The sequence below is a fragment of the Notolepis coatsorum genome, assembly GCF_963971535.1.
Source record: "Notolepis coatsorum genome assembly, chromosome: 1".
NCBI classification, from domain to species: Eukaryota; Metazoa; Chordata; class Actinopteri; order Aulopiformes; family Paralepididae; genus Notolepis; species Notolepis coatsorum.
In genome coordinates, this window is record NC_140165.1 from 156,149,857 (window position 1) to 156,294,035 (window position 144,179).

The 144,179-nt window shown below is 44.5% G+C and overlaps 2 protein-coding genes across 2 annotated transcripts; one reads left to right on the forward strand and one right to left on the reverse strand.

The window, feature by feature from the left end:
• Positions 1–22,108: 22,108 nt before the first annotated feature.
• On the reverse strand, positions 22,109–30,811 carry LOC311245873 (retinol dehydrogenase 14). Its single transcript, XM_084335898.1, has 4 exons — positions 30,373–30,811; positions 28,352–28,594; positions 27,625–27,927; positions 22,109–22,685 (listed from the first exon to the last, which is right to left on the reverse strand). Exons 1-4 carry the CDS (start codon positions 30,491–30,493, stop codon positions 22,414–22,416), a joined length of 939 nt encoding a protein of 312 aa, XP_084192024.1. The 5' UTR covers positions 30,494–30,811; the 3' UTR covers positions 22,109–22,413.
• Positions 30,812–32,024: 1,213 nt separating this feature from the next.
• susd2 (sushi domain containing 2) lies at positions 32,025–116,173 on the forward strand (the record flags this gene model as incomplete). The annotated part of the gene is made up of 14 exons (XM_084308020.1): positions 32,025–32,041; positions 32,747–32,895; positions 37,453–37,634; positions 37,860–38,008; positions 39,087–39,288; positions 39,439–39,524; positions 39,615–39,883; positions 45,646–45,789; positions 50,928–51,086; positions 52,775–53,026; positions 60,264–60,542; positions 60,826–61,002; positions 99,343–99,439; positions 116,091–116,173. 14 exons carry the CDS (start codon positions 32,025–32,027, stop codon positions 116,140–116,142), a joined length of 2,214 nt encoding a protein of 737 aa, XP_084164146.1. The 3' UTR covers positions 116,143–116,173.
• Positions 116,174–144,179: the final 28,006 nt, after the last annotated feature.

Sequence of the window (144,179 nt, forward strand, 5' to 3'; positions counted from 1 at the left end):
AATCAAAGTATTTGCAAAGACCATACCAGAAGCAGTACTCTGGGAGATGATATTGGAGCATGCACAAAATATTATATTTCTTCTATACTTCAAAAGTAACAACATACTTGGTCATATATTTCAGTACTCTATCCACCTCTGTTATATATTTTAGACTTTTGTATTTTGTTAGATTTTTGCTGGAGGGCATTGCTATAATATGTATGAAATGTATCAATAAATATCTTCAAAAGACTCTTTGCTCATGCAGGCTTTTAAATGAGATATCAGGGAGGCCTGAAATGTTAATATTTTGGATCATTGTAATGCAGTTAATATTTCGGATAATTGTAATGTTTCTAAATGCCCAGCATGTTGAAAGATACGTGTGACACTATGAAGATAATATAGAAGACACAAAGTATCAGTATTTTGGCTGCACTATTTTTATTCTGCCTATTTGTATGCACGTCAAATTCATCTGTCAGTCCTATGCCAATTTTATCTTACTACCTCTTATGCACTGTGCCGCTTAGACTCATTACATCAACACTGTGATTATTGTATTGTAAATGAGGGGTATTTTATTTTATTGATTTATTGTACTGATGAGAACTATTTTATTGCACTGCACTATTGCATCATTTTACTATGTCTATTCTATTTGACTAACTATTTTATTGCACTGCACTATTGCACTATTTTACTCTTTTATTACTGTCTATTTTAAAATGGCGGTATAATCAAACTGTAAACAAAGAGGCCTATTAACACATCCACCGCCGTTCACGCTGTACAGCGTTATTGCCCGCCATGCGTTGTCTGCCACACCACGCTGTACAGCGATATTGAGATCAATATTTAATTTTTTCGCCATGGCATTCATAATTCATATATACACCTCCGGCGCTGCAGCTGGACCCTACGGCTCAATACAACAACGGCTCAATACCGCCGCCTGGTGGATGGTCGGGCGAGTTACACTGGTAAACAGGATATGGCTGCTGTGCGTCGATTAAATTCATCCGGCCATCAGATATTGTCGCAAGGCTCCCGACATACATTATGTACATAATGGATCGCTTTATAAACTTAATAATCGATATGATTTTGGCGTTTATTGCGACATACAAACCGGAAATGGACCTAGGCGATCGACGTCCTATACCTGGGATCTTTCACCGCCAGTCTCATTGGCGAACGGTAAGAGGACGCTGACGCTATTTTCAGCCCAATTGTTTATTCATTTCACTGCAAACCGATCTGATCAATATATCACCCATACTACATAAAGCATTTACTGACGATCACGGAATTATAAACGACCCCGCCCCCCCCTTTCATCCGCGCATGATGACGCATAACGTATATAGTCTATTTGCCAACACAATGAACCCGGAAATTTTGGAACCACCAAACTTTTATGATAGATATGGATAGTATGGGTCACCAGAACTTAGAAACTGCCAGATGCTAAGTTGTACATGTTGGGCAACTTTTTTTATTTGCATAATTAGCTACATTTGCATAATCACCTAAATGGACAAATCTCGGAAACTACTTGATCAATTTCAACAATGTTGGAGTGGTTTTGGGGGTTATTCGGGATGCTAAATCCATTTATGATACTCAAGAGTTTCGGAATTGCAATATTTACTGGAATTTACCAAATTTCAATTTCAAGAGAAATTCTGCTGAATAATATTATGGGGAAACTTACTCCTTGCTTACAGGTCTTGGTTATCATAGACTCAGGTCTACTGTAAGCTTTAAGTCCCACATTAACAAGGTGACAAAAACATAATTCTTCCACCTTAGAAACAAAGCTAAAGTACAACCTAAATCAAAAGGATGCTGAAAAACGGATCCATGCCTTTATTCCAAGCCGACTGAAGAAAATACTTCAGCTTATTCAACTCTCAGCTAGGCTATTACACTGGCTTCCGGTAACATTTATAATTGATTTGAAGGTCCTCCTCCTTATGTACAAAGCCCTAAATGGAACCAGACCAAGCTATATTGGCAATTTTCTTGTCAACTACATGCCCCCAAGAACACTACGATCATCTACTTCTATCATCTTGTATTTTTATTTTCTGCATTGCATTTATTCTGTCTATTTTATGCTCATTTGATGTATTCTAGTGTATTTTCTGCTGTGAAGCACTTTGGGCTGCAATTCTTGTATGGAATTTGTACAAATAACGTTTATTATTATTGCCATCCTTAGAGTTATTTTACCTCTATCTAGCAGGGCTAAAATTATTTGAAATGGTTTTGTTAACCCTCCTGTTATCCTCAAATTGACTTTACACTCTTTATCCTTGGGGACATTTTGACCCCAGCAGTTTAAACCTCCAGAAAATTATCATGATCAAAAGTGTTACCCAAATGTATGTTTCAGGTGCTTCATGTTACTTTGTTGATTACCTAAATAACCATTTAAATAAAACATTACCCCTACTCCCCCCCACCTACCCAATTATACATACATAATATATATTATGTTGTTCAAGTGGGGAGTGGGCCCATGATAACTTTCCGTTTTTGGAAAGTAACGTGTCTGCTTGTGGTTGAGAGACAACAGGAGCATCTGCACTAATAGGGTCTCGTTCTCATCAGAGGAGGACGCCTCATAATCAGGGTCTCAGACACATTCTCTCCTATGTCACTTTCACCGTCAAATATCTGTGACAAAACTTCACTGGCAGAAAACTTTTTCTTCAAGGTAATTTTCTAATTAGAGTTTAGAAGGCTGCTATGCAAGCTATGTTTGCTCCTCCCCTATGTTGCATAAAGTTTAGGTAAAATCACAAATAACAATAAAAATACAGTCCGGGATATACATTCTAAAATATACAGCCAAAAATATACAGTGAAACTTACAGTAATAAATGTAGAATTTGTTTAATAAAAATGTTTAAGTGTATATGTAAAAATAAGAAGTCAAAAGTCCAGGAAGATTACCAGAGTTTGTACTGTGGTGAGGCAGTGAGGCACAGTGATGCGTTGTATACTCTGATGGTTGTTGGAATTAAGGACTTCCTGTGCCGTTCAGTGTTGCATCTAGGAGTATTAGTCTAACACTGAACATGCTCCTTCTATCAGCCAAGTCTGTGTATAGCAGGGGTCAGCAACCTTTTTGACATGGAGTGCCTGTTTGAAATATAGTTGTAACTAGTGAGTTGGGGGGGGGGGGATGCAATGCAGACAAACAGCTGCATACAGTGCGACCATTTCACTCACATTTGCCCATTCATTTTTGGACACATCACACACCATCGGTGTGTGTACTGTACGTGTGCTGTCATAGCTCCACCTACAAGCCTAATGGAGAACACCAGGAGAACACCAGGATGTGAATGGAGGGTGAATGTGAGGTATATCGTGTAAATAAGTTTTGATTGATCGCAAGACTACACTGTAAAAAAAAAAATATTAGTTACCAGAACTTAAAAATATTGAGTTCAGTTACTGTGCATTAAGGTTTTCAGTTTTCAATCCATAATACGTTAACAGAAAAATAAGTACACAACCACATTATTTCAACCTAATAAAACTATGTTTATTGTCATTGTTTTAAGAACACAAGTTGACTTGGTAATACTCACATTTTGAGTAAAAAAATTGCTTTTAACATGTGCAATGTTCAATGAAATAGAAAAATAAATAATACAATTTGTTGATTAATCCCACTGGTCACAATGGTGACCGTAATAATGTTTTTGTTATAAGGCTCTGCAAATGTTACTGAATGATGTAGCAATGTATTTCCAGCTAAATTGAAATAATAAACAAATAAAGGGTCTCAATTAAATATGTGGAAGTAAAAAGAACCTGTGGGAGGATTTCAACAAGATAAAAGCGACAACAGTGCAAAATAGTTCACCATAATATTTCAAAGCAAAAAAAAAAAATTAAAAAAAAAAAAAAAAAAAAAAAAAAAAAATTAATGCTGCCCCCTGTGCCTATGCAAATGCCCCCGCGTGCCTATGCAGGCACGCGTGCCTAGGGTTGCCTACCCCTGGTGTATAGCGTGTGGGAGGGGTTGTCCATGATGGCGTGGAGCTTAGCAAGGCTCTTCCTCTCTGACAGAGGAAGAGTCTAGCTCCACTCCCATGTTACTGGCCTTCCTAACCAGCTTATTTGTCACATATAAGGTATATGTACATTACAGTGAAATGCTTGGTTCTGTATGAGCCCCCTGAGATTGTGCTTCAGACAGTAAAAAAGTAAAAAAAAAATAAAGACCAAACACTATACAAAATATACAAACTAGTACAAGTACACAATGCAAACGAATGCAAAGATGAGTTAGAGAGGTAGTGCAAATCTTTTACTAATAAATAGATACAATATGGTGTAGTGTTAAAAAGTGTTTAAAGTGAATGTTAAAGGTGAGTGTTATTCCATACACATGGAATATGTATCTCGATACGATAGAGGGCACACATTGTGAAAACAAAGAACAATTTACCGCCTAATAGAGGCCTTGCACAGAGTGTTTAGAATGCCCATTTCTCCTTGTTAGGGACCAAGCAGTGAGACAATGAGGAAACAGGAGTTGTAGATGAAAACTGGGTTTTTATTTACCCACAAGGTGCAAAACCAGGCATACATACATTGGGAGATGTTTTCAACAAACAGGGTATTTGTAGCTATGATGAAATAGAAAAAAAGTTTAATCTCACCGGTTCCACATATCTTTTTTACGCACAATTATTGTTATGTTTGAAGACTCACGGTGTTCCATTAAAGATACCAATTACACACCACAGATACCACAAATATTTCTATGAAAGAGAGACATCGAGAGGTTTTGTATCAGATTTGTAACATCAATTACTAACGGCTTCGTATGAAACCCTCCACCTAGACTCTGTTTGGAGGAGGGATATACCAGACCTAGAAAAAGATTTTGATTGGCAAGAAGCCTGGGCAAATGTTCGACTTGCATCAAGGAACCCGGACCATCAACAAATCAATCTTAACTATATTCATAGGACATACTTGACTCCTATAAGACTGAACAGAATGGGTCTTAAACAAGACTCCAAATGCTCCTTATGTACAAATGGGGACGAGGGGACATTTTATCAAATCTCTTAATTCTGAATATACATGTACACCCCTCTATATTACTGCTGAATGATGTTTTTGAATATGCAGTACCTATACAACAAAAGAGATTGGTTTTATCTGGTATTACAGTGGCTAAAAAACTGATAGCATCACGATGGTTTCAACCGGAAAAAATGTGCTGAAAGGTCTGGATTCTTACATATCTCGATGTGATTTATCTAGAAATATCTACAGCAAGAATTTTGGGTCTCAATGAATCCAAATTGACAATGTGGTTAGAAGTGGTGGAGAAAATAAAAGCTAGCATTTAATGGTAGTGTTTGGTTAGGAGCGAAGGATAATGGATGGATTATCCATGGGGGGGTCCAGGGCGGGGGGTGCGAGCAGGAGCATATGTGTGTAGGGGAATAGATAGCAGGTATTAGGGGTATATCTTGTATAAGACATTTGTCCAAACGATGAGTTAACTGATGTACACTGTTTCACAATGCTTGTATATCTAATCGTGTGTTGTCATGTTTGTTTATGTGTTTGTTTAAAAAATAATAAAAAAAGAAAATACAAAAAGAAAAAAGGTGCAAAACCATTGCAAACCAAGAATTTGATAACTAGGCCTATAGATGGGTTTCTCGTCCACGTCAGCAAGGAGGCCAAAAGGAACGTAATAATCCTGGTCAGAACAATGGGGCACTGTATAGAGGATACTTTGTAGGACATGACCTCGAGAACATTTGAACCTGTTTGGGGAGAGATTTCACACAGACACAACCAGGAATGAGGAAGATATGGATAGTGGTTTACCATTGTATCTTTGTTCCTGGATTGTAGCCAGCTCTTCATAACAACTCATCAACAATAGTCTTCCGGGATTCTGAAATCGGGGAGGAGATAGCGGGGGGAACAAATGAATGAATGTGGATGAGAGCCGTGATGTAAGTGATTGCAGCTACGGCTGTGGGGGTGCTGGAGACATGATTGAATAGACTTGTATGCGCCTGAATCTCCTGAACACGGGATCAGAACTAAATCGGCAGAGAAAAAGCCCATTTTTAAGCACCTATTCCCCATGCACATGCGCAGATTGCCCACGGATTGTGACGCCACGCACACCCGCCCTGGACTGTTCCATCAGAGGGGGGAGCTTCGGTGGTAGTGTGAGTGGCTACAGACCACTGCACTTAAATATAAACATTAGTCTACCTGGAGACTCAATGAGGTAATTGTAGATGTCGCCATAAGACGCGTCTGGCCATTTAGTGGGATCATTGTTTCATTATCCTGTTCGGCTGAAAGGACACTGGCCACCGAAGCTCGCCCCTCTGATGGAACAGTCCAGGGCGGGTGTGCGTGGCGTCACAATCCGTGGGCAATCTGCGCATGTGCATGCGGAATAGGTGCTTAAAAATGGGCTTTTTCTCTGCCGATTTAGTTCTGATCGATTAGGAATGCAACCACTTACATCACGGCTCTCATCCACATTCATTCATTTGCTCCCCCCGCAATCTCCTCCCCGATTTCAATGTAACGCGGAAGTGTAGTGGTCTATTAGGCGCTCTACAAATTAAAGTTATTATTATTATTATCATTCTGTTTACAATTGAACATTCCATGAAAATTATCTATAAATTCTGCATCTTCTGAAACATTTATAAACAGAAAATTCATAAAAAATGGCACCAAAATTTGGTAAATTCCAGTAAATATTGCAATTTTGAAACTTTTTTCTTCTCTTAAGTATCATAACTGGATTCAGCATCCTGAATAACCCCCAAAACAACTCCAACATTGTTGAAATTGATCAAGTAGTTTCTGAGATTTGGCCATTTAGGCGATTATGCAAATGTATGCTAATTATGCAAATAAAAAAAGTTGCCCAACATTTACAATTTAGCATCCGGCAGTTTCTGAGTGCTGGGGATCCGTACTATCCATATCCATCATAAAACTTTGGTGGTACCGAAATTTCCGGGTTCACAATCTATGGGATGGCAAATAGACTAATAGGATCATATACAGTTGAATTTTTTAATATAGCATGTCTAGGGAATAAACAGCAATTGATGATCTATATATGCATTTATGCCTATAACTCACGTTCTATGAATTACTGCAGAAAACGATAAAAACATACTTATATTCTAGAAGGTATTTTTGTATGAATGTTTGAATGAAAAAGTATAACGTTCCTACAACCTGAACGATAGATAATCGATGTTGAATGGGACATAGTAATGTCAATTTAGCAATACAATTAAAAAAGTTATAGCCCTGCAAAGAAGGTGAACATCTCCATAGGCTTAGAGTGGTGGCAGACTGGCTATATTGATGGATATAACCAGTGGCAGGGAATGTGTTAAGATGTTAGTGATCCTAATATGAAAAACGATGTGATTTAATGCACTGTGCCTTACCTTGACCTTGATATCTATTTTATGCTCGTTTTATACTTATTTTATGTCTGCACTTTAAGCATTGATCTTCCAATTTTGTGCTTATTTTGTGGCTGTCTTTTTTTTCTTTTTCTTTTTTACTGCTGTGAAGCACTTTGAGCTGCAATAATTGTATGAAAGGTGCTGTACAAATAAATTATATTATTATTATTATTATTATTATTATTATTATTATTATTATTATTATTATTATTATTATTATTATTATTATTATTATTATTATTATTATTATTATTATTATTATAACAATGTGACATTTGTATGATATAGCTTTTGTAATACAATATTGTATTACTCATATTGTGTTAACATAACTAAGGGTAAGTTCTGAATTTTGGACCCATGGCCATCCTATGTTTTTCAGCCATTATATTGTCTCAGTACAACCCATGCTATTCTTCATACTGGATACACACAGCTCTGGCTAGCCACAAACTAATGTAAAATAATGGGGCCACTCTGTACAAGCCCGAAGTGAATGTTGAAAACAGCACCACAGTGCACACAAAGTAAGCAGTTTACTTTTCAGTTTTTTGCAGCGGTATCATTTTAGAACCGTATCGTGTACTGGTATGGTTATTGAAGTCAAAATTATTGTATCATGACAACACTAATGGAGCTAGCTAATTAGCTAACCTGCAAACACTCAGGTTTCCCGGGGGCCATCCCTGTGTTTAGCCATTCCTCCAGTATTTCACAGCAAGTCTCATTCATGACAGTTAACGAGTGTGCAGTCTCAAAGTCTCGCTTCCCTCACATTCCCTATTCACAATATAAATGTGAGGAACAATATTGACTAAATCATGTGTAGGAAATCTTGCTGCGTAAATAATTGTCTAACTCCACCAATATTTGGGCAAAAGACTATAGCTTTAAAAAGTGGGGCAATAACAGTCCAATCTACAAGAGAGGTTGACTAGATTCATTACAACAGACTAAATGACACAGTTCTCATTTTGCATTTAGGGTGGGGATGAACCTGTTTATTTAAAAGCCATGTATATATGAAACAGAGAGCCACCATAATAATACGGCTGTGGTCGAAATGACTTACAACATAGAAATTGGCATTCTATCTTTATATAGCCTAAACAAATCCAGCTCAATAAGCCACATAGTCTTACAAGTAGCCCAATACACTATTGTGAAAAGTAGGCCTAAAGGAGCCCTTGGTCGGTGATTCTACCCTTTGATGGTACGGTAGGTGAGGTGAATATAGGAAATAGGGTTTGTAGGAGTCCAACATTCTGAACTTACCCTTTAACTTCACTGACCTTCACTTCACTTCATTTTTGAAATTCTAAAAACAACAATAACAACAACAACAACAACAACAACAACAACAACAACAACAACAACAACAACAACAACAACAACAAAACAACATCAGTGTGAGTTAATCCCGGGTCAAAGCAAGAGGAGTCAAGATGTCATTCAGAGGGTAAAAGTGAGGTCACAGCAGGTCAGACCCAGACAGGAAGCCCATGTCCACAACCAACTCCTGGAGCTCTCTATGGAGGACATGGTCCTGGTGAGCCTGGAACTCAGGAAGAGTTTCTACTTGTCTGACTCTGGAAAAGACCGTAAGTGCATTTCCCATAATGTTGGCGTGTTCACATTTGTAGACACATATTTTGAATTATGATGGGCTAAGAGGGTAGTGTTGTGAAGGGCCAGATTAAGGCGAGACACTGCAGGTGAATAGTCAAATATACTTTTTTTGTTGATTTTGAGATTTTGTTAAATTTTGCTTCCTAAACATGTCTTCTATGAAACTAGTGACAATAAAACGTCAATAACACACATTTAGTTGTTTATTTTACATCATTTTGCCTTATTGCATCCATAAATGTGCATATATTTAATGGGGAAGTGCCTCATTTGCATATATAAACATAAATTTCTGAAAACTTGCAATATATTTTTTCTTAGTTTATATGTACATAACAAATTGGGAAAGTTTCATAGTGATATCTATTCAAATATTTTTTGCCTATTAGGGGGTACTACACTGTACTACACTGTTTGTAGCCTGTGTGTAGTTCTGTTCAGTTCAATAACATCATTATTATTATTATTGAGTTATCAGACATGTGTTTAGGTTGTCTATTACTAATGGTTTGATTATGTATTGTGTTTGTAAATATCTGTTTAAAAAAAAAAAGTATGGCATTTTACAATACAGAACTTTGAATGCGTTTTCCCAAAAATGAGTTTTAAGAGTTTTTCCTCATACTCTGAGCCAGAAATCTCCACTTCAGTAGCACTCACATACACCAAAACTTCCAGTTCTATTCATATCTATGTTCTGAAGGTATTTACAGAAGGGTTTGTTGATATCGCATTCATACCCTGATTTATATCACATTTTATTCCTAAAAACATGGCGAAATATGGAATTTTACCATAAAAATGGACTGAATGGAGTATTTTCTGATTTATGGAGTGATAAAAAGAGATATCCAAAATCCCCTCTGTAATAACCTTTGGCTCTAATATGTCAACAAAATGAAACTATCATTTTGAAAATGGCTTTATCCAATGTTCAGATTTCTGTCCTGGAATTATATGCAAATTAGTGCATATTTAAGTAGATTATGCCTCATTTGCATATTTAAACATACAATTTCAGAAAACTTGTAATACAAAAAAGTCTTGTCTTAATATAAGTAATCAACTGGGGAAGTTTCATTGTGATATCTATTCATTAACTTTTTTACCCTATTCACCTGCAGTGTCTCCCCTTAAAGCTGAGAATCTACATTTATTGTTTTATATACATTGTATATTATTTATATATACACGGTATATCCCTTTAAACCGGCGTTCGAACCATAGTAATATTCGCTCTCCTTATTGGATAGCGCCCTAGGCGCCAGCCCGCAAGCCCCCAACGTCAGGTTCAAAGACAAGCTCAGGCATGTCGTAACATGCCCGGAGACAGCGTATTGATTCCAGACAAGAACTGAGGTTTGGGACTAGATAATCACTTAAGTATATATACGGCGCAGGTGCGCACAGCAGCACTTCGTTCATCAAGTTCATCCCGAGTCAGCGGGTAGTGAAGTGAGCAACCGTGCGTTGAGAACACGTGCGAATAGAATAGTAAAGTGTCAGAGTTTAATGCAGTAACGTCGAGTTCGACCTAGTTTAATGTGAAGTAAATAGTCGTTCATTTATTGTATATCGTGCAACCCAGTTCGTTCGTGTGTAGCATTACCTAACGGTTCGTTCGTGTTAGCTAGTGAACCTTAGCCAGGGTGCGTGGCCTAAATACGTTGCCAGTACCCGAGGAGGCCTAGTCGGAGAACCGTTGGACATGTGCACAGGAGAACCAGCGGCGGCGATTGCAGAACCATTACTGGTTGGATTATATTGATTTGGAACGTGTTACCCGGAGAAGAGCCTCGTTGATTTCCACTATCGTTTGGGATTTAACCTCGTGAGGATTACACTCGGGCTGGCCTCATGGACAGAGGCTGGCTAGCTATCATCATTTGCTATCGAGCATTGGATTACAGTTATTGCTTTTGCTGCTGATCGTTGGATTTACAAGGACTGGCTTCTGTACGTGGAGTCCCTTTATTCTTCATTGAATCAGACTGAGTATCCGAACATTCCTCTATCCTCTAGACCTTACAACTCTGAGAGGAACCCAGTGTCTCCAGGCGGTACCAGCGTTGCCTTCTATAATTGCTATTATACGCCAGGTGGCGTCAACCTAGTACCCATCGTAGGAATCCTGCTATTCCCAGTGACTCATGCTACTGACTGACTTTATGCATATTCTTCGCCATACAAGCGCGACCCTAATTCTCATTCTGTAACCTAATGTTGCATAATAATAAAATACCCTCAAATACTATTTCTTTGTCAATGCCGTGTTATTATGAGTGTTCACCATCTATATTCGATGTACTGTCTGGCCAGTAATTAAAGTACATACCTAGCAGTGGTTTAATCTATCACAATCTTTAATACAGTCAGGGTTTTGTAACCCCTCAGTTACAATTGGTCCTTCGTGCCGGAGGGTATCAGTAATATTTAATATTAATATTGACATGGCCAGCGGTGGACACTCTCCAAACGGCTCCCCCAAGCTAGAACGCCTGCAGCGCAAACGTCAGCCACCTCCATATCTGGAGGACTTCGCTTTCGGTTTACCCCCTAGCTTATCTAAACAGACGTTAAATACGGATAAAACGGATAGTTTAAGCATGCCCACTCCTATCGACTTGGCGGCCCTGCCAGTAGAGACCCCAGTGGGTTCAAACGAAACTGACGTAGCTCACGGGGGGGACCAAGCGGGACATGACGTGACTATACCTCCAGACAGCGTCACCGGGATAGACCCCGGAGCGCCCCAGGATAAAGAAAGCGCTCCAGGGATAGACCCCGGCGCCCAACCAACCCAAGAGCGCGTACCCGAGACAGCCCTCGGCGCGCAACCAAGAGAAGAGTACCGTGCTCAAGAGATAGACCTCGGAGCGCGCCAGGAGAACAGGTCTCCACCAAGCCCTGTCAGCGCCCGATCACCTCCGTCAGTGTCATCCCCCAGCGAGGCGGACCAGAGACTGGCGCAAGCCTTGATCGCCACGCTGACAGCTTCAACCGAAAGAGACCGACTCCAGGGTGAGCGCGACCGGCTTCAAGCAAAGACGCTTAGTGAGCGCGAACACTCTGCAACGGAACGAGAGCGCCTCCACGCGCAACTCCAAGCACAAGCCCTTAGTGAGCGCGAACACTCTGCTGCGGAACGAGAACGCCTCCAGGCGCAACAACTAAGCGAGCGCGAACAACGAGAGCGCCTCCAGGCGCAACAACTAAGCGAGCGCGAACACTCTGCAGCGGAACGAGAGCGCCTTCAGGCGCAACAACGGAGTGAGTACGAACGCATCAGACTGGAGGAGAGGCGCCTTCAGACGGAAGAGAACATCCAGCGAGAACACGCCAATGCACAGCGCGAAGCAGAGCGCGACCGGCTACAGGCGCAGATGATAGAACAATTGATCGCCAGGGCGACCCCCCCTCTCTCCGCACGGAGCTTCCGGAGATCATCACGACAAGGGTCTAGGGCACCTTCCCCTACCCGACAAAGCTACACGGGACCCGGCCAACAGGAAGAACCTGCCTACGTCTCCGAGCCCCCTCCCCGACCGGTCCATACGAGACCCAGCCAACGGGAAGAACCGGCCTACGTCGCCGAGAGACTAACTAGAAGACTCCAAGACCAAGAGGAGGAAGAGGAGGGATATCAAGCCCACCAGCACGAACCTACTTTGGACCAGGAGGCCCAGTACAGCCCCGACCTCAGCCCCGAGTCACTGCACTACAAACCCCCGACCCAACTCAAGGGTGAGTTTGATGTACAGTCAGCACCGAGGAACAGCACCTGGGGGCCCGGCCTCTGGTACCCACCCAGTACTAACCCACGACCACCCGTACGGGGAGACTCGCCCAGGAGGCCTCTCCCCCTACGCTCATCGGTGTCCCAGCCATCCATGGCGTCTTACCTTGGCACACCGACGTTCCCAGACTTTACGCACGAGGACAGAGCACAGTACACAGAATTACGCATGTGTTTAGAGACTATAATGTCCGATGTCCACGACGAGTCGTACAAATATGCCATCCTCCTCAAGCATCTCAAGGTGCCCAGAGCGCATAACATAGCGCTGGTATATTCGAACTCAAGCACCCCATACTCCGCTGCTCTGGTGGCCCTCGACGCGCGCTATGGACGCATATGGGATTACGTGATCCAAGAAATACAAGATATCGACCGCCTCCCCCCAGCCAAAGACAATAGAGCACTGGATGACCTCTCTATCAAGGTACAATCCCTCGTGGGGATGCTGGGGTCCCAAAAGGAGAAGGGGAGATATGAACTGTATGCAAATTCTAACGTGGAGCGGATACTGGAGAAGCTCCCTCCAGCCCGCCAAGAGCGTTTTCGGCGGCAGAAAGACCACCGTGACCCCAACGGCCCAGAACCATCCCTCCTAGACCTGGCTGCTTTCCTCGCAAGGGAAGTTAGCAGTCTACGACTGGATACATTCGTGTGGAGTGGCTCTAGCCCTAGAGATGGACCGCGGAGGTTCAATGATAACCGCCGGTCAGTAACAGTTATGCACCAGGCCGAGTCAGTGCCGCAGCACAAGAACCACAGCACCCCCCACGTGAAGGGAAAGTGGAAGATTGCATGCCAGTACTGTGAAAATGAACATTGGCTGTCTCAATGTGACACCTTCAAGAAGCTGACCGCTGACGAGGTGAGTCAGTGGATCAAAGCCAACCGCCGCTGCTTCCGCTGCGCGCGCAGCCATATGGCAGCCGAGTGCCGCCTAAAGAAAAGATGCAGCAAGTGCGACGGCGCCCACTTGGAGGTCCTGCACGACAGCAACAAGAGGAGACCTGTACCCCAAAGCAGCTCGAGAGTGAATGTCATGTATATAGACCCTGCGAAGAGCGGAAGCTCCCGAGTGCTCTTGAAGGTGGTCCGAGTGCTCCTAAGCTACGAGGACAAGGTCATGGACACTTACGCCGTCCTAGATGATGGGTCAGAAAAGACTCTCCTCCTCGCTTCCGCCGCAGCCCAGCTGGGTCTGCGGGGTACCGAAGAAACAATGACAATCCGTACCATTAGAAGAGACCTAAAGACCATAAAGGGTGAAAATGTCTCCTTCACGATAGCAGCGGTCGAGCAGCCCGAGAAGCGGTATAGCATCACTAACGCCTTCACCAGCCACGACATAGGTCTGTCACGGTATACCTACCCCATCACACAGCTGACGGAGAAATACGTGCACCTACGTCAACTACCTATACCGCCCATCGACGACGCCACCCCGACCCTGCTCATAGGATCCGACCACGCACACCTCATCATCCCAACGGACCAGGTCCACATCGGGCCCAGAGGCTGTCCAGCAGCGGTCAAGACCCGCCTGGGTTGGACACTACAAGGCCCCCTCTCCGGGTCTTCTAACCGACCGACAGCCACTCGCTGCCTCTACACGAGGATAAACGAAGACGACACCACCCTCTTGCAGCACGTCGAGAGGCTATGGACATTAGACGCGATGCCCTTTAAGAACGAAAAGAAACTAGTTAGTTCAAAGGAAGACACTTATGCCATAGCTCTCCTCGAGCAGAAGACAAAGAGGGTCGAGGTCGACGGAGTGATGAGATACGCAACTCCACTCTTGAGGCGAGAGGGGATGCCCACCCTCCAGGCCTCAAAAGAAGCGACAGAACGCTATCTACTGAACACCGAGCGGCGTCTAGCCAAGGACCCCACTCAAGCCACTGTGTACCGCGCTGAGATCGACAAACTGATCACAGCGGGACATATCAAGAAAATTGACAATCAAGAGGCCGACCAGACGACTGAATCCTGGTACGTGCCCCACCACAAGGTCCACCACAACGGCAAGAACCGCATTGTATTCAACTGCAGCTACCAGATCGGACTACAGAACCTGAATAAAGAACTCTTGCCCGGCCCGACACTCGGCCCCTCCCTCCTCGGTGTACTACTACGTTTCCGCCAAGACAAGGTGGCCATCAGCGGCGACATCAAAGGGATGTTCCTGCAGGTGCGACTAGTGGAAGAGGACAAGCCCCTGCTGCGGTTCATGGAGAGAGAGGTTCAACGATGAGCAACCATCCATCTACCAATGGGAGGTCCTCCCCTTCGGCACCACATGCAGCCCATGCTGTGCTACGTTCGCACTACAAAAACATGTGACAGAAGACCCTGAAGCTGACGAGGAGGTCAGACAAAGCGTAGAGAGGAGTTTCTACGTGGACAACTGTCTACAAAATGTCTCGACGCCAGAAGAAGCCGAAGCCCTCCTGCTCAAGCTCCGCGCCTCACTGATCAAAGGCGGCTTCGATCTTAGGCAGTGGGCCAGCAGTGACCCTCAAGTACTTCGCAGCCTCTCCCCAGAGACAAAGGCAGCAAGCAGCGAGACCTGGATGGCGACCACCCCAGGTGAAGCACAGGAAATGACATTGGGCCTCGTCTGGTGCTTCAAAACAGACTCGCTCCATTACAAGCACACACCCCTGACCCCGGAGCAGGGAAGGTCGACCCCTCTACCGACCACTAGACGGAGCGTATACAGAACACTCGCAAGCCAATACGACCCGCTGGGGTGTATCCTACCTTACACCACTCGGGCGAAGATGCTTGTGCGAGAGCTGTGGGACAAGGAACAGGGCTGGGACGACCCCATACCCGACCACCTAGCTTCCACCTGGAGAGAGTGGGAGAGAGAACTCAGCTCGCTCCAAAATGTGAACATACGCCGGAGCTACTTCCCACCCACAGTGCGGCTGGAGACGTGCCAGATGGACCTGCACGTCTTCAGTGACGCCTCGGAAGTAGCCTACGGTTCGGTGGCTTACTTGCGGGCCCGAGAGGAGGGAGGAGAAGTACACACAGCCTTCATCCTGGCTCGCTCAAGAATAGCCCCCCGCAAGCAACAATCGATCCCGCGTCTAGAGCTCTGCGCAGCTCTGGTAGGCGCGCAACTCGCCACGTTGATACAACGTGAACTCACCATAACGGTGCAAAGAACAATCTTGTGGTCAGACTCCATGACCGTACTCACATGGATCCAGTCCGATTCTTGTAGATACAAGGTCTTCGTGGGAGTCAGAGTCACAGAGATTCAAGACCTGGTAGGATCAGCGTGCTGGAGGTACGTTGACACCAACCCAGCCGACGTCATCACACGGGGGATGTCCCTAGATGACCTCACACGTCCCAATATCTACAGTGACGGTCCTGAGTTCCTCAAGCTCCCGGAGGAGGAGTGGCCTACCCCCACCCCACGGGAGGCTAGTCAAGAGGAGGCAGAGATCAAGAAATCTATGTTCTGTGGGCTGACGCACATCCCAGTCCCCACTGACCCTAACATAGACGACTGCCTAACCCTTAAGAGTGCGCAGATAAAAACATTCTTGTGGCACCACCCTGAGGTTCCCCCCACTACAGACCTTGACGTATCGAACTACGCAGAGGCAGAACTCCTTCTGCTACAGCGAGCCCAAAGAGACTCGTTTCCAGATGAGCTAGACTGCCTGCAGGGAACAAAGCCAATCCCTTCAGACAGCAGACTGCTCCACTTGGCCCCTGAGCGCGACACCCATGGCCTCATCAGGGTGGGTGGTCGTCTGAGACGGGCCCCGAACTTAACGGATGACGTCAAGTACCCTATCGTCCTCAACAGTCGGCACAAGGTCTCGGAGCTCATCATAAAGAAATACGACGAGGATGTGCACCACGCTGGGGCAGAGAGAGTCTTCGCTGAGATCCGACGCCGTTACTGGATACCGCAAGGAAGAGAAGCAGTACGTCGCTTCCAGCGGACCTGTCTAGACTGTCGCAGGTGGCGAGCACAGCCCAGTATACCCATGATGGCCGACCTGCCTCCCTGCCGCCTCCGACTCGGCGAGAAGGCCTTCCACTCCACAGGCGTGGACTGTTTCGGCCCGCTCTACGTTAAGAAAGGAAGAGGGTCAGAGAAGAGGTGGGGCATTGTATTCAAGTGCATGACCACCCGAGCAGTGCATATAGAACTCCTGCAGACCATGACCACGGATTCATTTCTCATGTCCTTCCGGAGATTCACAGCACGAAGAGGGAAACCGTCTACTTTGTTGTCTGATCAAGGGACAAACTTCAAAGGCGGAGAAAGAGAACTGAGAGAGAGCTTCCAGGCCATGGGCCCAGAACTTAAGACCCACCTCGCTCCCTGTCAGGTCGAATTCCAGTTTAACCCCCCGAACGCCCCTCACTTCGGGGGAACCTGGGAAAGAGAAGTACGTTCCATAAAGACAGCTCTGTACGCCGTGCTTGGGGCCCAGACCGTGGCGGAAGAAGTCCTCACGACAGTCCTCACGGAGATCGAGGGAGTATTGAACTCAAAGCCCCTCGGGTACGTCTCAAGTGATGTAGCAGACGTCGACCCAGTCACCCCCAACACTCTCTTGATGGTGCGGCTGGACCCTGCTCTTCCACAGACGGTGTACAGACTCAGGTAAGAAGCGAACGGCCGAAGAATGTGGAGGTACAGTCAAATATTGGCTGACCAGTTTTGGAACAGTTTCCTCCTCCACTACCTACCGTCCCTCCAAACCCGTCAGAAGTGGGTAAAGGACAGAGACAACTTACAAGTGGACACAGTCGTTATGATCATAGACCAGTCACTACCCCGAGCTATGTGGCCGGCCGGCCGCGTAAGCAAAGTGATCACTGGTGCCGACGGGAAGGTCAGAGCGGCAGAAGTTATTGTCCAAGGGCGGACCTACACCCGACCCGTGGCGAGGCTGATAGAGTTGCCAGAGCTCCCTGACTCCCCTGATGACGATCATGACCCACTGACTTTGTAGATTGCCCTACTCCTCACAACAGATATTGAGCAGTTGACTGGACTATTAATCTGTCTCCCTTAACTAATTAGGTGCGGACTAATTAGGAGGCGGCTGTTGTGAAGGGCCAGATTAAAGCTGAGAATCTACATTTATTGTTTTATATACATTGTATATTATTTATATATACACGGTATATCCCTTTAAACCGGCGTTCGAACCATAGTAATATTCGCTCTCCTTATTGGATAGCGCCCTAGGCGCCAGCCCGCAAGCCCCCAACGTCAGGTTCAAAGACAAGCTCAGGCATGTCGTAACATGCCTGGAGACAGCGTATTGATTCCAGACAAGAACTGAGGTTTGGGACTAGATAATCACTTAAGTATATATACGGCGCAGGTGCGCACAGCAGCACTTTGTTCATCAAGTTCATCCCGAGTCAGCGGGTAGTGAAGTGAGCAACCGTGCGTTGAGAACACGTGCGAATAGAATAGTAAAGTGTCAGAGTTTAATGCAGTAACGTCGAGTTCTACCTAGTTTAATGTGAAGTAAATAGTCGTTCATTTATTGTATATCGTGCAACCCAGTTCGTTCGTGTGTAGCATTACCTAACGGTTCGTTCGTGTTAGCTAGTGAACCTTAGCCAGGGTGCGTGGCCTAAATACGTTGCCAGTACCCGAGGAGGCCTAGTCGGAGAACCGTTGGACATGTGCACAGGAGAACCAGCGGCGGCGATTGCAGAACCATTACTGGTTGGATTATATTGATTTGGAACGTGTTACCCGGAGAAGAGCCTCGTTGATTTCCACTATCGTTTGGGATTTAACCTCGTGAGGATTACACTCGGGCTGGCCTCATGGACAGAGGCTGGCTAGCTATCATCGTTTGCTATCGAGCATTGGATTACAGTTATTGCTTTTGCTGCTGATCGTTGGATTTACAAGGACTGGCTTCTGTACGTGGAGTCCCTTTATTCTTCATTGAATCAGACTGAGTATCCGAACATTCCTCTATCCTCTAGACCTTACAACTCTGAGAGGAACCCAGTGTCTCCAGGCGGTACCAGCGTTGCCTTCTATAATTGCTATTATACGCCAGGTGGCGTCAACCTAGTACCCATCGTAGGAATCCTGCTATTCCCAGTGACTCATGCTACTGACTGACTTTATGCATATTCTTCGCCATACAAGCGCGACCCTAATTCTCATTCTGTAACCTAATGTTGCATAATAATAAAATACCCTCAAGTACTATTTCTTTGTCAATGCCGTGTTATTATGAGTGTTCACCATCTATATTCGATGTACTGTCTGGCCAGTCATTAAAGTACATACCTAGCAGTGGTTTAATCTATCACAATCTTTAATACAGTCAGGGTTTTGTAACCCCTCAGTTACAGGTAGTAAAAGCTTATTTTACATCCACAAGTCAAATTCTACAATAACATGTATGCATATACATAAATAAATAAAATCAAGACTGTAGCTTTAAGATGCTAATTATTTGGAGACATTCAACTATTTAAAAACAGAAGCAGGCAGAACTTGCAACATTATTATTGTCGAAAACATAACCTAGCCTGCTTTCCACACAAAACAGGAACGAAACAGAGATTTTAAAGTTATTTAAACATTTATTCAAATAGTTTGAATTGTTTACTGGGCTATGGCTTCAAACAATAAGTAGTCAAGCACATTTCATTAAAACAACAACTCTGAGTATTTTAACCAGCTGTGGAGAATCGGCCCTTGGTAACATAATTCAGATTATAAGAGTCCTTGACCTCTTGAGTGAGTATTATTGAGCATTGAAAGCACACAAGTCAGTCAGTCATTGTTGATACGCTGTGACTGTCTCAGAGAGCAGAATGACATTATAGATGCTCTGTGACTGTCTCAGAGAGCAGAATGACTGATGCTCTGTGACTGTTTCAGAGAGCAGAATGACATTGATGATGCTCTGTGACTGTTTCAGAGAGCAGAATGACATTAGTTATGCTCTGTGATTGTCTCAGAGAGCAGAATGACATTATAGATGCTCTGTGACTGTCTCAGAGAGCAGAATGACATTGTTGATGCTCTGTGACTGTCTCAGAGAGCAGAATGACATTGTTGATGCTCTGTGATTGTCTCAGAGAGCAGAATGACATTATTGATGCTCTGTGATTGTCTCAGAGAGCAGAATGACATTGTTGATGCTCTGTGACTGTCTCAGAGAGCAGAATGACATTATTGATGCTCTGTGACTGTCTCAGAGAGCAGAATGACATTATTGATGCTCTGTGACTGTCTCAGAGAGCAGGACACGGACATCTAAATGTTTGCTTAATCTTCAGTCAATTGCATTGTGTCAATGAATTTTTTTTCTTTTTGATCCACCTTTTCTCCTTATATTCTATTTTTCTCCCATCCCAATTTCGCCTCGCCAATTCTCCCTTCAATTCTCCCCTCCCGTCTCAAACGTTGCTAGACTATGCCTCCCACAGGTCGGCTGCAGTGAGGACCAAGCCTTGCATCACGTGTCCCCTCCGGTACACGAGGAGGCAGCTGTCGCATCTTTTCACCTGAACAGCGCGATCTCTCAGCGGCGAGGAGTAACGCGTGGGAGGCTCACGCTGCCCCCGATACTTCCTGATTCTGCTGTACAGGCGCACCAACCGACCTGTAGGAGTCGCTGTCCACAACGTCCAATCCCCACCCAGCGGCTTTCCCACCCCTAACACTGCCAATTGTGTTAGTATGACGACCGGCCAAGCCGGTAGCAACGCCGAGAGCTGGGCTCGATACCAGCATCTCCTGCGTTAGTGGCGAGCGCCTTGCCCACTGCGCCACTCAGCGGCCTGCCAATGACATTTTAAACGTCTGTGGCTCTGTCCATGTTGAGGCAGGTGGAGACTCTGGTAGGGAGACTGATGGTATGCAGAAACAGTTATGGAAATACTGTACAGTCTGAGAAGTATTTGTGACGGATGAATGACTAAACTGTACTGCAGGTGACCGAATTGTCACCATGGTAACGAGCACCTAAAAAAGATTCTGTCTCCATGTGAAGGTATGGGTTTAGGTAGTGTGTGTGTGTGTGTGTGTGTGTGAATTGAAAGTCTGATCACATTGTAGATTTAGAGAATTGTCTCAGAGCTCTGAACATGAGGTTGTATGGCTGCATACGTTCCCATCCACAAAAAAAATTATGTATTTTATTGTTCAACATTGAATTATCATTTAAAAGCCATTTTGGACAACACGGTATACTAGTCCCCTGTAAGTTAGACAATGTGGAAGATAGAATATTCCAGAAATGTATCACCTCAGGACAGCCCCAAAAACATGTGTAGAAGGGATGCTATTGCACCTTGAGAGACAACTCTCAGATAGGGGAGGGGTGTATTTTCACGAGGTAACATTATCTGGGAGTAAGATAAGTCCTGTCTGTAGATACGTTTATCAGTCTATGGGCCGTGATCACAGCAGCAGCACACAGGGGCCAAGATCCATTATGATTGTTGGCCAACAGATGTCAGTATTTTCCAGGTCTCTATTCCACACAAATTATGGATGGAGAAAGACACACAAGAGGAAACTATGAGGAACGAGTAAAGATAGGAAACGAGACCTCCTACTCTTATCTCTCACATCCAGCATGCTGTTAAAAGTATGAGATGGAGGGTAGAGTCCCAATGAAATCTTATCTGGGAATTGTGGTAACAATTTTCTTAATATTAATATTATGATGAATCAAATCTTCATTTTAATTTAATTTTGTCATTGGATAGTAGTTAGGCTGCTATAATATTTGTATAACAATTTTCTGAAAACTGTTAAATACATTTGTAAAATAAAGGAAATAAATAAAGGATGTCTGTAAAATATAATTATTATTAAAATATAATTATAATATAAAACCATCCCGACAAGCGTGTGTTTTGCCGGAGTGTTTAGGACCCGCCCCCATGCCGCAGCTCGGTAGAGAAAATAAACTAACCCGTTTCTAACGGGGTGCAATAATGCCGGAAGACGTTAGAGGGCGGTATAAGACCGTCTGCCAGCTCAGAACAGTATGCACAAGGTGCCCCGCTGAATTATGAATGGCAATAGATAATAAAAGAAATACCGTGACAGAAACATAGATCTACGTTTCCGGCACTCAACGATCGGGCGACAGAAACGTAGTTCTACGTGAACGGCAATCAAAGTGTTAACAAAACGGCCAAAGGCAAGTTTGACAGACATTTCTTGTAATATTTTATTATTTTAAAAGGTAGTCATGTTCATGCTTCTTACAATTCACATGTGCAAAACTGTAAGCAAATATAAAATAACAAGCTTGAAAAAATACCAATGCGTTCCTCAAAGATAGTAAAAGAAAAATGCATGTTTTCATCATCATAACACAAACAAGTACAAAAAAAATAAAACAGAAATGAAAGAGCACAAATAAATTAACCACGTTCCTTGGCAGCCATTGTATCTCCTAAAACACTTCAGTGATGCTCAGCCTCATGTTTATTGTTTGAGGCTCAGGATCAAGCTTCAACTTCGGGCGGTTTGACCAGTCTCTCACTGGCCTCCCACAGTTTCTTGGCCACACCGGCGTCTCTGGCGTAAGGCCTCAGAGTGGCAGGCCGGCAGTCTGCAAAGTATCCCCCACTGTGCTTGGCGGCCTCGTCAGACACGACGCAGTAGATCACTGTCTGAGCCCCCACCTCACACGGCACAAAGAACATCCACATCAACACCTTCATCAGCATCTGGACCAGGAAGGAGTAGTGGCACGCCCAGCCACTCTGGACAAAACCTGCAACACAGGGAGGGAACCGTGTTAGACCAGACAGACTGGTAACTGTCAAAATACAATACATGTTAGGGTGAGGATCAGACTGGTAACTGTCAGAAATACAATACATGTTAGGGTGAGGACCAGACTGGTAACTGTCAGAAATACAATACATGTTAGGGTGAGGACCAGACTGGTAACTGTCAAAATACATTCTGTATACAATAAGCATCTTGTTCACACCAATAGACCTCTCACTGGTAACGTTATGCATATCAAATTGATTGTATAACCCTCAACTATTGTGACTCCTGCCCCAGTAGCCTGCCTGCACAGTCAGCCAAATTAAAAGTATGCAGGATATGTTATCTTCATGTGAGCATTTCCCTCCCGAGTCCTGTCATTCGAACGGCAGCTTAAAATTTCATGAAGGCAGCTGTGTGTCCCTGGGATCACCATGCGTGCGTCTGTCATTTTGGAGATGAGGGTCGCCATATAAAACATATTTGTATTGTATTTCTTAACCACAAAGGGTGAGTTCAAATAAGCCTACAGTGTGTGGAGTGGAGTTAAAGCTGTATTTGTTGACACCATAATAATTAGGGAGAGAAGAACAAAGACCTGCATGCCAAACCAATTTCAGCACCATGGACAGCAGCGTAGTGCTCCATTTAGAGGCTGCTGTCCAAACCGCATTCTTCTTCCATTGCCCAAACAAAAGCTTCTGATAATTTTCTCAAAATCCAATTTATCAGAAATATTTGCGGCTATGGAGGAAGAGAGTACGGTTGAGGTGTTTAGTGGTGATGTCATACAGGCAGGAGACCTGCTCTCCATGGTGGATTTGACACGTAGGGGTGGACGGTATGGTCTAAAATGTATATCACGGTATAATTTGAAGCATAGACGGTAACGGTATATATCACGGTATCATCGTTTTTGATAAAAAAATAATTATTTTATATAATTTTTTTTTTTTTTATAAAATATATATATTATATAATTAGACTTGTACTTGTATTATCTGCGAGACATCGCCACCACGCAACAAGCTCCACTGTCTGTGTGTACTCTAGTAGCCTCCAGCTACGGCCAGGATTCTCCGGAGCTGCACCTGGACCTATACTCGAGTAGCCTCGAGCAGAGCTACGGCCAGGATTCTCCGGCGCTGCACCTGGACCCTATTGGTATAACGTTACTTAACTGTGCTCAGCAAGCCCTCAGCTCGAATACGCATCGAATCAGTGTTATAAGACATTGATATCAGGAGCTATCTGTAGCTACTGCTAGCCGGATATATAACGTTAATACAACGCCTCAGTGAATTATTTAGTTCAATGGGACATTTAGTTTTGAACGGTGAACTAACTTGCGCTAACGTGAGCTAAGAGGTAGCATACACGTCTCTACTAGACTTTGTGGAGCGTTTGTTGATGTCAGGAGCTATCGGTAGCTGGCCGACTAGATACCGTTCGGTTAGACAATGCCTCATCATGTATTAAACTAAAAGTGAATAGTTGACTGGGTCATTTTGTAACGGTAGCTAAGCTAACGTTAGCTCAGGGAGACGCCGCCGTCCTCCCGTGTCCCGTCCGCGTGTTGCTTTTTAACAGCGGAGGAGTGCAAGAATGTGACAATGTGACCGCGGCAGCGCGAGAGAGCGGCAGTGCGGAAATAGGCTGTCTATTGCCATTCTCTAAGACAAACGCTAACCTTAACCAGCTCCTTAACAGCGCCTAAACTTAACCTTTCTAACCTTAACCAACTCCGAAACAATGCCTAACCTTAACCTTAACCATGCCTAACCTTAACCTTAACCATAGAAAGAATATTGCCATTCTCTAAGACAAACTCTAACCTTAACCAGCTCCTTAACAGCACCTAAACTTAACCTTTCTAACCTTAACCAACTCCGAAACAATGCCTAACCTTAACCTTAACCATGCCTAACCGGCGAAAGAATACATGTTAAAAAAATTTAAATAAAAAAAATGTATGGGATTCGAACTTGAAACCAACGGACCGCAGGACCGCCGCGCTGCCAGGTGAGCTAAGCTTCGAATGAGAATCATGACGGTTTACAGCTAAATAATGCCGCAAGCTCTGCCGCTCCGCTCCGCGGCAGAGCGGGCGTGTCGCAGCCAATCAGGGAAAACGCGGAAGCATTCGGCGCACTCCTTCGCTGTTAATAAGCAATAGGCGTCCCGTCCCACTAGACTACTAGACCCGTGTTTACATGCGTGCGGTAGGGGCTGGCACGCCCACTGCGCGAAGCCTCCTAAATAACTTTTTCCAGTTCGCACATATCTATTATGCAAATGCGAGTGAAATAGTCGCGCTGTGGTTACATGACGTCATTGCTATTTTAGAGCTGCTCTACCGGTTACACGGTAGTCAAAATCCATACCGTAGAGCAGATTCATACCGTTTATACCGTATACCGTTTATACCGTCCACCCCTAGGACCAGCACCCTTTTCTACACTGCATCACTATTGCTATGACTTTTATAATAGTTATGGTTGTTTAACAAATGTACGTTTTTTAAGTAAGTGCTCATTCCTTTGATGTGACGGCCCAGTTTTAGAATGTTTACAATCAGACGTCAATTATTTTGCAAGTTGCATCCAGTCTCGTTGCAAATCATTGATCTGAACTTGCTTTTACACACAGTGCGCCGGGCAGAGAGGTTAACTGTGAGAAATGGTAAGTGAATGATTGTGTGAGTGAGTTAGTTAGTGACAGGTGCTTCACATCTAGAAAATATTGGCGATCATGAGACTGATCAGAATAGTCTGACTTATATATTCTCTCATTGGGATAATGTGTAGTGAATTAAATATTAGTGAAATTAAACTATTTGTCATTTTGCTGGAGATCCCCTGGAACTGCCTCCAGGACAGCGTGGCGCCTTTGCCGATGGTGTGGTGCCGCATTACATTATCAGTCTACTTTCCCTGTGCCAGTAAATCACTTCCAGGTAGTGATGGCCCTATGAAACCAATGCTCTGATACGAGCGTCAAACTCGAAACTACATTTCCCCCAAACCCTGCTTTAAAGCCTGCTTTGCTATGGCAAAAGTCAAGTGACCTATGACGTCCGAACCAGTTAAGTGTATCGTTCTCTCAGTGAATCATGTGACTGGTTTCGACATGGCGAGACTGTTTCGTAACGCAAGACTTTGTTTGCGCGGCATTCTACTCTACATAAACGCCAAAACATTTCACTCGATGTGCGGTTTTGTAGTAGGAGAGTGCGTAGTTGTTTTGAGAGATTCAAAACCATCGGCTTCCACAGTCAAAACCAAGCGCAAGTAGCAGTGCAACGACTTGACTGCTGAATGTGCAGCACTGATGAAGCACACAGACCCATCAGCTCAACCACAACACACTGCACCAAATGTAGAAAATCCACCCTCCACAGGTAATATTATAACTAGATTATTATTGATGTACTGTACAGGACTAAATAAGTAAAAATATGATACAAATTGAAACCTCAAATAAATACTGTTGTGTTTCTCTTTGAATGTCTTTCAGCCTTTAACCTAACCAAGATTCTGCAACTCCGAGGTCAGGAAATGCCACGGCAGCTGCCACTGTAGAGGTCCAGAGATACAACACTGATCCTCCCCTGGAAAGATCCGAAGATCCACTTTTGTACTGGAGCAACCACAAGAATGTGTACCCTAATTTATTCAGACTGGCAAAACAGTATCTTTGTATTCCAGCCTCATCTGTTCCATGTGAACGGGTTTTCTCAAAAGCTGGAGAAGTGGTCAGCAAAAAAAGAAAGCGTCTCAGTCCAAAAACGGTTGAAAAAATTCTATTCCTCAATAAAAAATCTTTGAGTTAGGGCTGACCCCTATTAGTCGACTAATCGGTCGAAAGGAGCCGTAGTCGACTAGCCAACCTCTTAGTCAAATAAAAAAATAATAATAATAATATATTTGTAATTTCTTTTTTTTCATCATTCTTTCCAAAAAGAAAATAGGCCTAGAAGCGTGGCTAACGCTAATGGCACGCATACCAGAGGCTAACTGCCTACGAAAACAGGCACAGAGGCACTGAAAGAGGATTTCACCCATCTAATGAACACACTAGACTAGACAAATATCAAGATGTATCCATCAGTTGACCAATTGCATGCTTTTGCAGAGGACAAGAAGCCTTCAGTCGACTCCTTCAGACATTAAGCACCCCCCACAGCCCAAATGGAATGATAAAAAATTGAAAAGAAAATTAAATAAAAAATTGAAAATATTATTATTTTTTTGTCGACCAATAGTCGACTAACGGCAAATGTTGGCCAATCATAGTCTACCATCCAAATCCTTAGTCGGGGACAGCCCTCAGTCCCATAATCACACCCTGCCCTAGTTACACAAGCACAGCCATTATCATTATCACTGCACATCCTGTTTCCCAAGCACCCCCTCTCTCCGTCCCAACTACATATATTTACACTATCAATCATACAATTAATCTCCATCCCCAGAAGGAAATAATTCAAAGTAAAAACCTAGTAGAAACTAAAGAAAACTAAAGGCTGCTTAAATTAACAAAAATGTAATGTGTAGGGAAGAGAAAGATGTGTTGCATGCCAGCCTCTTTATACTCTGGGGGTGAGGAGAGGGGGACTGATTTGCTATTGCGAACACCTGTTATTGTTATGATCAATTAAGTGTGAGCACGTAACAATATATATATACATATATATATTACAAAACAAACAGAATTCTAAACATTGCTTTACATCCACACAAAACAGGTTTGTTTTGCAGTCTCCTATTTCGCCAGCAGAGGGCACTGAAACGAACATTTGAATGAATGAATCTATGTTCAATACATTTGGTGAAGTGGTTCAATACTGGTTCAGTGCTTCATTTGGCCATCACTACTTTCAGGTTGTGGACAATAAGCTAGTTTTGTTCCCTCAAGCACACCACAAAGCCTCTCACCAGGGTGCACAGCGTAGGCGGTTACCCCTTTCCCCTCTGTGATGCGGGCCAGCTCGTGGCTGAAATAGATGTTGGCCAATTTGCTACGGCAGTATGTATAGAAGGGCAGCAGGTTGTAGTTGAGGTCCTGGAAGTCTAGCTTCTGGTATTTGTAGCTGGAGCAGGTGAGGGTGACCACCCGGCTGGGGGCGCTTTCCTTCAGGCGAGGCAGCAGCAGGCTGGTTAGCAGGAAGTGGCCCAGGTGGTTGACCCCGAAACACATGCTGAAGCCATCGTCCGTCCAGTCAAGCACACTGGGTATGCCTGGGTAGACCACACGTGGGGGGTAAGTATAATGAGACGCGTGAAGTAATAGTACATCAAGGGTGTTACATGGAGATTAATGGATTTCATCCTCTGTAGGTCTTATGATACATTTCCCTCGTTAATAATAATACATCCGATTTATATACAGTAGCACTTTTCCTAATGCTCAGACACTTTACAAAACAAACAATACAATTTTAGTAAAGAAAATAAATAAATAAATTATATAAAAAAGGTGAGAGAGGAAGGAGTTCAAGGGTTGAAAGCAAGGGTAAAAAGGATTTGAGGGCTTTTTTTAAATGATGAGATGGTGTCCGCATGACGGATATTGCTGGGGAGGGCGTTCCTGGGGGCAGCTGCAGCGAAGGCCCTGTAGTTAGGTTTTAGAAGGAAGGACTTTCATGCGGCCGTCAAGACTTACCTGCATTGTTGATCAGAACATCCAGTCTCTTCTCTCTCTGCAGGAAGGTCTTACAGAAGTCCCTTATGGAACGGAGGTTCGCCAGATCCAGCTCCATATAATTCACATTGAGATTATGACTCTTGAACTTGATCTCTCTCACCGCCTTCTCGGCCTTGTCTTCATCTCTACAGGCAATAATGACACGGGCACCACGCAGTGCCAACGCAACGGCCGTCTCCTTCCCGATGCCAGCGTTTCCTCCTGCAAGAGGTGTTTTAATTACAGTAGCAATAAGGCCTAACAAAAATAATGGTTGGTTTCAGGTTGGTTGTCAGTTTGGCCATGGGTAGGTAGGGAATTTATTTTTATTTTTTATTTTATTTTATTCTTTCCCACGGCGACTATGGATAGGGAATTTCTTTATTTAATTAACCCTTTCACTGCCACACGACAGAAGGTTAGCCCTTTACTATCACACAACCGACGGCGATGCTCCATCATTAGCATCATTAGCTCCGCGGATGCGGAGCTAATGATGCTAATGATGGAGCATCGCCGTCGGTTGTGTGATAGTAAAGGGCTAACCTTCTGTATTGTCACAGTGAAAGGGTTAACCGGCTGTCGTGTGGCAGTGAAAGGGTTAAAATGTTCACAACAACATGGATGCATGTACTCTGCCAGCATGTTTAATATCCATAATACTAAATGTTTGACTAAGATTTCTATGAAACTTTATTCTTAAAAAAAAAAAAAAAAAAAAAAAAAAAAAAAAAATTAATATATAATTTTTTTTTTTAAACTCATAAAATATATTGGGTCGCACCTAAATCGGCAGGGTCGGTCGGCAACCTGAAACCAACCATTATTTTTGTTAGGCCTAGCAATAACAATGTTAATAATAATTAAGTTAATAATAGGAGCACTCATTCAAGGGTACTACGACTATGCTTGCACCTCATGGTACCAAAGCACCTCAAAGGCGCTAAAAACCAAATTACAAACATCTCAAAACAAACTGGTCAGACTACTGCTTGACCTGACTCCTAGAACCCACCTCACCCCTGCCCACTTTGACAACCTAGGATGGCTTAGAGTAGACGACAGAGAGTACAGCAACTTGCAATGGGCCTGGTCTACAAGATACACTACGCGACCAAGGTACCCATGTACATGTCAAAATACTTCCCAAAGGTCAGTGAATACCACGATCACAACACCAGAGGGAGCTCCACAAATCATGTAAAACCCAGATTCAGCTCAAACAAGGGACTAAACACGTTTCGCAATTATGCCACATCAATGTGGAACGCCCTACCCACAGCTGTAAAGGAATGTGAATCACTACCCACTTTCAAAAACACTCTCAAAAAACACCTATGTGAGACTGCAATTCGAAACTGGCCCCTACAAATGTCCTAACCTAGTTGTACAGTAAATGACCAAGTAAGGCTTTGTCAGTATTCCAATGTACAGTGTAAAATGTGTGTGTCCCCTACCCAACCCCCCCCCACCTCCAATGTACAGCCCACCCACCCAACCCCACCCCACCCACACAACCTCCTCCAATGTACAGTTTCTATGCCAAATGTATATACACTCTTTTTCTGGACACTTTTGTATCACAAACAGTACTGTATTTGCAAATCTGATGTCATAAATGTATAGATGTAGCAGTACTGTCTATCTGTATGTCATGTATGTCATATATGTTATGATGAATTGAAAATGGGGGACCCTGATGTAAACAAGACGAAAGTCTTTCTCTGGTCTGCATTCCCTTAACAATTGTATGTACTGAGCTGTACTGTACTGTACCCATTCTGCAATCTGTTAATAAACTTCAATCAATCAAAAACACATACGAATTTTGCAGGAAAGAGGATGAGCAATTGTACTTAATGCTATTTCTAGGTATTTGCTTTATAATCATTCTGATGATATTACTACATTCATATTTACCACTCCATTTTAAAATCCATGTATGATTGCTATTTTGGTTCATAATTATAGCGAAAATAATTGACTACCGTTAACGTTACCTGTAATGAGAACTGTTTTGCCATCAAGCCTTTTCACGTCAGTACAATGCCTCCTCTTTTTCAACCATTTCAAAATCAAAAAGGAAACTAACGAAGCGACAATCGTATACAAAAGATACATTTCCGAAGACTGCTAGCCTATTCTACCAGATATGCTCTCAACTAACCAGGGTTAGTCCCCCCCCTTGTTGTTGACCAGAGGCTGGAGCCAACGATATTATTAGCTACCTCATCATCATGCTAACAAATTAACGTTAGCTTGTTGGTTGGACAGCATGAGAACATTATCTTTAATTATATTCCTTTCTTGGCCTGGTGAAGTCGATCTGTTTTGTTTTTGATTATTGCCCAGGCCCAATCTCAACAGCGGCAAATAAATGTCTAGGTTAGTAATTGTCATAAGGTTAAAATATCTCTGTTCATGGTTCGTTCATCTGCTGCCATCAGATAGCAACGCGCATGGGCAGTGGGTACGGAAGCGGTCAGCACGTCGGCGAACGTCAGCACGCCCATAGCAGCCTCGCGCGAGAGTTGATTTACTTGTCAATGTTGAATGTTGACATACTGAAAACAATTTCAGCTATTATTGTAAATTCAAGCACTTTTACTTACAGTAACTTAAAAATGGTCTTGAATGTTAGCAAGAAATAATTGAGAAAAAACTGCATACGCCGATACGCCCTACGGCAACATCCAGTTACTTCTGTTAAATTATAACGTGAGAGAATATTTAAAGCCTACGGGCAGCCTGTTATTATCAGAAAGACCTTTGTTACATTGCATAACGTGACACCAGAGATTCAAGCTACACTTGAATCAGTAAATTATGCTCACAGAGTAGAGTGGAATAATAAGCAGTGATTTATTTTTAAAGTAAAATTATGTCAGCGAACTTGAGAGAGAGTATTTTTCTCTTTGGACTCTATCTTCTTTGCTTATCTGAAACAGCTGGTAAGTAATAGTTATAGTTTAACCAGTTATTTTTATCATAAAGATTAGCATTGAGTTGCTTGCCGCTCATATTCATATTATCAAATATGTATGTTGATGATTAAATGTACATAAAGAAAATCTAACCCCAACTAAATGTAAATGTGTAAATGCACATCATGTTATACCTATATCTTATAATGTGTGTTGGCATAGTAAAGGTGTAACACTTTGTAATGAATCACTTTTACAGTATGTTTACAAGCTATTGGTTTCAATTTGCTTGTGAAAAAGTTTGTGAACATTACGACAGTGGTTTTCAAAGGGGGTGCCCAGCAAAATATGGAATAGTTTAATTTCACTAATATTTTCTAGTTAGTTGGTACAGTGAGATAATTTACAAGAGTGACTATTCTGATCATACGTTTCACTCTCCAATATTATCTCTCCACCTACAGTAGGCTATAGATAAATTGTGGAATTCTGGATTGAATCATTATGTAACAACTTCTCAGATGGGGTTCCCTGAGACAAGATCTTAACAAATGGGGGTCCCTGACCTATTACATATACATTTGGGGGTCCTTGACAGGAGAACGTTTGAGAACCACTGCATTAATTTACGAGGCATCGTTTTAAGTTTTAACACTAAATAGCAAATAGCTTAAAGGCCAGCTAGCCAACTCATATTCTTGACTATTTCTTTTTCACTCAGGTCAAACATGCAAAGGAAAGTGTGGTGAGACGTTTGAAGCGTGTTCGTGCCACACCACATGTGTGTCCTTGCTGAACTGCTGTGCAGACTACAGACAGTTCTGTCTGCAAGTGTCCCCCTACTCTGGCTCAATGCTAGGCGGAAGTGCTCTCAAAATCCTCCATGTTGTCTTTCGCCCTAATGAGCGCCTCCTCTGCAGGTCTGTGGACACGACCTCTTCTTATAGTGACCTTTGAAACATGAACACCATCATTATGACATGTCATCATTTAGCCTAACTCTTGCCCAATAACCCAATAACCTTTTGTTGAACTCAACCTCAGGGGCAATAATCTAGCTGAAAGTGATTTAGCAATATTGTGAAGTTGATGCGAACAGTGTTTGTTACACAGTTGTAGAGCGAGAGGAAGTAGGCTTATTGACAAGCACAAGGTCAGTTAATCCTCAAAGTCATTACAGTATTATTTACTATATTTATATATACCTTTTCATAAACATTCTATCTTGGCCCAAGTTTATTTTCTGTTCTAGTGTTTGCTCATACAACTGATGGCAGTAACACCCCCAGTTGTTTCCCTAGCAACGGAATTCTTCTGATAGGGTCTATAGTATTACATTACTATATTCATTTGTATATTACTCAATAATGTATTGTTTTGTTTTCTTTGTGTGAGCAAGAACCAAGTCAAATTGCTTGTACTTTGCACTTGGTGAATTTATGTGATGCAGGTTCAAGGGGGAGATGGAGACAGAGGGGTTCATTGACGAGGAGGGCAGAGGACACTGTATTTCTCCTTTACTTTATGAGACCGGCTGGGTGCCATTTGGTGTTTCCACAGATGGAATTAACTTTGATCAATCTGGAGAATATTTGTCAGGTAAAGTGTGAAAATAACCTGTGGCTATAGGGCTGGGAGGTATACCTAATATGAAGTTATACTCTCATGGATCCATGCAAAGTTACGTCCACGATATATTGTAAAAAAAAATAACTGCAGCCTTTATTTTTTAAGTTATTCATTGCAGCAGTATTTAAAAAGTCGAATATACACGTTTGAATGAAATAGCACCATGCCAATTGTATTACAAGATAAAGTCATAGAAAAATATGTGAGGTTTGGTTCTTTCCCCACCACAGGCTTCTTAAAGTACTGTGATGATTGGTCCGCTGCTCACCCACTCGCTCTGTTCCTTTAAGGGATTTCGGTTAATTAATTGCATTCTCCTCTCCACACGCTTCTTCCTTTAGATGCCGTTTGATTGGTGCTCCCCCAACCACACGCTTGTCAATCTCATCCCGCAGCTGTCACAGCTTGTCATTAAGCATCCCTTTTGCTTTATATACCCGGATTCCCCATTTAGTGTTGTTGGATCGTTCTGATATATTCTCTGCATTTGCCGTTCCTTCCGTCGCCTGCTTTTCCCTGTGCTTTGCCTCCCAGGACTCTCGAGGAGTATTCCGTTTGGACAACCCGTTCCCCGTTACGAAGCGCTCGCCCTGTTTGATCTGCTCACTTCACGCACAGCGCTCTGGTGAGTTTTTGCAAGACAGTCTTTTGACTCTATCATTTTTCATGTGTGTAATGCACTGAAGAGATCCTGTTTTTCGTTCAGACTGTCTCTCACCCTTTTTGCCTGTTTTGGATATTCACTTGGATTCATTATTGTTTGGACATTGCTCACTGTGTGTCTCACACCGAAGATTCTGTCACTTGGATTTATTGTTTGGACATTGCTCACTGTGTGTTTCACACCGAAGATTCTGTCACTTGGATTATCTGTTTGGGACAAGTCACTTCACCTGTCACCTGTCAGTTCCCAACTGTTCACTGAGCTAACCCGCTCTCTCTCTCTCCCTGTTCCGCTACCACCTCGGAGTACTGCCGGGAGGATTCTGCAGAGCGGCTCTGACGTCACGGACAGATACCTCAAACGTAACCCCCCCGGGAGAAGCTGCAGAGCAGCAACATTCCTCACATGCTTGTTTCCCAGTTTGTTTCTGTTCTCAACCAAGTTCTTTCTGTTACTCTGTAAAATAAACAAGCCCTAGATTTTGGCTAACTCTGAAACTACTCTCTCTGTGCCGTTTGCGTTTGGGGTCGGTGTCAAACCATAACATTACGATCCAACCAACATGACGACCCCAGCCGACACAGAGAGAGTCAGCACAGCATTGGCAGTCCAGCTAGAGACAACCAAGGAACACAGCCTACAGCTAGATGCGGCTGCGGCTGCTGTACAGGAACTCCGAGAGCAGGTCCTGCTTATTCAGGGGTCCCTGGGGGCTCTGGCTAGCCAGCAGTCTAGTCTTCTCCTCCACTTACAAGCACTGAGTGAAACCATTAACACCTTGCTTGCAACCCCACTTCCTTCAGGAGCCTCGGCCGGAGCATCACCCGCAGCCCTGGCAGGCCCCGCGCTTCCCGATCCCGCACCTCGGGAGCCCCGTCTCTCCGAACCACGGCTGTTCGACGGCAACTTCGAGGATTGTGCCACATTCATCATGCAATGTGAGTTGGTTTTTCGTCATCAACCCAGTCGTTTCACTTCAAGAGGAGCCCAAGTGGCCTATATGACTAACTTGCTCTCAGGCCGGGCAGCCCAGTGGGTCACTTCCTCCTGGGCAATGGAGGCAGACTTCTGTTTCTCCTACCCAGACTTCGTGGCTGAGCTCCGCAGGGTGTTCCACCATCCAGCCCGTGGTCTGGACCCTGGAGCCCGGTTGGGTACCTTCCGGCAGGGCAGCGGCGGGGTTACCGACTACGTGCTGGAGTTCAGACTGGCGGCTACGGAGAGCGGTTGGAACGACCAAGCACTTCGTCTTACCTTCATGAGGGGGCTCAACGACGCAGTCAGGGACCAGCTCGCGACCCGTGAGGAACCTGAGTCCCTCGAGGACCTGTTCAGCCTCGCCATTCGCATCGACGGACGCCTCCAGGAGAGAAGACGTGAGAGAACCCGACGGGGACCCCCAGACGTACCCCCCCGAGGACCACGACCTCGAGGAGGTTTTCAGTACCCCAGACGTACCCCCCGAGGACCACGACCTCGAGGAGGTTTTCAGTACCCCAGATGTACCCCCCGAGTACCACGACCTCGAGGAGGTTTTCAGTGAGTCCAGGGCTCAGGTCTTTCCGCCTCGCCGGCCTTACGACTGTGCCATCGACCTCCGCTCTGGGGCTCCCTTTCCCGGCGGCCGCCTCTACAGTGCTGACCGTCCTGCCCCCTCCATGACTGGTGGGTTTGTTCCCTCCCAAGCCGTGACCGAGGAGGAACCCATGCAGCTGGGACGCAACCGCCTTAGCCCGGCCGAACGGGAGTCCAGGCTCTTCTCCGGCCGTTGCCTCTACTGTGGCCGGGATGGACACCGTGTCTCCAATTGCCGTGCCCGGCCAAGAGGACCAGGCTCGCCGGGACCCCGGGAGATCCTGGTGAGCCATCTTTCCTGTTCCCCCACCCGTGCTCCACCCAACCGTCTGGCGGACGTCACCCTAGCCTGGGCGGACCAGCGGGCGACGGTGGGTGCACTCATGGACTCTGGTGCTGATGGGAGTTTCATGGACGTTGGGTTTGCCACCCGGGCCAACATTCCACTTGAGGACCTCGAGAGGCCCTTGGAGGTCTTCGCGCTGGATCATCGCCGCCTGGCTGACGTCACTCAACGCACCTGTCCAGTCCTTCTCACCGTTGCTGGTAACCACGTTGAGAGGCTCCAGTTTTTCGTCACCAGCTCTCCTCTTGTCCCTGTGGTCCTGGGCAGGCCCTGGCTCGCGCTGCACGAGCCCCATATCGCCTGGTCCTCCGGTACCATCAAGGGGTGGAGCTCCTCCTGTCGTGCCCAGTGTCTTCAGGTGCCGTCCAGCCCCCTCACCGGGTCCCAGTCCCCGTCTCCGGCCTCCCTCGCCGGTCCTCTGTCCCCGTGCCCGGCCTCCGCTGTCGGGCCCCAGTTCCCCGTCTCCGGCCTCCCTCGCCGGTTCTCTGTCCCTGTGCCCGGCCTCCGCTGTCGGGCCCCAGTCCCTGTGCCTGGCCTCCGCTGTCGGGCCCCAGTCCCCGTGCCCGGCCTCCGCTGTCGGGTCCCAGTCCCCGCCTCCGGCCTCCCTCGCCGGTCCTCTGTCCACGTCTCCGGTCCCCCTCTCCGGGCCTCTGTCTTTGTCCCCCTCTCCAGTGCCCCTGATCGCCGGCTTCCTTCGGTCCCGCCCGGGCAGGCCGGGGCAGAGTGGGTCGCCGGGTGGCTCCCGTGGAGGGGGGAGTACTGTGAGGTTTGGTTCTTTCCCCACCACAGGCTTCTTAAAGTACTGTGATGATTGGTCCGCTGCTCACCCACTCGCTCTGTTCCTTTAAGGGATTTTGGTTAATTAATTGCATTCTCCTCTCCACACGCTTCTTCCTTTAGATGCCGTTTGATTGGTGCTCCCCCAACCACACGCTTGTCAATCTCATCCCGCAGCTGTCACAGCTTGTCATTAAGCATCCCTTTTGCTTTATATACCCGGATTCCCCATTTAGTGTTGTTGGATCGTTCTGATATATTCTCTGCATTTGCCGTTCCTTCCGTCGCCTGCTTTTCCCTGTGCTTTGCCTCCCAGGACTCTCGAGGAGTATTCCGTTTGGACAACCCGTTCCCCGTTACGAAGCGCTCGCCCTGTTTGATCTGCTCACTTCACGCACAGCGCTCTGGTGAGTTTTTGCAAGACAGTCTTTTGACTCTATCATTTTTCGTGTGTGTAATGCACTGAAGAGATCCTGTTTTTCGTTCAGACTGTCTCTCACCCTTTTTGCCTGTTTTGGATATTCACTTGGATTCATTATTGTTTGGACATTGCTCACTGTGTGTCTCACACCGAAGATTCTGTCACTTGGATTTATTGTTTGGACATTGCTCACTGTGTGTTTCACACTGAAGATTCTGTCACTTGGATTATCTGTTTGGGACAAGTCACTTCACCTGTCACCTGTCAGTTCCCAACTGTTCACTGAGCTAACCCGCTCTCTCTCTCTCTCCCTGTTCCGCTACCACCTCGGAGTACTGCCGGGAGGATTCTGCAGAGCGGCTCTGACGTCACGGACAGATACCTCAAACGTAACCCCCCCGGGAGAAGCTGCAGAGCAGCAATATTCCTCACATGCTTGTTTCCCAGTTTGTTTCTGTTCTCAACCAAGTTCTTTCTGTTACTCTGTAAAATAAACAAGCCCTAGATTTTGGCTAACTCTGAAACTACTCTCTCTGTGCCGTTTGCGTTTGGGGTCGGTGTCAAACCATAACAAATATGTCATGTCACATCATTTGTTCTGGAAAACCCTCAAATACTGTAAATACCGTCAAAACTATGACAAATATCTTGGTATAATATTTTGGCCATATGGCCCAGCCCTACCTGTGATATGAGTTGACTAATTTGGGAATGTATCTGCCCTTTATTATTCTGCTCTGTTAGTCCACCCGAGTAAACTGGACCCTGCTTTTAAAGTCACTCTGGTGAATGCAACACAGTGGCAGTACTATGGCACCCAGAACACCAGAGGACAGCTGAAGATGACATGGAACTCTTCTCTGATTGGAGGAGACAAGGTCACGATAGAGCTGTGGGGTTACAGAGAGGTCAGCAGGGGTGCAGGGGTGGAGAGGAACCCTCTACAGGCTAGGGATGCCACGGTAAGACAAATAAACATATTATAATTGAACATTTTAAACAAATTGTCACTTTTTTGGAGGGTCCTGCAAAGTAGACCTAGTTTTTGTCTAAAGGTGAATTTGAAAAATTCTATAGCTGATTAAAATTGTTAAATCGTTTTAACTAATAGTTAATAGTGAAATAGGTTATTTGTGACATCCCTACTACAGGCGGAGTGGACATATCTTTACTCTCTTGATAAGGACCAGCCTAACAGTGGAGTCTTCAGCTTCCTCCCTATGCCTTCAGAGAAACCCTACTCTGACTGGGAGATGGGCAGCATCCGTGTCATTGCCAGCTCTAAGTCAGATGGAGCCAGGTATTCTTCATAAAGGTCTTATTATCTCACAATATCCTACATCTTAATAATAATAATAAAAACAAACAATATAGCCTGTATTGCAGTCAGTAATGTAACAAGTTAACAACTGTCTTGTTTTGTGACGTGTTGGCACCAATATGTGGAGTCTCTTACACATCCTTAGCCAATTAAAGCAAATTTGATCTAAACTGATGTAGTGTCATTCAAAATAAACTTTTAACTTATAGCATATTAACATCATTATGGTATCTATCTTCTTGTCTCTGGAGAAGACGGTAAGCTAATTTCCCAAAATGTTGGCGTGTTCCTTTAAGGGGTTAAGTATCTCAAAGCAAGTTCATTGTCTGATGTTAAGGGGGATGGCGTAATGCATGTTGGAGGTAAACAGTTTTCTCTGAAAAGGCCTCTGCGCTCCCAGAACAGATTGAAGTTGTCAATAAAGTTCACCTTGTGTGAGGGACAAGCAATTGAAAGCCACCTGTTCAGTCCCAGTCGCCTGCTAAATCATACTCCTCATCTGATTGATGGCAGAGGACCACTGGTGTATGTTTCAATATATTTGGAGCCTAGGATTTCTTAGCAGTTCAGTGAAGTATGGTTTCAGTGTTTCTGATATAATTATATAATGTAATTTTCTCCAGCATGAATAACTCCTTTTCAGAGTGGTAATCAAACCCTGCCCTCTTTTTCTTGATCCTCCAATCACATTGACGTATTTACTGTTTTTTCTGCTGTAAAGCATTTTGGGCTGCAATTCTCGTATGAAAGATGTTATACAAAAAATAAATAAAGTATATTATCACTACTTTTACATCAAACACAGTATTTTTTTTGTTTTGTTTTTGTTTTTGTTACATTACTAGAGTTAGCGACAGTTGTGATTGGATCATCTACTACTGGTTTATTGAAGGTTCCCAACCACAGCCAAAATGACATAACAATTTTTTTCATAGATTTTAATGACAGAAATCTATTACAAATTGTCTGGGAAGTTTTAATATAAATTCTCTGCTCATTATTGGAGGATCAAGAAAAGAGGGTGGGGCTTAAGATAGGTCAATTGTACGTCTTCCAGGGATGTGCAGGGGCTGTGGAGTGGAGCCCATGCCTTAGCCTGGCACATGGGGCAGGCCTTCAGAGACAACTCGGCAGCCTGGGCCCAGGAGAAGTGCCTGGAGTGGGACACCCTGGAGAGGAGCCTACCCAACTTCCTGGAGGAGATCCCAGCCTGCCCTTGCACTCTGGCCCAGGCCCGGGCAGACACGGGCAGGTTTCATGTAAGTGCCCTTGAAACAAGTCCACTGTGACAATTGTGATATGTTAACTGTGCTTTGAGACTATGTTGTCTGTAACATTGTAACTCCTTCTTAATAGCACATGCAAACGCATGTTGGAGTCCGATTTTACTAATTGTGCCATTGTTTCAGACCGATTATGGCTGTGACATTGAGAAGGGCAGCGTGTGCACTTATCACCCTGGTAGTGTCCACTGTGTGAGAGCAATTCAGGCCAGGTAGGAGTGAGCAAATTCATTAATGAATTCATACGTTTTTACCTTAAAAATAAAAGGTTGTTGTGACATGATTGATTTTCATTTTCCCAGTCCTATGCACGGATCAGGGCAGCAGTGTTGCTATGACAGAGCAGGGGCCATGGTTCTGACTGGGGATTCGATTGGAGGGAGCACCCCAGATAGGGCTCACGACTGGGGCTCCCCTCCTTACAGGGAGCCCCCGCGAGTCCCTGGCCTCTCCCACTGGTTATATGACGTCCTGAGCTTCTACTACTGCTGCCTGTGGTCTGATCACTGCCACATCTACTTCAGAAACCGACCCTCTAGTGGATGTACAACATACCAGGCCCCAATAGCTGGTGAGAGGAGTCATACTGTTACAGTCATACTGTAGATTACAGGCTCAGAAAAACAATCGCCCAATTACAATGAATTTACAGGGATTTGTGAAAAGTGTTGCAAATACTGTACATATTAACACTGTTACAAAGTTCTACATTACAACAGACACATACAATAAAATTACAACATGATCTCATATTGTACACAGGACATCACATCAGACAGAAGACAGAGTAGATGGTACATATCACTCTACAGTATATACATTTAGGACTATAAGTGTTATCAGTGTGAAACACAGTGTGCTTTTGGCTGTGGAGCGAAGTAAAGTGAGTGCATTTGACTAATGGTACATAAATCCCTTTAATGTTCACTCCAAGAAAACAACTATGTAAAAATTATTCTTTTGTATTTTTAATGTTATTGGGGCACTAATAACAAGAATACATATTATATTTTTTTATTGTTTTTTAAATATACGCCACTACCAAATGGTTGAGATGCTGCTTGATGGTAAACGTACCTAATACATAATGATACATGTATAATAACAATTATATGATAATTTAATACCTACACATACAAAAAAAGTAACTAAGTAGAAAAAGTTAAATTACTGGAAAACAAGTCATGTCAAGTACATTTTATTTTATCAAAAGAACTTCCAACACTTGAAATGACACAGTTGTATTGTCAAAAACATACGGGGACTTTACTGTATGTATTTCCCCCTCTCAAAATCACAAAAAAGTACCCATGGGAACTAGTACTTCTCAACTGGTCTGTGTAAATTATCAAAAGAACTTCACTTCACTTGTACAATTCAATCACTTTGAATGATACATGTGTTTTCAAAAAGGTATGGGGCTTCTATTTGTTTACCCCTCTCAAATTCACAAAAAAGGACCCACAGGGACATGTCCCAAACTATGGTTTTGCATAACGTCGTCACCACTTTGCTCCCTAGAGGTAGCTCCTGCTCTTCCTCACTTAGATCAACATTGAAGAATGTGGACGGCCCTTGATAGAGCAATAGGTCATGGATGATGCCAGATGAACTGGCACGGCAGAACGCCTTGAAGGCACACTTGTCAGGTTTATTGGCAATGTACTGGCGGAGAGTGCCAGCCCTTGTGCCTTCATATGACACCATGACTTCATCCACACTGTGTTTGTAAGTGGATGGGATGAGGAGACACTGCTTACGAAGCAACTCAAAAAGAGGCCGGATTTTGTCAAATCAGTCAGGGCTGCCATCATACTGCTGATTATCATTGAAGTGAATGTAGCAGCGTAACAGCATGAATCTCCTCTTCGGCATGATATCAGCTACAGTATCACATTGATACGTGATTCGGGATGCCAGTAGTCCTCGATGGCCAGGAAGTGGAAAACGCCCATCAAAAGTAGTATAGCCAGGAAATCTTCAATCTCACCAGAGTTAGTCTTGACTGGATCCCCCAACTCCTGGGCAGAGTACAGATTGGTGTGGTGAGCAATATGATGAATCATCTCATCAGTGAAAAGTGTTTTGAAGTACTGGAAGGGTGTCTTGACAGCAACTGGGGTGACAAACTGAGTCAGGAACCTGGAATTCCTCAATATCTACATGCTCCCAGATTCTACTGTCCTCTTTTTCTTTCTTTTCTGTCATTTTATTCTTCTTTGTGCCTGGGGGTGACCTTTGGTCAGGGGTGTCATTCAGCTCTTCCATGTTGACTGTTTTTAGGGTGTTTTTCCCTTTTTTCTTCTTCTTAGCAGATGTGCTTGTTGAGGGCATCTCCTCCTCATCCATAGATTCAAAGGAAAGATCCCCAATCACCTCTGCTTGTTTGGGCAGATAATCAGGATTCAGGATCCCCTATCGAGTCATCATAATCACTCAGATCAGCCTCAGAGTCTTGAGGATCTTCTGGTACAAGGGCCAGAAAGCCCTGTGGCCTTAAACCATAAAATAATTTAACATCCATCTATTATTTGTAAAACACAGAAACAGAAGGGGGGAGAAAATGCACTATTATATATAAATGTCAGCATGTTTGTTACAAAAATCATACATAATCAGTATAATAACACTATGAATGTAACATATTAACAATAATGCATCAACAGAAGTGTTTTTATTCAATAGAAAATAGTCAATTTGAATGAGATTAGCATAACTTCACCAAACTGTTACCAAACGGTTGAGTTTCTTCTCCATGCAAAATATTACCATAAATTGTCCACTCAGCCGTCTGGTAAAGCATCTTTTAAAAAAAATATTTGACCCTTATAAAACATTTTTTGTGTTGCATCAAGTTACATAATTATGTTAAGTAATGTGTTAGATGATATAATATGTTGAAAAAACTAAGCTTACCTTTGAAAATCCAGCCAAAAATAGTTCACATGTCAGGAGAGATTTTTCAGTTTCTAACTTGCTGGTAGCACACTGAGTGAGAAGGCTACTGTCAAAAAGCAGAGTGCCATCTAGTGGATTCTTTTGGCATAGCATACGTGAACCGAATGGTAGAGATGGCTCAAAAAGGCTCAGTTAAGTTTAACAAATTTTTCAATGAGAGATAGTGACTAAAAATGTGCTATTCCAAATGGTTGAGCAGACTATTAAAGGGATAAGGTAGTCATACTAAATACTAAAACTAAAAGTTTTATAAAGAGCTGGCTCAAATTCCTGAGTGGACTAGTGTGCAAAGCCTGATATGGCACATGTTGTACATGCTTTGCAAAGTATTGCAAGAATGTGTAAACACTGCTTGGGTAATTATAAATAGCAGCATGAGCATACTGCATCAGTCAGAATCAATCAGAATCAGAATAAATCAGAATCAATTATCATTGATTTGAGTATAATTTGACATATCATATGACAAAGACTGAATTTGTTTTACCTTTCTTCTCGATCAAAGGAAGAATATCTATCTATCTATAGATTGTCTATAATTCTAACTATTGTAAAATGACTGTAACGTTGTCTACAATGTACTATTATCTACTGTTGAGTTTCCATTGTAACACAGACATTCCGCACAGGGCAGCCTGACCGCAAAATCCTTGTGGTACACTGGTGCTATCAGAAGATGATGGGGGAGGGAATACCACGTTCTGTATAAAGGATAAGGTCACTCGCCTTTTTTTTTTTAGGCGAACTGCTTTACTGCACGAAGATTAGAGTAACTCATTTACTTCAAGAATATATTCTGCTGTCTTATATTTTTCCTGCATCAACTGCTCTGTTATTCGTATTACTTTTGCCCAATTAAACTATAAAATAAATCCACATCTGAATAGAACAAAATTATTTGTCATGACGGATCCCCCCTCTTTCAAGAGGATCTGAGCACAGTCACATTCCCTGACACTTTCTATTATCTTCCACAAGTTACCAAAGACTAACTAACTAATCAAAATAACTGGAGAAACACGCCGTGGCTCCCTCCTCCCTCTCAACATGAGCTGAAACTACCGTTTGGACATGGAGGGAGGGGCGGAGCGCGCTGCTGTGAAGGAAGTGTTCATTTCAATTTTACATTTACAACACAAGACAAAATGAGAGCAACATGGCATGCAACTCTTATCGAGGGAATAAACATATCTCTTGTTTTCATGATCGTGGGAAACCAAAATCGTAATTGGACTGCATTTATATAGCACTTTTATCCAAAGTGCTTTACAACGTATGCCTCACATTCACCCATTCACTCACACATTTGCACACAAGACGGTGGAGGCAACCATGCAAGGTGCCAACCTGCTCATCGGGAGCAGTTAGGGGTTAAGTATCTCAAAGCAAGTTCATTGTCTGATGTTAAGGGGGATGGCGTAATGCATGTTGGAGGTAAACAGTTTTCTCTGAAAAGGCCTCTGCGCTCCCAGAACAGATTGAAGTTGTCAATAAAGTTCACCTTGTGTGAGGGACAAGCAATTGAAAGCCACCTGTTCAGTCCCAGTCGCCTGCTAAATCATACTCCTCATCTGATTGATGGCAGAGGACCACTGGTGTATGTTTCAATATATTTGGAGCCTAGGATTTCTTAGCAGTTCAGTGAAGTATGGTTTCAGTGTTTCTGATATAATTATATAATGTAATTTTCTCCAGCATGAATAACAATATTGTTCACAGTTTTGTAGGCAGACAGGATTTCTGGGATTTTTTTCTGTTATGTAATTTAATCGGGAAAGCAGTATATTTAAGTATTTGGTGTTTTTTCTTTTACAGCACAATCACCAACAATTGCTCAGTGGTACCATTTGTCAGCTGTTGATCATTATTACAGCTGCTGTTGTGACCCTCTATCCTGCAAACATCCTGTGTCTCGTTCTATCCAAGCGGTGTGGCGCTGTCATGCAAGCCAAGTCCTCTGACAGCGATCCAGGCTTACATAGTAGTGGTAGGAATCTGTTATCCAGCTGTAGAGTCATCAGTGGTTGGGGAGAATTGCTTTTATTCGCTCTTATCGTGTTAGCTGCGACTGTCCACAGTTGTTTTTTATTAGTAGCAGGGTTGATGTGAGCCAATGTTAGCTGGATGGTAGTGAAGGCGAGTCATTAGCGCTTCTTCTCGCTCTGACTGCCTGTTTTGTTGGACTGTTTTCTTTTTCGGTTCTGCTCCACATTTATTCCAAAAGGCATTTCTGTCATTTTGTCATTTTGTTTGATTTCCTCATCTAGGATAAGCGTGTAGGAACTAGAAATGAGCATGGATCTTAAACGTTTATTAAAAGCATTTAAGCAGCATTAATGGATCATTAATGTAAAAAGTAGCAGGAACAGCGGTAAAAAGCAGCCTGCAGCATCAGAAGCAGGAAGCACATTAAAGGATAACTCCACTATTTTGGGAAATTAGCTTATTTAACATCTTCCCTGGAGTTAGACAAGAAGATGCATACCTTTTTTGTCTCTGTGCGTGCATTTTAGCTTTGGGAATAGATGCTCCGTTAGCATAGCTTAGCTTCATCACTGGAAGTGGGGGAGGACAGTAGCCTTACAGTGCCTTACAGTGTATTGCAAGGTCTGACATTGACCAAACTTGATATGCATGACCTTGGTGGGCTCTAGGTCAACTCCTGAAAAGGGGGTCAATGTCAGACCTTGCAATCAAAAGTTAGGGGCGCACTGAAATTATGGCAATGGTTATTAGCCCCCTAACTTTTGATTGCAAAGTCTGACATTGACCCCCTTTTCAGGAGTTGACCTAGAGCCCACCAAGGTCATGCATATCAAGTTTGGTCAATGTCAGACCTTGCAATACACTGTAAGGCACTGTAAGGCTACTGTCCTCCCCCACTTCCAGTGATGAAGCTAAGCTATGCTAACGGAGCATCTATTCCCAAAGCTAAAATGCACGCACAGAGACAAAAAAGGTATGCATCTTCTTGTCTAACTCCAGGGAAGATGTTAAATAAGCTAATTTCCCAAAATAGTGGAGTTATCCTTTAAAGCATGCATTTTAGAATTTGAATGTTATTTCCATGGCCTAGGAAAGTACATACTCTCTCTCCCAAAGCCAGAGAAGTCAGACTCAAACTGACTTCATGTCATCAGGTATGAAGTCTGGAGCTGCTCCATTGACAATGAATGGTAGGCTGACTTTGTAGACCTGTTTGTTTTAGTTTTTATACACTAGTTAGATTCAACTCATCGTATATGGATCAGCTTCAGAGTTATTCATCTTCTCTAACATTTTCTTTACTGTCTTAAGACCATATGAATAACATGTGTTAACTTTTAAATTGGCCGTAGTTCCCAATTAAGCATACTTTTTCTCCATGGTTTGCAGGTGCTGTCCTTGGGGACCCTCATTTCATAACGTTTGATGGCCTCAGTTACACCTTCAACGGTAAAGGGGAATACTACCTAACGGTGTCCCCGGACAAAGGACTCAGTGTTCAGTGCAGAACCGAACAGGTGAAACTTAAGAACGGTGAGTTTGGACTCAGCCTTGTCTGTGTCCCTCTCTCCCATCCCTAGGGTACTACCTCTAACTCGCTGCCCAAGTCCTTTCAAACTTCCCTTGAAGAGGCCTGCTCTGTGATTGCTTTGTGTTTCTTTGCGTCCAGAAGAGGGAATTCCCGCTTCTACATTTGTATGAGTGTAATTATCTCTGCCAAGCGGTACACCTGGGGAGAAATAATTTGTTTGGTCACATGTGTTTGTTTGTTTGTTTGTGTGTGTGTGTGTGTGTGTGTGTGTGTGTGTGTGTGTGTGTGTGTGTGTGTGTGTGTGTGTGTGTGTGTGTGTGTGTGTGTGTGTGTGTGTGTGTGTGTGTGTGTGTGTGTGTGAGAGAGTATCTGTCTGCAGCAAAACAGTGCCGATTTTGATGAAACGTTGGACACAAGCTGACTGTCAGGGTGTAGTACTGAACCCAATATGCAGACAGAGACAGATCTTGTGAAAACCCAATATGGGTATATTTAATAGAGAATGGTTAGTGTCCAGGCAGGGGTCGATACACGGGAAAGGTACTCGTACAGTCCGGTTTGTGAGCGGGGGCAAGAGAGCCGAGGCGGGATTTAACGCGATGCGACACCAAACCGACGCGGTGGGGGCCAATCCTCCCTGCCCCTGAATCAAATCTAACATCACTGCTAGGTGTGAGTCAGACAGGCGGGGGTCAGAGCGGGTACAGGGTATTCAGCCAGGCAGGGTTCAAGACAGAGTAGAGCACAGAGAATCGTCAGGCAGGCTTAGAGTCAGAGCAGGTCCTTGTTTGAGAGCCAGAGTTTCCAGATACTTCGCCAAGCAGGCTGTGGAGAGAGGACGAGAGAACATGGTTAGACACGGTCGAAGAACAGGGATCCAGGCATAGAACAAGAGGACATCAGAGTACGAGAGTATAAAGGTATAGAACACAAGCATAATAGTACAACTAACTGGTAAATACGAAGTTACGATCTGGCAGCAACTTGACATCAGGGGCGGGTTTATATCCCTGACGTAATTGGCCCACAGATGTCAAATCAGGTGGCATTCTAAACACCACACCTGAGCATAATATGAGAGAGAGAGAGAGAGAGAGAGAGAGAGAGAGAGAGAGAGAGAGAGAGAGAGAGAGAGAGAGAGAGAGAGAGAGAGAGAGAGAGAGAGAGAGAGAGAGAGAGAGAGAGAGAGAGAGAGAGAGGCAAAGCAAAGCAATGCCCGGCAAGAACCATGACAGCAGGCCAATGACCTGAATCCTTGAATATTTCTCTAATCGGGCAATGACAAGTATTTGAATTAATTTCCATCATTGACATTACATTCACTATAAAGTTATACCTTTTACATGCCAGCTCTCTGGCTCTAGGAAACGCTTGCATGAAACCTAGTATAAAAGTGATCTATGCACAAAAAGGATTATTTATTCAGCGAATCTCTTAGTTACAACAACCTTGTGTTACAACAACAAGACAGCTGCTCTGGCCAGAGATCATCACTCTAACAGTGTGATTAATGTTAGCAGCCCACTAAACTCTCAACAAGTTGTCAATTCACAGAGAACACAATCTCCACTGCTGTGATGGCTTCCAAATGTATACAGGCAAAAAGATTTGTTCCCTCATTTCAGTGTTTAATCCTCTCTCCTGCTATGGTCTGTTGTCATGTCTCCCGTTAACTCATTGACTGCAGAGGATTAGCCATAGCCCTGTGTTAGAATTGCCAAGCTTTAGGCTGCGGTTACACACAGGGCCATTTTCGTTTCGTTTCATTCGCTTCAGAGCGCTGCGTATTTGGCAGGCAAGTAAGAGTTAAGTTAGACATAGTTTTGTCTCGTCTACTATATGAAGGGTTTATCGCCGGCCACTAGAGGGCAGCGTCTCACTACTATCTGACCGGATATGCCGTGCTCCTATTCAGCATTGCCGAGTGGCCATTTTAGTTTTAACGTTACGTTTCACTCCGCCTCCTGTCAAGACGTTCGTTCAACTCATTCATGTGAGATTGTTTACATTATTATTATGTAGACACCTGAATATGTCTAACAATAATTCAATGTGTCTAACTTTAATTCCTTGCATTCTCTGTGTTCACGATGACGTTGTGTAACTTGCTGACCCCTCTTGATCCTCCATATCCTAACATTGACACTTAATAGCGGGACATGATACAGGTACCGCCAGGGGGAGCTGGTGGTGACGTTGGGCAGGGGGACACAGGTGAAGAAGGATGGGCTCAGGGCGTGCGGCGGAACTTCCTCTTCATCGTTTTCCAGAGAAGCAAGAGGTCGCTTGGAGCTGGAGCTCCAGACATCAAGCACGCGGAATATAAACCCAGTTACGAGGCGGGTTAGTAATGGAATATGCGATAGCTTAGCCTCCAGTTAATGCTAAAGAGACATTGTGAACGAAGAAGCAGACGTGCTACTGCCGAAGAGTGTGGTAGATATTGCACACGTTGCGTTTTAGTTAAAGTATAGGCGACAGGACAGGGGGTCGTCCCGACCCACAGCTTAGTTTCAGTTAGGCCTAGCACCACAGTTTAGCCCGCGTGTCGTCCCACCTCTCCAGCCCAGCAGCGGACGTCGCTGCACTGCACGCACCTCCAGCCCCTCCGAGCCGTTGCCCTCCAGCAGTCACCTGCCTAACGTCTACCCAGCCCCGCCTCCTGCTATCACGGGACTTCTCGACGGCCATCTCACCACACGGACGTTCGGTGGTGGGAGCAGGCCCGCCCTTGGTTAAGTACACTCAAGCCAGTTACAGTGAGCGCTCCGAGTGCTGGAACTTTATCGGTAGACATTCTCTTTGTGCGGAGCGGGCCCCTTAAGGGTGAAGAGAAGCAGTACTTTGAACTGACACTGGTAGCAGTGATTAGGGGCGCCCCGACATTTATTATTTTGGGGAAGCCGGCTATAGAATAGACTTTTGTTTTCAACGTGGGCCCACTGTCTTTTGGTTGAATGTGGTGTGATAACGTGTGTTCCTTTATAAAATTCCCATTGAGTAGCTCCAGTACCCCTCTCCCTCTTCCTCCCCTCTCTCCCCACCTACGGGGGAATGAACAAGTATTTAAACCCTTAAAGGCACGGGTTCTATTACTGTGTCTTGACCAGTGTGGGAATAACTTTAGTCATTGCCGTAGAGTGAGAGCTGTTATGATTAGACATGACGGTGGTGGACAGAGTAAAACCCAAGCGCAGACCAGCAGAGGATAGACAGGAGGCAGGTGTTGAATCTTGAAATATGAGCACTGCTCCTTTAATGTAGGTACGAGTGGCTCAAAAACAAAGTGAGAGGGCAAGTCTCCAAACGTGCTAAATGCCCTACAAATCATAAACACAATAAATAATAATATCCTCTGTGACAAGGAGCGATAAAGACTTCCACAAAACAAGTTATGCTACTTACAAAAGTGTTCAGCGAACAGCTGACAAACACACAAGCAAAACACGACTGGAACCAGGGAACACAGAGTAATGACGCGACAGGGAAGACCGGAAGTAACAGGCATATATACAGACACTGATTGACACAGGAGGGTAATTAGGTGATTAGACTCAGCTGGGGAAACAGGGGTGGAGAAGATAACCCAGGAGTAGGACCTGGGACTGGAATCCCCTCAGCAGCAGGACCCTGCACCGGACCCCGAACAGGAGGCTCCGCGGCGGCAGGGCGATTGGAACAGGGGAGGGGGGGGTGCTTGATACCGCCGTCTAGCGTGATGTGGCCGGTATTGCACTTTTACATTCTCATGAGGATTCCCCATGTTAACACAGAGTCCGTATGCCTGTAATGAATAGAAATATCGAATAAAAGAAATAACGATCAAATAACGTGTATACGTGGTTGGCGTTCAACGGTTGTCGGACAAACACGTATATATAATCGTTGTTGGCGGCCATTGAGTTAATGTTCCATAATGCACATTCGCCACATACATTTTTTTAAATACACATACACACAGATGTTTAGAGTTAAATATATATAGAAACCATATAGAATCAATCATAGCACAAACACTGTGGGCGGGATCCACAAACGGTTTGCACGGCTTTTTCCGACGCAAAGCTGGTGCATATCGCTCTGAAACTCAGTTTGCTATCCACAGAGGACACGCAGTGGGTGAAATGAGGTGGCAACTGCATTCCATCAGCATTGCGTCCGGTGCAATTGGCGCGTATTTAAATGAGGTAATATGGGCGGAACATGTCCCCTTTCTATGTAAATGAGCCTCAAATGAGCCTCATCCCAAGAGCGACAGACACGAGATATTCCGGGTTAACTTGCCATGCGTTGGGCACCAGACCGGAGATATCTCAGGTGTTGGTAGTTTTTTCTTTTATTCGATATTTCTATTCATTATTCATCCACTGACCTCTGTGTTGCCATAGGAAAGGATTCTGAGTTCGCCAAAGTGCAATACCGGCCGCATCCTGCTAGATGGCAGTGTCGCCCACCCTTTGAAACCTTATATCTCACCCTGTGTTACACTTAAATCCCTCCCGGCGCAAAATTTAGACGGAGCCGAGTAAATCGCTTCATCCGACCACTTCAAAACGCATCTGGCACACTCAATCCATAAATTGTGCCAAATTATGTCCGGGACCAGATTGACACCAATACTGGAAATCGCGATCAGACTATCTGACATCAATTTCAGCTTGATCCAACAATGTTTTTATATCGATCCAGCTGATCAGCATGTGTAGTGTTCAACACGAATGCCGTTACTGGTCATCAAAGCATAAAATAACGACCCCCCCCCCCTTTCATGCATTCATGATGAAACATAATACCTATTATATACATTTGATTTGGAAATAGTAGCGTGTCCAGGCAAGAAACACCAACGCTTATAGTAGAATACACGTAACGCCCTATAACTCAGCTTTTCAGGAATTATCCCGGATCACTCCTAAACTATACTTATATTCACCACGGGATAACGTGCGAACGTATGCATGGTAAAATTATCTCTTTTTTGCATGTTCGACGGAAGAAAGTCACTGTCAAATGACTATAGTATTGTCTCCATAGCTATAATATAGAATATAGATATAGCATAGTGACGCACAGTGAAAATATGCTATGGAAACCTGGCACGTTATCGGACAATACTTAAAGTTTAGAGTGGTGTCGGTAGGTACATTGGCCAAGGCTACGAGGCTGTCATCTGTGGCCATGAAGGACAACGTCTCTGATGTCATCGAGGTGCGCTTGGCAGAGCACCAGGACCATCTGCAGGTGCTGAGGAACCAAAGAGTCATCTCCTTCACTGAGCAGAGATGGATGGACCTGCAGGGTGAGTTTTTGCATATTGACTATACTGATGTCTACAATATCTTGAGTATTGGAACCATTTTGCTTATTATTGTGACAACGTGTGACAATATGTTTACTGGAATTATCTGGTTAATAATTGTGATCACTACATCACCACAGTAACTTCTTCTAATTTAATCTTAAAGGAACACGGCAACTTTTTGGGAAATTTGCTTATTTGCCATCTACCCTGGAGTTAGACAAGCAGATACATAGCCTACCCTTTTCTTCTCTGTGCATGCATTAGGCTTAGGAACAGCCGCACCGTTAGCCTAGCTTAGCGTCATTCTGTAACTGTCATGACTGTTGGGAACTAGGCTACACTGGCACGCCTACTTCCAGTGAATGACGCTAAGCTAGGCTAACGGTGTGGCTGTTCCCTAAGCCTAATGCAGGCATAGAGAAGAAAAAGGTATGTAGTCCAGGGTAGATGGCAAATAAGCTAATTTCCTAAAAAGTTGGCATGTTCCTTTAAACCCAACCTGAGCATGACATAAGAGCAAAATGGCCAATGTGTGCATATGGTCAATGGGTACCTTGCAATGGTAAGGTATGGTAAGGTACATTTTATTTGTATAGCGCTTTTAAAAATCACAAAGTGCTTTACAGGCAGTAAGAAGTTAATCAAAATAAAAAAAGGGGGTCAATGTTCCGGGTGGAAAGGAATCCAACCTGAGCATAACATAAAAGCAAAATGGCCACCATGTGAATAAGGTCAATAGCCACTTGAAGAGCACCAGAACATGCGGAAGATGTAATGCTTGTGAATATGGTCAATATAGCCACTTGAAGAGCACCAGAATATGGGGAAGATGTAACGCTTGTGAATAGTCAATATAGCCACTTGAAGAGCACCAGAATATGGGGAAGATGTAACGCTTGTGAATAGTCAATATAGCCACTTGAAGAGCACCAGAATATGGGGAAGATGTAACGCTTGTGAATAGTCAATAGCCACTTGAAGAGCACCAGAACATGGGGAAGATGTAACGCTTGTGAATAGTCAATAGCCACTTGAAGAGCACCAGAACATTGGGAAGATGTAATGCTTGTGAATAGTCAATAGCCACTTGAAGAGCACCAGAACATGGGGAAGATGTAACGCTTGTGAATAGTCAATAGCCACTTGAAGAGCACCAGAACATTGGGAAGATGTAACGCTTGTGAATAGTCAATAGCCACTTGAAGAGCACCAGAACATGGGGAAGATGTAACGCTTGTGAATAGTCAATAGCCACTTGAAGAGCACCAGAATATGGGGACGATGTAACGCTTGTGAATATGGTCAATAGCCACTTGAAGAGCACCAGAACATTGGGAAGATGTAATGCTTGTGAATATGGTCAATAGCCACTTGAAGAGCACCAGAATATGGGGAAGATGTAATGCTTGTGAATAGTCAATAGCCACTTGAAGAGCACCAGAACATGGGGACGATGTAACGCTTGTGAATAGTCAATATAGCCACTTGAAGAGCACCAGAATATGGGGACGATGTAACGCTTGTGAATATGGTCAATAGCCACTTGAAGAGCACCAGAATATGGGGACGATGTAACGCTTGTGAATATGGTCAATAGCCACTTGAAGAGCACCAGAACATTGGGAAGATGTAACGCTTGGGGATAAATCCAGCATGATCTCTCTCTGTCTCTCTTTACTCTCTAGGAGTGTTCCTGTTCTCCCCCAGCCCTCACAATGTGACAGTGATGTTCTCCTCTGGTGTTGGGGTGGAGGTGCGCAGGCAGGAAGGAACAATGGCAGTGACTGTTATGTTGCCATTAGCGTTTACCAACCTCACCCAGGGGCTGCTGGGCCAGTTGAACACTGACCCTTCAGACGACCTGCTGACCCGCGTGGGAGAGGTCATACCCACAGACGACATCACGGCAGAGGACATCTTTACCTTTGGAGCTGGCTGTGAGTCCAGAATACATGTTTTTGTTGTAACAGAACAGCACGGCAAGGGATAAAAATAGAGATACAAATAGAAAAAGATAAAAGACAAAAGGGTAAAAAAAAAAGGGCATAATTATACTAAAAGAGAAATGTAAATATGAACATGACTTGTATAGAATATGTGTATGTGTATGGATATATGATTATATAGATACAGTACATGTCTACAGGTATATGGATAAGGCTAAGGTTAATGGCAATCTAGGGTGGAATCTGTCAAATTGGGTAGTAATCGGCATGAATCGAGCATTGAATTTTTTATTTAATTGTGACCCCAAGAATTTAATCGAATTGTGAGATTCCTACAGTAAAGATTCCCACCCCTGCTCATATTGCAGGCTCACACGACATGATGTTATAGTGGGTATCTGTATTTCAGCTTGAAGCAGGTCCAGTGTGACAACCCCATGTCCACCAAGCAAGGACCACTTCATAACTATTTAAAGCTGGAATCTGTAATGTTGTCAAAGAGCTACTTCTACGCAAAAGAGCACCACTTGGTGTTGCACTTTGTTTGTATTTTTAGTTTTAGGTGTGGCCAGCAATAACAGCCCCTCCCCTATCCCCACTCCAACTCCACCTCCAACGCACACATCAGACCAAAACAAAAACAAATGTAAACAAAGTGCAATACCAAGTGGGGCTCTTTTCCCTAGAGGTCAGTTTTTGATGGTATTACAGATTCAACCTTTGATTTTCCTTAAATTTGATAAAAAAAGTAGTACAATTATTGAAGAGAGTATACTGTAACTGTACCCAGCAGGAACATGCACACACGCACGCACGCACACACACACACACACACACACACACACACACACACACACACACACACACACACACACACACACACACACACACACACACACACACACACACACACACACACACACACACACACACACACACACACACACACACACACACACACACACACACACACAACAAACGCACAGATGTTTAGAGTTAAATGGACTTTGGTACACTACAGAGAGATATCAAGGACCATGACCACATCGTGCAAGTGAAACCACATCTTTTGGACCCAGTCAGTCAGGCAGCCCACAGATACGCATGATAATGACATTCCAGCTGTAGCTTCATTCCCCTCACGCTGTGTTGCTTGTCTTCTCATACACTTGACCTACGATTGAAATCTCTCGCTTTAGTGGAACTGCAGTAAACACTCTGACTCTGTGTGAGAACCGGTAGATTTATATACTAGTATTAAGGGACATTTTGGTAGGACTCTCAAAGCTGTGACTGCCTGCGATTTACATGCTGCACTGTGCTCTTAGTTACAAATGTTTTTTGTTTGATCAGATCACCTAATTATTTTCTTATTATAGTATTTGACTCTGTTTTATGAAACAGATGGCAGATTTCCTCTCATTAACCATGTTTATCTTTAGAATCATCATGGGAACAAAGCTTGTTCTGTTCCGTTAGGGGCTCTGCTTGGCATCACACTGCACTCCCTCGCGTACGTGCACGCGCACTGAATAAATTCCACAAAAAATGTACCTTTAATACCAGTATTAGTCTGACCACACCCCTCATCAGCTTACCTTCATAAGCAGGTGTGTGGTCACCTGCTCTCCTCCTTCTCGCTTTCACCACAAGGAAGTGCCTCGGTAGTACCCCACTTGACGTGTTGTTAGTTGACGTGGAGAAAAATATTGTTTACAAGGAAGGAGATACGTTGACATCATATCTTTATTTTCTCTCTCACTATTTTCGAGAAAATACGGCGATATTGTCTTCGTACTGGAGTGTCTGGAAGATGATGATCATTCTAAAAACCCTCCACCGGTTTTCGTATTGGGAGCACGCCGCTGCATGCTTCTCAACTGCAGTTCCTTGCTGTGTTTGTTGGGGTGAAACCTGTCAGGCCACAGCTGAACTGTCGGACACGCCGCTGTTGTGAGAAGCGGTGGGTTTCAGGTTGGGTGAGTACTGTTGCTGGCGGGCTTCACTTGTCTGTTAGTGCTATGGGGGCTACTTGACAATGTTTATGGAAACCGGCCCCAGGCTAGGGTCCTTTGTTCAGCCACCTAGGCGACAGAAGGCCTTGGTCTGAAGACCATTGTCGTTTTAACTAGTGGGCCGCGACCATTAACACTGGTGATCCCTGTGTGTTCTGGACGAGTGGATTCTCTCTGTCCCGTGTTAAGCCCCTTCTTTCATATCCAAATGAGAGTGTTCCTTCACGAGGAGATATGTGCATGGATGTGCGATAGCGGCAGATCCATGTTCAAGTCAGCTACACAGGCCAGTTTGGTATTGTGCTGATTCCGTCGGGTGTTGGTAAAATCACCGTTGTAAAGCAGTGTTGACATCTTGTTTCTCTTTTCTCTTAAAAAGTGAGGAGAGGTTCAGAACGGCGGCCTGTCTGGGTGAGTGTTATGTCATTGTATACATGTTCAGGTGATAGCTGCTTAGCTTACGGTTAGCCAGTCAGCTGTTAGCTGCTGCGTTAGCCTGCTGGGATCGCTGCATGGCCTACTTAGGTGGGCCTACTGTTAGCCAGTCAGCTGTTAGCTGCGGCGCTAGCATGTCGTGATCACTAGGTAACGTTAGCTTGCTGCTGTAGGCCAAGGCCTGGCGCGGGGTAGCTTTAGCTCCTCGCGCGCCGCCGCGAGCGCTTCTGGTCGCGTGCGCCGTTAGCTCGGCGTCTCGCGAGCAGGGGCAGTAGCGCCCGAACGGTTGGAGCGGCCGTTAGCTTAATGCTACTCTGTTGAACGTGCTTTGATTTTAACATGTTTTACACTCTTGACTACGACGTCATCCTTGACAGGGGATGTTTCGTCGACCCTGCCCTGAGCCAGGACGGCAAGGTTGCGTCAACAAAGAGGACTGTAGTGCGGGTTGGAGCGGCGACGCTGCCCAGTTCGAACAACACAGGAGCGGCTGTGTTCCTACGGTGTCTGTGACTGCACTTCGCTGATCTACGTTCCGGGTAGGACAAGGTTTGACCAGACCTTATAACACGTCTTCTGGTTTTACTTTTCTAAATGTTTTGTGGATAACGATGTTTTCCCAAACGTGTGTTGCTGCAATGCATTTAGGATACGACGCGAGTTATGTGTGTACTGTTTTTGTCACTGGCAGTTAGCTTCTCCGTGCAAATCGGGTTGTTGTTACAGATGTGAAAATGATCTGGTTGTTGTGTGAGAAACATCATGGTGTTTATATGTACCGTGTACTCACAACTAAGGTAACTAACCTATGAAGCTATGCTTGGTGACAAGTGAGTAAAAGAATGTTCTTTTCTCAGCCTGTGATGACAATGAACAGTGTGTTCACATATTAACAGGTTTTCCTGTTTTAACTGGCCGTATTGAGGGTAAAATAAGAGGATTGTGTTTCCCCCCGGTTCCCTGGGGACTTTTTCATCCTCCTATCAGACATGTTGTGCACTAGAATTGTGTCTTTTGTGTGGTAGGGATGCGATGTAACCCTTAGCTTGATTGCTGAGGTTGTGCTAATACTGCTGGAGAAACTTTATTTTCCTAAAAGAAAAGATGGTTTGGTCGCTGTCGTGTGTGCTTAGCAAGGCCTGTGGCCGATACTAATCGAGAATTATGTATTCTCTCATTGTGAAAAACGGCGTTCCTCTGTAGAGTGTTTTTGCCATTTTTTGTAGGTGATGATGGGTTGTGTGTGTCATGTGACCTGCAACTGGGTTGGACTGGCCACAGAAGCACATGTGTATGTTGGACCGGGGCTCTTAGAGCCCTCTCTATTCTGTGTTTTTTCCTTAGTAAAAATCAGATAGCAGGTTAGCTCATGCGCTGTGTGGAGCTGTCAAACGCTTCATAGAGCTGACTATGACTGTGTCATATTCTCTTTTTGTCATTACATCGTATCATGGGTGTGGGGTCGTAAAGGGGTGAACTGGTAACCTTTCCTCTCCCCCTTGTTTCTGTCGGTCAGGGGTACACCCCCTGTCCTTCAAGGTTCCCGTCACGTGGCGGTTCGGCACGTTACGGGGGGGGGGGGGGGGGGGAGGCAGTTTCCTGGTCCCACGGCCTGGTATATTGGGCGTGTGCACCGCAGGAATTCCCCCGCCATAGAGTACGTCACCGTGCGCGTCTCTGTTGGTAGGACTTCCGTGTGCTGTTCAGGTCCATGTGATGGATCTGTTTCAGGGGGATGGTCAGGGCTCCTCCTCACCAAGCGCCTATTCGGGCCTTCTGTGAGTTCGGACTCCTTCTTCCATGGGAGGGAGCCTCCATCAGAGTACAGAGCCTTCCTCCTCAGATTGTCAAAGTGAGTGGACCCTCTAGAAGGTGTCCTATTCTATTGTATATGTATTCGATTCAATTCGATTGTTGAGTGTGTATGGGTTCAGTGCCTCTTCCCCGGAGAGCCCTAAAACCAATTTTTTACATGGCTCAAGGTGCAATATATTCTTTTCAATCTGTACAGCTCGCGTGGGAAGTCTCTCTGGGGATCCCCGTCTCCTTCCTATGGGAGGGTGGTGGGATGTAAAAATGTGAAAAAAATTTACCCCTGGCTGTGTAGACTGGGACACATACTGTTGATGCTTCCTTCTTTTCTATTCAAAAAGTGTTGGAGTTAGGAAGTGTCACACCCCTCTTGTCGTTCCCCTGGGCGCCTTGGGGATTCAATGACAGGTCTAAATAGCCTGTTCATTGATGGGGGTGTGTTCCGACGCACGTATAGTGCTAGCTCGCTGTAAACAGGCGACTGACTGGCACGCCTTGGTTGCTTGTGGTTGAAACGGCGTTTTTATAAAGCAACTGAGATGGGGGTTTTTCCTCTTCCGACGACCAAATCCCACGACCTGGGTTGGTTTTTCGACGGATTCTCGTTCATGTCTGGGGGATGATGACGGAATGGATCTGAACATATGTAGAGGGGTCTCACGCCCTTGGGGTGGGCCACCAGGCGCGGTTCGCCCGAACGTATGGGTGGCGCCTTCTTTTCATGTTAAGATCGACACGCATATCTGCCCTTTCTCCTGGAGTAGGCATGTCGGCGTGGTTAGGGCACGGGACTGGTTCTGGTCACGCTGGTCCGGATCAGTTGAACCCGTTGTCCGCCGGGGATGCAGATCTGCTGTTCTGGTACCCTGAGGGACTTGGGCTTTTTTCAGGGGGAAAAATGCCAGGTCGGTCCGGGTGTCACGGGGTTAAGCGCTATGGGGACCCTGGTTGGGTACGTTTTTACTCAGCACTGTCGTAATGGCTTGCGGCCATGCCAACCTGTACACGCTCGATCTCGTCGGATCTCGGCCTCTACACAGGTTGGTCCTGGTTGGTACTTGGTTGGGAGACCGCCTGGGAAGGCCAGGTGCGGTGTGCTTAGGGGCTGGTTCTCCATTCTTTTTCGCTCCTCTCTCGCGCATGGCGAAGAGGGGCCTGTTGGGGTGGTCTTTGACCTCCTCTGGTGACCCTGTGCTTCCCGTATCGCCAGGCCCCGTCCGAGGTAATGTTCGTCGACCCGTAGGCCTGGGTTAACCCTTTTTTGAAAACTGAGACACTTGTACTGCGGTATAGCCGGTGTATACCCGCAGGTGTGTTTTGGAGTTTTTTCTTGAGGGGTTATAGGAACAACCACCGCATTGGGTAACGCCAAGGTGGTTGATTCCCTGGTGTGTTGGTGCAGTGTCAACTCTCGGGTTCACCGGTTGAGGGTGCCCCTGCACGTTCATGACGTCTGCCAATCGTGTCAGCCTTCTCTGCCTCAACCCCTCTGGGTGGGGGTTTTTAAATGGAGGCTTGGTCATTCAACAACGCCAGCATACGCCCCTTCCGCCGGGGCGGCTGTGTTCAGCTGTCCCCTCTGGCGCCTGTCTCGTCCGCAGTCTCCAGGCTAGGGTTAACAGCCTGTTGCCTGGTTTTTTCCCCGGTGCGCTGCCTGCTTCCGTTGGTTAACCTTTTTTGTGTGCTTACGGCCATGCTGACTGCCTGTTCTGCAGGGTCAGTGTGCCAGGCGGTGTACTATTGGGGGGACAGGGCCCGCTCGGCTTACGGCCATACCAACCTGAACACGCCCGATCTCGGAAGCTAAGCAGGTTCTGGCCTGGTTAGTACTTGGATGGGATACCGCCTGGGAATACCAGGTGCAGTAACTGAGGGGCCTTTGTCCGAATACGCTGGCGATGTGGGGGGCGGGGCACTACGTGCCCACCTGGTGGGGTCTTGATGCTGGCATCATGGACTTCTCCGGGCCCCCATTCCAGGGAGTCCAGTCCTTTTGGTGGGTCTGGGTCTTCCTTCGCGCTCCGCTGCTACGGCCTTGCCACGGGGTTGGGTTTGCCCTTGACCCCGTGATTCTGGGGGCAGTAACGAGGTTGTTCCTCCGTTCGTTCCCGGGTGGCATGCGGGTTGTGCGTGTGTGTAGTCGTGGGGTCAAGCCACGGTCTGCTCACCCTGTGCGTTGAGTTGCTTGAGTGCCTCTTCGCACGGTCGGGTCCGTCGCCCTCCCGTGAAGCCCCTAATAGGGGGGATGCCCTCCATTAGGGGGGGTCGGGGGGGCTCGGCCCTCCCTGTTCTGATGGTTGTGGGGGGCTGTCAGCGGGGTGTATTTGTCAGCCAGCGGCTCCGCTTGGCCTCCCATTGTGCAGTGTGATGCCAAGCAGAGCCCCTAACGGAACAGAACGTTAGGTTATGGCTATAACCAAGTTCTGTTAGTTAGGGGTGACGCTTGGCATCAGACGGCCGCTGCAGCCCTTGACCTCACCTTGTGGTGAAAGCTTGGGAAGGAGGAGAGCAGGTGACCACACACCTGCTTATGAAGGTAAGCTGATGAGGGGTGTGGTCAGACTAATACTGGTATTAAAGGTACATTTTTTGTGGAATTTATTCAGTGCGCGTGCACGTACGCGAGGGAGTGCAGTGTGATGCCAAGCGTCACCCCTAACTAACAGAACTTGGTTATAGCCATAACCTAACGTTAATGAAAATTAGCCACCCTGAAAGTTCATGACCCTGCACCTGTATAATCTGTTTTAAAAATTAATTTAGAATTAGAATTTTAGAATGAAATTAGAAATAAATACCAGGGCCTGTATGTATCAAGCTTCTCAGTAGGAGCGATCTGAGACCAGCAATAGGGAGGTGTATATAGTCATGTTACCTGAGCAGTCTAATGCTAGGTCTGTACTTCTAGTCTTAGAAGTCTGATAAGTATGGGCCTAGGTGATGTTTTGTTTGATTCTTGTCTCCAGGGAACATCTCAAAGGAGACCTCTCTTTTCACTTATGACTCAAAGTATCTTTTGGATACGTACTATGAACCACCAAAACATGACCCTGCCTTCATCCCTGCCTTCTCTCAACCCGAGAGTCCTGATGACCCTCTTGTGGCAGACATGTTGAAGATGTGCTTTGGGGATGGTGCCCAGTTTTGCAAGTATGACACTCTGGCCACCCGTAGCCTGGTTCTGGGAAATGCCACGCTCAGGGCCTACCAGAGTTATGAGGCTCTTGTGCAAGACTTGGCACCAGGTATAACATTACTTTACCTTAGCACGACATGTTGACATTAGCTTATTAATTTGTTAAAATCAACAACTGAAGCTGCAACATACTACACTACTGTACCAGCAGATACTTTACTTAATGTTCCTAATTTAACCTAACAGTAAATTACTGGTCAAACTATTTTGCAATAAGAATACACATTGAAATCATCATCAAATCATTGAAATGAATGCATAGGCATGTGTTCTCAAACAGAGTCAATACTAAAGACAAGATACTAGTTTTGAAATATATCCTTTTACCATAGTGGTGTCCTGTGGCTGGCTGCCCACACCCAGGAATGGTATGAAAAATGGGACCTGCTACCTTGAAGGGACAACACTGGACTTCTCCTGTAATGAAGGCTACCAACTCTATGGCTCAACACAGCGCACCTGCCAGGATGATGGGACATGGACTGGAGAACAGCCCCACTGTATGACAGGTAGGACATAGAAGGGTACAGTCTCACTGTATGACAGGTAGGACATAGAGGGGTACGGTCTCACTGTATGACAGGTAGGACATAGAGGGGTACAGCCCCACTGTATGACAGGTAGGACATAGAGGGGTACAGTCTCACTGTATGACAGGTAGGACATAGAAGGGTACAGTCTCACTGTATGACAGGTAAGACATAGAGGGGTACAGTCCCACTGTATGACAGGTAGGACATAGAGGGGTACAGTCTCACTGTATGACAGGTCTTCTTCAACCAAGACTTGGTCAATTAGTACATTCTTGTACATTCTTTTTTTTCATGCTGAATGAGTCATTTCCGGAAAGATTATGAGCACACCTCTGGTAAGCACTAGATTTAAAGAGGTCCATCTGCATGATTGCATGTGGGAAACTGCAATTGTACAGATTTGTCGATGAAATCATCTTATCCATTAGTCGACAAATCGACTATTAGACTATAGACTATAGAAATGTCAATCTGTCAAAATTGGTCATTGTTGGCATATGGTGATTTGTATGAGGTGGTTCTGAATATACTGCTTCTCTCCTTTTGATCACATGAATAAATATACTGCAGTGGAAACATGCTTTGTATCTTGATTTAAATAGAAGGATATAAGGTGGGCTACAGGTTTTTCTTTTTTATTCTGTGAACCCAGAGGTCACAAGGTGGTAAAGTTCAGGAAGCTCTCTGTTGATGGATTTCTTTTTGATCTCCCCTCTCAGTCTCTTCTTCTCTGATTGGACATTTTGTTTCGGGTACTTGTTTCGGGTTTGTAAGTGTCCTCCTGCAATGAAAAGTGACAATGGCTTATGGGAAGAGTCTTCAGTTTAAACAGACTCATTGAAAGATAAGATAAGTAATTATAGTACAGTGGAGAAGTAAAAATCAAATAGAATAAAAAAGCAGTGTAAACAAAGCAGAGATTCCACTGCCTTCAGCTGCTGGAGCCGGCCGTTACTTTTATGCTCTAAATGCCTGAACTGGGACTGACTTGTTAATAAATGGGAGCCACCATATTCACACGGCAGCCATGTTGCTCTTACTGTATGTCATGCTCAGGTTGGAATTTGTTCCACCCTGATCCAAACCTGGGAACAGAGTGGAAAGAAATCCTAACCTGAGCATGACATAAGAGCAAAATGGCCGCCATCTGAATATGGTAAATTATGGTTTAGGTCAACGTTCATCATGAACTCTCTGACTGAATCATTTCGCAGTCCTCAGTTGCAACCACCAGATGGCAGTGTTCCCCCATTGGATTCTAGTCTGTAGCTGGTGAGAGAACAGGGTTAGGGCCACTTGTTGCTTCAATTGTTGTTGTGTCTGGAGCATTTTTTATTTATTTTTTATTTTTTATTGTGTCAGCTAGCATTAGATTTAAAATCTGTCAACGGGAAGAGTTTGCCTGGCAAGCTAGACCATGAGACAGACTTCTGTAGGGTGTTGGGCTACAGTACCAAGTGTTGGGCCAGGTACTCAGGATGTGTAAGTTACTTATTACTGATTACTCCTTTAAAAAGTAATCAAAATTACTTAACTGATTACTTTGTATAAACGTAATTAGTTACCTTACTAGTTACGTTACTTGTTACTTTAGCTTACCCCCCTGTTAGCTGTCCAGATGTCAACCATGGTGGAAACAAAATCTACCTCTCGAGTCTGGCCTTCAAATTAGCTTCCATCACTGCATATTCCCTCTCTCTCTCGTAGCCAGCAAACTTATTTCTCTGTGGCAGCTTGACATTGTTCTTTGTGGGTATGATCCGTCAACATTTTTCTATGATGCGTCAAAATGAGGGCGACCCAACCAAAGGAAAATATAAAAGAAGGAAGAGTCTTTACGTCACTGTAGTGCATGAACGCAAATTGGTGCTAAGTGTGGAAACCTTCAGTTCGCCCAACATTGAGTTGAATGGGATTGCCATCTCCTCGTTTATGTAATTTAAACAGGTTATTAGTACTTTGGATGTCAGAATCATCTGTAATTTGTTGCATCTAGATAACGTTTGATATATTGGTTGATATATATTTCCTCAGATAGCTGGTATATTTTTACCCTTAATATAGGCTTCAATAGAACTGGCACCAAAGTCTGGCACCAAGCAGAGCATAGAACACTGGTTTTCTGACGTGATGACTCTTCCATCTTTTATAGTTTCCTTGAGTCAACCGTGGAAATAGGTAACATCTCCTTGGCGATATACCCAGCAATGAGCTTCTTCAGACCTTCTCTTATTTTCCCTGATCTTAGATCCACTGTCTGTTGTTATATTATCGTGTAGCTCCACTCTGCGTCATACTGGAATACTCTTCCATATCAGCCTAAGCACTGAATAAATCTTCACATGTACCTTTACATACCTCATCTGCCTGGCCACACCCCCATCCGCTCCTCTACATAAGCAGGGGTGTGGCCATACTAACAGCTCCTTCTTTAGTTTTCACCACGGCAAGTGCCTGCATGTACCACACTTTGAGATTGCTGAAATATTGAAGAAAGGAATAGGAGCTACGATGAAGGAGCTACGTTGACATTATATCTTTGTTTTCTCTCTCACAATTTTTCGAGGAAATACAGCGATAATGTCTTCGCCACTGGGGTGTTTAGAAGATGATGATCATTCTGACCTCCACCGGCATTTTCGTATTAGGGGCTCGCGTCGCTGGCCTAATGCATTCCTCCAAGCTGCAGCTGGACAGGTATTACCTCCGCTACTGCAGCTGGACTTTGCTTGAGAGGCGATCGGCTGTTGTGAGAGCTAGCTGCCTCTCCAGGTGAGTGATGGTTTTGATATGCGAGCGCCAGTTGTGTTGCTATGGGGGGAATGGATACACGACTTACGAAAGCCGGCCCCAGGCTGGTACCCTTTTTGCTGCCTCTTAACGGCGTGGAGAGGGTTCTGGTCTGACGCCCACGCTACCTTGCCTGGGACCGTGTCCAAATCTGCGGTTCAAACCCCCGCATTTCTGGACGAACGGATACTCTCTGTCGCCGTGCGAGGCCCCATCTTTCAAGATGAAAGTTACCCAGCACGAGGGAAGTGAGTTTGGTGTTTCGTTATAAGAATTTCTCCACACTCTAGTCGGCTGCAGCCCATGAGGGAATTGTGCCGGCAGCGCTGTATCTGTTAATCACCGTTCTGAAAACTGTGTTGACTTCTTTCCTCTTCTCTCTTCGGATGAGGAGAGGGACAGACAGCGGCTGTCTGAAGTGTTGGCCTATATTGTGTTCTCTCGTTTACAGTTTTCAGCTTGCGTTCTAGCTGGGTTGTGCTACCTGTTAGCCAGTTAGCTGTTAGCTGCGGCGCTAGCTCTGTATGCTCGCTCGGCTGGGAACGTTAGCCTGATGCTACCAGTTAGCCTGGAGTTAGCTGTTAGCTTATGCTACATCGTTGAACATTAGCCGTGAGAATAGCAGGCCATGACACTCTGACTACGACATCATCTTTGACAGAGGATGTAGTCGGCCCTACACCATGATCGGCTGTTGGAGGGGGGCGTCTTAGCTTCTTTTTGCCCCGCCAGCGAGGACTTTCGTCAACGTGGAGACCAGTGTTGCGGTCCTCTCAGCCTGCGTTCATCGGTGCAGGTAAGGGTCCTTTGGACACTTAATGCCTCTTCCTTCCTTCCCTTCTGAATGTTTTGTAATAACGATGTTTTTTTCCAAAACGTATGTTGCTTCACTACATTTGGGGATGCGACATGTGTTGTATGTGAATTGTCTTGATCGCTGGTATAGCTTTCTCTCTACCTAGAAAACGGCGTTGTTTTTTACGTGAGTAAAAATTTACTGGTTTTGTGTATGATGAGAAGTTGTGTGTTCATGTAACGTTAGGCAACGTAGTTGAGTTCACAACTGGCTGGGTTAATAACCCTGCAAAGCTATGCATAGTGGCATGTGATCGAGGGGTGAGTCTCTCTCTCAGCTTGTGATGACAATAAACAGGTGGCGTGTTCACATATTAACAGGGCTGTACCTGTTCAACTGAGTCGTATCAGGGGTAAGGTGGTGAGGGGTGGTCCCCCCGGTTTTCCCCTGGGCCCCCCCCTCCCCTCAAATATGATTTTGTTTACAATATATTGTTTCATTATGTGTGTGGGGATACGGTGTAACCCCTCAGCTTCTGCTGGGGTTGTGCTCCTGCTTAGAGAAGCAATTTTTTTCCTAGAGAAAAGATTGTTTGGTCGCTGTCATGTGGACTTAGCAAGGCCTGTGGCCAGTACTTAATCGAGGACTTGTGTCTTCAGAGCCTCCTCGGTGAGTTCAGAGCCTCCCTCTCAGTGAGGGAGCCTCCTCAGAGTTTCAGAGCCTCCTCCTCGGAGAGTCCTAGTCCAATTGTTACATAGCTCAATGTTGCAATATGTCTTTTCAATTTATTGCTCACGTGGGAAGTCTCTCTGTGGGTTCCCCGTCCCCTCCTTTATGGAGCAGGTTGATGGGGTATTGTTTAGGGAGTTCCCTGACTCCTCGCCGGTAATGGTCTGTTGAGTCATGGGTTTTCCCCCGGCATAGGGTACGTCGCTCCCCGTCCCCTCTTTTATGGAGCATGGTTGACGGGGTGTTGTTTTTCCCTCAGCCGCGTCGTATGGGACCCATGTCCGTATTTCTTTCTGTGAAAAAAGCGGATTCTTGTCGTTCTCCCAGGCGGCTTGGAGGAACGGTATCTGGGTTCTTGTTAGAATGTCCATTGATATGTTTTGGGTCTGGACGTGTACATAGTGCTGGCCCTGGGTGCTTCTGATAGGAACCACGCATGGGCTTGTGCGCCTTGGTTGCTCATCATTGAAACTGCGTTTTTATGGGGCAACTGGGATGGAGTTTGTCTCTTCCGAGCGCCAGTGTACTAGGCTTGTCTCGACGAATTCTCGTTCATATCTGGGGGATGTTAACAGAATAGATCAAAGCATTGGTAGAGGGGCCTCACGCCCTTGGGGTGGGCCACCGGGCACGGTACGGAAGGGATCGTCTGGGTGGCGCCGTCTATAATGTTTTGGATCGACACACGTACCTACCCCCCCTCCTGGGACTGGGGATGGCGGCGTGATTAGGGCACAGGACTGATTCTGGTCGCGCCGGACCAGGTCAGTTAACCCGTTGTCCGCCGGGGCGCAGATCTGCTGTTCTGGTACCCTGAGGGACTTGTGCTTTTTTCGGGGGGGAAAATGCCGGGTCGGCCCGGGCGTTGCAGGGTTTGACGTTATGGAGATGTTCGTGGTTATGTTACTATGTGTTACCCCTCACTGTTGCTTGGTCCATGTTGTGTTGTACCTTGCGCTGTGCTGAGGGAGAAAGACTGGTCCTTCTCCATTCTTTTTCGCCCCTCTCTTCTCCTGCTTAGGCAGGGCTGGGAGGGGGCTGTTGAGGTGGTTCTTGTAGAACTCCTCTGGCATCCCTGTGTACGTCCCGGTCCGCCGGGCCCGGGTTCGAAATTGTTTTCGTCGACCCGTTGGCCTGGGTTAACCCCTTTTTGAAAACTGAAACACTTGTACTGCGGTATAGCCAGTGTATACCCGCAGTTGTGTTTTGGAGTTTTTTCTTGGGGGGTTATAGGAACAACCGCCTCATGTTGGAACCAAGGGGGTGGTTGGTTCCCTGGTGTGTTGGTAGCGGAGTCAACTCTCGGGGTAGGCCGGGTTTGGCCCCGTCTACCTGTGAGTGTGCCCCGCACCTTTCATGACGTCTGCCAATCATGTCAGCCTTCTCTGCCTCGGCCCCTCTAGAGAGTCGAGGGGTTTTTGTGGAGGCTGCGACATGGTGCACAACATGCCAGCATACGCCCCTTCCGCCGGGGTGCTGTTTCAGCAGACCCCTTTGGCGCCTGTCTAGTCCGCAGTGCTCCAGGCTCAGGTCGAGTGGCCTGTTGCCTGGATTGAGGGATCGACCTCTTTTGGGGGTCGTCTCCCCGGTGCACTGCCTGCTCCCGCTGTGGGTGTAGCCTCTTGAGTGCTTCGGGGCGGCCTGCTGTAGGGGGGAAGGGCCTGCTCTTGGATGGGCCCTGTCCGAATACGCTGGCGATGTGGGGGGTGGTGTCACTAGTGACCGCCTGGTGGGGTCTCAATGCTGCGGTGTCGTTGGCCTCTCCAGGCCCCCTTTTCCGGGGGAGTCCAGTCCCTTCCTGGGTCTGGGTCCTCCTTCGCGCTCCGCTGCTACGGCCTTGCCACGGGGTTGGGCTTTTGCTCTTGACCCCGTGATATTGGGGGTTGTAACAAGGGTTTTGTTCCTTCCGTTCGTTCCCTAGTGGCATGTGGGTTGCGCGTTTGTGTAGTCGTGGGTAAGTCCCATGGTCTGCTCACCCTGTGCGTTTGAGTTGCTAAACTCCTCTTCACACAGTCGGATCCGATACCCTCCCGTCCTCCGCTAGGGGGGTCCGGGGGCTTGGGTCCTCCCCGGTTCTGATGGTTGTGGGGGGCCTCAGCGGGTACATTTGTCGAGCTCCGCTCTGCTCAGCTCCTGTATTCCAGTATTCCAGTAGAGCGGAGCTACACGATAATATAACGTACGGTTATGTATATAACCATAGTTATATGAGTGTAATGACGCTCTGCGTCGGACTCACTGAGGACCCCGTGGTATTGCCTTTGTGGTGAAAGACTTGGGAAGGAGCTGTTAGTATGGCCACACCCCTGCTTATGTAGAGGAGCGGATGGGGGTGTGGCCAGGCAGATGAGGTATGTAAAGGTACATGTGAAGATTTATTCAGTGCTTAGGCTGATATGGAAGAGTATTCCAGTATGACGCAGAGCGTCACTACACTCATATAACTATGGTTATATACATAACCGTACGTTTTGTTTACATCCTTCACTTGCAATGGTAGAGGCTTCCCTGGGGGTGTCAGGTTTTTTATGTGTCAAATTTCAGATAGATTTATTTACAGCTTTTAGAATGTACATACATTCCGAAAACGTGAGATGCTTGTTTTCCTTGGCTCCTCAACCGTAGTAGTGTGCAATACATTGCAATACTTGTTTGATAAAATACATTATATACATAAAATACATTATATACATACAAATACAATACATTGCAATACAACAAATAGACTTAAAATAATCCTATACTATACAATATAACTTTAACAAGACATTTTGGTCCATGACTGATTGATTGATTGATTGAAAACTTTATTAACAGATTTCAGAATGGGTACTGACCATGACCAATGACCATTGTTGATGCTTCATCAAATTAAATGTTGTATTTTTTGCAGTTGCAAACGTTTTGCTCCCCCCACATAGTTTACAACGGACAGCTATTGAACGGATAATGTTACCTCTCTTCATCACCCTCCATGCTGCTTATTGGCTAGTAGCCAACGTGACCTGGCTCTGCCCTGCCGGTCCGCGTGCACACATCATCTACCAAGGACAGCATATAAATGTAATCTAAGAGCGTTACATGGATTAGTAACTGTAATATAATTACTATTTTGGAAATTGTAAAGCCTTTGTTACTGGGAAAGTAATAAAATGACAGTACAACACTGTACATCAGAGTATATTGATTGACAGGTCTCCAGGTGCTTTACTCAGGATGCAGAGAGACAAGCTTGATTGGTCTATTCAGGTGTCACCAAATATCTGTCAGCTACATTAACCAAACTTACCAGACCCGCTTCTCTCAGCTACGGTACATTAACCAAACTCACCAGACCCGCTTCTCTCAGCTACAGTACATTAACCAAACTCACCAGACCCGCTTCTCTCAGCTACGGTACATTAACCAAACTCACCAGACCCGCTTCTCTCAGCTACGGTACATTAACCAAACTCACCAGACCCGCTTCTCTCAGCTACAGTACATTAACCAAACTCACCAGACCCGCTTCTCTCAGCTACGGTACATTAACCAAACTCACCAGACCGCTTCTCAGCTACGGTACATTAACCAAACTCACCAGACCGCTTCTCAGCTACGGTACATTAACCAAACTCACCAGACCTGCTTCTCTCAGCTACGGTACATTAACCAAACTCACCAGACCGCTTCTCAGCTACGGTACATTAACCAAACTCACCAGACCCTCTTCTCTCAGCTACGGTACATTAACCAAACTCACCAGACCCTCTTCTCTCAGCTACGGTACATTAACCAAACTCACCAGACCCTCTTCTCTCAGCTACGGTACATTAACCAAACTCACCAGACCCTCTTCTCTCAGCTACGGTACATTAACCAAACTCACCAGACCCTCTTCTCTCAGCTACGGTACATTAACCAAACTCACCAGACCCTCTTCTCTCAGCTACAGTACATTAACCAAACTCACCAGACCCGCTTCTCAGCTACGGTACATTAACCAAACTCACCAGACCGCTTCTCAGCTATGGTACATTAACCAAACTCACCAGACCCTCTTCTCTCAGCTACGGTACATTAACCAAACTCACCAGACCCTCTTCTCTCAGCTACGGTACATTAACCAAACTCACCAGACCCGCTTCTCTCAGCTACAGTACATTAACCAAACTCACTTTTTTTTTTGTGAAAGAGCCTGGTCAGGACCAAAGAGAGGAAACTTTATTGAGATGTAGGCTACCACTTACTCTAGTACATCATATCAGCAAGGCAAGGCAAGTTTATTTATATAGTATAGCACATATCATACACTGAGGCAATTCAAAGTGCAAGATCAAAGGGAAAGAGCATAAAAAACAATGAAAAAAACCAACAGAAAAAGCATAAAAAAAGGATAAAGGTGAATTAACAGTCAGACTGTAATTATCAACACGCATTACAATAAAATGCAAGGCAACGGCGAACATAAAAGTTTTGCCTGTTTTTGAAAGTAGCCAGAGTTGAGGCAGATCTTAAGATCTTCCGTAAGTCTTTTCCAACTATGTGTTAGCATAATAAATATAACTCTAGGAACAGTAAGCAGACGGGTCCCAGGTGAAGAGGTCTAGAGGGTTCATAGGGTGGAAGCAGGGTCACAGATGTATTTTAGCCCTAAATGATGAAGTGATTTACAGGAGAGGGTGATACTGGACTCTTCGACGCATCGTCAAGAATACTACAGCTTTCCTTTCATTGTTATAACAATAACGATTGTTATAATCACTTTCGCGAGGGGAATAGCGGAAGGAAGCCAGCTGACTTGAGTCTCCCCCACCAGCCCTTGATGGGTTCAGCTGAGTTCTTCAGAACCACTTACTAGAGTCTATTATTGCATTTGTTCTTTATCTCTATCCTCTTTTCATTAGGCTACAACCTCAGACATCCTCCTTTCCATAGCTATCAGGATGGATCAGATTTGGAGCCCTACCACTGTTCTGTATATCACTTACCGGTCCACAGCTGGACAGAATAGAACCTGACCCGTACCTGACCCGTATGCAAACGTATTAGTCCCATAAATTATGTAAACATAACCTGTTTATATGAATGGTAGTCATTATGTCAGGCAATGTGTCTTTGGTCATGAGTCATCCGAAGAAGAAGCAGTATGATATATTGTTTAAATTTGAAGCCTCGTGTTGCATTTCTTCTGAGGTCTCAGAGTCAAGTGCACGTCCGCAGTGCATTTGAAAGAAGCTGATTTAGGAGTCGGTTGTCAGATTATTGGCAGGGCAATTGAGCCGCGTTATTTATTTGCGTGGTGACAGATGTGAAACATTTTCACATGATATGGTGGTTGTAGAAAGAATGCCTTTTCTATACAGAGGCCAAGAGAGGCAGATGTGTATGCAGATTACAAAAAATTCACACATACTGTACACACGTCACGTCACGTGTGTACTTTTTGTGGGTGTGGGGAGGTAGGATTTTAGCCTGCCACATGTATATTTTGATATGCTGCATGTCATGGGTGTTTACGCACATACACGCACGGTCGCACACACACAAACGCACACACACTCACACACGCACGCACTCACAAACATAGATATGGTCCTGTTTAGATGTGACGATGATCCCACTTGCTCTAGCACTCTCATTACACAAATCAGTGCTAACACCTGTCAACATGACCTGAGCTGCTCAGTGGCAGCTGTTACCTCCGCAATCCAAATGTGACTTCTGGCCGTGTAAACAAAGCTAAATAGAGGCCCGACCAATTCCTCCTCCCCTCCTCCTCCTCCTCCTCCTCCTCCTCCTCCTCCTCCTCCTCCTCCTCCTCCCCTTCTATGAGTCACCATGTCGCACTGAGCAGGATAAAACAGCCGGTAAACTGTAGTTAAGCAGCAGTAAAGATGATGACAGCATTGCCGGTCGACAACAAAGGCAGCCGTTTCCAGTTTGTCTTCTTCTTGAAAGGTTGTCTTAATGAGTTCCTGGTGACATGCCACCTGTCAGCAGAGACGACAGAACGTTCCTTCTGTCAAAGGGGATCACCGATCGAATGGCTCCTCTCACCGCCACTGAAGTCCTGCCAATCACTAAAGATCATATCAGTTAGATATATTCCCGTCATTCATGGAGTTTAAAGGCATTGCACTTGACCTATGTACTGAATCATGTAATTGTTTTTAATCCATCATTGTAGTAATTGTAATTCATTGTAATTATTAACTGTTATGATATTTGTGTCCTTTGTTAACTCGTCATCACTGTAAATGAGGGAAACCTCAGTGCTTTCACGAGTATAAATAAAGGTTTGAAATGAAATGATTGTTTAGAATGAGAACCGCGGGGACCGGAAAACCAAGTTCAGTTTTGTGGAATAAGCACATAATTTAATTGTTGAATCGAAACGCTCCTCTCTATTATGGCCTCTGAACGTGATCACTGGCACAAATGTACCTCGGTTGCAGCTGACCTTGCGCTACCAATGAGAATTAAGCTTTATGTGGTGTAAGCTAAATCAACTTCCAAACTAGAGTGGATCATGTAATGAGATGGTGGAGAAATTAATAATTCCTTTGTTTCGGAGTTCACCACGGAGGACACCACATGAAAACTGACCTGATCATTGCAGGAATTGTTTTGTTGTTGTTGTTGTTTTTACTCATAAGACAGATGATTAGCACAAAGCCTCTTCTGAACAATGGCCTTTCATAATAAATTTCTTTGTTTTCTAACTTAACTTAAATCTTTCCTACCCTACATTACCTGGCAGGAAGGCGTCTATTCTTTTACCAACGGATTTCCAGTTCCGCGTTCTACGATCTGATTGGCCACTGACGTACGCTAGTTCTGCCCCCCCCCCAGTAAGTTCCCTACGCCAGTTACGCCCAACTCTACTAACAGCCTGCAGCCTGCTCGCACCTGCATTACAGCAGCCACATCAGAAGACAGACGACTGGTGTTGAAACATGCCAGTTATTAGGCTACCTTCTAACGCCGGAGTGAGCATGGCATAAGAATAGCCTAAAAACCGCATGAGCATTCTATTTGTAGGTAATATGCTCTTTAGATCACAGGCTGGTCATGCATAATCTCGCCCACCAGACTCTTCTACCGAATTGACTAGGTCATGCAAGTCAATCAATAGATTACACTTTCTGTAGGCCTAACACTCACCTACTCATTCTGTTGTGACACAACATGACATGGTAGGGTTGTCACGCTTCCGTGACCATGTTTGAACCAATGTGTAAAAAATCTGTTTTAGATTAGGCTGTAAAAACCTGTGCTATAGGCTATATTTAGTCTAGTTTATTAGACATAAAGCATTTACAAATACTTTGATTAGTCTACATCAGGGGCGTTTTTAGGGCTAGAAAACATTGGGGGCTTCAGCCCCCCCCCCCCCCCCCCCCTTTTTTATAATTTTTTTTAAACACAGAAATACACAATTTTTGAGTAATTAGAGATGAATACTGAATAACTAGAATCATTAGAGGTTCTCATGTCCATGAGAGGGATCTGGGCAGTCCCCATAGAAAATTCAAAGTTAACAGGACCAAATCATCAGTTTCTTATTTATTTATTTAACCTTTATTTAGCCAGATAAAACATTGATCTGGTCCAAGAGGCCCCAACAGGAGTACAAATATACATATATACACATATATATACATATATATAATATATATATACATATACTGTACATACATACACACATATACACCAATAACAAAATAAAAACACAGTTAAGAATCATACACATAAGCAAATAAACAAACATATGCACAGCCTATGTACAAAAGAAATAAACAGTTCATCTCTAGTCTTTACAGTTGTCTTCAATTGCATAAACACTCAAATCAAAAGTATTACACAATTATCAAAACCTTACACTCAAGGAGCAAAACATAGGCCCAGATTTGCACCCCTATAAGCACAATGTCAGCCTCACACTTTTTGCAAAACAATACACACAGTGATTTGCAAAACACTATACACTTGCATTACATTAGACACAGAATGTCAAATTACCACACATATGAGCCAATTGGTTAAACACAGCCATCAGATGCACAAACACACCATTGCTTAATTGTAGATACACCAATCAGGTTTAAGCACTATAAAAATGCAGCAGGTGAGTTCACCTGTCTTCAACCAAAATGGAAGGAGAGTGAAGTACTGTACACAGAGAACGTGAAAATATACAATACATTCACCAAACACTACACAAGACAACCAATGATGCAGACTGATGAAAATATACATTTTCTCCCATTTTCCCAAATCAGTCAACATGTCAACATGGAGAATCACAACAAAAATGTCTCTTGCCAGATCCAGCTAGGCAAAGAGATAATGTCTAGTATTTTCTGTACTCTATTTAATTTTTTTCAAAATTGTTTTAGTTTTACTGTAATTTTAACCTGTACTGGATACAGTATTTTTTGTTTGTCTGATATTTGCTGAGCTTATGCACATAGTAGCATGAAAACTGGGACATGTTTTATTGTGATTCTCCATGTTGAAATGTTGACTGATTTGGTTATATGGAGAGAAAATTTATATTTTCATCAGTCTGCATCATTGATTTGGGTATATGGAGAGATTTTTTTTTTCATCAGTCTGCATCATTGATTTGGGTATATGTAGATAAGTAAATTATATTTTCATCAGTCTACAGTATTGGTCGTGTTTGGTGAATGTATTGTATATTTGCACATTCTCTGCATACTTCACTTACAGTACTCTAATCACTGAGAAGTAGACTTGCTAAATGTGTTTTAGGTTAAGCACAGCAGTGTGTGTAACTGGTTCAAACAGAATTAAGTGTTTCATATGGTAACAAAATGTAGTTTTTATATATTAGTGTATGGTTTTGACAAGTGTTTAATTTAGCAAAGGATCTGAGGTGTTCTGATAATTGTGTGTGTGGTTGTGCTAATTGGGTGTTTTGAAACACCGGGCCCCGTTTTCAAAATCATGCTTAAGCAATCGAAAAAAACCTGTATTGTGTGTTTCATTATATACATATGTTTCAGTCTTCTCATAAAAAGAAGATTCGATTTTTGGGTCTTTTCCTGCCTTTGGTCCGCTTTGCATTCACATCTCAAATGAACCGCAGCAGGGTTCACTTGCAAGAGTGAATGAGCTTTCACACCACCCCAAACCAACCGGACTATCCGAGGAAATGAACCAGGGTTCGATTAAAGCTTATAGTTTATCACAGTATCATGAGCATGTCTTTGTCATGTCAGTGGACACTGGACATGGGTATGGATGGCTCCAGGTGCTGCTGCGTTAAAGTGCACATCTTCAATACCTATCTGTACTATTTAAAAGCACAGTGCAGGACACACTCAAAGGTTATCACACCTCAGAGATGGCAGTGGACATGTATGACAGGACAAAGGCCATATGTAATGGCCTTTGGATTGAGGAACATACTACCAGCCAAAGGAGGAAGCAGAAAAGGATGGACGAGTATGTAGTTGAGTCATCTTGTGGCACAAGCTCAGACCTCAGCTCAGGAGATCAGCTGAGACAGAGACTGTTCTATCCAGTCCTCGACAGAATGCTGCAAGAGCTTGAGAGCAGGTTCTCATGAGTTGGAGAACAACTTATGAGAGGCATACAGGCATGTTATCCAGCCTCAGACCAGTTTCTCTCAGTGGAATTGCTGCAACCCCTCGCCACACATTACAATATCCAACTATTGCCAGAGGAGACCACAGTTGCAAAGTGTTTCCTGGTCAGGACAGGCAGAGATGCAGTCCCTACTATCCAGTGTCTTTTCCCTCCTGGATGATAATAATAATAATAATAATAATAATAATAATAATAATAATAATAATAATAATAATAATAATAATAATAATAATAATAATAATAATAATAATAATAATAATAATAATAATAATAATAATAATAATAATAATGCATTTGATTTATAACGCGCCTTTCAGGACACCAAAAAAAAAGTCCACAAATCGGTGAATGAAAAAATTATAGGATCAAATGAAAACTACTTACTAAAAATGGATGTTTAAAAGTACTAAAAACTAACAAAAAATACCAAACACTAACAAACATTCAGCACAGACAATGGGGATGCTGACATCTTAAAAAAAAAAAAAATGTAAACTAATTTTCTTTATTATTTCTTTTAAAGCTCCGGGGCTAGGAGAAAAACATCCGGGGCTAAAGCCCCGGAAGCCCAGGGCTAACGACGCCACTGGTCTACATCAATAGCATTAACCATACATTGTCAAGGTTGACAGAATAAAGTCTATATCAACTTATTTCCATCAAGGACCTTGGTGTAGGCTAATAACAGAACAGATTGACAGGTGGCGACAAAGCACGTGACTGGGCATTTATTTTAAAAACATACATGCAGAACATGAAAGAACAGACAATCATCAACAAACACAACAACCGCATTGGCCATGGAAGTCTTATGCATGGCTATACTCCTATGTCATTCTTTAACTGTATGTGAAATGCCACATACCTGTTCTGTATGTGCATACATTGAATAACTAATAGCATATGTAGCCTCTAGGTCTACACCAGTGGTCACCAACCTTTTTAAGCCCAAGATCACTTTAATTTTTTTGGTGAAGGCAAGATCTACCTATTGAAGCGTTGAGAAAAAAAGACTGTATTCTAATTACATGCAATGCTTTGGTCCAACATTAAAACGTCAAAGTAGAACTGTAATATGTACTTTCTCAGTCAGTGCTAAGTGCAGTCATCTTATGCAGCAGGTGCTTCACACTACTGACCGACTCAACTGAGAGCGTCGTTTCTTGACTCAGCTGAGAGCGTCGTTTCTTGTTGTGATCGTGTCATCATATAAAAAATTGTCAAGCTACAATATTATAAAATCCTGTCAGGAATTGTGCCCGAGTCAAAGCATGAATGAACCGGCATTTTTTTTTTTGGTCTTTTTCCCCCTCCATTTTCCTCCGATTTTTCTCCCATCCCAATGTTAGTCGTATGCCAATTCCCAATCCCCTTCCTGGTCGCTGCGCACTTACCCCCCACAGTCGGTCTGGGAGAGTGGAGGCTACCACGTGCTTCCTCCGACACACGTCCAGCCAATCACCGCTTCTTTTCACCTGGCAGCGCGGATCCTCCCTGAGAGGGCGTAGCGTGTGGAAGGATCACACTATCCCACTCAGGTCCCATCCGCGCTTAGCAGGCGCCCCGACCGAACTGTAGGAGTCGCTGTTTACAACGACCCGGACCCACCCCGCCAGCTTCTCCCACCCTCTAATACTGCCAATTGTATTAGTGTGAACGGCCAGCCAAGCTGGTGACAACCCCGGAGCTGTGAGCTGGATTCGAACAGGCGAATCCTAGCGTCTCCGGGGTTGGTGACGAACGCAATCTCCGCTACGCCACCTAACCGCCCGATGAACCGGCATTTCTAAGCACTTTAAACTTACCGCACTTTAGCGCACATAAAGTCATAGGCGGAAACACGGAAACAGCTGTTTACCGCAGAGTTGGGCGTGCAGAACTGGCGTGGGGAACTTACCGGGGGGCAGAACTAGCGTACGTCAGTGGCCAATCAGATCGCAGAACGCGAACGCGGAACTGGAAATCCGTTGGTAAAACAATAGACGCGGCAGGAAGAGTACTCCCGTTACATGGCTAATAGCATTGCATGATAGCCTCCATGATGACGATCAAGCCTCCATGATGACGACAAGTGGAGCTGGAGAGAAAGTCCTTGTGTCTTAAGATCTGAGGGAATATAAAGGGGGGGGGGGGGCTGACCGAGGAGCTTGGCCCGGGGCATCGTCATGCTCCCCCGAAAAACAATAGCCCTGGTGGAGGTTTCAGATCCATACAAATCAAACACTCCCCTCGTCATAAATGGTGCTATGATGTTAATGGAGTTCCTTGGGTGGAGGAGGTGAAGAAGAAAGTGATTAAAATGAGAGGTGACAGCTGCTGAGGATGGAGGGATAGAAGGAGAGGAAAAAGCGGGAGAGAGAAAAAGAAAGTTGAAAGAAAGTCCTACAAAATCTTCCGGCTCTGGACCTCTCCCTGAATCCCCTTGAGGCACTGCCGATGAGGGAGAGAGAGATGGAGAGAGACACTGAGGTGGTGTGAGAGAGAGAGAGAGAGAGAGAGAGAGAGAGAGAGAGAGAGAGAGAGAGAGAGAGAGAGAGAGAGAGAGAGAGAGAGAGAGAGAGAGAGAGAGAGACTGAGGTGGTGTGAGATGGAGAGAGACACACTGAAGGGGTGTGAGAGTGATGGAGAGACACACTGAGGTGGTGTGAGAGAGAGAGGGAAGGAGACACTGAGGGGTGTGAGAGAGGGAAGGAGACACTGAGGGGGTGTGAGATAGAGGGAGGGAGAGAGAGAGAGAGACACTGAGGTGCTGTGAGAGAGAGAGGGAGAGAGAAACCAACGTTGTGTGCGAACGCATGTCGTGTAGAGGGAGCCACTGAAATGCCAGACAAGGGCAGTAAGGAGACAATGTAAACCAGCCCACATCCCCCGGGCACCGAAGCCTTTGTGAAGCAGTGTGTGTCCCTTCTTTAGTCCATTAATCAGTCCACTTTGTTAGTCCTTTTTTAGGCTTTTTTCCCATGCTGAACGAGTAATTTCCAGAGAAATTATGAGCGCATATTTGGTAAGCACTAGATTTGAAAACACAATTCTACAGATTTGTCAATGAAATCAACAAATTGATTAAACTTGAGAGAGTTTACATGCTAAACCTGTTCAGATTAGGTGCTACTACTCCATAGTACCATAGTAATCATCAAAAAGGAAGGTACTGGAGCACACAAATCATCTTAAAAAACTTTAATGAGGTGCAAAAATATTACTGACGTTTCGACACAACAGTGGGTCTCATTCCCGAACGAATTTACAACCAAAAATTTCGTCTCAGCCAGATTTCGGCCCATTTAAGACATATTAGGGCTGGGAGCGCGAGTCCCCAAATTTTCCTGAGATCAGATTTGATCGTGGCTGAGAGCAGATTTAAGAGTGCTGAGGAGCAGTCTTATGATTGATTGAGTAATTGAAAATGTTATTAACTTGACAGACTGTGTTCTCATAGTGATTCCTTCATGTCAACGCTACAGGCCTCCTTGGAATTAATTACTTAATCATAATTAAAATAAATATGACTATTTGTACGATAAGAAATTACGCATTTGATGTCGGAAAAATAAATAATATGGATTCATCTGATCACAGGGCAGCTGCTTAACCATATCTGAACCAGCTATTTTGGACAAATGTATAGTTACTTTAATTACTCAGATATTCAAACACAATTATGCAATTATTGTGAAATGATTGAAAATAATTATTATTTAATGCCTTCTGTGGAATTTGTATTTCTTATTTGTTACACATCTGTTTTAATGATTAATTATATACATTTTAAAGAATGCAGGTCAACATGCAATGTATCCCATTGATTGGTATACAATGGGACAGACCTTTGTTTGATTGATTGATTGATTGATTGATTGATTGATTGATTGAAAACTTTATTAACAGATTGCAGAATGGGTACAGTACAGTACAGCTCAATTACATACAATTGTTAAGGGGATGCAGACCAGAGAAAGACTTTCATCTTGTTTACATCAGGGTCCCCCATTTTCAATTCATCATAACATATATGACACACACGACACAGATAGACAGTACTGCTACATCTATATGACATACCAGATTTGCAAATACAGTACTGTTTGTGATACAAAAAGAGTCCAGAAAAGAGAGTACATTTGACGTAGAAACTGTTGGATGAGGTTGGGTAGGAGGGGTGGGTGGGGGATAGACTTACACTGTACAAGCAAAACTGTACATTGGAATATTGACAAAACCATACTTGGTCATTTACTGTACATTGGAGGGGGTTGATATAGCTATAAACCTGCATTCCTTCGAATATATCATTAATCAATTAAACTTATATTGAAATACACTATATAGCCTATACACCAACACTGAAATGACAGTGGATAAATAAATAAGAACTAAAGCTAATCGGTGGAAATAGACTGCATTAATATTCCATAACAAGTCTTGTGTGCGCCTACGAATGAACAGTATAGGCTTAATTATGGAATAATAAGCCATACTGCGTTCATTCATTACGCCCACCGCAGGCCGTAGGCTATATATATATATGTAAGAAGGCCCTACAGAGAGTGGTGCGCTCTACTCAGATTGTTTTTCACAACCGTAGCTTTCATATTTGGAAATATATGGCAATGAATGTGTCATCTGCTCACTGTTCATAGTGATCTACGAAAACAAAGATGGCAGTGAAGTGAATGAGGTAAACCGGTTTCTTTGCCTGTCTCTGCTTTATTTGTCTTTTGTTTGTTTGTTTCTCTCCGTGTTCCTCCAATCTCGGAACCCATCGACTTTATTTACATAGATATTTACCAAGGCACTTATGAACACGTTCGAGAATGAGGACCATTGTTTACAGTCCGATTAGCAACTTGAGATGCGAGAATGGAGTTGGAGTTGAGAGACAAAGTCAATTTGATTATTTTATTACAAACGTCAAACGTTTTTCCACACAATACTTTTTGTCTGTGTTTTAGGTCGAGGCGACATTTCGCCCAATGGAAAAATCCCGCTCAAACGTGATTGGTCAATACTACTAGGTAGTAGCTTCCCATAACAAAATCCTGTCCCTTGCCTACAGATTTTACATTCATATGCAGATATTTGTTTATATAGATTAGTGTTCCCCTAAGTAGGGCTGCTGCAATAATCAATTCATCCTGTGATTGTGATTATATAAGATAATTACAGTTCAAAATCTGGATCATTTGTATCGTTGTAGTAGAGGTCATTACTTAGATTACTTAGATTCACTCCTCTATGTAGCAGAGATTAGATTAGATTAGTGCGCTTGCTGATAAGATTGAAGGTGATCATTGGGTGTGTCTCTCTTTCTCTCTCTGTCTTTGTTTCTTTCACACAGAGTTGTCTCTCTCACACAGAGACACACATTTGCTCACAGATTTCTAAATGTAATATGTCAAAGGCATTCGCTACCCCATCCATCTCTGAAAGGCTTATTTATCCGAAACATCCTTAATCCTTGTTTGTGTTTCTGTAACCTCTTTACAACATAGGCGTTGGATGAAACGGGGTATGGAGACAGAGAGCATGCTGGACTTAAAGGTCACTCTCCTTGACTATAAAGCACTGGTTCTCAAACTATGGGTTGCGACCCAAAGTGAGGTCGCGGGTAGGTGACAGTGGGTTCACAGTATTCCAATACACATCTCACTACATCCTGCGCATGTTACGATTATGCTTCTTCGGCATGGTGAACCCAGGTGGCAGAGTAAATAACGATGATAGATGAGACAGAAGTCGACGTGGTGATGATAACAGTTTACTTTACAAGACAGGAACAATACACGACTGATAAACATAGGTAACATTTAACAATGAACCCGCAAGGGACTGCTGGCCCACAACACCTAATATACAGACACTGATAGACACAGAATGTTGCTTGATGATTTGAAGCCCATCATCTGTAGCCACATAGCTCATTGAACAATTTCGGAACTATTTTCCCGAAAGAGAGAGCACGGACAATTTGGACAACTGGATCCAAGATCCGTTCATTACGCATGACGTAACAGGCCTCCCACTGTCTGAGCAGGAGGCGCTCATTGATCTTTCGTGTGACGAGCTACTGAAAGTCAAGTTCACTGGACAGGCCCTTGCAAAGTTCTGGATATCAGTCCGGAACGAGTACCCAGTGTTGTGTAATGCTGCGCTGAGAAAGCTTGTCCCCTTCGCATCAACATACAGTACCTCTGTAATTAATACAGATCTCACCTCAGAGTAGAAGCGGATCTCCGCCTCTTTCTCAGCACAACGCAGCCACGTATCATGGAACTGTGTTCAAATGTACAAGCACACCCTTCCCATTAACACATTCAGTGCCAACGACGAGATTAGTCGGCTTAACTCGCCATGCGTTGAGTGCCAAGGCCAGAGAAAAAACGAGAAAACTCTGGTTTTAATCGTTATTTCTTTTATTAGCAATATCCATTCATTTTTCATAATAATAATAATAATAATAATAATAGATTGAATTTGTAATGCACTTTTTGTTCGCTGGGATCCCAAAGTGCTACACTACAGGGTTAAAACATAGTTAAAAAAAAATATTGTTATTAGTAAAACAAATAAAATAAAATACAGAATAAAAATAAGATAAAAATAGAACATAGTTAATTAAAAACATAGTATAAACAGACAATTTAAAAACAACAGCACAAGAAAATTTAAATAAAAAGCTAACAGTCAAAGGCCTTTTTGAACAGGTAGGTTTTCAGGCCTGCTTTAAAAGAGTCCAGGCTCTGTGGTGCCCTCAGCTGGATGGGGAGGCTGTTCCACAGGCGTGGTGCAGAAGGCTCGGTCACCCATGGTGCAGAGCCGGGTATTGGGGACCTGAAGGAGCAGGCTACCTGCGGATCTGAGGGTGCGGGTGGAGGATTGTGGAGTGATGAGTTCCTGAAGGTAGAGGGGTGCGTGTCCGTTTATGCAGTTATGGGTGATCATCAGGATTTTGTAATTGATCCGGGATGAGACGGGGAGCCAGTGTAGTGAGTGGAGGATGGGGGTTATGTGATCGTGTTTACGGACTCTCATCAGGATCCTGGCAGCGCTGTTCTGGATGTATTGCAGCTTTTGGATGCTCTTGCCAGGAATCCCGATGAAGAGTCCGTTACAGTAGTCCAGTCTTGAGGAGATAAAGGCATGGACAAGCTTCTCTGCATCTGACAGGGTTAGAGTGGGACGGAGTTTTAATATATTTTTTATGTGATAGAATGATGTCTTGCAGAGGTGTTTTATGTGGATGTTGAAGGTCAGGTGGGGGTCAAATCGAACCCCCAGATTTGTGACTGAGGGGGAGAGGGGGATTACCTGGCCGTCAAAGGTGAGATGTGATATGGATGAAGACTGAACCTGGTGAGGGGTGCCAATTAGAAGTGCCTCGGTTTTTTTGCTGTTTAGTTGGAGGAAGTTGCTGTTCATCCATGCCTTTATCTCCCCAAGACAGATGGTGAGGCATGACAGAGCTGCAGAGGGGTTTGGGGCTGTTTTTATGTAGAGTTGTGTGTCATCGGCATAACAGTGGAAGGACATTCCATGTCTGCCGATGACACAACCGAGGGGGAGCATGTAGGTGATGAATAGGATGGGACCAAGAACCGACCCCTGCGGAACACCACAGGTGACATCGAGCAGCCTGGACTTGTGTCCTCCAAGTGAGACATATTCAGTCCTGGCTAAGAGGTAGGACTGGAACCATTGTAGTGCATGGTCCGACAGTCCAACAGTGTTGTGGAGGCGCTCCAGGAGGATGGTGTGGTCCACAGTGTCAAACGCCGCTGTCAGATCGAGGAGGATGAGGAGTGATGGTGATCCTGCATCAGCGGTCATTAGAAGGTCATTCGTCACCCTGAGCAGAGCTGTATCCGTGCTGTGGGATGAACGAAAGCCTGACTGGAACTTATCGAACAGGGTGTTATTTTTAAGGTGGTCCTGGAGCTGGGAGGCAACTACCTTTTCCAAAACCTTGGATAGGAAGGAAAGGTTCGAAATAGGCCTGTAGTTGGCAAGAACCTTCGGGTCCAGGGTGGGCTTCTTTAGGAGGGGGCTGATGATGGCAACTTTGAGGGCAGATGGGATATGGCCAGTTTGAAGGGAGAGGTTAACAGCCTGGGTGATGATTGGGCTGATGCTGGGGATGTTTGACTTGAGCAGGGCAGTTGGAATGGGATCCAGGGTGCAGGTGGATGGTTTCATTCCTCTGAGGGTTTTTTCAATGTGGCTCTGCTGAACCTCAGTGAAACATGGGAGAGATGGCAAGCTCTCAGGTGGCGGGTTAGAGGCAGGGGGAAACAGAGAGGAAGAGCTGGGCATCAGAGAGCGGATGTTGTTTACTTTAGATCCAGCCTGACGTTATCATTGGGAATGGGTCTGAGCTCGAAAAGGGCAAATACCGCCGCCTATCGTCTCCCAGATGGTATTGCACATCATTGGATTGGATTGGGTGGGCATGTGCATCAGAAAAAAAGTCCAGTCCGGGGTTTTCCCTTCTCTGGCAAGCAGTATCTGTTACCACATTCACTTGGGAGGCTGGGAGCAGCTTTCGATTATGTGTTTTGGACTATAACGTTGGATCAATAAACGCGATCAATATTTGGAATGGCGATCAGGAATTGGATATTCCTTTTGCAGAACATCTGATGTGAGGTAAGGACTCTATTTTACCAGTTTTGGGTTAATCAGATGTTTTTTTCACAGCGATCACAACGTGTGTGTGTGTGTGTGTGCGTAACATTAGCGCTAAGCACGGCATGGATAATAAATGTTTCAGCCCGCTTCTCTAGCGTGCATAAGTACACATATACACATATAATCTAGCGTTTATTTGAAAACTATTCATAAATCAGCCGAAAAATGACAACGTGTTTTGTGTATTCCACTAAAGAGCTATTATCGCGGAATTTCTCTGGAATTACTAGAACTCTCCAAAACTATACTCGTATTCAAAACGGTATAAAACGGAAATGTACATGTTGACTGCAAGCAAGTCATTGATAAGCGAGGGGTGTTTTAGACCTATAGCCATAATTTAAGATATAGTTTAAGCCTTCGCAAATTTCCCCGACCTCCCATTGACTTCCTTATTGGCACGGTAGCCCTAATATGGTCAAAGGGGCATGGCACTGAATGTGTTAAGGGCTAGATCCACAAAGAATGGGTTGCACGGTGCTAATTGCACCCTTACTTACAATTCATTATTAATTGAAAATGGGGGACCCTGATGTAAACAAGACGAAAGTCTTTCTCTGGTCTGCATCCCCTTAACAATTGTCTGTATTGAGCCGTACTGTATTGTACCCATTCTGCAATCTGTCACTAACATTTTCATTCAATCAATCACCTGCGCAGGTCGCCAAAAGAAAATCCTAAATAAAATGGGGTCGTGGTATAATATATATATATAACCCTTGGCTCCTGGGAGCAGGTGTCTGTGTGTGTGTGTGTGTGTGTGTGTGTGTGTGTGTGTGTGTGTGTGTGTGTGTGTGTATGTGTGTGTGTGTGTGTGTGTGTGTGTGTGTGTGTGTGTGTGTGTGTGTGTGTGTGTGTGTGTGTGTGTGTGTGTGTGTGTGTGTGTGTGTGTGTGTGTGTGTGTGTGTGTGTGTGTGTGTGTGTGTGTGTGTGTGTGCACGTGTGTGTGTGTGTGCATGTCTGTGTGTGTGCATGTCTGTGTGTGTGTGTGCGTTGTGGGACTTCAGATGTCTTCTACCCCATTTATTTTTCCAGACCTTTTCCCCACACACACACACACACAGACACACACACACTCGCGCGCGCGTACACACACACACACACACACACACACACACACACACACACACACACACACACACACACACACACACACACACACGCAGACACTCACACACAGACACAGACACACACACACACACCTGCTCCCAGGAGCCAAGGGTTGTTGAAGCAGAGTCTAATTGCTTTGGACACCTCTCTCTACCAGAGCTGCTGCTGCTATGTGTTGTACAGTATAGTAATCTGTATATTGTGAATCTCCTCTAAGAGTGTAAGAGAGTGACGTCTTGGAGGCAAACCTCTACCCTGTGTGTGTGTGTGTGTGTGTGTGTGTGTGTGTGTGTGTGTGTGTGTGTGTGTGTGTGTGTGTGTGTGTGTGTGTGTGTGTGTGTGTGTGTGTGTGTGTGTGTGTGTGTGTGTGTGTGTGTGTGTGTGTGTGTGTGTCCGTGCGTGCGTGCATGTTTGGGGGGGGGGGGGGGTGAACTATAGCAAAGCTTATGAACTCAGACGATCTGGCAGGGATATTTGATCTAGTAATGCCGTAGTATTTCTATGGTAAAACCACAGAAATACTATAGTGATTCACTTTAAATTTCAATAATATTTCACTATAGAAATACTATTGTGAATCACCAGAGGTGGGACCAAGTCATTGTTTTGCAAGTCTCAAGTCAGTCTCACTCTCAAGTCTTGGTACTCAAGTCCAGAGTCAAGTCCCAAGTCAAGACAGGCAAGTCCTGAGTCAAGTCCCAAGTCAAGACTGACAAGTCCCAAGTCGAGTCCCAAGTCCTAACCTTTGAGTTTCGAGTCCTAAACAAGTCATAATAAAAATCACCAAAAAAATAAATCACCAAAGAAAATCGTTATCAACTTTTGGCAAAACATAATCTAATTTCTATAAATGTCATAATATTCAGAATCAGGGTTAGTCTCACAACTAGATACATTTGGGCAAGAGCTGCTTGAGAAAACCAGTTCAGGAGTATATTGAGAGAAAAAAAGAATAAGGATCACCATATCCATTTTAAAGGTAGGATAACAATAACCAACATATTGTCTTCCCACTTGGACCAATAATTTATTTAACGTCTGCCTGCCCTGTATACAGTCTATGGCACATGATCCATAATAGCAGACCTCGGTTCAACTAACTAGTCTACATTTTGGGGTATAAAAAATCATATCTATATGTAGAAGGGTGGATTATCCCTGCTTGTGGGAGTAGTAGTACACAGACACTGGGTAGTAGGATACTATAGTATTGGACCTATATGTACCCCCGTATTTGGCTCGAAACGTCGTTCTGGAGGGCTTGCAGCTGGAGTGGATGGGGCCCAGGATTTACTAACCTGGGGACTGGTACTCTGGTCTCTCTCGCCTTCCAAGGCGGTCAGCAATAGCTCCCCACACACCCTCACTTCCCCCAGTACCTCCGACAGCCCTCCCACACCCAGTGACTGTCAGTTCAATAGTATTATTGGGCTTCCCTTTAAGCAGTACCCTTCCTTGACCACCTGTATAGACCCTTCAAATGCTATTCTGTGAATGGGGTGTAAGGGTTAAATAATTATGCAGTCACAATATTTACCCAGGGGTTAGAATAGCAAATGGAAAACGGAAGAAACAGACACACAGACAATGATCCCAATCAAGTCCACTTTTACTGAAGCCTGGGCATGTTATCCATTACAATTAACACTGTCATTTATTCATAATTGGCACCGGGTGCTCTCACTGTTATAATGTAGGGGAAGCTCTTCCCACCATAGGCACCGCATGCTCAATACATGAAAACACCCCGCTTGTACTAGGGGAACCCAGGCATGAAGTAGAGAAACATTGGGAATTCAAATAACCAAATAATCAAATAATCAATAACAAAATAAAACCAAGTAAATGTGGGCCCACGTTACCAAAAGAAAACCTAACCTAAGCCGGCTTAAATTGTTCGGGGTACCCCTTAGACACTGGTTGTTAGCGTTCACTTGAATGGACGTTGCTGTTGATACACGTGGTATCGTTAGTACTTAGCCAAGATGGCGGACCCACCCTTGTCACCACAGGTGACAAGATGGCGTTGGCGATCCTGCGAGCACAGCCAGTAGGCTGGGTGAACAGCATAGGCAGTGGTTAGCTGGAGGAGCGTGCTGGATGGCGTCCTCTGCTGGTGGAAGAGGCGTCCTCTACCGTCGGGGAGACGTCCACCGCTGGCTGTTGCTGGCTTGCTGCTGTCGCGCAAGCTAATACTGTTGCTACCCTAAACACAGCTAAGCTTCGGGTCGGAATGCACCCTCCTGCTATATCGGTTGTATACTAACGCAATGTGGCTGGCTATACCACCGGTTCTTCATCGCCGCGCGCCCGGTAGTCTACTCAAGTCAGACGGAGCCGCTAGCAGCATACTAATACACCGCACACAGTAACTACTATAACCCGCTAACGTTAGACGTTAGTCTCGTTAACTCTAGACATTAGTCCTTCGGTTCTGTATCTCTTACTCACACACTATCGCTGATACTTCTAGGATAACCCGTCACTAGCAAGTACTTCTCATCACCCGCTGCTCGTTCCAACGGGGCTCTCTTCTTATCACCCGTCGCTCGTTCCGACGGGGCTCTCCAACAACGGGGGCTTGTTTGAGCACCCGCCCACTGTAACTGCGACTGATCACGGTCAAGTCCAATGCCGAAGAGAGCTTCCTGTTACTCTCGCTCCCAGGTAACTCCCTCTTCCTCGTTGCTTTCCTCTCTCCACCGCTCCACCTGCCACCACTGCCACTCCGCCCCCTGCTGGCAACCTCCACTGGTCCCACTCAAGGACCGCTCCAGAAAGGGAAAAAGGGCTCAATGTTATTGTTAGTAATCCATACTGCAGCCGGAGAAGAGTAGCACCTCACCTCGTCGTTAGACTGGGCAAGCTATCCAAAGGAACACTGTTAAGCTATCCAAAGGAACACTGTTAATCACACGTTATACACACACAGGGAAAGTAACAGTTAGTTAGCACTTCTGAATACTTTGTAGAATATTCAGGCTGCTACATATACATTTTGGGGTATAAAAAATCTGTACTAAAATGACAAGGCATCTCTGCATTTCGTATATTAGGTAGTTTATTAGGTATTAGAATTAGGTAGGGCCTATTTCGTGTGAGAGTTCTCTCTCTCTACCTTGGATCAATGACAAAAGTATTTTTCAATTGTTTGTATTGAGCCGTACTGTATTGTACCCATTCTGCAATCTGTTAATACAAATGTCAATCAATAAAAAAAAATTAAGGAGCAGCAGTACTGTTAGACTACTGCTGGCCATTCATCAACCGAGACATTGCTGATTGTTTTATTTTATATGACTACCAACTGCCTAGCCAGCCGTGTATCAATCTAGGATGTAATGATAACGTTACCACACTGACTGTGTCGATGGCTCTCTCAGTTACAGTGGGTGACAATATTGTCACAAGGAAAGACGAAATTACATACCTAGGTTCCATCCTAGAAGCAAATCTTTCCTGTGACAAAATGGCATCCAATGTAATCAAAAAAGTCAACCAACGAACTAGATTCTTGTACCGGATCTCCTCTCTGGTAAACAAGAATACCCTGAAGACTCTGGCAGGAGCACTCATTCAAGGGTACTACGACTATGCTTGCACCTCATGGTACCAAAGTACCTCAAAGGCGCTAAAAAAAAAATTACAAACATCACAAAACAAACTGGTCAGACTACTACTTGACCTTACTCCTAGAACCCACCTCACCCCTGCCCACTTTGACTACCTAGGATGGCTTAGAGTAGAAGACAGAGTACAGCAACTTGCAATGGGCCTGGTCTACAAGATACACTAAGATACCCATGTACATGTCAAAATACTTCCCAAAGGTCAGTGAATACCACGACCACAACACCAGAGGGAGATCCACAAATCATGTTAAACCCAGATTCGGCTCAAACAAGGGACTAAACACGTTTAGCAATTATGCCACATCAATGTGGAATGCTCTACCCACAGCTGTAAAGGAATGTGAATCACTACCCACTTTCAAAACCACTCTCAAAGAACACCTACGGGAGACTGCAATTCGAAACTGGCCCCTGTAAATGTCCTACCCCAACCCCCTCCAATGTACAGTAAATGACCTAACCCAAGAATACACGAGACCCTCTCCTTAGAACCAAGTATGGTTTTGTCGATATTCCAATGTACAGTTTTGCTTGTACAGTTTCCCCCACCCCGCCTACCTAACCCCCCCCACCCACCCAACCACATCCAATGTACAGTCCCCCCCCCCCACCCCACCTACCCAACCTCCTCCAATGTACAGTTTCTACGTCAAATGTACTCTCTTTTTAGACTCTTTTTGTATCACAAACAGTACTGTATTTGTAAATCTGGTATGTCATAAATGTATAGATGTAGCAGTACTGTCTATCTGTATGTCGTGTGTGTAGATATGTTATGATGAATTGAAAATGGCGGACCCTGATGTAAACAAGACGAAAGTCTTTCTCTGGTCTGCATCCCCTTAACAATTGTGTGTATTGAGCTGTACTGTACCCATTCTGGAATCTGTTAATAACGTTTGCAATCAATCAATCAATAGCAAGCCGAGTTACTTACCGATTTGTGCAGCTTCAAATGAAGTTGTGGCTTCTCCATCTGTGATTTTCGAGCCGCACGTTTTGCATACTGCAATTCGTTTTTTGTTGACCACCACCACGTAGTTTTTATAAGCAAAGAAGCAATCTTTGGTATAATTTTCCACTGAATCCGTCGTTATTAACGTTCGTAACGTCACTTCTTCTCTCGCGCAAATTGATTGGATGCTGTCGGATGTTTTCACACAAAGTGGGCAGTAGATAGGTTCTTTGAGCCAAGACACAATTTACATTTAACTAAAATGTTATTTTCTTTGTGCTCAACAAAATAGAAATAATGAGGATATCCAATATCATGTGTAACGCTGGGCGCTGCCATGACAGTCTCAAGTAAACAAAGAAAGAATAAAACACGCCCACAATCTCCGCAGGTGACAGAAGACGAACGCGGAAGTGCAACTCCGTTAGGGAAAATATACACGCGAGCCGGCTGCGTGAATTACGTGTATATTAGCTGGAAATGAATTAATTCACGGCACATTTAATAACATAATTTTTAATCGTTGGGCATGGGGGAATGTATCAAGTCTTCTCAAGTCAAAAGGCTCAAGTCCAAGTGAAGTCACGAGTCATTGGTGTTAAAGTCAAAGTCGAAGTCAGAGTCTTTTTTGTTTTGATCAAGTCAAGTCTAAAGTCATCAAATTCGTGACTCGAGTCTGACTCGAGTCCAAGTCATGTGACTCGAGTCCACACCTCTGTGAATCACTATAGTAATTCTGTGTGTAATCTCTATAGTTTATACAGAGGTTTTACTATAGTTATCTCCACCAGGCGGAAGGCCTGAGGGAAGATCATGTAATGTCATGTCTGTCTATCTTGAGCTAATCTCTCCAACTACAAGGCCACTAGTGTTGTCACGATACTGGAATTTCTAACTTCGATACGATACCTTGAAAAGTATCGATATTCGATACCATTTTCGATACCACAGGGAAAAGATTTTAATCTTAAAATGTAAATTTCTTTATTACATTTTATTATAATTTTTTGGCTTTTGTTGCTGGTCGATTCTCCTCACCTTCTCTCTGGTATTATAAGAGAAGAGAAATATAACACTTTTAAAACCCTTTGTTTCTCTTTAGATCAGACATTTAAAAATAACTAAATTATCTAATCGAATCTTAGAAATTAAGTAATGTTAATAGTACTTTGATTGAGAACTTTATTAACAGATTGCAGAATGGGTACAATACAGTATGGCTCAATACAAAACGACTGCTAAGAGGATGCAGACCAGAAAAATACTTTAGTCTTGTTTACATCGGGGTCCCCCATTTTCAATTCACCAGGAATGTGTGTTAAGCATAACAGCATCTAAGTTAATTTACTTCTGACCATTATAGTCAAAGTATTTTTCTATGAACTGAAACTCATAAGATCACATAAGGCTAGCATCATTGGTGTTCAGTTACAGCTATATTGGCCAACGTTAGCCAGCCAGCTACTGCACTACGAACTGCCAGCTGGCTACCTTTAACAACAGCCAGCTAGCCAGCTACTGCACTACGAACTGTCAGCTGGCTACCTTTAACAACAGCCAGCTAGCCAGCTACTGCACTACGAACTTCCAGCCAGCTAGCTGGCTACCCCAATCCACAACAGCCAGCCAGCCAACCGTACAAAATACAGTCTCAGCCAATCACATTGATTTGTACAGTTAGTTGGCTCCACTCCATTGCGAATTAAAAGGTGCAGCCAGCACAGACCGTATTAGCTGGCTACAGTTGCTGGGTGGCTAACGGTAGCTAGCTAGCTACCAGCAGCTGCAAAAACGAACTCCAATGGTGGTATAAGCCGATATGAGCTATCAGTAGCTAGCCAGCTAGTCAGCTACATAACGTTAGACAACGCCTCGTGCTTTTAACTAAAGTGAATAGTTTACTGAGCCATTTTCAAGTCATGTTGAAAGAGGAGCTGCACTCTTGCTCTCTTCAGAGCGAATGAGAGATGTTGACACTAGACGGGTCTGTGGGGAGGAGGGGGAGGGGCAGGGGCAATGCACTGGGAGCAGCGTGTGTGTGCGTCAACAACTTGCTGTAGGATGAGAGAAGACAGCGTGCCAGCTGGTATCGATAGTGCAGAAAGTATCGATATTGCGGGAAATTAGTATTGAAACTGTTTTAAATATTCAGAATCGATATGTATCGAAAAATCTATATTTTTGACAACACTAAAGGCCACCATGGATGAAACTTGGCACATAATCTGACAGCAAGCCAGGGAGGTGAGGTACTTGAATGAATGAATGAATGAATGAATGAATGAATGAATGAATGAATGAATGAATGAATGAATGAATGAAAAGTTTATTTTTGAACATGTTATTCTCCATATTCCTCCAAACAAATCACGGTATCTTGTTCCGTCAAACCAAACAATCATAACAACAAATTAAAAAACATTAAAAAAAATTTAAAAAAGGAATTATAAACAAAAGGTCAAGAGCAATGTGTTTTGTTAGCAGACATGTCCAAAAAAGGTACTTTATTGGAATGAATTTCCATCATTGTCCATTGAAATACATATTCAGAATAAAATTACGCCTTTTGAACACAAGAGGGCGATACTACACAGGTTTGCTGCTCAGAACCTCTGGGAATCAGTGAACCTATTGTCGTTGATATACCTATGCATTAAAACATTTATGAATTAATTAATAAATGTCCATAATTTGGGGCGATAGTGGCTCAGGAGGTAGAGTGGTTGTCTGGTTCCCGGTTCAATTCTGGCTCATCCAGGCAGTGTGTCGAAGTGTGCTTGCGCAAGACACTAAACCCCTAACTGCTCCCGATGAGCAGGTTGGCACCTTGCATGGTTGCCATGCTGTTGGTGTGTGAATGTGTGAGTGAAGAAATGTGTGGCTGCCGCATGCTGGAGATTTGGGCTCTACTGAGTGCACCTTTCTAGTTTATTTTGGTTTGGGGCCACTGCCCCATCTGCTCACACTGCTTGATTTGCCTCTTTATAGATTTCTTGAGCAATGTCAGGCCCGGGATGTGGCTTCCCACATCCCTCTGTATAATTATTTTCTCAAATACCCATGCATGTACCTGAGACTACAAAATCAACAAAAACCCTTATACTACTTACCAAGGTTGGCAGTGGACGTTGTTTTAAAATTACATCCGTTTAAAGGCCCAATCAGTGATCCAAACATAAACAAATGGATTTAGCCCAGCACCAATAATAAGAAATAATAATGAAAACATGTTTTCATTCTGTAGTTGATTTGACTGAGCTCTTGATGCAAGGACCAACACTAGATAACAGTTACATATGATTTTCTATATTGTTGTATTTGTTGTATTTTGTGGCTGCAAACGGTTTGTGTACGTTGGTAATGTTTGTAGGTGTATTTCCCAGATACTTTACAGATCGAATATACCACATTGATGTGCTCCAAAAAACCACAGGGCTTTAAACCTTTGCACAGGTGGAAGAGGAGGGTGATTAGGGTAATGATACATGTCACAGCAGGTACAGGGAGCATTTCAGGTCTAACGTTGCTGTATTCCGTTTGACACATTCCATATTCAAGTGACTCTTCACTCTTTTTCCCATCACATCCAGATCCATTGAGTTCTACATTCTTAAGAGGACAGCGATAGCTTGTCATTGATACAGAGAGGCAAAAAGTTATGTGGGAGGATAAATCAGCAGAATTGCTTTAAAGATTACATCGACTCTGGCTGGAAACTCATATGTGGCTCAAAGAAACACTATCAGTGATAACAGCTCAGGGGCTTATGTGTGTCTGTGTGTGTGCCAGGTTTATGAAAAAGACTTTAGATTATTGGTTGATATTGTCTGCTTGCTGTGTCTCTCACAGATATACAAATGGTTCAGAGTAAACCTGTTTTCTATAGGATTCAAGCAAGTGAGAATCAAAGTTAAGTCAGATTCCAGTTTGCCAACTTTACGAGTTTGAATTTGTAGTGAAGTGTATGAATGAATAGGATTCAGAATAAAATGTGACACAGTAGGAAACCCAACTTTGACTAATTATTCATAGTTGTACCAGTATGTAGATCAACAAAGAGTATCAATAAAAAAGATAGTCTCTTCTCCTAACCTGATTAGGCCATAACCAGCAATGCCTGTCATGTTTTTTGGCTTAGATTGGTTGTTCATACACAGCTCTATTTCCCCCTAGGGCAGTACTATTATGGTAGTTTTATAAGGTAAATAGATATCTTGGTGATTTTGCCAACAAAGATGAACTGACCAGCAAGTAAGCGAGGGTAAGGGAAACTGCAATGAGAAATTTAGAGGCAACGCAAATTCACGTAGAGTCCACGTAATGAGGCGATCGGAGCAAAGCAGTGTGATGAGGCAAACCTGGACATGTTCTTCACTATATAAAATGGGCTGTTATATTTTGTTATAGCTTACGCTCTGCGCTCTATGTGGAACATATCCCATAACAGCCTAAATACTGAATACATTTCTCCACATGTACATGTACACACACATCCACCTGGCCACACCCCCATCCGCTCCTCTACATAAGCAGGGGTGTGGCCATACTAACAGCTCCTTCCCTATTTTCACCACCGACAAGTGTCTGTATACACCACTTGAGTTTAGTGACCGAAATAGTTGTTGGAAAGGAGCTACGTTGAAGAGAAGGAGCTGCGTTGACATTATATCTTTGTTTTCTCTTTCACTATTTTCGAGGAAATACAGCGATAATGTCTTCGCCACCGGAGTGTCTAGAAGATGTTGATCATTCTGACTTCCACCGGCGCTTCGTATTAGGGGCTCGCGTCGCTGAGCAATCCCCGCCGGCATTACCTCCGGCTCTGCAGTTGGACACTTTGCTTGGGAGGCACTCTGCCGTGTGAGGGCTGACGGCCTCTCTGGGGCGGGTGATGTTTTTGCAACGCGGGCGCCAGGTGTGTTGGTTGTGGGGGGAACAACTACACACCTTACGAAGGTCCGGCTCCAGGCTGGTATCCTTTTTCGCTGCCACTTAGCGGCGTGGAGGGGGTTCTGGTTTGATGCCCACGTTAACATGAGCTCCTCATCGAGAGCTTTGTTTTCCTGGGACCGTGATTCCGAATCTGCGGTTCAATTCCCGGGTCTCTGGACAAACGGATACCCACTGTCGCCGTGCTGGCCCCGTTTAAAAAAAAATTAAAAGCACCCGGTGCGAGGGAGGTGAGCTTGGTGTTTCATTATGAGAATATCTCCATGCTCAAGTCGGCTATAGTCCACGAGGGACTTGTTGCCGGCACAGCTGTGTTTGGTAAACACCGTTCTGAAGAGGGACGTGTGTTGCCTTCTTTTTCCCTTCTCTCTTCGGATGAGAAGAGGAAAAGACAGCGGCTGTCTGAAGTGTTGGCCTGTATTGCTTTTCTCACGTTGTACAGTTTTCAGTGGTAGCCGCTTAGCTTGCTTCTGCGTTAGCTAGTGGTTAGCGATAGCCGGGTTGAGCTAACTGTTAGCCAGTTAGCTGTTTAGCTACGACGTTAGCTGCCCGTTTTCGCTCGGTTGGGAACGTTAGCTTGATGCTATCAGTTAGCCTAGAGTTAGTTGTTAGCTTGTGCTACAACCATTGGCATTAGCCGTGAGAATAGCAGGCCCTGGCACTCTGACTACGACATCATCTTTGACAGAAGATGTAGTTGGGCCTGCACCATGACCGGCTGCAGGAGGGGGGCGACTCGCCGGAGCGAGGCTTTTTGCTCCGCCAGCGAGAGGCCTTTCGTCAACGTGGAGACCTGTGTTGCGGCCTTTCGCCCTGCGTTCGTTGGTGCAGGTAAGATGTCCATTGGACATTACCCCACTCTTCCTCCCTTCCCCTCCCGAATGTTTTGTTAATAACGATGTTTTTTTCTAGGCAAAACATATGTTACTTCACTACATTTGGAGATACGACATGTGCTGTGTGTGAATTGTCTTGGTCGATTGTATAGCTTGGGTAGCGTTGGCCAAAGCTTGTGCTTTTCTCTCTACCTAGAATCAGCGTTGTTTTTTACGTGAGTAAAAATTAACTGGGTTTTTTGTTGTATGATGAGAAGTTGTGTGTGTTCATGTAACGTTAGACAACGTGGCTGAGCCCACAACTGGCTGGGTTACCCTACAATACTGTGCATAGTGGCATGTGATCGAGGGATGAGTCCCTCTCTCAGCTTGTGATGACAATAACAAGTGGCAAGGTTTTTTTCATAAGCGGGGCTGTGCCTGTTCAAACAAGGTCTTCGGCTGTGCTGGCGTGCAAGATGTAAAGCTTACTCTACACATTGGCGTCGTATCAGGGGTAAGGTGGTGAGGGGTGGGTTTTCCCCGGTTTTCCCCTGGGCCCCCCCCCCCCCCTCCCCTCAAACATGATTTTGTTTACAAGATGTGTGTTGATTCACTATGTTTTTGGGGATACGGTGTAATCCCTCAGCTTCTGCTGGGGTTGTGCTCTTGCTTAGCGAGGCAATTTTTTTCTGAACATTGTTTGGTCGCTGTCATGTGGACTTAGCAAGGCCTGTGACCAGTACTTAATCAAGGACTTGTGTCTTCTCTCGTCATGAAAAACGGCGTTCCTCTTACAGTGGTGAGAGTGTACTTTTGCCCTTTTTTTGTTGTGATGGAGGGTTGTGTGTATCATTTTCATGTTTAAGATCCACAACTGGGTTAGGTGTTGGCGTTCAGAAGTTACATGTGTAAGCTCTTGTACCAGGGCCCTTGGCCCCTCTCTTGGTCTGTGTTTTTCTTCCTTTAGGGTAAAGGTGTAAAAATTCAGGTGGCAGGTTCGCACATGAGCCTATGTGAAGCTGTTACCTTGAACAGGTATACATGCGCTTCATGTAGCACACTATGACTGGTGTCATGGCTCTGCTTTGTCATTGCATCGTATCAGGGGTGAGGGGTCATGAGGGGGTGAACTGATAAACCCTCCCTCCCCTTTTTTTCTGATTGGTCAGGGGGTTGGACCTCCTGTCCTTCGGGCTTCCTGTCGCGCTTTTGGGTCAGCACGTCACAGGGTAGGGAGAGGGGGGGGGGGGTAGTTCCCTGGTCCCATGCCATATTTGGGCAGGTGGTTCACGGAATTCCCCCCACCATAGAGTACGTCACTGGGCGCGTTTCTATTGGTTGTGAGACTTCCGTGAGTTCTTTTCAGGCTCCATGTTGTGGACCTCTGTTATTGTCAAGATGAGTTATGTGGTGCGTGAGAACTTAAAAAGAAGTTCTGGTCTGCGCTCTGTTGCATATGTCTTGAGCTTGGTCGCGTAGCTCAATGTTACATATATCTTTTCAATTATTACTCACGTGGGAAGTCTCTCTGGGGGTTCCCTGTCTCCTCTCTTTTATACAGGGCAGGGTTGACGGGTGTTTTCCCTCGGACGCGTCATATGGGACCCATATCTGTGTCTTGGCCAGCTTCCTGCCGCTCTCCCAGGCGGCTTGGAGGGAACATTATCTGGGTTCTTGTTAAAATTACCATTGATATGTTTTGGGTCTCGACGTGTACATAGTGCTGGCCCTGGGTGCTTCTGTGTGGAACCACGCATGGGCTTGCGCGCCTTGGTTGCTCATCATTGAAACAGCGTTTTTATGGGGCAACTAGGATGGAGTTTGTCTCTTCCGAGCGCCAGTGTACTAGGTTAGTCTCGATGAATTCTCGTTCATCTCTGGGGGGAGATAACGGAATAGATCAAAGCATTGACGGAGGGGTCTCACGCTTTTTGGGGTGGGCCACTGGGCGCGGTGCTTTTATAGTTCTGACCGTCTTGGTGGCACCCTCTGTGATGTTTTAGATCGACACGCGTACCTGCCCCCCTCTTAGGACTGGGGATGGTGGCGTGATTAGGACACGGGACTGGTTCTGGTCGCGCCGGACCAGGTCAGTTAACCCGTTGTCCACCGGGGCGCAGATCTGCTGTTCTGGTACCCTGAAGGACTTGTGCTTTTTCGGGGGGGAAATGCCGGGTTGGCCCGGGCGTTGCAGGGGTTGATGTTATGGAGGTGTTCGTGGTTATGTCACTGCGTATTATCCTTCACTATTGCTTGGTCCATATTGTGTTGTACCTTGCGCTGTGCTAAAGGAGCCTGGTCCTTCTCCATTCTTTTTTCGCCCCTCTCTTCTCCTGCTTGGCGGGGCTGGGAGGGGGCTGTCGAGGTGGTTCTTATACCCCTCTGGCATCCCTGTGTACGTCCCGGTCCGCCGGGCCCAGGTCCGGACTCGTTCTCGTCGACCTGTTGGCCTGGGTTAACCCCTTCTTGAGAAATGAAAAACTTGTACTGGTGTATAGCCGGTGTATACCCGCAGTTGTGTTTTGGAGTTTTTTCTTGGGGGGGTTATAGGAACAACCGCCTCCTGTTAGGTGGTGGTTGGTTTCCAGGTGTGTTGGTAGCGGAGTCGACTCTCGGGTTAGGCCGGGCTTGACCCCGTCTGCCTGCGAGTGTGCCCCCGCACCCTTCATGACGTCTGCCAATCGTGTCAGCCTTCTCTGCCTCGGCCCCTCTAGAGGGTCAGGTTTTTTTTGTGGAGGCTGCGACATGGTGCACAGCATACCGAATGCCCCTTCCGCCAGGGTGCTGTTTTCAGCAGACCCCTTAGGCACCTGTCTAGTCCGCAGTGCTCCAGGCTCAGGTCGAGTCCTTCTGACCTGTTGCCTGGATTGAGGGATCAACCTCTTTGGGGGTTGTCTCCCTGGTGCGCTGCCTGGTCCCGCTGTGGGGGTGTAGCCCTTTGAGTGCTTCAGGGCGGCGTGCTGTAGGGGGGAAGGGCCTGCTCTTGGATGGGCCCTGTCCGATACGCTGGCAATGTGGGGGGTGGTGTCACTAGTGACCGCCTGGTGGGGTCTCAATGCTGCGGCGTCGTTGGCCTCACCAGGCCCCCTTTTTCCGGGGGGTCCAGTCCCTTCCTGGGGCTGGGTCCTCCTTCGTGCTCCGCTGCTACGGCCTTGCCACGGGGTTGGGTTCTTGACCTTGACCCCGTGATATTAGGGGTTGTAACAGGAGTTTTTTTCTTCCCGTTCGTTCCCTAGTGGTATGTGGGTTGCGTGCCTGTGTAGTCGTGGGTTCTTCTGTGGGAAGGTAAGTCCCACGTTCGTTGAGTTGCTAAACCCTTTTCGCATGGTCGGATCCGATTCCCTCCCGTCCTCCACTAGGGGGGTCCGGGGGCTCGGGTCCTTCCCGGTTCTGATTGTTGTGGGGTGCCTCAGCGGGTACATTTATCGAGCTTCCGCTCTGCTCAGCTCCTGTGTTCCACATAGAGCGCAGAACGTAAGCTATAACGAAATATAACATACGGTTATCCTATAACCATAGTTATATGAGTATAGCGAGCGCTCTGCGCTGGACTCACTGAGGACCCCGTGGTCTTTGCCTTCGGTGGTGAAAGACTTGGGAAGGAGCTGTTAGTATGGCCACACCCCTGCTTATGTAGAGGAGCGGATGGGGGTGTGGCCAGGCGGATGGGTGTGTACATGTACATGTGGAGAAATGTATTCAGTATTTAGGCTGTTATGGGATATGTTCCACATAGAGCGCAGAGCGCTCGCTATACTCATATAACTATGGTTATATGATAACCGTATGTTATAAATCCTCAGTAGCCTGTAAATATTGAATAGTTACATTTGGAAATGATCTAGTTTATGTACATTAAATGTTGATTATGCTAGTGTTGAGGTCAAACGTACTTGCATGGTTTTTCATGCCAGATTTGGTATTTGATCGTTTAAATCAAACAGTCAAACTTATGCCAGTAAAGTGGACCAACGTATCTCTTTGCGGTATCTCAGAATGCACTGTAAGAGAGAATGTTCGAGATAGAGGACAGTGAGCAATTGCTATAGTGACATGTATCCACATTCTCCTTGATGTTGTTTTGAGTACAGTGACCTATCAATCAAGTCATATAGGTCACTGGTTTCCATTTGCCCCTTATATTGATCCAACATAGAGGATAGATGGATTAATCAGAAGAATCAATGGCTGCCAGCAGTGACCAATCTTTTCTTGCTATCTTTTTGACAGACAATGTCCTTGGATTTGTACTGGGTGCCATTGGTTCCATATCAGCACTGATCACAATGGGAGTGATGATCAAACTACATAACAGGAAACAAGAAAAGTGGGTACAAACACACACACACACACACACACACACACACACACACACACACACACACACACACACACACACACACACACACATGCAAACACATAATCACACTATAGGTGGTGATGCACAGGGCAACGTTTTGGCCAACTTCGATTGTGCCTCAGCATTGCTATGTCCTAACCCAACTCTAATTCTAACCCTTAGCCCAATAATGTTTTCGGTGTGAGAACCTGTCAAAAAGTCCTCACAACCCAAAATGTCCTCACATTAACTCAATGGACGCCAACCACGTTTATATACGTGTTTGGCGGACGACCGTTGAACGCCAACCACGTATACGTTATTAGATCGTTTTTCCTTTTTTAGATTTTAATATCCCATTCAATGTCAGGGACCCGTATGTTGCCGGTAGAAGGCATACTGCGACGCCGAGGGTGCAGTACCGGCCAGATCCTCCCAGGTGGCGGTATTGAGCACCCTTTGAAACATTGTATCTTGGCTTGTGGGTTGATCTAATGGGTCCGGGTCGTTTTAATTTTTTTGCTCAAGCTCAGCGTTTATAACGGTCAGATTGAGAAGAATCAAATACTCCCGATGCATGATGTGTAGTGGATTATGTTGGCGACACGATGGACATCAATACTTGGAATGGCGATCAGATAATTGGAATATTCTTTTTGGGGTACATCCTAGTCAAGGTAAGGGCTATATGATATCAATCTTGAATTGATCCAAGCATGTCTTCAATGCGATCCGACCGTGTGTGTGTAATGTTAGTCCACAATGTATGCCATAGGTGGCGATCACATCTATAATACAGATAATATAGATGTGATTTCAAAATAGTAGCGTGTACAGGCGAGAAATGGCAACGGTTTTAGTGTAATACACGCATAAGGCTATTGCTCAGCATTTCGGGAATTACCCCAGACCAATCTAAAACCATACTCATATTCACCACAGTATAAAACGGGAATGTATGGATGACATTTTTTTTTCTTTTTCACATATTGAACGATAGATACTCGATGTCAAATGGGGCATAGTATTGTATCCATAGCTATAATATAGAATATAGTTATAGCTCTACAAACAAGGTGACTCAGTCCTATATTTTAAAGTGTGGCAATTCACACACAGGGCCATGGCTAATCCCCGGCAGTCAATGAGTTAAAGGTGGTTTGTCAATAGTCGGTTCTCACAGTACACACACACACACACACACACACACACACACACACACACACACACACACACACACACACACACACACACACACACACACACACACACACACACACACACACACAGAGAGATAAGGCACACACAGGATTTTCACCTTAACTTGACAGATGAGCCACAAAAACATATTATTTTCTCATAGTTTCATATAAAAAAAATTATTATGTATTTACTATATATATGTATTTAATATATATTTACATTTTGTTGAATTAATACAATTGTTAAAATCAAGATCTCAGCAAACTATGATAGATCTGATCAAAGGTTTGAATTTGCTGAATCAATATGCCACTTTACAAGCCAGAATGTAATTCCAGTGAGCAAAGAAATAAGAAATTAACTGATGAAATGCAAACACTTCCTTGTTGCAGTGTTTGCTAATAAATACACTAGCTCACACAAGGCACTTCCTGTTGCAGTGTTTGCTAATAAATACACTAGCTGACAGGGCACTTCCTGTTGCAGTGTTTGCTAATAATTATACAACGGCATGCAAATTTTCTCGATTCTGATTGGCTGAAACAGTCATTTTACACGTATGTATTCTTCACAATTCCACACTCCTGGTCCCAGGACCCGCCCACAACCGAATTACAATCACTCCGCCGAAAAAACAAGATGGCGGACAATAATCTTTAACAAATGGATATGTTGATAGCGTCATAACGACTAAATATAAACAGATTCTGTCACGGCGAATGTCTTAGTTGCTTAAACAATGTTGGATGATGTAATTGATGGGTCATTGTAGAACAAAATCGCGCGGATTGATTGATTGATTAATTTGCATTTTTTTTTTTTTTTTAGCTCACTCTCTCACACTGTCTGGCTTCCAGACACTCACTCGGTCGCATACACACCCACACACACACACACACACACACACACACACACACACACACACACACACACACACACACACACAATGTCTTAGTTGCTTAAACAATGTTGGATGATGTAATTGATGGGTCATGAGTCATTGTAGAACAAAATAAAAATCGCGCAAATTGATTGATTGATTAATTGCAATATTTTTGTATTTTTAATTTTTTACCTACTTTCAATAGAAGCATTTAAGAATGAAGTTCTATAGAAAGTAGGTCTGCATCCCCTTAACAATTGTGTGTATTGAGCCGTACTGTATTGTACCCATTCTGCATCTGGTAATAAATGTTTCAATCAATCAATCAATCATTCCAATAACAACCACTAACTTCATAATTAAAAACTAAAGAAAAGTTGGATGTGTTAGTTGGTTGGATGTCTTAGTTGAAAGGCAGTTGGATGTGTTAGTTGGTTGGATGTCTTAGTTGAAAGGCAGTTGGATGTGTTAGTTGGTTAGATGTCTTAGTTGAAAGACAGTTGGATGTGTTACTTGGTTGGATGTCTTAGTTGAAAGACAGTTGGATGTGTTAGTCGGTTGGATGTCTTAGTTGAAAGACAGTTGGATGTGTTAGTTGGTGGATGTCTTAGTTGAAAGACAGTTGGTTGTGTTAGTTGGTTGGATGTCCTACTGAGAACAGTTAGATGCACTTCCGAGCTGCTTCCACATGAAGGCAACTTCTCTTTTTTCTAACGACCACCCCTAGGCATGGTTTATTTTTCACAAACCACTCCTGCGCGTGATGTAATGCTTAATTATACACTAGCTCACAGGGCATTTTCTGTTGCAGTGTTTGCTAATAGAATAGCTGACAGGAAATACACTGTGGCCCAAGCTGTTCCCCTAGCAGAATTCTTCTGAAAAGTCTAGCCTATAGACCTGGGTAGCGAGGTTCCACCTGTAATGTCCCCCCATTGTAGCCGACCATTTAAGATCAAAACTATTAAGTATTACAGTCAAACCGTATTGTGTAGGTTCATACGAGTTGCCCCCCCCCCCCCCCCCACATTAGGCTGGCCCCAACGCTCCCAGTCTTTAAGTCCCATCTTAAAACACATTTGTTCTTCCTAGCTTTTAAAATAATGTAGTCTGCTGCTGTAATTTTGTTTGTAGTTCTATGTACTACTATTTTGTGTTGTGTTTATGTGTTTTCTTTTACTATATTATGGTTTTTACTGTGAAGCACTTTGGTCAACCATGTTGTTTTTAAACGTGCTATACAAATAAAGTTGGATTGGATTGGATAATCTTTGGAGGTATAGATTATTTAATTATATACTGTTACAACCAATACATGTTTTAATTTAATGTTTGAGAAAATGTGTCTTTAATTGTATATTGTAATCTGGTAACTACTACAATACCCATAAACCTTGCCAATCTTTTACACTCTATATGGACCAATCACAAGAGCACAACCACTCTGATTGTATCCCTTGTCATTCTCGTTGGTTATCGCAGCATTCACCGCGATCTTCGTATTCATTGAAGCCATAAATAAAACACACAAAACATGAAAACTATTGTGTTTAAAAACAAACAAGTCAGGTAATCCAAGAGTGCCTATATAATTCCAATAGTGTGTTTCATAACGCCATCCTCTCAGCTCTGCAGTGTTTGTTTGAGACTTCAAATGCAGAGGCATTATAGGCTACTATGGGAATTTTTCTCAAATGTAAAAATGTTGATCTCATTTAATTATGCTCAACTCTGCTCCCATCGAATGTCAGACCAATTGAATAAGTAGAACCATATAAACCCGCTACCTTGGGAAACTCCTATGGCAAAACATTTCTGGAACCAGGTGGGTCTCGTGACTCCCCAGGTCTATACGGGTCAATTTCCAGGATATAGATTTAGACACAGATAGTTATTTATCTTTAAAAAGAAAAGATGAAAAAAGAAAGATGAAAAGAAAATGTCCAGATCTTCAGCCAAGGCTTCCCATATATCTCATCCTACTATCTGAGAATAGACAGGTAATATGCTGAGAATAGGAGACACTCAATACCACTCAATACCATATGAAAAGCCTATAGCTGTGGGGTCTTCCCCTCCCACTTCCTCCCCATAGACAGACCATGTTCACTGAGCCAACAAAGACAAAACCCAGGAATTCCACCTGTCTATTTGATATCTAGAGTTAACATGTTCCAACCTCATAACCCCCCCCCCCCTCATAAATTCCCTTTCTGATCTAATCAAACCGAATCCTCTTAAGATGGGAATAAACCCATATACCCTGTGGTGTCAGCAATCCTTCAATCCGGGACGGAGGGAAGCTAACGCTGTGGTAGCTAGCTCCTGGGCCTACAGCGCAAATTAAAGGCTTGTTTTATGGGCTCATAGACTTCAAATGGGCTTGCCCCTCCATAACTCTGCCGGGGGAAGAAGAAGGAGAAGAAAGATGGGTGTCAGGACCCGCCCCCCGCTCCCAGCAGCACTTGGGGCATTGCAGACGGTGAAACTGCTACGGTCTCAACCCGTGAGGGCGCAGACCGAACACACCTGCCTTCTCTTAAAACCTGGATCATTGGAGGCCAGGTGTAATCAGAGATGAGAAGTGTCAAAGGTCTGCAGCTGTGAGGGCTGATCTCGCACATGCTGGTGTAAAAAGACGCAGGACACACACAGATACCTTCAGGGAATAGGCCTACATTTATAGGCCATATGCCGATGCAGCCTAAATGCATAAAACATGCTTATATAATTAGGCCTGTGATTTTAAAGAACGTACAATGTCTGCCCATCCCCTTATAGTCCATGTTAGTCCATTGATGGTTTGGTCTTAGTTGACCAGGACTTTGTTAGTTGATTAATCGATCTTTATGCTTTTTTTCCATGCTGAATGAATTATTTCCTGGAAAATTATAAGCACATATCTGGTAAGCGCTAGATTTAAAGAGTTCCCTCTGCATTAGACGTTCCCACACTACTAGACTATTAGTCTACTATGCATTTCTTTAAGCAGTGACCAGCCTACTACAATGTAACTATTACTGTTTGAAAAACCCAAACTGTTTGCCTTCATTCTGAACTGCAACCCGGTCTCCCTTCAAGATTTACTCCTGCAACGGCCTAACGCCCCATTTCCAGCCCTATATATAGCTCATTATAGCTCACATATAGCTCAAATATAACTTAATTAACATATAGCAAGCACAAATAATAATACCATCCTGTGTACACACTCATACATACTATAACCTCCATACACATAACACGTGCATATACCTGCACCCCAACCTACACACACACACATTTTAAAAGTTTTATTTCAATCCACCAATTAAATTAAACTTAAATTAAACAAATTAAAATACATCATACATATAATACAAGCGCAGAAATTAAACAGAATCTGGTAATTGTTAGCCCTTTACTATGATAGGCTTGTATTATATATGTGATCCCGGACCATGGTAGCATATTAATCACACGGAATACGCTGTTCACAGGTACCACAGACCATGGCTGTAGCTAGCTTTATTGCCATAACAACAACGCCCAAAGCGGCCTGAGCTGTCACCTTAAGAAGTGCTCGCCCTCCCCCTAGAGGGCAGGAGTAGGAATGGTGAGGTAGTCAAACACCCACAGCCACATACATCACACTCCTCCCCACTTAATTGTATTGCTGTCCCCACTTCCAAACCCGGTACCTAATATAGTGATAAAGTGCCCCTGAATGACCCCTCATAATATAACACCAAAATACAATAGTGCAATAACCCCCATAGCCCAACTGAGTCTGTCAGAACGTCCCGCTCACAATGTGAGGCGATCAGGGAGCCTAGTTACCCTCACCGGGTACCTCCTACTAGTCTCTGTGGATGTTCTGGTTGGCTCTGAGTCAGTTGCCTCAGTGTGCGTGACTGAGGGACCGGTTAGGGAGGACTCTTGTCCGCCCGCTGGGGAAACGGTCACTGGATCTGGCATAAGGACTGTCGCAGTTTGAGCCAATGGGGCTGGTGGTATTGGCTCCCCTGAAGTGAGTAGCATCGGGTTACAGGCCCGCATCTGTTCAGTGTGGCGTTTCCAATGCCCCGAGCCGACCCCAACTGTGTAGGACACTGGCCCCTCCTGGGAGACCACCACCCCTGGCATCCACTTATCCTCCCCCCGTCTATAATCACGGACCAGCACCGGGTATCCCGATGCAAAGTCCTTGTCTCTGGCGAACTGGGCTCTGCGACCCTGCTGGACTGTCTGAGCCTGATCCACCACCGCCGCCACACTGGGTTTGAGGAGGTCAAGGCGGGAGCGGAGTCGGCGGCGAAGGAAAAGCACCGCAGGAGACTCATTAGTCGTGGCGTGGGGAGCATTTCTGTAGCTGAGCAGAAACTAATCCAGTCTGTGCTGCACTGTCGTTGATCCTCGGGACGCTTTCAATGAGCGTTTTAGCGTCTGTACAAAGCGCTCCGCTTGACCATTCGTGGCCGGGTGAAAAGGAGCAGAGCGCATGTGCTTCACTCCATTTCCCTTGAGAAAAAACGCAAACTCATATGAAGTAAACTGCGGCCCATTGTCGCTGACCAGAACCTCTGGCAGTCCATGGCGACTGAACAACCCCTGCAGCACTTGAATAGTCTTAGTGGTTGTGGTGGAGCCCATCAGCTTCACTTCTGGCCACTTGGAGTGGGCATCCACCACCACCATAAACATATGACCCTCAAAGGGCCCTGCAAAGTCCACATGTATCCTCTGCCACGGAGTGCCTGGCCACGGCCAGGAGTGAAGTGGGGAGAGACCGGGAGATTTCTGGTTGCGCTGACATGACTGACACACTCTGGCCTGTTGTTCTATTTGAGCGTCAATCCCCGGCCACCAGATGTAACTACGAGCCACAGCTTTCATTTTAACTACTCCCGGGTGGCCTGCATGCAGCTCCTGTAGCAATTGGGGTCTTAATTTTGGAGGCACAATCACCCGATTTCCCCACAACAAACACCCCTGTACCACTGAGAGTTCATCTCTTCTTGTGTAATAGGGAGTCAGTGCACTGTCCTGCCCTTGCGCTACAGGAAAGTGTCCTGACAAACTCATGTCCATCACCTGAGCGAGCACTGGATCATATCTCGTTTCCTTACGAATGTCAGTGCTGCATACTGGCAGCGATTCAAGGTGATGTATCAGTACGGTATCCACTGAACCTGGTTTGTCCTTATGCTCAACCGGCAGTGGCAGGCGTGAGAGGTCGTCTGCATTGCCATGTTCCGCCGCCCCCCTGTACTGAATCGTGTAGTTGTGAGCAGCTAATATTAGGGCCCATCGCTGTAGTCTTGCAGCCGCCATTGATGGGATAGCTTTACTGGGGCTCAATATTGTAGTCAGGGGCCTGTGGTCTGTGAGCAGGGTAAAATGGCGCCCGTACAGATAGGCGTGGAACTTGCGCACGCCAAATATGATCCCCAGGGCCTCCCTCTCAATCTGAGCATAATTTTGCTCCGCTTTATTCAATGTCCTGGAGGCAAACGCTATGGGCCTCTCTTGACCTCCCGGCATCACATGCGAAATCACCGCGCCCACGCCATAGGGCGAGGCGTCACACGCCAGTATAATTGGCAGTTGGGGATTGTAATGTGTCAATACCCTCTCCGAGAGCAGTTGATCCTTAGCTGAGCAGAATGCCTTCCCACACTCCTGTGACCATTTCCATGGTGTCCCCTTGTGTAGTAACGCGTGAAGGGGGCTGAGTGCCGTTGCCATGTTCTGAACAAACCGACCATAATAATTTATTGAGTCCAGGAAGGAGCGCAGCTGGCCAACATTTGTCGGGGCTGGGGCCTCAGCAATCGCCCTGATCTTTTCTGGGGATTTATGCAGGCCCGTGGCGTCAATATAATGTCCCAGGTATTCCAGTGAGTCCTTGAAAAACTCACATTTCCCTCGCTGCGCCCTGAGACCAAACTTCTCCAACCGACCCAGCACCCCTTCCAGATTCTTCAGGTGCTCTGCATCATTACATCCCGTTACCAAGATGTCATCCAAAAAACAGTGCACGTTGGGAAGCCCCTGAAGGACTTGATCCATAATATGCTGAAAGATAGAGGGTGCTGAGGTTATGCCGAAAGGCAGTCGGTTATAGCAGAACATCCCCTTGTGCGTAGTGATGGTGAGATATTTGCGTGAACTCTCCTGCACTGGCACCTGCAAGTATGCATGAGCCAGATCCAGTTTGCTGAACCGCTGCCCCCCCCCGCTAGGGAAGCAAACATATCCTCTATCCGGGGTATTGGATAATGTTCAGCACAGAGGGCCGGGTTCACAGTCACTTTAAAATCCCCGCAGACGCGCACCTCCCCATTCTTCTTAATGATAGGCACAATGGGGGTCGCCCATTCACTGAACTGCACAGGCGAAATCACATTTAGCAGTTGCCATCACCCCAGTCATCACACACATAATAAACCTCTCCATAAAACAGGGACACGTCCCCAAGGACTTCAAAATTGCGAGAGTGACCCCTCTGCACAAAAAGGGCAGCAAATTAGACCCAGGCAACTACCGCCCTGTTTCTATTCTTACCTCCATCTCGAAAGTCATGGAGAAAATAGTCTACGAACAGGTCGAAAAGTACCTGGCCGAAAAAAATCTAATCTACGAATTCCAATCTGGCTTCAGAACATCCCACTCCACTGACACATGCCTTCTCTATTTAAACGACCACATCAAACAAGAGGTGGACGCGGGCAAATACTGCGGCATGGTCATGCTGGACCTACAAAAGGCCTTCGACACTGTCAATCACACCATTCTGATTGACAAGCTAAAAGCAATTGGTTTTGATAGTCTATCAGTGAGCTGGATGCAATCCTACCTGGAGGGGAGAGAGCAGATGGTGGAGGTAAACGGTACCCTATCCCCCCCCTCACAGTAAGCTGTGGTGTTCCACAAGGAAGCATACTAGGTCCACTACTGTTCCTAATTTATGCAAATGACATGTCGTCAGCTTGTGACTGCAACTTGTTCCTGTTTGCGGACGACTCAGCCCTGCTGGTCTCTGACAAGAACAAGTTACAGGTTGAAAAAACCCTCAGCTCAGAACTAGGCAAAATCTGCATATGGCTCGCTGATAACAAACTATCATTACACATGGGCAAAACAGAGTCCATTCTCTTCGGTTCAAATAACAAACTCAGCAAGACCGACGGCTTCTCAGTTACAGTGGGTGACAATATTGTCACAAGGAAAGAAGATATTACCTACCTGGGTTCCATCCTAGAGGCAAATCTTTCCTGTGACAAAATGGCATCCAATGTAATAAAAAAAGTCAACCAACGAACTCGATTCTTGTACCGGATCTCCTCACTGGTAAACAAGAATACCCTGAAGACTCTGGCAGGAGCACTCATTCAAGGGTACTACGACTATGCTTGCACCTCATGGTACCAAAGCATCTCAAAGGCGCTAAAAACAAAATTACAAACATCTCAAAACAAACTGGTCAGACTACTGCTTGACCTTACCCCTAGAACCCACCTCACCCCTGCCCACTTTGACAACCTAGGATGGCTTAGAGTAGACGACAGAGTACAGCAACTTGCAATGGGCCTGGTCTACAAGATACACTACACGACCAAGGTACCCATGTACATGTCAAAATACTTCCCAAAGGTCAGTGAATACCACGATCACAACACCAGAGGGAGCTCCACAAATCATGTTAAACCCAGATTCAGCTCAAACAAGGGACTAAACACGTTTAGCAATTATGCCACATCAATGTGGAACGCCCTACCCAAAGCTGTAAAGGAATGTGAATCACTACCCACTTTCAAAAACACTCTCAAAAAACACCTAAGGGAGACTGCAATTCGAAACTGGCCCTGTAAATGTCCGAACACAACCCCCTCCAATGTACAGTAAATTACCAAGTATGGTCTTGTCAATATTCCAATGTACAGTTTTGTTTGTACAGTTGTACAGTGTCCCCCACCCACCCCTCCTACCCAACCCCCCCCCCCCCCACTCCTACCCAACCCCCCCACCCAACCACCTCCAATGTACAGTCCCCCCCCCCCCCACCTACCCAATCCAATGTACAGTTTCTACGTCAAATGTATATACTCCTTTTTCTGGACTCTTTTTGTATCACAAACAGTACTGTATTTGCAAATCTGGTATGTCATACATGTATAGATGTAGCAGTACTGTCTATCTGTATGTCATGTATGTCATATATGTTACGATGAATTGAAAATGGGGGACCCTGATGTAAACAAGACGAAAGTCTTTCTCTGGTCTGCATCCCCTTAACAATTGTATGTATTGAGCTGTACTGTACTGTACCCATTCTGCAATCTGTTAATAAAGTTTTCAATCAATCAATCAATCAAAGCAGGCGCTCTAGCTCAGCATCCACCTTTGGCCTAAGTGCATAGGGAACCACCCGGGCCTGACAGAACTTCAGCTTGAGTTATTTCTCACTATACATCTTCTCTGACATAAGTGAAACGGCTGCCCCCGTGTCTAGCTCCATGTCAATCATTTGCCCCTCCACTTTTGGCCTGACCCAAATTACTGATGAGGCTGAACTGCCCTGCTGAGACCTATCATCTGCTGCATCCACCCTGTGCAGGGTTAATTCCACATCTGAATCAGACTCGTAGTAGATCCGCCGATGTTAGCTCCTTCGCTAGCCGGCGTTAGCGTAGATTCCTCGTCAACCCGTTCCGTCATTAAACCAATGTTAGCGTGGATTCTCTTCAACCAGTGCAGTCACTGGAATCCCATCCTTGTCGCCAATTATTATATATGTGATCCCGGACCATGGTAGCATATTAATCACACGGAATACGCTGTTCACAGGTACCACAGACCATGGATGTAGCTAGCTTTATTGCCATAACAACAACGCCCAAAGCGGCTTGAGCTGTCACCTTAAGAAGTGCTCGCCCTCCCCCTAGAGGGCAGGAGTAGGAATGGTGAGGTAGTCAAACACCCACAGCCACATACATCACAGCTTGTGTAACGCTTGGGTTCTCTGGCCCACCTGAGAACCACCCACCATTCTGACACCTGTCACTGGGCTTCCCTGTCACTTATCTCCCTGTCACTTGTCACTTATTGTTTGGGTCTCCTGATTGGTTGTCACATTGGAACGCTTGGTATGTCAGGAATGTGGTCATACTTAAACCCCTGTCTTTCTACTTCCAGTTGTTGGATCTTCTCTTTCTCCTGCAGAGTACACGGCGGTACCGCAGACACTGGACGTTGCTGTCGTTATTGTTATCATTATTATCTTCTCTCCTAGACGCCCTGCGTCAGTGTTACTATCTGTTGCTATTACTCTAGGTGTACCGTTCTACAAATAAAGAGAACCACCGTTAACGAGTAAACACCCTCTCTGCCTCTACTTATTACTCCACAATTGGAACCTACCTGTCTCCGTCGTAACAGAAGATCCGACCATCAAAGGTTCCATGGAGTCGTACGCGGAGATGCACCGGAAACTGGAGATCGTGCTGGGGCAAGTATCTGAGCGACAACAACAGGTCAGCGCCGAGCTGATTCGACTGGGAGGACTCGCCATTTCCTCCCAGGAGACGCCGAGTTTGGCGTTGGCCGCGGCCCAGAGAGCCAGTACCGAGGTGGCTGAGGCGAGGACGGCGACAGCTGAGGCGTCACCGGAGGGAGCAGCAGTCGGCGGCAGGAGAGATCGTGCGGCTCACGGGATCCAGGAAGAGATCCGCGAGCCATGGCTATCACCGCCAGGCCGCTACTCAGGAGCACCGGAGGGATGCAGAGAATTCATCACCCAGTGTTCACTCGTGTTCCAATTGCAGCCACGCTCATTCCCCTCTGCTATTTCCCAGGTCGCATACATCATCATCCTCCTCTCTGGCCGAGCGCCTTCCTGGGCTACAGCCGAATGGGAGAATGGGTCAGTAATCTGTAGCAATGTGGACGCCTTTACCGGGGAGTTGAGAAGAGTCTTCGATACTTCCCGAGTTTTTCTCTATTTATGAGGCCGGAGTGCGGCTCATAAATCTTCTACCTGGTACCTCTCTACCTTCTCCCTCTCGCGCCCTGAGACAGTGTCTATGAACACTTACATTGAGGAGGCATTGCTCGCGGGGCATATACGTCTTTCCACATCTCCTGTCACTTATTGTTTCGGTCTCCTGATTGGTTGTCACGTTGGAACGCTTGGTATGTCAGGAATGTGGTCATACTTAAACCCCTGTCTTTCTACTTCCAGTTGTCGGATCTTCTCTTTCTCCTGCAGAGTACACGGCGGTACCGCAGACACTGGACGTTGCTGTCGTTATTGTTATCATTATTATCTTCTCTCCTAGACGCCCTGCGTCAGTGTTACTATCTGTTGCTATTACTCTAGGTGTACCGTTCTACAAATAAAGAGAACCACCGTTAATGAGTAAACACCCTCTCTGCCTCTACTTATTACTCCACAACTGGAACCTACCTGTCTCCGTCGTAACAGGCTTGCAATTAAAATAAATTGGTCATTGGAAAAAACAGCAGGTTTTTGAATATGTCTGAGCCTGCCAAGTATCAAGATCATTACACTGTGGTATAATAGACAATACCTCTGATTTGGCCAGTTTGTCCAATAAGACTTGTTCCATAAAATACAGGTTTATATTGAATGAGCGTACCTGTACACACACTCTGTCTGACAGCCTATATCTATCTGTCTGCTCTGCTCTGTCTGTCTGGAGGAGAGATGCTGTGCTACTAGATTACTCCTGGTGTGTGTGTGTGTGTGTGTGTGTGTGTGTGTGTGTGTGTGTGTGTGTGTGTGTGTGTGTGTGTGTGTGTGTGTGTGTGTGTGTGTGTGTGTGTGTGTGTGTGTGTGTGTGTGCGTGTCTGTCTGTGTGTGGGAAGGGGGGTGTGTGTGTGGGTGTGTGGTTAGGTTGGTAGACCCAGACACGTAGGGGTACTTTCCACAGCTAGGGTTACCCTTCAGGTCCCAACAGGTCTACTGGTAACTCACCACAGGAGCAAGAAAGTCATTACACTTTGAGGTGTGCGTGTGTGTGTGTGTGTGTGTGTGTGTGTGTGTGTGTGTGTGTGTGTGTGTGTGTGTGTGTGTGTGTGTGTGTGTGTGTGTGTGTGTGTGTGTGTGTGTGTGTGTGTGTGTGTGTGTGTGTGTGTGTGTGTGTGTGTGTGTGTGTGTGTGTGTGTGTGTGTGTGTGTGTGTGTGTGTGTGTGTGTGTGTGTGTGTGTGTGTGTGTGTGTGTGTGTGTGTGTGTGTGCGTGCGTGCGTGTGAGTGTGTGTTTGTGTGCGTAACATCATGTCTACTCTCCCTCCGCTACATGACACATCAAATAGGTAGAAGGGGCCCCGTCTGAACCTTTATAGAGGGTTTAGAATGTATTGAACAAGCGAGGAAGGAAACATTTTATTACATATACTGGTAGGTGAGGTAGACTGCGTCTTTACACACAGAAATTCCATGTTGCTGCTTCTGCCTAAAGCTCTAAAGTAAAGTAAAGTAAAGCTCTGATCTAGATACCTCTTCAACCAGTAGAAACCAACAACACCAAGAAAAACTATAGACGGTTTCAGTGGAATGTTTGCTGTTGTTTCCCCCCCACAAAGAAGAGTGCGATTAGTGCGGATGAAATATTGCCGGTCTGATGTATGCCACTTCACACGTTTGTTTCTGTAGAGAAAACCTCTGTGTAAAGTAAAGCTGACACATCAGTTGGTCATGTCATGGTCACAGTGGACAAAAATATTCCAGCAGCTCAATGCCACTCACTGGTCCATTTAGCTACTGTATCTCACTTGCATGTGTACCAGCAGGGGTGTAGCACGAAGTTCTGGAACCACCTGCCTCCCAAAAACATGACCATGACCATTATCTAAAAAGATGTGCAAGGTTCCTCAAAACACCTTAGACGGGTGAGCTTCCATTTTAACTAGGGATGTCCCGATCACATTTGTTTGCTCCCGATCCGATCCCGACCATGTGATTTTGAGTATCTACCGATACCGATCTTTCCCGATACGATCAAAAACATTATATTTTTAATAGAATCTTATTTTTTATTTATTTTTTATCCCAATTTCTCACATTACATTCACCCTGAATGTTGACGTTATCCAGGTGAAAAGTGAACTTCATTCAAGCAAGGCATTGCAACCGGAGTAATCTAAAAACTCTGCCTCCAACCTGCTGCGCCATCGTCTGTAAAAATCTGCAAGTTCTGCAACTAGTGGATGTCCCTCATCCAAGTTCAAGTTCAAGTTTCAAGTTTCTTTATTAGTTGTCATACAGAAGTACAGAATACTTTTATACAAAATGCTTCTTTCTGTTATGCTCCAGAGTCTGTGCTAGGCAAAAATAGATAAGTATAAAATAAGTATAGCAAGTATAAAATAGAAGTCAAGTACGTAGACAAAAATGTTCAGTATATACATATATACAATGCTCAATGTAGAGTAGAAGTAACTGAGTTACCATACAATATACTATACAGTGCAAAGGATGAGGTACAATTTAGGTATACAATTTACAGTAAGGTGTAATGAGGTATGGGTTGTAGTGCAAATTCCTTACCAATAAATATAAAGTGTGCTTAGGTGTTCTAAAGTGGTTAAAGTGGGTGCTGCAGTGAGTTGTATGTTTAAAGTGAGTGTGTGCGTGTGGATGTGTGAGCTGTGAGTGCATTTGATGGTTGTTACATATTGTTATTGTTCGTTGAGCATCCTGATGGCCTGAGGATAGAAGCTTCTTCTGAGTCTCTCTGTGCTTGCCATGAGACTCTGGTATCGCTTGCCTGACCGCAGCAGTTCAAAGAGGCAGTTGTTTGGGTGGCTCGAGTTTTTGATAATTCTCTTAGCCTTGCCCATGCACCGCTTGTTGTAAATGCCCTGGAGAGTGGGAAGCCCCCCTCCAATTGTGCGTTCGGCTGAATGGGCCACTCTCTGTAGTCTGCTACGGTCTTGTGCGGTGCTATTCCCAAACCAGGAGGTGATATTGCCAGTCAGGATGCTCTCTATTGTGCATGAGTAGAAGTTCTTGAGGATCTTCTGACTGACTTGGAACTTCCTTAGGCGCCTAAGGAAGTAGAGGCGTTGTCGTGCCTTCTTCACAACACTGTCAATGTGTGTGGTCCATGTCAAGTCCTCGGATATGTGGACTCCGAGGTACTTAAAACTGTTCACTCTCTCAACCAGTGCCCCGTCGATGCTGAGGGGGCTGTAGTCCCTGACCCCCGACCTCCTAAAGTCCACAATCATCTCCTTTGTTTTGCTGACGTTCAGGGAGAGGCTGTTCTCTTGACACCATCCCGCTAGAACCTTGACCTCCACCAGGTAGGCCCTCTCGTCATTTGCAGAGATCAGGCCCACCACTGCTGTGTCGTCAGCAAATTTGATGATTGTGTTGTTGTTCCGCTGTGCCACACAGTCATGTGTGTACAGGGAGTAGAGGAGGGGACTCAGAACACAGCCCTGGGGGGCCCCTATGTTGAGAGTGATGGATGAGGAGGTGCAGTTGCCTGCTCTCACCACCTGGGGTCTGCCCGTCAGGAAGTCCAAGACCCACTGGCAGAGGTCATAGTTCAAGCCCAGGTCCCTGAGCTTGGCTATGAGTTTGGAGGGGACTATGGTATTGAATGCTGAGCTGTAGTCGATGAACATCATTCTCACATAGTTCCCCTGCCTCTTGTCCAGGTGTGATGCTGCTGTGTGCAGCACATGGGCTATGGCGTCCTCCGTGGACCTGTTGGGGCAGTATGCAAATTGCAGGGGGTCCAGGTTGATGGGGAGGGAGGAGCAGATGTAGCCCTTTACTAGCTTCTCAAAGCACTTCATGGCTATGGAGGTGAGAGCTACAGGGCGGTAGTCGTTGAGGCAAGCAGGCTTGGATTTTTTGGGTACAGGGATAATAGTGGACTTCTTCAGACAGGTGGGGATGACAACCTGTTCCAAGGACAGGTTAAATATGTCAGTGAATACCGGGGCCAGTTGGTCGGCACAGACTTTTAGGATGCGGCCGGGGATACAGTCCGGTCCTGCTGCCTTCCTGATATTCACTTTCTTAAAGGTCCTCCTCACCTCATGTTCTGTTACCCTGAACACTGAGTCTCCATCAGCAGTGTCCCCCCCCTCCATTGCAGTGGATTGTAGGCTGGTGCTGTTATTCCCAGCCTCAAACCTCGCATAGAAGGTGTTGAGATAATTTGCTAAGGAGATTTCCTTGACATAAATCATTTGATGTATAATTAAATCAAAGGAAATGCGTTTGTTTTGGCAAAATTCTTCTGCTCTGTGTGACAATAAATAAATGAATGATGATATGCAATTTAAAACCAAAACTAAGGCCTCAGTATGAGTTTAAGACGTGAGTCGATCCTGATCTTCGAAAAATCACGTGATCGGCCCCCGATCCCGATCACGTGATCGGATCGGGACATCCCTAATTTTAACACAACGAAATGCTGTATTGTGTCAAGACACAAGCAGGTTTGGAGCTCTATAAGGTTGCCTGTTGGTTATGTTGTATCTGAATTCCCTATTTCTCTATTGTTGAAAATGTCACTTTTCTTTATTTTCAGGAAGAGGCGAGAGAAGCTGGACCAAAAGGTGATTTTTGAACAGAGTTCATAAACCATCAAAGTCGTTTGGGATTATGCTGTAGATCACACCACTGCATTGGCAGTTTCAAATATTGTTAAGTTCTGTGAAGCAGTAGAATAGGTAAAACGTTTGAAAACCATTACTCTTCCACTGCGACTTTTTATTTATTTATTAAGATTAACATCCAGTAAAAAGAGACACCAATTCATTAAATTTTTATTTATATATTTTATGTTTTGCACATAGCAGCTACAGTATTGTCTACCCCAACATGGAAGAAAACTGGACATTCCAAACATTCTGTGCAATGCCTCTATAGCTTGTACTGTATTTCTGGATTGCTTTGTAGTTTTGCTCTAATGTGGCAACAAACTCATTATCAATTACTCGTAACAATATTCAGGGCTAAACATTTGGAATTCATATTCAGTAGTGTTGTGTGGGATATTCTTCATGAGGCCATGAGTCTTCCATTGACCTCTTGACCTTACAAGGATGACCTGAGGCACTAGTTAATCTGATGCCTGTTATTGGGCCTCATGTTTTCCCTCCTATTTGGTTTGGAAAATCTCCAGGTCATGGTAATGATCCACAATGAAGATTCAGGGCATTGAGGTAAAGGGGGAAAAAACGGATTGTTTTTTGTTTTTTATTATTCTCTATACTCTTCTCTGCATGACTGATTGCTCTACCGGTATCTCTGCTAGAGAGAGGACTGTGTAAATACGAGAGATACTATCAATACAATCAACACTCTGTTCTTAAAATTGTACCAGATGTGTTCGCATTTATTTGTTTGTGAAGTCAACCTGATCATTTTCAGGTTGAAAGACTTTGAACTGTTAATGTGTGGCCTCACTGTTTTGTTGGGTGACTGAGCTGAGTGAGTGACTGAGCTTACCAAATTTAAACAAATGTTATACCTGAAGGTTACCTATTGCACTAAATGAATACATACTTCTTTGTCGTCTGCTAAATATCTTTGAATAAAGATGGCTGGTTATTCGCACATTCATGAAGTTTTTCACCATGATTCAACAAATGTATGCTTTTGCTAATTGTGCTATGCTTGTTATGCACTCTAAGTGAACCATTTGAGGTACTGTTGCACTGTTAGACGAACAAAACCACATTGTTGACTGCTGGGAGTGTATCCCTTTGCTGGCTTTGTTGTAAAAAAAATGTAAGTCACTTTGGATAAAAGGGTCAGTGAAATGACTAAATGTAAATTAATCAATAAATACAGTTTCAAAGAATAAAATCTGGTGCTTTTTTAAACCATGTGTTCAGCATGTGACATCACCACAGGTGTGTGTGTGTGTGTGTGTGTGTGTGTGTGTGTGTGTGTGTGTGTGTGTGTGTGTGTGTGTGTGTGTGTGTGTGTGTGTGTGTGTAGGTGTGTAGGTGTGTGTGTGTAGGTGTGTAGGTTTGTGTGTGTGTGTGTACACACGCCCATGCACATGTACATGTACAAGCGCTACTGTTCAGACCAGAAGAGAAATCCCAGCAGCTATGCTGTGTCGGGCACCACCAAATGCCCCGTTGGATAACCCGCCTTCTCATGTTACCCTGTGGTCCTCTCCACCACTTTGAACCTGACTCACTCCTCTCTCCAAAACAAACCCTCTGGGGGGGGGGGGGGGGGGGGGGGGGGAGGAAGCAGAGGGACATGGTCCCGTGTGGCTGATGTCTTGAGATGATACGTGGAGATATGCCTGGGGGAACAAGGGGGGTCCTGGGGGCCTTAATTGAAATAACCTGGCCTGCTGGACGTGGGACACTTTGATGTTTTTGCAGCGTGGTGAGCTGTGGTCCATGACTAGCAGCTGTGCAAGGCTGTTTCCATTACCAGGTCCTTGAGACGTTGAGGGAAACTGATTTTTCTTGGGAATGAACATGGATCTCTGGCATCAAGGACCCTGGAGACCGTATTCCTTTATGCAAAAAAATAAAAAATAAAAATAAAATAAACACTTTTGAACAAGCTTGCACAGATAAAAATGCACACAATACACACACTTTCCCCATGTCCGAATCTGGCAATGAAGTTTTTAAGCCGACCCAGCCGAGTACTACACCCAGACAGAATCAGATCCCGATATGCCAACAAAGAAATGAATGAGCCTCCTCCATCACGGTCTGGAGGTCTCTGTCAGAGGAGGTCTTGCCGCAGTATCAGCATAGATTGGCTGACTGACTGTATAATCTCCTAATTGGGTGCAAATTTCCCTGCTTTCATGTGTCAGTCGGTGCTTACAAGAGGCAATGGAGCGAGTCGCTGAGCCTGTTTGCAGAGTCAGATGCTGATTAATTGCTTATGGTTGAAAGTAGACGTTTTTCATCTTCGTGGAGGCCTGCGCTAAGCCTGAATGTTTACTCCCGCTTATCATCCCACAACCCCAGCGTAATTAGCTCAATCAAATTCAAACACAAATAAATGCCGACGTGCACTGTGAAAGCCTGTTGCACATGGGAGTTTTCCCAGTTCTCAGATCTACACTATATCCCTGGATTATGAAGAAAGGCTTCTGGCGTGACTTTGGATAGGCTTTTGTTTTGGGTGTGTTCTTTTGTTTCAAGTCAGTCGCAGTTTTACAGGTGCACATTGTGCTTTGCCTTTTGAAAATGTTTTGTGTCATTAATGGTTCAGTAGCACTATGAGATGTTTTCTTCTAAATCAAAGACCAAAGTGAAGATACATCACAGAATGATTCAGGTACTAGGATGTTCCCCCCCAAACAGATTTCTTATGTCTGATGTTATTGTTGATTTTGGGAGAGTAACCTAATCCTGCTGTAGATCAATGCCTGAGAGCGGTTTCATACAGAGGCTTGATTTAGTTACATCTTTAGGGATGGAACCAATTGAATCTCCTCAAGAGTTGTTCCCGTTGGCATGTCGAGCAGATGAAATCCACACCTCAAAAATGTCAATCAATCCTGACCCGTGCCTGAACCTTTTGTAAACGTAACCCTTTAAACACAAACTGCCCTTGACATTAACACTCTGTATGACTTTATCACTCATAAGGCTGCTACCAGTGTTCCCCTCACTCCGCCATCAACATCAGAGGCTGAACTTTATTCCCAGAGGCCCTAATCCACTCACCGACCAGAGGCCGTCAGGACCAGAGCTCATTTTTCATTGGAGTCAGTTCTTTTTATAATGGAACACGTCATTTTCCCAGGCCACAGAAAAGGCAGATACCTCACTTTACTACACCACAGATGAGTGTAGCAGAGCAAAACAGAGCCAGTGTGCCCAATCCGCCCTTACAGATGTTCGTCCTAGACCCTGCCCAACACAGGAAGCCATTAAAGAGCAAATCAATCAGTCGACGCTATGGAAACCGGGGGGGGAACTAACCTCCATGGAAAGCTTGCGGAGGGGCACTTTGCCAGAGGACTGAGATGCACTACGTAGCCTATACCAAATATAAATTTATTGCAGGCTCTTGGAAACTTGTGTTTTCATAAACACAAGAACTGGGTGGAAGCGATTTCCTGTTTTGGAGTGATTCAAATGCAACGAACGAAGGGCCCCGACAAAAGAGAAGTGAGGAGGTAAAATAACGAATGAAATGGTGAGGTGCCACGGTGGCACACCACGTAGCTAGATCCACAAAGAATGGATTGCACGGAGCAAGTTGCACCCTTACTTACAATTCATTATGAATTGAAAATGGGGGACCCTGATGTAAACAAGACGAAAGTATTTCTCTGGTCTGCATCCCCTTAACAATTGTGTGTATTGAGCCATACATGGAGTTTAAAGGCATTGCACTTGACCTATGTACTGAATCATGTAATTGTTTTTAATCCATCATTGTAGTAATTGTAATTCATTGTAATTATTAACTGTTATGATATTTGTGTCCTTTGTTAACTCGTCATCACTGTAAATGAGGGAAACCTCAGTGCTTTCACGAGTATAAATAAAGGTTTGAAATGAAATACTGTTTTCTACCCATTCTGCAATCTGTTAATACAATTTTCATTCAATCAATCACTGTGCAGATTGATTGATTGAATGAAAGTTTTATTAACAGATTGCAGAATGGGTACAATACAGTACGGCTCAATACACACAATTGTTAAGGGGATGCAGACCAGAGAAAGACTTTCGTCTTGTTTACATCAGGGTCCCCCATTTTCAATTCATAATAAATTGTAAGTAAGGGTGCAACTTGCTCCGTGCAATCCATTCTTTGTGGATCTAGCCCGCAGTATAATCGCAGCGTCCAGTGTTCGAATCTGGCCCGGGGACCTCCCCCCATCTTCACCCAAAAACGTTCCTCTCTGCCTGTCCTATCTACGATAAAAGCTGTAAAAATGCAACAAAAAAAAGAAAATCTGAAAAAATGTATAATAATAATAATAATAATAATAATAATAATAATAATAATAATAATAATAATAATAATAATAATAATAATAATAATAATAATAATAATAATAATAATAATAATAATAATAATAATAATAATAATAATAATAATAATAATAATAATAATAATGAATGAAATGGTAGTGTATGTTCCCCTGGGTGGAAATATCATAATATCATTTATCTTGACCGAAACAAAGTCAAACTATTTCCAACACAGAGAATCTTAGATACTGCCAGAGTGTACGCTTCATGAATCAACATGGCCGTCATGTGTGTAGTTCTTCACAGCTTGAGCATGGAAAGATCAAGTTGTCCCCTGTTCTGGATGTTTGTTCTCCTTTGAAGAGGTTCAGAGCTTAGGGACACAAAGTAATTTGTTCAGTGACCCGTGTCACGGCTCTCTGCTCTGCATACCTCTCTTCACCAAGATTGAAGTCAACACGCAACAGCAACAATGTGAATCTATTAAATCCTATCAGATCCAAGATTCCACTGTTGTGTAGCCTATAATATACAGTGTTGTGTGGTTATCGCTTTCACTCAATGTTCCACCACCCGCACTAGGCATACAGGGGACTTTTATTGACATTACATTATAGAGAGGGTCACCAGGTTGTGCTTTTGAACAGCGCCATTGACCATATTCACACGGCGGCCATGTTGCTCTTATGTCATGCTCAGGTTGGGATTTATTTCCAAAGGATACAGTTTTTCCCATATTTAGCATATCAAAGTTGCTCTGATTCTAATTTCATTACCATTTGCATGCTCACCTGAATTGTAATATAATTATTTGGTGAAACACAAATTCACATTATCTTAGCAGGGCCACAGTGTGAACATACCACCAATTTGAGAATAGTTTTATAGAAATTCTTAATATTGGCATTTGCCAGAACATCTAAACACAATCTATATGAAGATGCATTTTTATCTCACTGTATCCCAATCTTTCAAAATCTAAAGCTGAGCGGAGAGACATTTCCCTGACTCTGGAGTTATGATAGCACCTGTCTGCTGGCTCACATCAAACCTTTACTGAGCGAAGGAAACTGTTCCAGCAAGCTGGGGAAGTCCCATCAAATCCAACCCTAGAATCCCCCACATCATCAAAACTTTGTTCTCTCCATTAGAGATAAAGCTTTGGAATCCTCCCCAACCATTATGCTTAATGACCTGCTTAACTAACCACGCTATGCCAAAGTCGCTTCCAAGAAGAAAGGCAACTTCAAAAGGTACATATTCCTGCACGCTTGGCTTGTGTTTTCCCCCTTTCTCTCCTTATCATGCAATGCAGAGCTGTGAGATCCACACACATGATAAAAGAGGAGTGAAACAGTAGTTTGGAGTTTTTTTTTTTTTTTCATTGAAGGATACACTGTGTGTGTATCTAATCTCGCAAACCAGCCCAGACTTGATTGTCTCTGCCTCACTTTTTAAATTCACCCGTATTAGATGTACAGTACTGATTGGAGCCATTGATACTTAGTAGTGCACCAATAGAGTGATCCAGATGTTTGAGTAATTTTATTGACACGTGTGTGTGTGTGTGTGTGTGTGTGTGTGTGTGTGTGTGTGTGTGTGTGTGTGTGTGTGTGTGTGTGTGTGTGTGTGTGTGTGTGTGTGTGTGTGTGTGTGTGTGTGTGTGTGTGTGTGTGTGTGTGTGTGTGTGTGTGTGTGTGTGTGTGTGTGTGTGTGTGTGTGTGTGTGTGTGTGTTTGTTTGGGGACAGCGGTAGCCTAAATGTTAAAGTAGCAGGCTTGTGAATGTATAACACTCACCACTACCTCAGTACCCACCAATGAAGTGCCCTTGAGCAAGGCACTTAATCCCCAACTGCTCCAATGGGGCTTCTTAGTGACCAACAGTGGTCAGACTGCGTCAGGCATTCCCCAAAAAGCACTTAGGCAGCTCCAGCTCATTGAGACTGCTTCTACTAGAGGTCTAACAAGGACTAAGAAAGATGAATATTACACCAGTTCTCAGGTTTCTGCATTGACTACCAGTGTGTCGTAGAAATTACTTCAAAATAATATTACTGGTCTATAAATGGTTTAGGGCCAAAATACTGTACATCTCTGACTTGATTCCACCATATGAACCCTCTAGACTTCACAGGTAATCAGGGAGTGGTCTGCTTACTGTTCCTATAGGATTAAAAGTAAACAAAACATGGTGAAGCAGCATTCAGTTATTATGCTGCATATTTGTAATAAACTTCAGGAAGATCTTATATCAGCCCCAACTCTGGTTACTTTTGGAAATAGAACTTTTGCCTTTAATTGAAACAAAATTGCTGTTAATAATTGCACTCCGACTCAAACATTTATGATTTTTATCTGTTTTATGTAAAGCCCTCTGTGTATGAAATGTGCTATATAAATAAACTCACCTTGCCTTCCAAAAAGGTATCATGGTATTCCCACAATTATGAACCATTGGTATCATGGTTGTAATTGGATTATTTAGTTATTAAATTAAGTACAAAAGTGGTACCATGGCGATACATGACTTTTACCGTGGCGGGACCATGGTCAATTATTTATACAATGGCCAGTACCATGATAATATTTCATTTCAAACCTTTATTTATACAGGTAAAAATCTCATTGAGACATTTACAAGAGCGACCTGATCCACCAAACAAACATAACAAATACATAAAACAATTTCCAGTCAAAAACAAGACGTTAAACAACCATGATGTCTTTTTCATGGAAAAGCAGCTACCGCCTAAAGAGGCTTGTTGTGTGGGCCATGTCTCTGCGTGTGTTCCTGTGCATGTAGATGCACGTGAATGTCAAATTACTGAAGGATCCAACTCCTCTCTCTCTGTCGTTTACATTTCCACCACTGTGACTCATAGTTTGTGTCCCCCCCCCCACCTCCTCATGCCTCAGGTCCCGCAAGGTCGGAGACCTCATAGTTATTCATATCCTTGTCCCCACTCCACTATAATGGACCAGACCAGACAGGCACAAAGACACCACCTACACTCACTACATCATCAGATGAACTACTTGCTATTCATGTAGGCCTACCTACAACTGAAAAGTTGGTGTAAAATAAAAATAAATTATACTGTTTAGATTGGCATCAGATATGAAGACACCAGTTATATTCTGTGGTTGAGCATAAAGGAGTCAATTTCATTCTTAATTTGTCCTGTAGTCAAGGCCATGTGTATACTGTCTGTGGTACAACAGATAGAACAACTCAAACAGACAATATGAGAAGGGATGTCCTCACACACACACACACACACACACACACACACACACACACACACACACACACACACACACACACACACACACACACACACACACACACACACACACACACTGAAGGGTCAGGCACACATCAGGGATCTCCTTCCAAACATCATTGAGTCACACATACAATAATCTTCTCCTCTTCTCTCTATCTCTCCTCTTCACTTACTTCTCTCTCCTTCTTCCACTACTCTGCCTTAGCTATTCCAATGCTTCCTTCTCTCTGTCTTGCTTTTCTATGGCGCTTCATTATGTTCTGATTTAGCTCACCTGTCCGTGCGCTTCTGGCACAGGTGCGCTGCATCGGCGCTAATGCGCCCTGCTCTGCCGGGAATCTCCTCGGACTTCCTAATATGGGCATATGCCCCAGTACCTTGACCAAGATATAGCGGCCTTCCAGAACTACGCCAGCAGGTCTGCCACAATACATACACTATACATACATACTGTATACACATACATACATAATATTATGCATACTGTTTCATACATTCAGACTCTCTGCTTCATGTGTTGGCATGTTCAGTCAATTATATGTTTCATCATTTTACTCTGTCTATTTTATCTTACTCTTTTTATTATTGTCTATTTAAAACTGAATCAAACCATAAACAATGTGGCATTTTGGGATGTTAGATCCTAATGTGAAAAAAATATTTTATATGTCTGCATGCTCATTTTATGCCTCTTTTTTCTGTTGTTCTGTTTTCACTTTGAGCTGCAGTTTCTGTAGGAAAGGTGCTATACAAATAAAGTGTATTATTATTATCAGCATGCTGTGCATATCTCTCAACCCTTTCATATCAAATTGATTTGTTCCTTATTTGCTATGCTTTAAAACATAGAGTAGTACTTGTAGTATGCATTCTATGTCAACTACAATTACAGTAGCCTACCTGTAAAATACAATTATTGGGTCCCTTTGAGAGGCACAGAATCTGTAATGCTGTCAAACGGTGACCTCTAGGCAAAAGAGCACCACATATTGCAATTTGTTTACATTTCTTTTTTGGTCTGATGTGTGGGTTGGAGTTGAGTGGGGATAGGGGAGGGGTTGCTATTGCTGGCCACACCTCAGGCTCTACCAAGAGAGGTCTGGAGAAATTCACAGTATAAGTTACTGCAAAGTTAAAACTCCAACCCACATGTCAGACCAAAACAAAAAGTAAACAAAGCGCAATACCAAGTGGGGATTATTTTGACTCGAGGTCTCTGTTTTATGGCATTACAGATTCTACCTTTAGCTGTGGCATTACTTTGCCATTGAATATGCCTTTCAGTGTGATTTGTGGGCAAGGATCTGACATGCTCCCTGAATTGGATGTCAGGAGATGGCATAGCTGACATACTTTCCTTTGACTAGATTCATTTCATAATAATTAGGAATGAGCTGTGTGGTGGGAGTCATGCCGAACATCAGCGGAACATTAACATGGTTTATAACATGGAACATGCAGGGGACGGCAGTTTGAAACCATAAACCTGCAAACAAGCTTTTGTTCATGAATTCTGCGGGCAAAACATTATGTTAATGTGTTTTGTCACTGCAGACACAGGACACTATGGAGTCATAACTGTATTTTCATTTGGCCACAGAAATGTTTAGCTGTTGAAATGACATGTCATGTCGAGACGCGTTTAATCTTCCTCTCCTTTTGGTTCTTGTAAACACTGTAGCTGTACCAAAGTATGCATCCTCAAAGTGTGTTTTTCATCAGCTGTTTACGCTTCACATATGGTAGATTGTGGTTGTCTCTGAGGAGACATTGCATTCTCTGAATGGATTAAATGAAAGGACAGCCATCAGAAGATGTTTGTGGTGATGTCAAAATCTAAAAGGAGGGCACATTGTAGAAACAGGTCTGCCCTCGATATACCCCACAGAGCTAAAACACCCTCTAGTTGTTTACGCTTGTGAGGAACAACATTTGAATTGAACTCGAAGAAACATTTTCTTCAGTCCTTTGAAGATCAGTCTGAAAGGTCTGAAAAGAAAGGGCTCTCTCCAAAATACAAAGAAAACATTCAAAGAATTCTATTGGTTCCATTTCTGGAAAACAAGGTGGTTCCTAGGATTTTCCAGAACACATAATTTAGAAAAACGAGTTAAATATTCAATACTTTTACGAGCTCCCATTCCAGCCCAGTGGTTCAAGGTCAAAGGTCATGTTGTTTTTCAGAAGCCTGCTTAACAAAACTCAGCTACATGTACAATAGCATGGTTCTGGCCCTCTCTGCCAGTTTCTACGTGGATTTGTGTGAAAAAGAGTTGTGTCGCTCTCTCACCCATCATTTGGGATCAACAGCTTCTTGTTGTGCCGGTCTGATGTCTGGGGAGATCCATCCCAGTATGGTTCCCACAGACCGCAGGACTGGGTGGGGATGGTCAGTTTTGGCGGGAAGTGGGGCACTGCTGGCCAACAGTCTTCTGACATCTGGGTGTTGGCCTATTCTCTGATGTGTTGATATGGCTGTGATGATGATTATAATTATGATGGTTGTCGTCATTGCAAACATTGGTCCTCATTCTCAAACGTGTTCGTAAGTGCCTTGGTAAATATCTTGGTAAACATTTCGTACCAACAGATTTACAGAAATCCTGAACACGTGAAACGGTCTTTGTAAGTGGGCAAAAATTATCGCAGCTGTGCTCCACTCAATGAACTGACGTCACTCATTCACAACTTCAGGCGCGTTTACATTTATCCTCATTTGCATATAGACACGCCTCGCCAGCTCATTATAAGGGTCTGCCGTTGCATCTCTGCTGCGTTGATCCTTGTATTCAACAGGTAGTGCCGCGCGGAACCGATTTGCGAATGATAACAATTCGATTAGATTCAAATGTATTGTCATCATACAGCACAAGTACAATACAACATCTAACCAGAGTTCAAATGTAATACTAAAGTGCAATAGTAACATACAATGCACAGGTGATGGAACTGGTAAAAGGCTTCATTTGGGATAAATAGTTTGTGATTGCTTCAGTTCAAGTTACAGACATCATCGGACTTAAATAATTATTATGATAATAAATACGACAATTACGTTTTGCATTTATAGACATAGATATAGAATCAGCATTACACACACGCATGTGCGCACTCCATATGTACAGTAACTTCACTAAGCCACATACCTCACCTGCTGCATTTTAATAACCCAATTGCGCGATATAGTGGAATAGAATAAGAATAGATTAACTAATTCCATATAAATCTATAGTTCTTTAACGATGCAGCAGCTGATACTGTATACTGCACACACACGCAGGATTTTATATAATCTCCAAAAATGAGATTAGATTAGATTAAAATGTATTGTACATCATACAGCACAACTACAATACAACGAAAATAAGTTTGGCATCCAACCAGAGTGCAAATGTAATAGTAACATTGTTGAGATTTGGTGTTGAAATTTCTTTATTGGGAATAACCCCTTGAGATGAAACCATCTCGTTTTCAAGGGGGTCCGCAAAGACAATACATAGTTATTTGACAATAATATATAACAAAAACAACAAACAACAAAAAACTAGACAAAACAAAACAGAAACAAAAACAACAAAACAACAGAGTAAGCAACGCCAGCCAAGAAAATAAAGTAATCCAAAGATAAAAAGCATACAACAGTATAACAGCAACAACAACACAACGACAAGAACATGAACTGTAACACCAGCTATGTTTAATCTATCTAATATTATTCTATTGAGGTCCAAAGCATAGGCAGATAGTCTCACCATGAGCGGACAACATATTTTTAAACAATTTAAAAGATGATGTTGATCGGATGTGGACAGGTAGATTGTTCCAGTCGGATGGAGCTTTAAACATAAAAGATTTTTTACCAGCTGATTTAAAGGTCTTTGGAACAGAAAAAAAGTGTTGAGTACAATGACGAAGTTGATAATTAGAAGTGAAAGGTACCATATACTGTTTAAGGTAATGAGGATAATTAAAGTAAATACATTTAAAAATAAACTGTAACCAATGTTGTTGCCTTCTTATTGTGGGAGAAGGGAAGTTGAGATTTTCATACATGATACAGTGATGAGTGTTGTATGAACAGCCAAGAACAAATCTGCATATACGATTGTAAATGGTGTTAAGCGGAAGAAGGGTAGTTTTGGCTGCAATCATATATACTATATCAGCATAGTCCATTATGGGTAGTATGAGTTGTGAGATTAGTTTTTTTCGGACCGTAAATGTAAAACTATTTCTATTGCGGTAAAGAACACCCATGCTAAAGTTAATTTTCCTGATGATGTTATCTATATGACATTTGAAAGATAGTTGTTGATCAAGCCATACACCAAGGTATTTGAAGTGTTCTACTCTACGCAGTGATGAACCATCATGACAAGTAATATTATAAGGTAGATTTATTGTTTTAGATTTAATATTTTGAGAAGTACCGAAGAGCATTGCATAGGTTTTGGTTTTATTGAGGATTAATTTGTTAGCTGAAAGCCAGAATTGAAGACCATTAAAGTTTGATTGTAAAATTGACTGTATTTTTGGCAAGTTAGTTTGTGATGTGTAAAAAACGGTATCATCTGCGTAGAGTTGAACACTACATTCAGAAAAAATTAAAGGAAGGTCATTGATGAAAATAGAAAACAAAAGTGGACCTAAAGTTGAGCCTTGTGGCACACCTCGTTGCTGCACAGTTAAACTTGAGTTGTTACCTTGTATTGAAACACAATGTTTTCTGTTATGTAGGTAGGAGTTGAACCACAGTAGAGCATTACGGGAAAGACCAATAGAATATAATTTGTCCAAGAGAAGATAGTGATCGACTAGATCAAATGCTTTCGTTAAATCAATAAAAATTGCTCCTGTAATTTTGCTGTTATCAGATACATATAGTATATCATTCGTGAGTTTTAATAAAGCAGTAGTTGTGGAGTGATCTGAACGAAAACCAGACTGGTAAGGAGATAAAATATTGTGTTTGGTGAGATAGTCGGAAAGTTGTTTGTAGATTAATTTTTCAAAAATCTTTGCTATAGAGCAGATTATGGAAATGGGTCTGTAATTGTTAGGATCCAGTTCACTGCCGGTTTTGTGCAACGGAGTGATACGTGAGCATTTTCAAATTGAGGGTATTTCATATAGATAGAGACATATTAAACAGATCACAGAGTGGATACATCAGAATATGTGAAGCTAGTCTGAGAAATTTGTTTTCAATGCCATCTAATCCAGGGCTGCTGCTCACTTTGAGATCATTAGTGGTATTGAGAACTTCAATTGGTGTGATTTTCCTGAAGTAGAAGGAGCTGTGACAAGGTGGTGTATTAAATGGTACAGATAAATGATCAGGTGTTGTTGGAGTACAGACAGAGGAGAAATGATGGTTAAAAGCTTGAGCAACTGAAAGAGGATCGTGTAGTATTATGTTATTTACTTTTAGCTGATTGTTACGAAGAGTTTTATCTGGTGCATTTGTTAATTATTTTATATTTTTCCAAAATTGTTTAGGATTTTTAAAATCCTGAGTGAGAGAATCTTTATAGTAATTGGATTTGGAATTTCTAGTCATAGTTTTACTTTTATTTCTCAACAATCTATATTTTTCCCATTCCTCAGGATCTTTTGTCCTGCTAGGCCCAGGCCTCATCTCTCTGCTTGAATATATGAATTAAACCAGATGTGACCCAAGGAAGATGAATGCCCTTAACCTTCATGGTTTTGAAAGGTGCATGGTTATCGATAATTTTTGTAAGTTCTGAGTGCAAGAAATTCCAGGCGTCTTGAGGTTTTGAAATGATTTGGTACCGGTCCCAATTGACTAAAAGCAGGTCATTAATAAAAACATTTTCTTGTATTGCCTAATTTTTATAAATTTGGGTGGAAGTTTGGGTAGTTTAATTTTCCAGATGCAGAATACAATGTGGTGGTCACTGAAGCAGTCTGACATGGTCCCTGAATTAGAAAACCTATTTGGATGTGAGACCAATATCCAGTCAAGTAGTGTTTGACATGTGGGAGTGACCCGAGTAGGCTCGTCAATTAGCTGAGTTAGGTTCACATTTCGGATTATGTTTTTAACTTTATTACAGGATTTGTCCAACCAATTCTTATTGAAATCACCAAGTATTATAAGTTCATGTTTTTCTTTGATAGAATTTATGGTGGAAATAATGCAGTTGAATGATTCAGCAGGAGATGAAGGAGGTCTATAAATGTTTCCAATGGTTAAGGACTTGTTCTTATGGAAAAATATCTTAATGAAAATGCTCTCAAAATGTAAAGGCTCAACTGTAGGCACCGTTATCTCAGAGACAAGATTGGATATGACGTATGTGGCAACACCACCAGCCCTTGTGCCCCTGTCAGCTCTGTATAGAGTATAGTTAGTTAATTTGATTTCATTATTGGATATATTGTTGGTAAACCAGGTTTCTGATAGAGTAATTACATGAGGTTTGTGCAGTTCAACCCATACCCTAAGTAGGTCAATTTTATGTACAAGGCTCCTAATATTCAAATGTATGATTTTAATTCCTTTTGCGCTATCCAGATTGATATTTAGTGTTTAAATCTGTTCCATCATTAATCAAACAACAATCACTGTTCCACAGAAAAAATTTGCTATGCTTGCAAATAGAACCCCTATTAATAATATATGAACAAGACAACATAAACCACATCTCAGGAGTAACATCGATTATACTGAACATGGCAGGACATAACAAGACAAGACATAACAAGACAAGACAAGACAAGACAAGACAAGACAAGACGATCAGACAAGACACAGACAGACAATATCAAAACAACCAACACAGAACCACCCAGCCCATTTAACCTTAACCACATAGGTCCAAGGATTTTGGGTGAGTAGCCTAACAATAACCACAACTCCCTAGCCAAAAGGTGAGAATATAGATGGGGGGGGGGGGAGGGAGAGAGAAAGAGAAAGAGAGAGAGAGATCGGATGGACAATGATATCAGTGCATACAGAAATACATAGGTATATGTACAAATAGGTACACGCACATACATATGCACATGCACATACGCACACAGAAACATTCAACATGCATATATACACATACACACGCAACATGTACACAACATGCATACCTTCATACAAACATGCACACCTACATATGTGCATACATATCTTCTACGTGCATACAAATAATTCAAAAGACATGAATTCTAAATGAAAGAAAAGGAAAATAACATAATAATATTAATTATTAATCAGTAAACCAACCAATCAATTCATTAACTAGTATAACCAATATTAATAGTAATCGAAATAATAATATATGCGAAGGTGGTGTGGTGGTGCAACAGGACCCAGGAGCAGACAAGACCAGGCGGGCAGCGAGTTAATGGGTCTTTAATAGGGATGTCCGATATTATCGGCCTACCGATATTGGCATTAAAATGTGATTTCAGAAAATATCTGTATCGGTTTTCAAAAAAATAAAATATATATATATTTTTTTACATTTCTATAACCTTTTTTTATTTTTATTTTTTTTTAACCTTTATTTACCCATGGTAGGTTCGCTGAGCACAGATGCTCTTTTTCAGGAACGCCCTGCTTCACATTCACACATTTCCATTCACACCTGGGAGCTGCCCAGTACAACCACAGTCTGACACCATTGGCCACTGAGCAACTCCACTGGAGCAGTTGGGGGTTAAGTGCCTTGCTCAAGGGCACTTCAGCGGTTGGTGTTCCTGCCGGTCCCGGGGATCGAACCTTTATTTACCCAGGCAAGCAAGTAAGAACAAATTCTGATTTTATTTATTGTCAAAAGTATGCATAATGTTGTGTTAATTCCACAACAAGAGATATGTAATGTTAATTACCTGAAATTATTCAGTTTTTTGGAGTTGGACAATATCGGTATATCGGTATCGGTAAAAAAGTCAATATCGAGCATCCCTATCTTTATTAAACATCCAACATAAACAAGGGTATAGAAAAACCACAAAAACAAAACCTCTGTGCGAACGCTGAAAGAGGGAAAAAAGTTAACTAAAAGTTCAACACGAAAACACTAAATATGGAAACACTTACTTTACTAGTAAGCGAAACAAGACACATGGAACACGGACAGAGTAACATTGACAATGGAGGGGAGACAGACTGACAAAAAACTACAGGAAACAACACAATGAACTACAACTACGGACGGCAAGACAAACACCAGCACTGGGACAAAACAAGCAGACTACTGAAGGATGTCGGTGTTTTTCAATGTATGTAACGTATATATTGGGGGGAGATGACAGCATCTAACGGTGCCAGGTCAGAGAGGCAGCTGTGCATGGTGACAGTGGCGGAGGCGGTTTAGAGGCAAGCAGGAGTCAGTGGGAGCAGCGAGCAGGGTGTTTGCATTCCACAGCACATAAACAACTGATAATAGCGGCAGGAGGTTTGGGTCAGAGCGATGGAGAGTTTGACATTAATGAAACGGCAGTTTAATGTGTGTTAACCAGAAGAGAGGCCGGGCCGTTGCTATGGCGAGAATATAGAAAAGTGAGTTTCTTCCGGGTGTAAGGCAGACTGAGAAACAAACCACACAGAAGAGAGGAACCATCAGAGACTTTAAGAGACTTTGAGACGGCTCCCTCCTCCCATCACAGAGAGGGGAGGGGAGGGAAGGGCAGCACTAGAGAAGTGCCACGACGACAGGCTTTTGGAATAACCACCAGGCCGCGATGACCCCCGAGCGGGGTGAAAGGAGAGATCATCAGAATAGACTTTTCAAGGACAATACGAATTGGTTCCCATCTGATTATGAGGTTTTGTTTATGGAATAAACAACGTTTCTCAGAGAAAGGTATTACGCTGTCAAGTGTCGAATTCTTACGAAGGTGGTGAATACTTATGGTTACGGAGTTGCATTAAAGGGGAATGACAAAGATTGCACAGCCAGTATGACAAGACAGAGGGAAATAAACACAACGCAGACACTACACGACGACAACGATGCAGAGGTGATAACACAAGCCAAACAGATGAATTAGTGATACTGGCTGAACCATCAGAATCTAACACTACAGACAAGCTAATAACAGACAGTAACTACAAAGACTAAGACTAGATAGTAGGGCTGACCCCTATTAGTCGACTAATCGGTTGAAAGGAGCCGTAGTCGACTGCCAACCTCTTAGTCGAATTTAAAAAAAATTATAATAATTATAATAATTATTTATTTTTTTATCATTCTTTGCAAAAAAAAAGATGCCTAGAAGCGTGGCTAACACTAATGGCATGCATACCAGAGGCTAACTGCCTACGAAAAGAGGCACAGAGGCACTGAAAGAGGATTTCACCCATCTATTGAACACACTAGTGTGAGGATGGGGTTCTTGCGGAGCCCAATAGCAAAACACAGGAGGAGAGAATGGAGCGGTTTTAGGGTTCTTTAATTTTCTTCCCAACCAAGCAGAGTATAACAGGAATGTGAAACAGGAATGTGAACAACACAGAGGTTATAATGTTCTTGGGGGGGAGAAGAATGAGAGCAGGTGCACTTCAGTGCAGCTGTCGGCAGCGAGAGAGAGAGGACACAGGTCTTGCGCTTGAGAGCGAGCAGGAGTCCTCTTTGCTTGGCTCGAGACGTCAGGGTGGAAGGACGCTGGGGCTCGAGACGTCAGGGTGGAAGGGCGCTGGAGCGAAGTCCTGGGGCACAAGAAACAGAAGATTAGGGAAAGCATAAACAGGGGTAGTGTCATGATCCTAGGCCCGGTCCTGGCTGGACTGGGCAGGATGGTAACATTGGGCAGTACCCTCCACCTAACTTTGGGCAATGCCCTCCATCTGACATTGGCCCTCGGCCTGACATTGGTCTCCTACCCTCTGGTGGCCATCCGCAGACGGTGCGCTCCAGTACACTGGACATCCTGACTACTGTGTTAACAATAATTAATAGTATGATTAATGTGGTGTCATGGTGTGTACTGTTGTTGACTTTCCCTTCCCTTGTGTGATGTGGTGTACTGTTGGGTTGTCATGAGTTGCTTTTGTGTTTGTCATTGACTGGTGTCTAGGTTGTTGTGTTCTGTGTTGGCCAGGTGTTTCTGTTTGTTAATTAGTCGGGGTATTTAGGTGTCTGTCTGTCCCCCCTTCCTTGTGGCGACATTCCTCCTGTCTCCTTCCCCGTTTCCTGTCCACGCCGTATTGTGCTGTCATCCTATAGTAAGTGTTAGTGTTTGTTGTTTTGTTCCTATAGTAAGTGTAACAAAGGATCAGATTACACCGAATATATATATTTATTGATTGATATATATTGCATAGTATTTGTATATCGTTTGATATCCCTTGTATATTCCTTGTACATATACACGGAATATCCCTTTAGCCCAGACCATAATATTTCATTCTCCTATTGGACAGCGGTCCACAGGCGCCAGAGCCATGCCTCCGGAGTCAGGTTCAAAGTCACCGTCAAGACATGTCTGTGCATGCCCGGCCTTGCCCAGGGATAACGAGACAGAAATGAGGTTGGCACTAGTTTGTTCGCCGTGCATATAAATATGGCGCAGGTGAATACAGAAGTAGAGTTACCCAATAAGTTGAAGCCTCACCCACGATACTCCGTGCGGTGAAGTATGGCCTGTTTGGCCCCAAATAGAGCATTGAGACCGCGTGCGAATTAATAACTGAATTGTCAGAGTTTGGCGCTATACCGTCGAGTGCGACATATTTCTATTAAGTCAGTAATAGTCTATTTGTGTATAGTGTATCGTGCGGCTAAAGTTCTACAGTGACCAGCATCACCAACGCTTCCTCGTACCAGCTAGAGTGCTTATCCAGGCTGGGCTGCTTTCATGGCGCTTTCACCCGAGGAGACCTAGACGAGAACCGTGTGGACATGTACACTGGATTAATCTACCCGACGACTACATAGCCCTTTGCGGCTGGATTATATTTGCTTTGGTCCTGTGATTTATGGAGCGGAGAATCGCCGACGCCTACACGTGTGGGATTTACCCTGTGAGGAGCCAGGTCGAGTCGGCGCCTCAGAGAGCCTGAGGCCGGCTAGCTTTCTTCACTGTGGAGCTACAGTCTACGGAGAACAGCTGTATTCGTCTGTGGATCAAGAGACTATTGCACCGTCTCCTGTACTTGGAGTCTCCTTAGTCATCGTTGACCAGACTCTCTACTACCGACAGATCCTCTACCCCTGCTGTCTTACAACCGGGGGGACCCTTCCAGTATCTCCCGCTATATATTACTAGTGTACCATAGATATAATTCCCTAAGATTCAGGTTGTATAATTACCTCCTGCGTAACCAGAGAATGGACATTCATTGTTGATTTGCCTACGCACATTCCTTTGCCTTATAAGCGCATCCAAAGTATAATAGATAAGTATATTATGTACCTTTTGCTGCAATAAATACTTGATTATACCTTTGTGTGGAACCGGTTCATTGTGGGAAGTGTTCATCATATTTATATATCATGTACTGTATGGCCAGTAATTAAAGTACATAAAGCGGTAGTGGTTTAATGATACCATACTTATCAATACAGTCAGGGAATTGTACCCCTCAGTTACAGTAAGTGTTAGTGTTTGTTGATTTGTTGAGTAGGTGGTTAAGTAGTTTCTGTTGTTCTTTGTATTGCACTGGATTCTACAGTAAACTCTCTCTCCAAACTTCAAACCTCGTCTCTGCCTCCTCCATTCCTTCCCTTTCTGTATTATTGCATTCTACCTACCCCATCGTGACAGAATGTCGCCACCAACAGTAACGAATGCAGCAGGAAGGGCAAGTGATACCATCACCGTTGTCCTGACCCTGATGGCCGGTGACATGAAGAGTTACTCACTGGCCAAATGGGGGTTCCTACTCCGGAAGATCGACCAGGTCGCCACTGAGAATCCGACACTGCAGACGGCGATGTGGGAGATGGCTGAACATGTTGCTGTCCTCATAGAGAAGCATAAACCGAAGGCTAGGGTAGCTAGCCTGCCGACTGTTCTCAGGCTTACGGTCAGCCTAGATCCTCCCACAGCCGCTGAGGCTGCTCGGATGTCCATCGCCGATCTGTCGTCTACAGCCAACATAGCTCCGACCATTAGCTTCGTGCCAATAGCTAACCGGTCGTCCCCAGTTAGCACAGCTCCACCTGTTAGTCCCGCCACTATCGATGGCCAGACGTCTCCAGTGGGTACAGCTCCACCCGTTAGCTTTGCTCAGACAGCTAACCAGACGTCCACAGCTAACATAGCTCCGCCGGTTAGCTTTGTGTCAATAGCTAACCAGCCACTCCCAGCTAACCTAGCTCCGCCCGTTAGCTTCGTGTCAATAGCTAACCAGCCGTCCCCAGCTAACATAGCTCCACCCGTTAGCTTCGTGCCAATAGCCAACCGGTCGTCCCCAGTTAGCACGGCTCCACCTGTTAGTCCCGCCACTATCGATGGCCAGACGTCTCCAGTGGGTACAGCTCCACCCGTTAGCTTTGCTCAGACAGCTAACCAGACGTCCACAGCTAACATAGCTCCGCCGGTTAGCTTTGTGTCAATAGCTAACCAGCCACTCCCAGCTAACCTAGCTCCGCCCGTTAGCTTCGTGTCAATAGCTAACCAGCCGTCCCCAGCTAACATAGCTCCGCCCGTTAGCTTCGTTTCAATAGCTAACCGGCCGTTTCCAGCTAGCACAGTCTCCACTGCCAGACTAGGCTCCAGGTTCAGGGTGAGCCTAGTATCTGAGACAGACCAGATGTCTCCAGCTAGCACAGTCTCCACTGCCAGACTAGGCTCCAGGTTTAGGGTGAGCCTAGTACCTGAGACGGACCAGATGTCCCAAGCTAGCCAGGCATTCTCAGCTAGCACAGTTCCCACAGTGAGTCCAGGGCCCACAGTTAGCCTAGCCCCCGAGGCTAGTATGGCTAGTAAGGCCTCCACAGCTGGTCCAGCTTCCACGCCCAGTCCAGCCTCAGCTCTGGGTCCTGGCTCCTCATCCCCGGATCCTACACCACGCCTCGCCGCCGAGACCGATCCGGTCCCCACGCCCTGCCCGGCCTCTCCACCTGGTCCGGCTGCCGTGCCGGCTCCCGGCTCCTCGACGGATCCTGGCTCCTCATCTCCGGATCCTACACCAAGCCTCGCCGCCGAGACCGATCCGGTCTCCACGCCCTGCCCGGACTCTACACCTGGTCCGGCTGCCGTGCCGGCTCCCGGCTCTTCGGCGGATCCTGGCTCCCCGTCTGGTCCAGCTCTGCGCCGTGATCAGCGTCCTGGTCCTCGCCGTGGTCCTCGCCGGGGTCTTCGCCGTGGTCTTCGCCGTGGTCTGCGTGGGATACTGCTCCAGGGGTCGTCGCCGCCGCACCTCCGGTCCGGCTCTCCTGAACCGGCCCCGGGTCCGGCGGCTGGAGGGTCTCTCGCCCGGGATCCTGCTCCAGGGTCCAGCTCCCCTTCCCGGGCTTCTACACCTGTACCCACCCCCCCTCGTCGGGCCTCTCTTCCCAGGTCCAGCCCTCCTCGTCGGGCCTCGGTGCCCGTTCCCACTCCCCCTCGCCGGGCCTCGGTTCTCAGGTTCTGCCCCCCTCCCCGGGTCTCGGTGCCCATCCCCACCCCCCCTCGTCGGACCTCTGTTCCCAGGTCCAGTCCTCCTCCCCGGGCCTCTGTTCCCGTCCCCACCCCCCCTCTCCGGGCATCTGCGCCCGTTTTCAACCCCCCTGGCTGCTATGCCCCTCCTGGGTTTTTCGTTCAGCCTCCTGGTCCCTCTTCTTCGGGTCCTCTCCCTGGGTCCTCTCCGGGGTTCCGGCTTCCTCCCTCACCTGCTTATGGACGTTGTTTTCGGGGGTCTGGAAGCCCCCCGTTGAGGGGGGGGTACTGTCATGATCCTAGGCCCGGTCCTGGCTGGACTGGGCAGGATGGTAACATTGGGCAGTACCCTCCACCTAACTTTGGGCAATGCCCTCCATCTGACATTGGCCCTCGGCCTGACATTGGTCTCCTACCCTCTGGTGGCCATCCGCAGACGGTGCGCTCCAGTACACTGGACATCCTGACTACTGTGTTAACAATAATTAATAGTATGATTAATGTGGTGTCATGGTGTGTACTGTTGTTGACTTTCCCTTCCCTTGTGTGATGTGGTGTACTGTTGGGTTGTCATGAGTTGCTTTTATGTTTGTCATTGACTGGTGTCTAGGTTGTTGTGTTCTGTGTTGGCCAGGTGTTTCTGTTTGTTAATTAGTCGGGGTATTTAGGTGTCTGTCTGTCCCCCCTTCCTTGTGGCGACATTCCTCCTGTCTCCTTCCCCGTTTCCTGTCCACGCCGTATTGTGCTGTCATCCTATAGTAAGTGTTAGTGTTTGTTGATTTGTTGAGTAGGTGGTTAAGTAGTTTCTGTTGTTCTTTGTATTGCACTGGATTCTACAGTAAACTCTCTCTCCAAACTTCAAACCTCGTCTCTGCCTCCTCCATTCCTTCCCTTTCTGTATTATTGCATTCTACCTACCCCATCGTGACAGGGTAGTTACAGCTGGTCTTCAGGTAGCGTCGTCGTACCTCGGTAGGCAGTTTAACACTGCGACGTCGGATGACGGGATCTGCCAGTTGAAGTAGGGAACGCTTGATGAGGTGATCTCTTGCAGCCGCACTGATTGCTCCTCATCTGGCAGACTCGAGCTCCGATCGTGACAACTATAGACGAGACAAATATCAAGATGTATCCATCAGTGGACCAATTGCATGCTTTTGCAGAGGACAAGAAGCCTTCAGTCGACTCCTTCAGACATTAAGCACCCACACAGCCCAAATGGAATGATACATTTTTTTTTAAATTATACTTAAAAAAAATAGTCGACTCACGGCAAATTTTGGCCAATCATAGTTGACTATCCAAATCCTTAGTCGGGGACAGCCCTACTAGATAGTAACTACAAAGACTAAAACTAAACAGTAAACCTAATAGAAGAAAAACACTAGAAGAAGGGCAAAAGAGAGCGAGAGCATGAGAGAGAGAAGGGAGAGAACACTAAGGGACAGGGAGATGAGAAACACACATACAGGGGCGGGAGAGGTAGAGCAGGGGAGAACAGTCCATGGCTTGGTGGGACATAACAGGATGCCCCCCCCCCCCCCTGAAGGGACGGATCCCACACGTTCCAAAAGACTGCCCGGGGACAAGCAGGGTGGGTGGGTGTGTGTGTGCACCCCAGCAAAGGGGAACTGAGGCAACTGGGGAAAGGGGCCAGGGAGAAGGGATTGATTGATTGATTGAAAACTTTATTAACAGATTGCAGAATGGGTACTGTAACTGAGGGGTTACAAAACCCGGACTGTATTAAAGATTGTTTAGATTAAACCACTACTAAATATTATTACTTGCCAGACAGTACAGTTAGTTAAATATGGCAGACACTCAATAGACGGCACGGGGACAAAGAGATCACGTTTACAGTATTTTAATAGCAATATCAATATACAACTGAATTAGTACGTTGCTCTTTTAATAGTGAATGATAGTAGAATGTCAGAGTATCAAAGTCAGGGGGAATGAATAATTCCTAGGTTAAGAATACTCGACCAGAGCTCTGCATGGAGTGAGAAGGCGATACAGGGCAAGCGAGGGGTATAGCTGGAGACAATGATTTCCCCCACGGAGTGGTAAGCTCCAGAGGAATTGAAGAATAGTCGGATACTCCTGCGGTCACTGAAGAAAAAGGGTTCTCGTACGGATCCAGTCCTTGTAATCCAAGTGCCCGATGGCAGGGTATTAGCTCGTAATCCAAAGCCCGACGGCAGTGATGATAGCTAGCTAGCTTTGTTGGTCCTAGAAGCTAGCCCGATGAAGGTCTTCAGGTGTAGTTAGATCCAAACGCCAATGGTCTTAACTATGCTCTTCTCCATGTTACTTCGCTTACACAAGTCACTATAATACACCAATAATGGTTCTACAATATTAGGGTCGTATCTAAGTAGCTACTAGCTATCCGTAACGATACACCGCGGGTAGGCTTCCACTGCTCACATGTCCACTCGTTCTGCTGTTAGGTTACTTCACACTTCACCTCGTGTTCTGATACTCGTTACGTTAAGTTCACACACAGATGCACATTAGATTAGGTTCACACTACGGCTGCTGCGCCTTCTACAATATATATACTCAGAGTGATTTCTAGAGCGCAACCGAATTACTTGTCCGGAATCAATGCGCCGGCTAAGGGCATGTCTGAACTTGCCCGGACACATCTTTGAACTTGTCTGGGGGGGCGCGACGGCTGGCGCCGCCAATGTCAAGGGAGGTGTCCAATGAGGCGAGCGAATAATACTATGATTCAAACGGAAGCTTAAAGGTATATAGCTTATATATATAAATAATATACAAGTTATACAAAATAATAAACGTAGATTCTCAGTGTTAATCTGGCCCTTCAGAACAGGTACAGTACAGCTCAATACATACAATTGTTAAGGGGATGCAGACCAGAGAAAGACTTTCGTCTTGTTTACATCAGGGTCCCCCATTTCAATTCATCATAACATATATGACACACATGACATACAGATAGACAGTACTGCTACATCTATACATTTATGACATACCAGATTTGCAAATACAGTACTGTTCTGTTTGTGATACAAAAAGTTTCCAGAAAAGAGTGTATATACATTTGATGTAGAAACTGTACATTGGAGGAGGTTGGGTAGGTGGGGTGGGGTTGGGTGGGTGGGGGGGGGGAACTGTACATGGGTGGGGGGGGTGTTGTGTAGGGGGTGGGTGGGGGAAACTGTACACTGTACATTGGAATACTGACAAAGCCATACTGTACAACTGGGTTAGGAAATTTGTGGGGGCCAGTTTCGAATTGCAGTCTCCCGTAGGTGTTCTTTGAGAGTGTTTTTGAAAGTGGGTAGTGATTCACATTCCTTTACAGCTTTGGGTAGGGCGTTCCACATTGATGTGGCATAATTGCGAAACGTGTTTAGTCCCTTGTTTGAGCCGAATCTGGGTTTAACATGATTTGTGCAGCTCCCTCTGGTGTTTACATTTACATTTACATTGTAAATGTAAATACATTGTGTTGTGATCGTGGTATTCACTGACCTTTGGGAAGTATTTCGACATGTACATGGGTACCTTGGTCGTGTAGTGTATCTTGTAGACCAGGCCCATTGCAAGTTGCTGTACTCTGTCGTCTACTCTAAGCCACCCTAGGTTGTCAAAGTGGGCAGGGGTGAGGTGGGTTCTAGGAGTCAGGTCAAGCAGTAGTCTGACTAGTTTGTTTTGAGATGTTTGTAATTTGGTTTTTAGTGCATTTGAGGTGCTTTGGTACCATGAGGTGCAAGCATAGTCGTAGTACCCTTGAATGAGTGCTCCTGCCAGAGTCTTCAGGGTATTCTTGTTTACCAGAGAGGAGATCCGGTACAAGAATCGAGTTCGTTGGTTGACTTTTTCTATTACATTGGATGCCATTTTGTCACAGGAAAGATTAGCCTCTAGGATGGAACCCAGGTAGGTAATTTCATCTTTCCTTGTGACAATATTGTCACCCACTGTAACTGAGAACCGTCGGTCTTGCTGAGTTTGTTATTTGAACCGAAGAGAATGGACTCTGTTTTGCCCATGTGTAATGATAGTTTGTTATCGTCGAGCCATATGCAGATTTTGCCTAGTTCCGAGCTGAGGGTTTTTTCAACCTGTAACTTGTTCTTGTCAGAGACCAGCAGGGCTGAGTCGTCCCCAAACAGGAACAAGTTGCAGTCACAAGCTGATGACATGTCATTTGCATAAATTAGGAACAGTAGTGGTCCTAGTATGCTTCCTTGTGGAACACCACAGCTCACTGGGAGGGGGGGGGGGATAGGGTACTGTTTACCTCCACCATCTGTTCTCTCCCTGTAGTGGATGTCCCTTACGGGCATCCATAGCTGTTGCTGTAAGGCGTGGCGCAGGCGCAGTTGTGTTAGATAATAAAGACGTTACTTGAAATGGCCACGCTGTCCGAGTCCTTATATGAAACACCACCTAAGCTTTACCACATGGTGTCAGAAGTGTTCAACCCATGTCAGAAGGGTTAACCCGTTACCTAGGAGACGAAGAGAAGAGACTGGTCAAGCGGCGAAAGAGATATTACAGGCTATTACAAGAGATAGCACAACAGCTAACGTTAGCTAACTATTTCGGACGGCGAAGGGGCACTAGCGCCAGCAAGGGCGCCGCCACCAGCACCGGCAGCAGGTCGCGCGCAGACGGACAGTTTCCATGTCAGCGCACCGGAGAAGTTTGACTGCACAGACGGCAAGAACTGGCCGAGATGGATCCGGAGGTTTGACAGATATCGCGTCGCATCGGGACTGGATAGGAAAGGGGAGGCTTTCCAAGTCAATACGCTGATATACTTCATGGGAGATGAAGCAGAGGACATTCTAAATGCTACTCAGCTGAGTGCACAGGAAAGGCTTGTATATGCAACTGTGGTTACGTGTTTGGAATAACATTTCGTAGGGCGACATAACGTCATATTCGAGCGTGCGCAGTTTAATGTACGTAAACAAGAGCCAGGGGAAGCCGTGGATAGCTTCATAACGGCAGTGCATAAACTTGCAGAACACTGTAACTTTGGGGTGTTGAGGGAGGAGTTAATCCGGGATCGCATTATTGTCGGGATAAAAGACCTGGCCCTTTCAGAGAAACTGCAGCTGGACGCTGACATGACATTGAACAAGTTTCTATCCCCAGGCCATCAGGCTGCTCAACGAATAATAAACACTATGCAACAACCATCAAATGCACACAGCACACACACCCACACACGCACTTAAACAAACAACACACTGCAGCACCCACTCTACACACTTTAGATCACCTAAACACACTTTACACTTTATATTTATTGGTAAAGGATCTGCACTACAACTCGTACACCTTACTGTAAATTGTACCTAAATTGTACCTCATCCCATTTCTGCTCTGCACTATATAGTATTGTATATTAGTACATTGCATAGAATATTGTATATTGTATGGTAACTCAGTTACTTCTATTCTGCATCGAACATTGTACATATGTCTATACTGAACACTGTGACCTTTTTGTACTTCTATTTTACATGCTATACTATTTTATTTCATACTATCTTGTCTAGCACAGTCTCTGGAGCGTAACAGTAAGAAGCATTTTGTATAAAAGTATTCTGTACTTCTGTATGACAACTATTAAATAAACTTGAACTTGAAGGCCATCAGTCAAGTGAAACAGCAGGAAACTGTGAAGCAGCAACAGACTGTGATGCGTGGGGGGGCTACACACACAGAGGAAAGGAGAGAGGTGGATGCGATCTCTCATCCATTCAAAAAGAAAGAGGCATATGGTCACAAACAAACAGGGTATACCAGAACAAGACAGACAGAGACAGTCAAAAACACAGAGAAATGTGGTCGATTTTCCCCCCATAGCTGGAGAGAATGTCCAGCTAGCAATGCAGAATTCAGGAAGTGCCACAAAACAGGGCATTTTGCTGCAGTGTGCCGTTTCGCACAGCCAGTGTATGAGATGCTAGAGGAGGGAGAGTTACAACAGGACACCCTTTTTCTAGGAGAAGTGAAGGATCATGTCTCTGGCTGGCACACAGACTTAGAACTCAATGGAGAAGTGATCTCTTTTAAAATAGACACAGGAGCAGCAGTCACTGCTATCCCCACCAGGCTATATAAATATAGCAGAGATGGCCCCTTGAGGGCAACAGATAAGAAGCTATATGGGCCCAATAACATGGTGCTGCAGGTAGCAGGGCAAGTTGTAGCGGCTATCCTGTTGTTCTGATAGACGCTCGGTTGGGTGCAGGGATTCCTCGTCTTTGGCGCGCAATTAGAAAAAACACAATGTCGAGTCCGTGTCACCTGCCGTTGGGTGAAGTTCCCATTTAATTGAAGTATTCAACTTAATACATGTGATGAGCCAAACAATAATTTCTGCATAATGCTGCTAATAATACTGAAAACGAGCGAGGCTACGTGCGTGTGTTTGTGCGGTAAAAACCGTGAGATCTCTCCGTCACCCATACCTAGATACCTTGATTGACATAGCATACACCTGTGCCTTTATTCAAAACCTATGCGCTCCGTGCTGCCACCCAGTGCTCCGTGCTGCCACCCAGTGATGAACTTAATAAACTACAAACTAAGCACAAAAACTATCAAATAGCTCCTACACACCGGCCCCAAATGTGAAGGTGGAAAACAATTACATTAACTCTTTCAGTGCCACTCACAAGATTTCTCTGTTTTTTTTATAGGTGGTTGCGTGCCACTCACGAGATTTCTCGGATTTTTTTTTTTTTTTTTTTGCGATCTGAAAAATTATTGCATCACCCGAGCCTACACAAGTATAGCCGAGCTGCGCCGGTGATCACTGTGGAAAAAAGCGCCCCCTGTCGTCTCCCAGATGACATAAG

What these genes read in the sequence shown, in the direction of transcription:
- LOC311245873 (XM_084335898.1), bottom strand. Translation starts at nt 30,493, where the DNA reads ATGTATCTTTTGTATACGATTGTCGCTTCGTTAGTTTCCTTTTTGATT. An exon ending in CAAAACAGTTCTCATTACAG is followed by an intron (nt 28,595 to 30,372) that starts GTAACGTTAACG and finishes CACCTCTTGCAG; the next exon opens with GAGGAAACGCTGGCATCGGG. An exon ending in CGCCTACGCTGTGCACCCTG is followed by an intron (nt 22,686 to 27,624) that starts GTGAGAGGCTTT and finishes CCTGTGTTGCAG; the next exon opens with GTTTTGTCCAGAGTGGCTGG.